Source organism: Mytilus edulis, chromosome 8 (genome assembly GCF_963676685.1).
Source record: "Mytilus edulis chromosome 8, xbMytEdul2.2, whole genome shotgun sequence".
Classification (NCBI taxonomy): domain Eukaryota; kingdom Metazoa; phylum Mollusca; class Bivalvia; order Mytilida; family Mytilidae; genus Mytilus; species Mytilus edulis.
Window position 1 is genome coordinate 71,120,472 of NC_092351.1, and position 144,179 is coordinate 71,264,650.

At 32.3% G+C, this 144,179-nt stretch overlaps 3 protein-coding genes and 1 long non-coding RNA gene across 5 annotated transcripts; 3 read left to right on the top strand and 1 right to left on the bottom strand.

Moving 5' to 3' along the window:
* The first annotated feature begins 5,327 nt into the window (after positions 1-5,327).
* Positions 5,328-23,490, top strand: LOC139486177 (zinc finger protein 721-like). Its single transcript, XM_071270967.1, has 3 exons — positions 5,328-5,436; positions 13,508-13,609; positions 18,898-23,490. The coding sequence occupies exons 2-3, from the start codon at positions 13,535-13,537 to the stop codon at positions 22,768-22,770; spliced, it is 3,948 nt and encodes a 1,315-aa protein (XP_071127068.1). The 5' UTR covers positions 5,328-5,436; positions 13,508-13,534; the 3' UTR covers positions 22,771-23,490.
* A 19,937-nt stretch (positions 23,491-43,427) lies between these two features.
* LOC139486178 (cyclic nucleotide-gated channel alpha-3-like) lies at positions 43,428-114,539 on the bottom strand. Of its 2 annotated transcripts, none has more exons than XM_071270968.1 (5): positions 113,808-114,539; positions 90,071-90,307; positions 55,906-56,051; positions 50,622-50,833; positions 43,428-46,076 (listed from the first exon to the last, which is right to left on the bottom strand). In XM_071270968.1, the coding sequence occupies exons 2-5, from the start codon at positions 90,281-90,283 to the stop codon at positions 44,692-44,694; spliced, it is 1,956 nt and encodes a 651-aa protein (XP_071127069.1). In that variant the 5' UTR covers positions 90,284-90,307; positions 113,808-114,539; the 3' UTR covers positions 43,428-44,691. The 2 variants fall into 2 exon arrangements, with proteins under 2 accessions (XP_071127069.1, XP_071127070.1); XM_071270969.1 differs by lacking the exon at positions 113,808-114,539 and adding an exon at positions 99,711-99,963.
* A 17,829-nt stretch (positions 114,540-132,368) lies between these two features.
* LOC139486179 (uncharacterized) lies at positions 132,369-133,609 on the top strand. The gene has a single exon (XM_071270970.1). It carries the CDS (start codon positions 132,635-132,637, stop codon positions 133,607-133,609), a length of 975 nt encoding a protein of 324 aa, XP_071127071.1. The 5' UTR covers positions 132,369-132,634.
* Positions 133,610-136,597: 2,988 nt separating this feature from the next.
* On the top strand, positions 136,598-138,915 carry LOC139486180 (uncharacterized). Its single transcript, XR_011655492.1, has 2 exons — positions 136,598-138,064; positions 138,863-138,915. It is a non-coding gene; the product is annotated as an uncharacterized lncRNA (long non-coding RNA).
* Positions 138,916-144,179: the final 5,264 nt, after the last annotated feature.

Here is a 144,179-nt window from a genome sequence, read left to right on the forward strand (position 1 = left end):
GTTACTATAAACCATTGGCGGATCCGGGGGTTGGAACCTCCCTTTTTTTTGGATGATCAATGCATTTGAATGGGAGCATATAGTTGGAACCCCCCCCCCCCTTTTTACTCTGGGTTTGGAATCCCCCTTTTTAAAATGGCTGGATCTGCCCCTGGAAACAATGGCATGTTAGATAGCAACTACTCTTAGCAACAGCTGATAATTAAGACAGTTTTAGTATAATCACGTGAACGAAACTCTCGTCTGGTGTACCGAAATATATGTCATGTGTCTTTAAAAACGTAATGATTGGACAATGGACGTTTGTCAAATTTCAAATGGATAATACCTTACTGGAAATGTCTATTAACAAACAGTAACAAATTGTCTGCTCTATTTGTGTTGGTATTGCTCGACCTTTCGTAAATTTAAAATTACCCCCAAATTATTGGTGTTGTTTGTTTTAATCAGTTATTACTCATTTGTCTTCTGTGTAATATGTTAACTGTTTTGTTAACTGTTCTCTGTCTGTTCATTTGGCCATGGTTTGTTGGTCTTTCTTCAAACTATTGTTTTCAATTGTTCCTGGTATAGTCTCCTTACTTGTGACCGTACACGACAGGTTGGACCCAGAAACATGCATACTAAAATATGTGTTTAAAGATATAGGAAGATGTGGTATGAATGCTAATGAGAAAAATCTCCATCCAAGTAACAATTTATAAAAGTAATTCATTATAATAGGTCAAGGTACGGCCTTCAACACGGAGCCTTGGCTCACACCGAACAGAAAACTATAAAGAGCCCCATAAATTTCAAGTATAACACCGTTCAAACGGGAAAACCAACGGTCTAATCTATATAAAAACGAGAAATGATACACACTTTAAACCACATAAACAGACGACTACCACTGAACATCAGATTCCATACTTAATTAAGACCGCTGCAAACAATTTCAATATCTTTACGTTATCTACCATGAATATATAAAAGATCAAACACTGGATTTTGTTTTACAAATTTTCTAGAATTCTGACTTTACTTTTTAATGACTATAATACATTAATATATTTATACAGAATAATAATTACATAGGAAATGAATCTACCAAAAAACAATAAAAGATTCTGAAGCAGAAAATAGCAGCTTTAGAAAAACGTTTTAAAGGAAATAAGAAATTTCCTATGCATGAAGACAATTATTATTGTCTATGAGTTTTATATTTTGAGTTTAATAACACCGTTCGACTCATCGTATATTTCGAACCAATCGCAGACGGTTTTTCGGTAAGTTATTGTTTCCGTTTTTCTAATTAAATTGTTTTTATATTTTTTTTTAATATACTTTTGTTACAAACTTCTAGATGAATACGTTCATTAGGGAAAGTAACAGCTAGGACATAAACAACAGCTTCTGGCAAATGTCTTGCAAGATGTCCGATGTCGGATTTCGCCGTTTTTTACAAATAAATAGGCATATGCGACGTTATTTATTGAAAAAAAAAATAGATTAGCTGCATGCTACATATAGTGCTTTTCCGTAATTGTGCTTTAACTTTACAAAACAGCTACATAGTCTTGAATAAATTGCGTAGTCAAAACGACTTCATTTTCAAAGAAATGAAATGTCTTCCAAGTTTGTCCATTCGACGATTTTCATACGTTTTCAACGTTGTCGATTAGGGGTACGCTATTTATTGTGGATCATCTGTAGTGTATATGTCGTATATTTCCTCAGCCAGGATTTTCTTGGTGGTCAGATACTATCAACAAGACCATTAAGAATTTAAAAAAAATCCGATGACTGCGGTCGTTTGTTTAGATGAGGTTCTTAAGTTGTGAAAAAGTAAGTATCATGAGAGGATAAAAAATCCTCTTTTTTCAAATTTGGGAAGCGCAAAACTTCGATTTTGTTTTATTTCTCTGCAATTAGATTCATTTGTATAGAACTTGTAAGAGAAAATGAAATTGGGCCTAAAGCGTGCCATTTGCTATATACCTCTCCACATCACAAAAAGCTTGTAAACATTTGAGATGAATTATAATTAACCTTTTTTTCTGATAATCGTTTCATTTCTTAATCTAATTGTATCACTATTATAGTAAATTGAATTTTATAAGCATGACCCGTTTAACTTGTAATTCCCGACAAACTTTTTATATTAAAGCAAAATATATATTTTCCTCCTTTTCGGACCTTAATGAGGAAACATTGCATTTTATTACGTTTTATGTCATTGGTCTCTATAGTAGAGAGTTGTCTCATTGGCACGCATCATACCATGTATATCTTCTCATTTCATATAGATTTATGCTTTACCCAAATACGATATATTTTGTTGTTTGTTGCTTACGTTACTTTCAGTGGGAAATATTTCATGCATATTCAGTCCAACCAATCATTAATGCCCGCGTCACACTGTCCCGATTTTTATATACGATGGACACCCGAATGCGAAAATTGTAAGTTCGTACGAAGTTGGTCCCGATCTCGTTAAAATACCAAAAAGTGACCGAAGCAAGTACGATGAATAATGAAGTCTATACGATGGTGCCGAAATTATATACGATAGCAAAAGATGGACATACGAAGGTTAACTAAAGACGGGTATTTAAGCTTCATATCTCATCCGAAGCCTACACGTTGGATCACGAAGGCTACACGATGGATTCCGAAGGCTACACGATGGATTACGATGATGGCGCGATGGCCATACGATGTCTAAAAGACGTCATGTACAGCTTACGATGTATTTCCAGTTACTGAATGTTTTGGTTGAGTTCTAAAAAAATAGTTTATGTATCAAATTTGCATATTCAATTTACCATTTCTAAAAGGTAAGGTAATGGGTTCGTCGATCCCTTTTATTCAAAAAGAGCTCTTTCCAGGAGAATATCATAATAATAAAGACAAAAGGAAGGATGTGGGGAAAGCAACAAATGCGGCAAAATATGACATATAGAAAACAAAATGGTTATGGAGTAAACCTTCGTGTGACAACAACGCAGACGATACATAAAAAAAATCAGAATAATGAAGAAAAAGTTGGTTTCCTTATATACGTGTACCTGCAGTGTTGGTGTACGAGGTGCGTTTATGATTTTCATTATGTTACTTGATATGAAAAATTGACAAAAAATAATTTTATTTGTAAAAGTAAATCCGGAGCCTGTAATAGCTGCTCTTCTTGTTCCATTTGAATTAATAGAAACAACGCTGTCGCCTTTCTTGTTCTCATAGAATCATATGATATGAGCTCCATGTTTTGTGAACTTCTTTCTTAACTGTCGTATTAGACTGACCAGTGCATATCGCGCATGGCACTTTAAATGTATTTTAGCGCGAAAATTAACTTACATTTAGCTGGATTTATTGCCGTCGTATTTACATCTTGTCGCCTTCGTACCAAGTTTTATTCGATGGCAACACGACGGAATTACGAGGTCTTCACGAAGTCGTGTTGTCATCGTAAGACCTTCGGGTAACTTCGTGATTCATTCGTGTAGACATCGTAATGTCAAAACTGCCCGATGGAAACGATGGAAACACGAATGCAATACGATGTTCAAAGATGCATTCCCGGTGACATTACGATGGTGAGGATGGTGAAACGATCTCAATACGAACCCTCAACATCGGACGCACCTTCGGGGATTTTTTAACATGGTAAAAAATTTAGAACCCTTCCCGAAGTTGTCCCCGAAGGCTAGAAAAAGTGACCGATGGTTCTACGATGGTTAAAGATGGCACTACGAATAGCCCGATCTTGATACGATCAGTCCCGATTTTGAAAATTTCCATAATCGTGTTGCCATCGGCGTAAAAATCGGGACAGTGTGACGCGGGCATAAGAAGTATCCATATTGATATGCAAAACAAAAATTTCAAGCGAAATAAAAAAAAAACTTATCCCAAATAATCATTAATCGCCGTAAAACGTAAAAAAATGACGTTACCATTTGAGACGCAATATCGTGCTTAACGTCAATACAATATAATAAAACATAATTTAAGAGCTCTGAATTATAAAATTTATGTAAAAAGTACAATCATAAGCTTGTCTGACATGGGTCTGACTCCTTCAGTTCTAAAGATTACTTAATTAAGACTCCAATATGACAAACCAGTTCAGGGGTGGGGTATAGAATCTGTTTTAGTTTATTAAATGCATCAAATGTTGAAATAATGGTACATATAGTCTTTAAAATAAGCAAAACAATTCAGAACGCAATGATACGTCAATGTCACATACAATTTTTATTAATAAGCTCTGTTGATTCATTATAAGTCGTGGAAAAGAATATTCAACAAGGTAGACATATTATAGGCTTTTATGAAGAAGTTTGCTATGATACGAAAATACAAATCACGGTTCTCTCAATTCTCGATAATTGGCCTTTTCAGAATCTAAAGAATCATGGGTAATTTCATTGTTCGTACCCCAAAATGAAAATAACGTCACGTCATTGGTTAAATTTCCATTGTTTATGACATTTTTAACCAATCAGGACGTTGTGGTGTACACTTTTGAAAATATTACCCAGGATGCATTAGATTCTGAAACGGCGAATTGGTACTCATTAGAATAATTCATTGCACAGTAGGTGTGAGAGAAAGACCATACTAACGAACATTTAAAACAAGTCTAGAGAAATTGTCAAAATCATGGCAAAAAAACGAAAGACGACGAAAAACGTCCCTAAATATATTATATTGATATGTTTATTGAATATATAAATGAACATTTTTACTCATATGGTTTGAAGGCATACGTACATGTAAATCAACATAATAATTTTACAATACATGATACAAAAAAAACCCAACAAAATAACAAAACATTATATACATATATGTATCTATCATGCAGTTGTTGAGTCTTCCCTCCTCAGTGACCATGACTTTTTAACAAATGAAGCAGCATACTACATAATTGACGGACAAGAAAGACATAAAACCAATTTTATAGCCATATTATCTATATTATCTATATCGGAATAGATATTTCTAACTTTCTGCAAACATTCAAATCTCAAATCTTTATTTTTTGTACATGTAAATAAAAAATGCTCTTCATCATCTATTTTATATTATAGAAACTCACTTGTGTAGAGTCTGAGCAATACGAACCTCACAAGAATACTATATACCCTTTACAATATTTAACTTTTTAACCCCAATACAGTTTACATGCAGAGTAATATTTCGGATGGCTTATACTACAAATCAAAAGTCAACCAAATAATCTAATAAAACGGCAAGCTTTTTAGAAAAGCTATTTCTTGGTAAATTGCTTTATCAAATTTGCGGATAATCAAGTCTTTTTCCGTCCCGAATCTAAAACTAATGTATCTCCGGAAACTTCCTTTGTGTAAATTTTGATTGTTTTTTTTATTTCATAAACGGCAAATTTTAAAGCTCCCAAACCACACCAACACTGTATCAGAAACTTTGGTAAGTCAAATATTCGTTTTCAGTCTAAATTTAGAGCTTTTTTCACAATTCAATCTAGAACGAATAATTCAATTCAATTCAATATTTTATTGGAAAGAGCAGGTCAGAAATAACCACCAATTGGTGGATTATACCTCAATTGACGTATAATCGACCAATTGAGGTATATTGGTATAGACCAATTGATGTATAAAGAAAGTTTTTTGTAATTAAATGCTAGTTTGAGATAGGAGCATGATTTTGCAACTTGCAACCTATTTCATGACCTTTATAATGAGTCTTCCGAAAGTTTCAGTTTTGTCAAAGCCTGCTGCATCTCTTGAGAATACATGTGTACAACAATTCTTTTGTTGAAACATTTGTGCTATTGACCATGATTTTTCGGATTAATTTTTGTTGTTGATTTTTTCTCTCTTGCAACGCTACAATGTTCGGTTTCTACTATCATGACTATAAAACAAACTCAAAGGGCCATATATCATGCATGTATTATATATATTTTATGTTTTTATATTGTTCTATTAGTACAAATGTTGTACTTGGGAATACAATAAAAGTAACAGTTAATATTCAAAGTTGTTTAATAATTTAATCATATCTAGTTGCACAATCATCAATGATCATATTAGTCCTCTTGTCAGACAAAAAACAGTGAAATCATAATAAAGCAATAATAAAAAAATATTTTTTTCATATCAAAAAGGAAAAAAAAAGTTGTCATATATAAATCAACTAAAATTTTAACAAGGGTGCTTTACGCGCAAAGTTTTTGGCCTATTTATTTTACCTGTTTTCCAGTTTTAAATGTTTTAACGTTTTATTTCCTGTTTTTCTCGTGTTTAGTTCAATGTGCTTCATATCTTCCCTTATTCATTTGCCGTGTTTAGTGGCAGTATTCTTTATTTCTCATGCTTGTCCCACATTTGATTCAAAGGTAAACCATGCAGGCTTATTCAAATTTGGCCCAGATATTTATAAGTATGGTATATAATAAAGTTCATGAAATCACTATGAATAATATTTGTTTTCAATTCGGATGCAACTAAAGGAAGCTAAAAGCTGAAGGCAGGGTCTTTATTTCTATTAATACATGTAATAAGACTGCATAAACCGAGTATGGCTGAGTAATAATTTCTAGTACTTTTTTCATTTTAATTAATGATTTTATTTTTCATGCTTCGTTTTTTCCAGATTTTTATTTTCCGTGCAACGTTATTGCGATTTTTATTTCACTTACCAGTATTTCCTTTTTCCCGAACCCTCTTTACCACTGTCCCTTTGGTATCTTTCGTCCCTCTTTTACCACCCTCTTAAAATGTTCTCTGTTTTCATGTTTATGAAATTCAGTGTTTCTTATGAAAAAGATATATGAATTTATCACATGCAGTTAAGCTTGGACATCATGGACATAGTACAAAATTGTATAATAGTCCCAGAGATTAGCAATTTTAATTTATAAATTTAAACATGGAAATACATATACATTAATTCAAGTAGATCTAATCAAAGGAATGTTAATGTGCGTGGAATGTGTAATTTTTCCTTTCGTCTGTCAGCTGTGCTATTCATTCGTCCATCATGTCCATAGTCATTATCGTTAAAATCCAGATTTCCGTCATAGCTGCAGTTCTGGTTCCGATCAGTTCATGCAGTAGTTTACAAATATTTCAGTGGCGGACAAAAAAATTGTACAAAAATAAACGATGTTTGACACGCTGTTTGGTAAGGAATTTGAAGTGTTTAATGCAATATACATGGATAACAAATTTACTTCAGGCAAATTTAATCACGTTCTAATGCAGTAACAAACTTATTATTTTGCCGAAATTTAGAATGATTTGATGTACATTCTCGAGTTACAAATACCGGACATGTCGGAAGTGATAAAAAATTGTTTTTATGAAATAACATGCAACCAACTTTAAAATCAATGCTCATTTTTGATTTGTCCACTAGTACTCTTTAAATAGTATCCAAGTTATGCCAATTTTATTAATTATAATTTGAAATATTCAGTTTGAGTTATTTCCCTTTGAATAGAAAATTAATAAGTATATACATCAACATATTTTTTAAATATATATAAACATGTATGTATAAATAGGGTTCTTTCAAATGCTGAATCTAAACCTGTATTTAATTAGATAATAATTCTATTTTTATTAAAAGATATATCTACATGTATTTCATAATATAACATTGTGTAGATAAAGTTGTTGGCATTGATAGATAAGTTGCAGATCTATATTAGTTTGTGACAAACGTCAGAATTTTTTTTGGGGGGAACTATTAATTATACCCCTACTTTAAAAAAGTGGGGATATACTGTTTAACTACTGTCTGTCCGTCCATCAGTCCGTCCCATTAATATTTTTCATCGCATTTTCTCAGGAACTACTGTGTGATGCGTTTTCAGATTCATCACTCAACAGCTTCCTGTTTATACCAAACACTTGTATCATTTTACACATGATAGCCAAGTTGAAAATTTTCGTCACATTTTTCTCAGGAACTACATGTACACTACATGGATTTATATAAGTCAGCTATACTGTGTGATGCGTTTTCAAGGTTCATCACTCAACATCTTCCTGTTTTCCGAAAACTTGTTTCATTTTACATATATATATATATATGATAGCCAAGTTGAAATTTTTGTGACATTTATTCCAACAATTACAATACAAGGATCCTTCCTGTTTACCGAACACTCAGACCAAACACTTCTATCATTTTACACTATTTAAATCATCCACTGGCGGCTGGGGTATCATCAGTGAGCAGAAGCTGCCAGTTTCACTTGTTATATATATGATTATAGTTTGGAAATAGATGATAACAGCATATCTTATTTGAGAGAACTTTTATTTATTTAGTGGTTAAATCGTAACTAATTTTAGAGAACTATTTTGCTGATTTCTTACTGGTTCATTGAAATAAGTTTGAGTTATTTCCCTTTAAACAAAAATGGTTTATTTAATCAGTTTTTCATCAAAAATTGAATTCTTTGGGTTCCTAAGTGTTAATGAGAAGATTTGGAGGACAGTATAGATAAAGTTTGAAATTGATTGTTTGTTATAAGACATATTGAAGATAATTACAGATAAGTTTAATAGATTTTTAATAGATATTGTATTGATGATAAACATCATTTACATGATAAATGACATTTTGAATTATTGTTTCCTTTTTGGGGATTTTTTTTAAAATTTATGTATAATCATGATAATCTGATGTAGGGTTATTTGAAATGCTGAATCTAAACCTGTATCTATTTCCTTGTTAATTAGATCATGTAGATAATATATACCACATTGAGGTCCAAAGGGTGTTAAATTAAAAGTTTGTTCAATTTCATAAAAAAAAAATGAAATCTTGGGGTTCTTTCATCATTTGATATGCTGATTCTAACAATGTTTTAGTGGATAAATCATATCTTGTTTTATTGTTTATAATTCGAAATATTCAGGATGAGTTATTTCATTCACTATATATGAACATGATGGATAGAATTTAATTAAGATTATAAAAGTATACATTTCATTAGATTACATTCAATAACATTGTGTAAATAAAGTTGTTGACATTGATAGATAAATTGCAGATCTACATGTATATTATTAGTTTGTGACAAATGAAAGAAAAAATATTGGGAACTATTAATCCATTATAATATGGAAATACATGATATAGATCATGTAGACATGGCAGATATAAGATCATATTTATTTAGTGGTTAAATCATATCTAATTTTAGAGAACTATTTTGCTGGTTTTTTTCTGGTTCATGGAAATAAGTTTGAGTTATTTCACTTTGAACAGATATGGTTTAATTAATAAATATTTCATCAAAAATTAAATACCTGGGGTTCTTTGATATGCTGATTCTTCGTGTAACAATGTACTTAAATTTTGTTTATTGGACCAGTGGTCAATTTAAAATTTTTCAGTTCTTTGACCACAATCATTTTGTGTCATGAACCTTTGCTGTATCAAATATTTAATTACAATCCAAATTCAGAGCTGCTTTAAACTGCTTTAAACGTGTGTCTATACTTGTTTTTATATGACCCCAATTTTTTGGGTTCATATAATGCTATGATGTCGTCGTCCGAAGACACATTTGGCCTGTTTGGTTTCCAGACAATAACTTTAGTTTAAGTGAATGAATCTCTATGAAATTTTTGAAGAAGGTTCAATATCACAAAGAAAGGTTGGGATTGATTTTGGGGATGATGGTTCTGACTTCTAGATATCAGGGGTCCAAAACATCCAAAACGGACCCAAAACAAGAATTTTTCTAGTTTCAGGATAATAACTTGTTTATAAGTATTAACAATGATTAAATTGCTCTGAAATTGTACCACAATGTTTAATACCTCAAGTAGCATGTTGGGATTCATTTTGGAGGTGTTGGTGCCAACAGTTTATGAATTAATGGTAAAAAACAAGCATTTATATAGCTTCCAGACAATAACTTGTGTGTAAGTGTAAGGATCTCTCTGACATTGTACCACAAGTTTCCATATCACAAAGGGAAGGCTGGGATTGAGTCTTAGGGTGATTGTCCAAAACATGCAGGAATTATTTATAGGGGCCAAAAAAAGGCCAAAAACAACCATTTTTATACGACCACAAAAATTGAAAATATTTTGGTCTTACATTTATATTGGTATGATGTTGGCGTCGTCGTCTGCGTCGCCGTCTGCGTCGTCGTCGTCGTCGTGGTCTGAATACTTTTAGTTTTCGCACTCTAACTTTAGTAAAAGTGAATAGAAATCTATGAAATTTTAACACAAGGTTTATGACCACAAAAGGAAGGTTGGGATTGATTTGGGGGTTTTGGCTCGAACAGTTTAGGAATTAGGGGCCAAAAAAGGGCCCAAATAAGCATTATTCTTGGTTTTCGCACAATAACTTTAGTATAAGTAAATAGAAATCAATGAAATTTAAACACATGATTTATGACCACAAAAGGAAGGTTAAGATTGATTTTGGGAGTTTTGGTCCCAACAGTTTAGGAATTAGGGGCCAAAAAGGGGCCCAAATGAGCATTATTCTTGGTTTTCGCACCATAACTTTAGTATAAGTAAATAGAAATCTATGAAATTTAAACACAAGGTTTATAACCATAAAAAGAAGGTTGACTTTGATTTTGGGAGTTTTGGTCCCAACAGTTTAGGAATAAGGGGTCCAAAGGGTCCAAAATTGAACTTTGTTTGATTTCATCAAAAATTGAATAATTGGGGTTCTTTGATATGCCGAATCTAACTGTGTAGGTAGATTCTTAATTTTTGGTCCCGTTTTCAAATTGGTCTACATTAAGGTCCAAAGGGTCCAAAATTAAACTTAGTTTGATTTAACAAAAATTGAATCCTTGGGGTTCTTTGATATGCTGAATCTAAAAATGTACTTAGATTTTTGATTATTGGCCCAGTTTTCAAGTTGGTCCTAATCGGGGTCCAAAATTAAACTTTGTTTGCTTTCAACAAAAATTGAATATATGGGGTTCTTCAATATGCTGAATCTAACCATGTAGTTAGATTTTTGATTATGGGCCCAGTTTTTAAGTTGGTTCAAATAAGGATCCAAAATTATTATATAAATTAAGTATTGTGCAATAGCAAGAAATTTTCAATTGCACAGTATTCAGCAATAGCAAGAAATCTTCAATTGCACAGTATTGTACAATAGCAAGAAATTTTCAATTGCCACTATTGCGCAATAGCAAGAAATCTTCAATTGCACAGTATTGTGCAATAGCAAATATTTCCAATTGCACAGTATTGCGCAATAGCATAAAATATCTAATTGCACAATATTGTGCAATAGCAAGAAATTTTCAATTGGAGTTATATTTCTTTGTCCAGAATAGTAGTTGAATCAACTTAAATTATTGTTTTATACCATATACAATGTATATTCACTTTTACTACCAACTGATAAATTAAAACAATCTTTACCATTGAGTGATAACAAGCACTTTATTTTACATTTTAATATTTTATGATGTACATGTATTTAAATGAGTAGTTATTGTTGCAAACTCCATTAGAAATTTGAATTGAGATCAGTCTTAGAAAAAGGGAAAGGGGGATGTGAATAAAAATGGGGGGGGGGGGGTTAAATTTTTCTTATTTCAGATTTCATAAATAAAAAGAAAATTTCTTCAAACATTTTGTCAACAGCATAGTGAATTGCTCAAAGGCAAAACAAATATTTTAAGTTCATTAGACCACATTCATTCTGTGTCAGAAACCTATGCTGTGTCAACTATTTAATCACAATCCAAATTTAGATCTGAATACAGCTTGAATGTTGTGTCCATACTTGCCCCAACCGTTCAGGATTCAACCTCTGCGTTCGTATAAAGCTACGCCCTGCGGAGTATCTGGTTCTAATTTCCAGACAATAACTTGTGATTAACATGATTAAGTATACATGGTATATGGTTTTCTCTAAAATTGTACTGCAAGGTTCAATACTACAAAGGAAATGCTGGGATTGAGTTTGGAGGTAATTGCTCCCGGGGGGATTCAAAAAGTTTTTTTTTTTGGAGGGGTGATTTTTATGCCCCCGCCGTAGAGTAGGGGGCATTAAATTTTACCCTTGTCTGTCTAGGTACGTCAGTACGTCCCAAAGTTGGTTTCCTTTCTCTAACTTTAGTTTGCCTCAACCAAATGTTTAAAGGAAACTTATACACAATGCTTATATTACCACTAAATGCAGATCAGGTTTGAATTTTGGTGGCGTCACTTTTAACATTTTAGAGTTGTGCCCCTTTACAAATGGAAAAATTGCTAAATTTTTTGTTTCCGTTCTCTATTGAGTGACTTAAGTTTGTCTCAACCAAATGTTATGAAACTTATACACAATGCTTATTACTATAATATACAGATCAAGTTTGAATTTTGGGGCCGTCACGTGCACTTTAACAATGGCAAGTTAAAAATCAAGTTCATATTTCGTTCTGGTCCGATGATTTTGTGCAGACTTATGGTTCTTGGACTCAAATAATAATTTTTTTTCTCTCCATGCTCTTTTTTGTCATACTTTATCTATTTTTGATAATCATACTTTCATGACCTCTAGCAATTCATGTTCTATACATTGTTAAGTTAGAAATATTTGGAATTATTTAGTTCAGTTGATGTCAAGCTGTAATCCTACAAAAATGGTTAGTGTGAAGTTAGTTTAGTTGATGTCAAGCTGTAATCCTACAAAATGGTTAGTGTGAAGTTAGTTTAGTTGATGTCATACTGTAATCCTACAAAAATGGTTAGTGTGAAGTTAGTTTAGTTGATGTCAACCTGTAATCCTACAAAAAATGGGTAGTGTGAAGTTTTAAACTATCATTATGAAGCTATACTAAATAATTCCTAACACAAACACTGAAAAAAAGTTTTGAGGGTCAAATTTTGAAATAAGTGATTATAAGACAACTCTATCTCACATGTATGAGATGTTTAGTTTGTTTGATTTTTTTTTTGGAAAAGGGGGGGGGGGGGGATAATGTAAGTTTATTTTAATACCTCTTTTGGTTAATAGTGGTGTGATGTATGAATGTGTATTGCCATGTTTTATGAACATGTAGTTAAAAAAAAACTGTTTTAATACAAATTTTATAGAATAAACAATCAAAACAACAACTTCTGTATCTTTATCAACAACGGATCAAATTATAATTTTGTTCAAGTACAATTATTTTTTTAACTGTAACATGTGTAAGGGGACTATGTTTGGGCCCAGTTTTCAAGTTTATAGAAGAAATTAGGGTTGAAAATTAAACTTTGTTTGATTAACAAAAATGTAATTATGGAGTTATTTGAAATGCTGAATCAAACCATGTATTTAGATTTTGGATTTTGTGCCCTGTTTTCAATTTTTATACACATTGGCATTGTGGTAGGGACAGTCTTAAATCAAACTTTTTTTCTGATTTCATCAAAAAGTAATTTCACATAACTATTGTACAATGTACATAATGTACAATGTATTTGTTCACACGGTCATGACTGTATTGTATATAACTTATATAACTTTGAATAATTTTTTTAATTTTTTTTGTTAGGTATGCAACATTGATGTGTGAAACAGAATGCCTAGACTGAAGAGAAAATCATGGAGTCAAAAAAAATTGGAAAAAAAACTACAGATGAGATGTCGAAGTCAAGTATGTATTTATTCACAAATAGTCTTTCAAAAACCAAATGGTGAAAATGAGACTAGTCTACTTTAATTTATTAGTCCTAATTAAGTTTTACTGGCTATTTCTTCTTTACATGTACGTCTCCGACGTCTTAAAGTTGGTTTCAGTTCTCCCACTTCAGTTTGCCTCAACCAAATGTTATGAAACTGTTTATTACCACAAAATACAGATCATGATCACCTTTTGGTGGACAAAAAATGGTGGATGTATGCATATGGGCAGGAATTTTCTAATGTCCAACTTGAGTGTGACATTGTAAGACAAAAAAAAATTGTTTCAAGACCACAGTCCTGTTTTCAACTTTATTTGGCCTTTTTTTATTTTTTTTATTCATACGTGTGAGCGAAGAGTCTTTTGAAGATGAAACATGTGTCTGTCCTACAAATTTCAATTCTAGTATCCATGATGAGTTTATTATTATTTTGAAATCTGAAGGAGCTTGAACCTCATATTATTCAAAAGAAATTCTGGAATGTCATTTATAAGCATAACAAATTAAAATAAAATGTTACAAAGTGAACTCCTCATGTTTCTTTAATGAGCATAAGTGAATACATGTGTGACAGTGTTGACTGGTGATTAAAAAGGGGAAAAAACAAGATTTATCTTCTACACTGATGTATAATGGTCAAATGGGAGATCATTCATATGTCTACATACACAGTGATTATCGCCATTTTTTTTGTCACAGCCAGACACTACTTTCTGACTGACTTACAGAGCTGTCACCACATGACTCACTAACAGACACCTTATCTGACTGGCTAACACAGACATCATAATCTGATTGGCTAACACAGACATCATAATCTGATTGGCTAACACAGACATCATAATCTGACTGGCTCACACAGAAATCATAATTTGACTGGCTCACACAAAAATCATAATGTGACTGGCTGACAGGGATATCACAAGCTGACTGACTGATATGGACATCACCAACTGACTGACTTATATGAACATCACCATCTGCCAGGATGACTAGGGCATCGCATCTGTTGGCTGACATGGACATGACCCTCTGACTGGCTTACAAAAAACATCACAAACTGACTGACTTATAGGAACATCATAACTGATTGACTGATATGTACATCACCATTAGCCTGTCTTGCAGGGACATCACCATCAGACTGGCTGACAAGGACACGACCCTCTGACTGGCTGACAGGGACATCATCAACTGACTGACGACTATTCCAACGCGGTTAAAATATCAAAATGTGATTGGTTTACCGTTGTCACATGTTGACCCCCTATGAGACCTTAGGGGGTTAGTTAATTTCATAGGGGATTCATGACGTGTTAATAGTGACGTCATCTTTTAATGTTGTTGTGTTTCATTGTTTATTTTTCTACATAACGCAGCAGAAAAAGTCCAGCATGTGATAAATTCATTATACTGTTAATAACTGACCCCCTACAGACCATAAAGGGTGAATAAAAAGCCATAGGGGATACGGCCTCCGGCCACATCCCCTATAGATTTTACTAACCCTCTATGGATCCGTAGGGGGTCCGTAGCAAACCATATAACTTATGATAGGAACATTTCAACTGATTGACTGATATTTACATCACCAACTGACTGACTATTGGCTAAACGGGACATAACCATCTGATTGGCTGACCGGAACATCCCCATCTGACTGTCTGACAAGGACATCACCATCTGACTGTCTGACGGGGACAGCACCATCTGACAAGGACATCACCATCTGACTGGCTGACAGGGACATCACGCTCTGCATGCCTGGCCGACAGGGACATCACCTCCTGCCTGGCTGATAGGGACATAACCATCTACCTGGCTGACAGGGACATCATCCTCTGCCTGGCTGACAGGGACATCACCCTCTGCCTGCCTGAGAGGGACATTACCCGCTGACTGGCTAACAAAAAACATCACAAACTGACTGACTTATAGGAATATCTTAACTGATTGACTGATATGTACATCACTATCTGCCTGGCTTGCACAGACATCACCATCAGACTGGCTGACAGGGACATCACCCTCTGCCTGGCTGACCAGGACATCACCCTCTGCCTGGCTGACCAAGACATCACCCTCTGTCTGGCTGAGAGGGACATCACCATCTAAATGGCTGACAGGGACATCGCTATCTGACTGTCTGAAAGGGACATCACAATCTGACTGGCTGACAGGTACATCACCATCTATTGGCTGAACGGGACATTGACATCTGACTGGCTGACCGGGACATCACCATCTGACTGCCTGACAGGGACATCACCATCTGACTGTCTGTCAGGGACATCACCATCTGACTGGCTGATAGAGAAATCACCATCTATTGGCTGAACGGGACATTACCATCTGACTGGCTGACCAGAACATCACCATCTGACTGTCTGACACGGACATCACCACCTGACTGTCTGACAGGGACATTACCATCTAACTGGCTGACAGGGACATCACCCTCTGCCTGGCTGACAGGGACATCACCATCTGTCTGGCCGATAAGGACATCACCATCTGACTGTCTGACAGGGACATCACAATCTGACTGCCTGGCAGGGACATCACAATCTGACTGCCTGGCAGGGACATCACCATCTGTCTGGCTGACAAGGACATCACCATCTGACTAAAAATTAAAAAAAACAAACAGACAAATAATAGTATAGAAGACACAACATAGAAAACTAAAGATTCAGCAACACGAACCCCACCAAATACTTGGGGTGATTTCAGGTGATCCGGAAGGATAACAGATCCTGTTCTACACCATGTACACGTGACACCCGCCGTGTTGCTCATTTTATAACAAATCCGGTAAATAGTATAATTTGGTAGTTCACATTCATGAAAAGGGAGGGGATTGTAGTTACGACGTAAGAATCATATCCGATGTCATCTGTGATCCGTTTTTCCATAACTGTCAACCAACTCGTGAAGGCGTCCGTAAAATGTACGAAGGGATGAACTTTTGGTTTTATAGCTTGTTAGTGAGCAGCAACCATCGATTAAGAAAATCAGGAAAGGAAATACAAGCACGAGAGTATCGTGTCAATTGAGAGATATATACCCCGTATGCAGGTGCTGCTGGAATGTTACTACTTAGAAATGGAAAGTTCACAATTGGAAAGCTGTAATCATCTCTTTTGTCTTTTTGTTTATAACCGACCCTCATTGCCAATTTCTAGATGTAAGTCAAGATATGAGACCGACTTAACTGTATCTGGTGTATGCTTTATCTCTAGTTCGATGGGATAGATGCGTTCAACATAATCACCAAATTTTAAATTATTTAGTGAGAGAACATCATCTATATAGCGCAATGTAAAGTTATAGGATATTGCTAACTTCTTATCTTTCTTCCTAAGAAGTTCCTGTATGAAATGCCGACAGTCTGTTGAAAAACACGTCCTCCGAACCTAACAAATATGTTGTCAATCAAGATATCAAGCATCTTGATAATGTCCGTTTCAGAGAATTTTTTGTTTGAATCAGAGTGATCCTTTACAAAGTAGGATTTATCCCTCCCTAAGACACGATACTTGTATCTACTTTGGCGATTTTTTTTTATAAAACAAAGCAATACAGCTATTTAAATTTGTCTTTTAGTTTGGAATTTGGAATAATTGTGTAAAGCGTAGAAAAGTCAAACATGTCAAATGTGTTAATACTATTTCTAGATGAAAGAGTGTTATATTGTATGTACTCTACAAGATTTTTGGAATTTTTTTCCACATCTGATTCACGCCACCTCTAGAATAGGCAGTTTCACATTAACTTTGAAGCCCGGCTTTGATTGCTGATAAAATAAATGTTAATAGTTTAGAAAGAGGTTTCGTGGAGCACTCGGAAGACCCAGCAATATACCGTTGTTTGTAAGGACGCTTATGTAGTTACGGTATTCAATACAATAATGGAAGATCCAGTTCTTCATCTTTGGTTGAAAAAAAGAATGTGTCCATAGTACACGAATGCCCCACTCGCACTATCATTTTCTATGTTCAGTGGACCGTGAAATTGGGGTCAAAACTTTAATTTGGAATTAAAATTAGAAAGATCATATCATAGGGAACATGTGTACTAAGTTTCAAGTTGATGTAACTTAAACTTCATCAAAAACTACCTTGACCGAAAACTTTAACCTGAACTTCGCACTATCATTTTCTATGTCCAGTGGACCATGAAATTGTGGTCAAAACTATAATTTGGCATTAAAATTGGAAAGAGCATATCATGGGGAACAAGTGTACTAAGTTTCAAGTTGATTGGACTTCAACTTCTTCAAAAACTACCTTGACCAAAAACTTTAACCTAAAGCGGACGGAGGAACGGAGGCACAGACGGACGGACGGACGAACGGAGGCACTGACCAGAAAACATAATGCCCCTCTACTATCGTAGGTGGGGCATAAAAAAGGAACAAAGAACAGACATATGGTTATCCAGGACTTCCTCTTTGGTTAATGTCGTGAGGGTATATGTTGAGTTTCCAAGTGAATTGTCAATACCTAATTCGATTATCGTTTGAAAGAGAGGCAAAAGATACCTAAGTCCCTTAAACTGACAATGCCATGGCTAAAAAGGGAGAAAAGACCAACAGACAAACAATTACCGTACAGCATTGTACAGTAAACATATTACATAGAAAGCTGAAGACTAAGCAACCCCTCAAAAAAGACTGATCCTGCTCCCAATGTGCTTATTGCTATTTTTGAGAAATATGTAATTGTATTAAATGTGTTTGTTTTGTTTGTTAGTATTTCCATGAGAACCAAACTAAATCATAACCAAATTCAAGATTTCTATTATGATAGGGGTCACAGTGCATGCAGTGGATGAGTCGTCTAAGTACTCGAACAACAATATCACTAGCTAGTCGACACTGAGATCGGAATTCGAATTTTACACTTGGGACATGTGGAAGTTGCACTCCCCTCAAATCTAAATTGACTAGAATCGTTAGTTTTCCTAAGGAGAGTCTTGTGTGCTCTCCTGTACCCTCAAGCTGCTGCTCCCTCAGCTTCCAATAAAAACTGACCTCCATTAAATACAAGTAGCATAATATATAGTGTTATAAGTGGTGTTTAACACCAATCCATCTGTCAATTGTTTATTCTGATATTTGACTGTGTTTTAACTTGGCTAGACATTATGATCAATTTAAATGTTTTGAGTAAATAGGGTAACTATATATTAGTTTATATTCATAGATAAAATATATAAAGATATGAATGTGAACATCTAATGTCTTTTTATTTTTTAGGCAAAGTTAGCATTACTGTCAGAACAGACCACTGAAATAGGAACGCAAACACAAATATTTGACAGAAATGAAATGGTAACATCTCCTGATCATACTAATAACCTGCCAACACCGATTCATAGCAATGATAATAGTCAAAGTGAATACCAGCCAACAATAATTTATAGCAACGATAACAGTCAACGTGAATACCAGCCAACACTGATTTATAGCAATGATAACAGCCAAAGTGAAAACAAACCAACACTGATTGAAAGCAATGATAACAGTCAAAGTGAATACCAGCCAACACTGATTCATAGCAATGTTAATAGTCAAAGTGAATACCAGCCAACACTGATTTATAGCAGTGATAACAGTCAAAGTGAATACCAGCCAACGCCAATTCATAGCAATAATAACAGTCAAAATGAATACAAGCCAACACTGATTCATAGCAGTGATAAGAGTCAAAGTGAATACCAGCCAACACTGATTTATAGCAATAATAACAGTCAAAATGAATACCAGCCAACACTGATTCATAGCAGTGATAAGAGTCAAAGTGAATACCAGCCAACACTGATTCTTAGCAATGATAACAGTCAAAGTGAATCCTCACAAACACCTATATATTTAGAAGAACCTTTAATCTGTGGCATATGTTGTAAAGAGTTTAATCAAATGAGACTATTACGGGTACATATGAGAACACACAATGAAGAACAACCTTATAAATGTAATATTCGTTCTAAAGGTTTAAAGGGAAAGAAAGAATTCCAGTTACATATGAAAACACACACTGAAGAACAACCCTATAAATGTGATATGTGTTCCAAAGCTTATGGTCGTAGAAGCTCCTTAACTAGACATAAGCTCATACATCATAGTCATCTACAGAGCCAAATAGCCAAAAGTGACGAAAAAATTGCACACACTAAAAAACAACCTTATAAATGTGATATTTGTTCCAAAGCTTATGGTCGTAGAAGCTCCTTAACTAGACATAAGCTCATACATCACAGTCATCTACAGAGCCAAATAGCCAAAAGTGACGAAAAAATTGCACACACTGAAGAACAATCTTATAAATGTGATATTTGTTCCAAAGCTTTTGGTCGTAGAAGCTCCTTAACTAGCCATAAGCACATACATCATGGTCATCTACAGAGCCAAATAGCAAAAAGTGAAGAAAAAATTGCACACACTGAAGAACAACCTTATAAATGTGATATTTGTTCCATAGCTTGTGGTCGTAGAAGCTCCTTAACTAGCCATATGCACATACATCATGGTCAACTACAGAGCCAAATAGCAAAAAGTGACGAAAAAATTGCAACATTAAAAGACAAACTAAAGGAATTTTTCAGAAAAAATACAGGAAAAAAACCTGATGCAACTGGTGAAGTTAACACGATGGTTAATGTCAGACATGTTTTTAAAAATGACCAGGATCCCACAGGAACTAAAACTGCAAATGAACAAAATATAGCTGTTGTGAATGATAAAAGCTTTAGTCAAGTTAAACAGTCATTAGTATACGTACATAAGAGGAAAGAGACTTCAGATAACTTACCTTTTAAATGTAAGATATGTGGTAAAGGGTTTAAGGGAGAGATAAGGTTACAAGTACATATGAGGACACACACTGGAGAAACACCTTATAAATGTGATATTTGTTCTAAAGGATTTACCCAAAGGTGCACCTTAGCTAACCATAAGAAAATACATACTGTTCATTGTAAGGTATGCGATTTTGCCAATTGCCAGTGTCATTTACAGAAATACTCAATGAAAGGTGAATTTGATGCAAGAACTGAAACCTGTAACATATGTTGTAAAGAGTTTAAGGGAAAGAAAGTATTCTTGATACATATGAGAACACACACAGGAGAACAACCTTATAAATGTGATATTTGTTCTAAAGGGTTTATTGGAGAGACAAAATTACAGTTACATATGAGAACACACACAGGAGAAAAACCTTATAAATGTGATATTTGTTCTAAAGCTTTTGGTCGTAGAACTTCCTTAACTAGACATAAGAACATACATCATGGTCATCGAGCATGTCGTCAGACCCAAATACTAAAAAGTAATACAAGAATTAGTGCAGCATCAAAAAACAAATTACGGGAATATTTCAGAAAAAATAACGGAAAAAAACTTGATAAATGTGATGAATTTATTTTTATTAGAAATGTTTTTGGCGATGGTCAGGATCCTAAAGGAACTAAAACTGCAAATGAAGAAAACATATATGTTGTGAATGATAAAAGCTATAGTCAAGGTAAACATTCATTACTACATAAGAGAAAAAAGACTTATGATAACTTACCTGTTAAAACATGTAAGATATGTTCTAAAGGGTTTATTGGAGAGATAAGATTACAAGTACATATGAGAACACACACCGGAGAAACACCTTATAAATGTGATATTTGTTTTAAAGGGTTTACCCAAAGGTGCACCTTAGCTAACCATAAGAAATTACATACTGTTCATTGTAAAGTATGCGATTTTGCCAATTGCCAGTGTCATTTACAGAAATACTCGACGAAAGATGAATTTGCTGCATCAAAAAACATTCTAAGAAAGTTTTTAACAAAACAAATAGAAATTATCCCTGATACACGTGTTCTGAATAACACAATAGATAATGTCAGTAATCATGTAAGCAATGTTCAGGAACACACAAGAACAAAAACTGAAAATGAACAATTTATATGCGGTGTATGTGGTGAAATCTTTAGTGGGGATATACCATTAGTACTACACATGAGAAAACACGCGTGTGAAGTAACTAACACCATGGCTAATGACAAACATGATACTAACAATGATCATGATCACACAATAACAAATACTGATCAAGAACACCATGATCACACAATTTTAGATACTGATCAAGATCACACAATATTGAATACTGAACAAGAGTTCTCAATATCAAATACTGATCAAGATCACACAATATTGAATACTGAACAAGAGTTCTCAATATCAAATACTGATCAAGATCACACAATATTAAATACTGACCAAGAGTTCACAATATCAAATACTGATCAAGATCACACAATATTGAATACTGAACAAGAGTTCTCAATATCAAATACTGATCAAGACCACACAATGTTAAATACTGACCAAGAGTTCACAATATCAAATACTGATCAAAATCACACAATATTGAATACTGTCCAAGAGTTCTTAGTATCAAATACGGATCAAGATCACACAATATTAAATACTGACCAAGAGTTCACAATATCAAATATTGATCAAGATCACACAATATTAAATACTGAACAAGAGTTCACAATATCATATACTGATCAAGATCACACAATTTTAGATACTGATCAAGATCACACAATATTGAATACTGAACAAGAGTTCACAATATCAAATACTGATCAAGATCACACAATATTAAATACTGACCAAGAGTTCACAATATCATATACTGATCAAGATCACACAATATTAAATACTGACCAAGAGTTCACAATATCAAATACTGATCAAGATCACACAATATTAAATACTGACCAAGAGTTCACAATATCATATACTGATCAAGATCACACAATATTAAATACTGACCAAGAATTCTCAATATCAAATACTGATCAAGATCACACAATATTAAATACTGACCAAGAGTTCACAATATCAAATACTGATCAAGATCACACAATGTTAAATACTGACCAAGAGTTCACAATAATAAAGAATGAGCAAGATCACCATGATTATACAATAGTAAATACTGATCAAGAGTTCATGATATCAAAGAATGATCAACACCACCATGATCACACTATATCAAAGAATGATCAAGATCTCCATGATCATACAATATTAGATATTAAAATTGAACAATTTTAATGTGGTGTTTGTGGTAAAAGCTTTAGTGGAGAGAATGAATTACGACTACACACAAAAAATACACACAAATAATTGTTATCTGTGATCATGTGATGAAACTTTTAGATCATATGATGAACCTTTTAGATCATATGAGGAACCTTTTAGATCATGTGATGAACCTTTAAGATCATGTAATAAAACTTTTAGATCATATGAGGAACCTTTTAGATCATGTGATGAACCTTTAAGATCATGTTATAAACTTTTAGATCATATAATGAACCTTTTAGATCATATGATGAACCTTTAAGATCATGTAATAAACTTTTAGATCATATGATGAACCTTTAAGATCATGTAATAAACTTTTAGATCATATGATGAATCTTTTAGATCATGTCGTGGTGAACCTTTTAGAGCATGTGATGAACCTTTAAGATGATGTAATAAAACTTTTAGATCATATGATTAACATTTTAGATCATGTGATGAACCTTTTAGATCATGTGATGAAACTTTTAGATCATATGATGAACCTTTTAAATCATGTGATGAACCGTTTTGAATCATGTAATGAAACTTTTAGATCATATGATGAACTTTTAAGATCATGTGATGAACTTTTAAGATCATGTCATGAACTTTTAAGATCATGTGATGAACCTTTTAGATCATATGATGAAACCTTTAGATCATGTGAAGAAACTTTTAGATCATATGATGAACCTTTTAGATCATGTGATGAACCGTTTTGAATCATGTAATGAAACTTTTAGATCATATGATGAACCTTTAAGATCATATGATGAACCTTTTAGGTCATATGATGAACCTTCATAAATCATGTAGTGAAACTTTTAGATCATATGATGAACCCTTTAGATCATGTGAAGAAACTTTTAGATCATATGATGAACCTTTTAGATCATATGATGAACCTTTTAGATCATGTGATGAACCTTTAAGTTCATGTGATGAACCTTTAAGATCATGTAATAAAACTTTTAGATCATGTGATGTACCTTTTAGATCATATGATGAACCTTTAAGATCATGTAATAAAACTTTTAGATCATATGATTAATCTTTTAGATCATGTGATGAACCTTTAAGTTCATGTGACGAACCTTTAATATCATGTAATAAAACATTTAGATCATATGTTTAACATTTTAGATCATGTAATGAACCTTTTAGATCATGTAATGAAACTTTTAGATCATATGATGAACCTTTTAGATCATGTGATGAACTGTTATAAATCATGTAATGAAACTTTTAGATCATATGATTAACCTTTTAGGTCATGTGATGAAACTTTTAGATCATATGATGAACCTTTTAGATGATATGATGAACCTTTTAGATCATGTGATGAATTTTTCAGATCATGTGATGAAACTTTTAGATCATGTAATGAAACTTTTAGATCATGTGATAAGTTTAAGATGTAACATATGATGTAAAATGAAAGATTTAATGGAAAGTACAACTTACAAACAACAAAATTAACTTGACGAAATTCACAGATTACTTATAAAATGTACAATTGTAATGGTATTTATTTGATGAACACTTAGATAACTTAAGTATTTTTTTTTACCTTATGAAATATTAAAAAATTGTGTATAAATGATGGTTTTTGTCTCTATTATCTCACCTACAATAAAAGTCACAGCATGCCAGACAAAAGTTTAACACAAAAAATTAAACTGAAAACGAACAATTCACATGTCGTGTAAAATCTTTGGTGGTGTAAAACAGTTATTCACATAAGAAAACACACTTGTGAGTTAAGCCTTTTCAACTGATTTTTATACGACAGCAAAAATTGAAAATTGTTTGGTGGTATATTGGTATGACTTTGGCGTCGTCGTTGTCGTCCGAAGACATTTGTTTTTCGCACTATAAATTTAGTATAAGTAAATAGAAATATATGGAATTTAAACACAAGGTTTATGACCATAAAAGGAAGGTTGGGATTGATTTTGGGAGTTTGGGTCCTAACAGTTTAGGAATTGGGGGCCCAAAAGGGCCCAAATAAGCCTTTTTCTTGGTTTTCGCACAATAACTTTAGTATAAGTAAACAGAAATCTATGAATTTTTTACATGAGGTTTATGACCACAAGTGGAAGGTTGGGATTGATTTTGGGAGTTTTGGTCCCAACAGTTCAGGACTTATTGGCCAAAAGGGTCCAAAATTAAACTTTGTTTGAATTCATCAAAAAATTAATTAATTGGGTTCTTTGATATTCCAAATCTAACCGTGTATTTAGATTCTTAATTTTTGGTCGTGTTTTCAAATTGGTCTACATTAAGGCCCAAAGGGACCAAAATTAAACTTAGTTTGATTTTAACAAAAATTGAATTCTTGGGGTTCTTTGATATACTGAATCTTAACATGTACTTAGATTTTTGATTATGGGCTCAGTTTTCAAGTTGGTCCAAATCGGGGTCCAAAATTGAACTTTCTTTGCTTTCAACAAAAATTGAATACATGGGGTTCTTCATTATGCTGAATCTAACCATGTAGCTAGATTTTTAATATTTGAGCCCAGTTATCAAATTGGTCCACATTGAGGTCTAAAGAGTCTAAAATTGAACATTATTTGATTTCATCAAAAATTGAATTCTTGGGGTTCTATGATTATGATATGATGAATCTAACCATGAATTTAGATTTTGGATATTGGACCATAATAGGTAAATGTCCAATTTAAAAATTTTAAGTTTAAGTTCTTAAACCACATTCATTCTGTGTCAGAAACCTATGTTGTGTCAACTATTTAATCACAATCCAAATTCAGAGCTGTATCAAGCTTACATGTTGTGTCCATACTTGCCCCAACTGTTCAGGGTTCGACCTCTGCGGTCGTATAAAGCTGCGCCCTGCGGAGCATCTGGTTATAGTTCGTTCTTATATTGTACTGTTAAACCACTGTCCCAAGTAAGTAGGAGGGTTAGGATTCTGCTAACATGTTTAACATCGCAACAATCTGTATATATGTACCTATCCCAAGGAGCCTGTAATTCAGTAGTTGTCGTTTGTTGATGTATTATTTGTTTATAGCTCAATTTGGAATAAATTAAGCCGTCAGTTTTTTGGTTTGAACTGTTTTACAAAAGAGGGACGAAAGATACCAAAGGGACAGTCACACCCATAAATCGAAAACAAACTGACAACGCCTGGCCAAAAATGAAGAAGACAAACAGACAAACACTTGAACACATGACACAACATAGAAAACTAAAGAACGAGCAACACAAACCACAGTACAATTGTCACTACGTGGCCTTTTATAGCTGACTATGCGGTATGGGCTTTTCTCATTGTTGAAGGATATACAGTAACCTATAATTATTAATTTCTGTGTCATTTTGGTCTCTTGTCGAGAGTTGTGTCATTGGCAATCATGCCTAATCTTTTTTATATGACATATTAGAATACATACTGGAAAAAAAACATGGAACTTTGACATACGTTTTAAAATTTTACTGAAGGGGGAAGCTAAAATACAGATACATAGAAGAACCAACTCGCTTAAAATATCTTATATATGTGGTTTGTGCTTTGATGTATTTATGAGAACACACATTGGTGAAACAACTCATAAACGTGATGTACTAGTATGTGATAATGAGATTTATAGCTAATGTAAATGTTTTAATGGGCATATGAGAAAACACACTCAGTCTGGTGATTAAACATGACTACAGCGCTGATGATAGAACCAGGTAATAACACCCAACCAGCAGTTGGACCCACAAATTACTAGGAAAACCAACATACACTTTACAAACCAGCAGTTGGACCCACCAATTACTAGAAAACCCAACATACACTTTACAAACCAGCAGTTGGACCCACAAATTACTAGGAAACCCAACATACACTTTACAAACCAGTAGTTGGACCATCCTATTACTAGGAAACCCAACATACACTTTACAAACTAACAGTTGGACCCACCAATTACAAGGAAACCCAACATACACTTTACAAACCAGCAGTTGGACCCACCAATTACTAGGAAACCCAACATACACTTTACAAACCAGCAGTTGGACCCACCAATTACTAGGAAACCCAACATACACTTTACAAACCAGCAGTTGGACACACCAATTACTAGGAAACCCAACATACACTTTAAAAACCAGCAGTTGGACACACCAATTACTAGGAAACCCAACATACACTTTAAAAACCAGCAGTTGGACACACCAATTACTAGGAAACCCAACATACACTTTACAAACCAGCAGATGAACACACCAATTACTAGGAAACCCAACATACACTTTAAAAACCAGCAGTTGGACACACCAATTACTAGGAAACCCAACATACACTTTACAAACCAGCAGTTGGACACACCAATTACTAGGAAACCCAACATACACTTTACAAACCAGCAGTTGGACCCACCAATTACTAGGAAACCCAACATACACTTTACAAACCAGCACTTCTCATACGCTTTTATTGTGAATTCAGAAACAATATAAAAAACTGTCGTATAATGCGTTTCCAGTACACTTTCAAAAAGAAACATTTTTTTTCAGCGGTAGCTACTACTTTCATCTAACACAATTAAAAATTCTTACATTGTAGTAGTGGCCGTGTGGTCTAATCGATATAGGAAGATGTGGTATGAGCGTCAATGAGACAACTGTTTCACTAGTCTATAATACCTTTTAAGACAGTATGTAAGAGTTTGCAGTGCTTTTTATGCTGTGTTTTTGTGAGCAAAATATGAAATAAAAAAATGCTACTTTTAAAATGAAGTACAATTTACATTTGCTTTATTTTAGTCCAAATGGAGAATTGTAAGATTCCATATTGTTTTTCTGTCGAAAGACGATTCTTTTATCAAATATTCCGGCTTTCTTCGCCAGTAAACGCTGTTCGTCATAATAATACAAAAGTAGCAAGAGAGTGTCTTAAACACATCAATCAATCAATTAATTCGATTATTAGGATGATGTTATGAGCTATAAGAAATAACTAACTGATTTGAACAATTGTCATTGACGATTGATCATAAACGTGGAAATTGGGGACGATACAATACCATTTATTTCTTCTATTCACTGTTATGATATCACTTTCAAGTAACTTTGTTGCGGCTGTTGCAACTCCGGTGTATGAGAACCCCGTATTCCCGTTTGTTATAAATCCACGCGAAAGTATCTGGATATTTTTCTTATATCAAATATTCCATTTTGGTCCTTGGATGAAATTGATACAGTAATAAGATACAATCCACTGACATGACAAATAAAAGTTCCGTCCCTTTTAAATCTGTCTAGATCATAAGCTGGTTCTCGACTGTAACGATAATACAAGCGGATTTCCAGTTTATCTAGATCTGTGATTCCCCGAGAGGTTCTAATGTATGTAAAGGTGCCGCTGGCCATTGCTGTCAGGAACACTAAAAACAGGTAAAAATTAATGGAATTAGACAATTACATATCCTTTAAATGAGGCCAATGTTTTATTGAACCTATCAAGGTCTATTCGCAAATGTGGTAAGGCTACACAATATTAAGCTGTTTCCGTATACATGTACATGACTTCATTCACGAAATTAAAAATTGATTTAGGTCTGTTTTTTATGATTTACTTGTTCAGTCTGTCCTTAGAATTTTTTAATCGGAAACAGTTTTACAGATGTAGATATCCATTCGTATGTTGTCGAAGCCAAGCAGCTCGAATTATTTGTTATAAGTAACATTATTTAAAAGCAAAGACAAACTTTCCATCTATCAGCATTTCTTAAAAAAAAGTTTAGCGGAAGATACCAAGATTTTTGTTGATAAATATTCCGTATCAACTTCAAAAATAATGCATGATGGTCTAGACGTACGGATTATCGGTTCTGACGTTGTTTATTATTTTAAAATCCATTTCGTAAACGAATACGTACTTCTTTGTTCTTGCATACTCAGCAGCGTTGCATTCAAGCCATCGTTAGCATCTGTGCAAGGTTTTTTTTCTGTAAAACGTAAATGATAAAAAAAAAAAATAGAAACAAGCACACTTTCACTCGATTACTAGACTTATTCTGAAAATGTTTAGTACCATTTCTCATAGGTAAAAGAAAAAATCAAGGTATTATGATCATCATCCCGAGACTTCCATATCGGCCTCGAGGCTTTAGCCGAGGGCCGATATGGGTCGAGGGAAGATACCCGGGTTAATATGGCAAAGACATGTTATAATCTTTTTATCATATATATTTAAGTTCTTCAGAAAAGAAAACAAAGGTCAATTATAAAAATTTACTGAAACATAACCGGTAAAATCTTAAACATTTTATCCCAAAAGTGTCGTTAAGGATGCAATGACGTCACGTCATTTGGAATCAGGGCACAATAACCAATAACCTTTTTTTTGTCCCGGGCAATTTTGAAGATATTACATATGCAAAACCCGACGTATTCGTAACAAATATGTAATTAATATATATATATATATAGCCCAGGTGGTCGTGTGGTCTAGCGGGACGGCTGCAGTGCAGGCGATTTGGTGTCACGATATCACAGTAGCATGGGTTCGAATCCCGGCGAGGGAAGAACCAAAAATTTGCGAAAGCAAATTAACAGATCTAACATTGTTGGGTTGATGTTTAGACGAGTTGTATATACATTATGTACACAGCCATGTATCACCATCATTGATGGCGATCCGATGGATACATCTGTTGTAGGGTTGTCACTGACTCAGACGTATATATATATATAAATATATATTTTACGAAACTTCATATGAAATAGCACAGCTTTAGCAGCAAAGGGGGTTCCTATTGTTTATTGCATTATCTATATTTACAGAAATACATCACAAAAGGAAGCTATTGGTCGAAACGGCCGTACAGGTTAAACTATGTTAAATTGGGATCATCTTTTCGAACATTTTACTGTCGCAATGGAGACCGTATCTGTTTCATAGATTACTCCATCCATTTTCTTAAGTCCATTCTATTGTATGGTAATATCGTTGTCTCAAGGCTTGATATTTATACATCTTGCCGTTGTGTTATTGTGCTTTTTATAATTGTTTTATTCCTGTTTTTCATTTTAGCTGATGTATTTTGTATAAAGAGCATTTATTGATGTTGACATAATTCGATGTTTTCATAGTTATTATACCCCACGCAACGAAGTTGCGGAGGGTATAATGTTTTTGACCCGTCCGTCCGTCCGTCAGTCCGTCAGTCCGTCAGTCCTGTTTCTTGTCATCGCAACTCCTCTCAAACCACACAACAGAATTTCACGAAACCTTTTCAGATAATAAGGACATACTATGTAGTTGTTCACATCGACGGGAAATTGCGATTCAATTTTTTTTCTAGGAGTTACGCCCCTTTGAACTTATTTACTTTAATGTATTACTGCAACAGTTTGTCATCGCAATTCCTCTCAAACCACACAACAGAATTTCACGAAACCTTTTCAGATAATTAGGACATACTATGTAGTTGTGCATATCGACGGGAAATTGCGATTCAATTTTTTTTCTAGGAGTTACGCCCCTTTGAACTTATTTACTTTAATGTACTACTGCAACAGTTTGTCATCGCAACTCCTCTCAAACCACACACCATAATTTCACGAAACTTTTTCAGATAATAAGGACATACTATGTAGATGTGCATATCAACAGGAAATTACGGTTCAATTTTTTTTCTAGGAGTTATGCCCCTTTGAACTTATTTGCTTCAATGTACTTCTGCAACAGTTTGTCATCTCAACTCCTCTGAAAACACACAACAGAATTTCATGAAATTTTGTAGATAATAAGGACATACTATGTATATTGACAGCAAATTATTATTCAATATTTTTTCTTATACAATTTTTTTTTCTTATACTTATTTAATTTCTCCAATGACAATGTGGGGACGTGGGGTATGTGAGCGTGCTCACTAAGGCTCTTTAATTAAGACTATAACACAATTTTAACTACTGATCCCTAAATTTTGACATTTTTGCCTTTCATGTCTGATTGTTTTGTCAATTAAATGGAATTTCATGCGACTGTCATACAAGTATATGGTTTAGCTAGCTAGCTTAAACAACGGGTTTTATGCACCATGTTCTACATAAGGAAATTTCTATATCAAGTGAGGATTATGATAGTAGTTTTTCCATTCGTTTGATATGTTTGAGCTTTTATCTTATTTTGCATTTTGATAAAGGACTTTACATTTGAATTTTCCTTGTTGTTTACCATGTTTACTTTATACTATGGTCATCTATTACAGGTGATGAACTTTATTGAATTTACAACTCTGTGAAGTCTCAAGTTGTACTGTCTCATATTGAATTTACCAATAAAATGATTATCATTCATTAAATGTGTCAAAGATGACTTACCATCCTGCAATGTGGTCTCAAACGCCCTGATTTCTTTTTCATTGGTCTGAACTCGGTTCACTATGTTGTTTGTGGTATTTATGAGATTACCCATATCCTGAGTTTGAGTGATAACTTTCAAATTGTACAACACGTCTGCTTTGTGTTTCAGCTTACTAGTTACATTTAAGACAATGTTAGTTCCTTTTGAATTGTAGTGTAACTCCTGCTTCATGTTGAAGTATTTCTTTTCGACTTTCGTAAGTTCAATTTTTAAGATCTAAGTCTCATTGTTATCGGTTTCATTTCTTATACATGTACTTTGGTTCATCATGGTTGTGAATTCTGCATTTGTTCGAGGCGTTGACGAATCTGCCGTTCTTTAAGCAGAATATTAAGAACATGAGAATACAGTTGTAAAGTGTTGTATAATGTTTTTCGGATAAACCATTTGATGGCGTTGCTGTTGGTCCAACCAGCAAGAGAGACTCACAAAACCGAAAATTAATCAAAATAAGCAAACATGTTGGTCCAACAATATTGTAAAAGATGAAAGATTTTATGTCAACGTAATATAATAAATACAATATTTTCTAAATTCTAGTGCAGTGTTATAAATGTTTGTTTGAAAAGGCCGATAACATGGTTTTGATAGATAACATATTTGCTGTGTGATGTAACGTTAATTATTATTAGGATTCACAAGATAATCTATAAACTAGGTTGGTAATTTTACGTAATTAGTAATCTCATTTACTTAGCAATGATAAAATCGTAGACCTTTAATGAAGTCTACGTTGCATGTTAAGAAGCAAGTTTTACATGTACACTATTGGGTTGATTTTGTACAATTTAGGAAAACAGTAGATTTGATTGTACGAACTTTGGAAACAGAGATAAAATCGTGACTTGTCAAACTCTAGAGACAACACGAAAATCGAGGTTCTTCAAGCTCTAGAAACAGAGAGAAAATCGAGGTTCGCCAAGTTCTATAAATAGAGAGAAATTTCAACTCTTTTGTAGCGAGTGAATAAAATAAAATAAAAATAAACTTCTACATCTATAAATATATATCGAATGATTTTGTAATGAAAGAGTATAAAAATGCCAAGATAACAAATCGACGAGTTTGAAAGCTATTTGTGTAATTTTGTATATCTCTTGTTTTGGCTGTGTTTATTGTTCAGGTGTCATGACGACTAAGCATGTCTACTTGCTTGATTGTTGTTGATTCTACATTCTTACAAATGATTTTTTTCCTGATCAGAAAGAGATCAACTTTGGTTGAATATTTAAAAGTCGTCAGCGATACACGTTTTAAGTACAGTAATAAAAAGTTTTGGCAAACATGGTAAAGGCATTTAGTAATACTTGTTTCTGTGTGTATACTTATTCTATTACAATTACTGTTACGCATTGTATCTCAAAGATTAAAGCAGAATGAACATAATACAGAAATTGAAATCTGAAATAAATCTTTAAAAACACATTTATGGGTCTGAAACATTTTTTAGAGCATATGAGGATAGAAAATGATGATTAACTGGTCTTGAACAACATATTTCTATATCACGTGTATAATAGAGCAGCCTTCCTGCTCAATAATTACTTCCTGGTCGACAAACAATGTAACCAATAGAAACAAACTGATAATTTATAGTTTTGATTAAGTTTCGATAATGGCTTTGAGTATCCCTGGTGAACATAGTGAAGGAAAATTCAGAAATTTCGGACGCATGAAATTTATAGTATTGTTTTTCAAACAGTGCATACATTAGGGACAGATGTTAACACTTGATCGAATGCAGCAATTTTTGGAGGGGTTTTGTCTTTGGTTTCATGTCTATGATGATAATGATAATTAAAAATATTTCTAGCAACAATCTGAATATAGAGAATCCCTTTAGACACAATAAGACATGATAGGAATTTTCGTTTAATTATTTTGTTTATTTTAGAAAGACACTGTTTTATATAAAGGCAACAGTAGTATACCGATGTTCAAAACTCATAAATCGATAGAAAAAAACAAATCCGGGTCACAAACCAAAAACCGAGGGAAACTCATTAAATATAAGAGGAGAATGACGACATTAAAATGTAACATACACAGAAACGAATTAAGCATAAGACAAAATTCGATGAGAATAACAAATATAACATCAAAACTAAATACACGAATTTGGGATAGAAAAGTACCGTGACACGGTCTTATAACAATGTGAATTCACACTCAAATATAAGAGGAAACAAACGACACAAAAGAAACACAACGTTAAAATGTAACACACACAGAAACGAACTATAATATAACAATGACCATATTCCTGACTAGGTACATGACATTTTTTTTTAAAGAAAAACATGGTGGGTTGAACCTGGTTTTGTGACATGCCAAACGTCCCTCTTTTATGGCTATGTTAAATATATCATCAAAATGACAACACAACATTACAGGACTACAATACAAATAAATAGGAGAACAAAATTGACAAAGAAACACACGAATAATAGCTAACAAAATGCACCAGGTTTAAAATTTAATACGTCAGAAGTGCGTTTTGTCCACACAAGACCCACTAATGACGCCCAGATACAAAATTTAAAAGCCAAAACAAGTACAAAGTTGAACAGCACCGAGGACCAAAAGTTCAAAATAGTTGTGCAAAAACGGCCAGGGTTTCTGTTAGGCACCAAAACATTCCTATTATTTAGAATAATTTATACTTTTGCAAACAGTAAATTTTATAAAATGACTTAATAAAAGATATACATGATAAAACTGAAGTATTAGCTAGTAACAGAAAACAACCGGATACATTACATAACCCGACAAAATTTAGGTAACCATTTTTTTTTTGAAGAAAAAAATGGTGGGTTGAACCTGGTTTTGTGGCATGCCAAACCTCCGTATACATTACATAACCCGATAACTGTGATATTTAAATATATTTCTAGTAACAATCTTGATATAGAGAATCCCTTTAGACACAATAAGACATGATAGGAATTTTTGTATAATTATTTTTTTTATTTTAGAAAGACACTTTACCTCAATGCTAACGACATTCTATACCAGCATTTCAATCAGCCCGATCATTCCATCGTTTCTATTAAAGTCCGCATTATCGAAAAGATATACCATAGCGCTAACAATCCTAATCTTTCAACGACTCTCAATAGACAAAAAGAGGACTACTGGATTAGACAATTGGGAACTGCGACACCTTATGGTTGCAATGACAAAATTGATGGTATAGGTATTCTATCTAGTCCTTCGTGTAACATGGTGAATGTGATGAACATTTTCAACTCGACTCCTCGACGTAGACGCAGTCATGGTCATCGTCATTATACACCACCTTCTCTACATGATGTCTGTATTAATGACTTGCTGCCATTTATACAAAAGTCGTTAGGTATTCATCACATTCGCACGAAAGTTTATTCATTACCCCTTTCAAAACTTCATTTTCTGTTCAATTTATGTTTGGAATCCACTGTTACAAGCCCTCATTCAAACCAATACAAACTTGAAGCTATAATTTCGGATATTGCAAATCACAGACTTTTCAAGCCAGTCCGCATTGGGAAAGATGAAAAAGAGAAAAGATCTTTCCTTAATCTTCCTTTACCAACAAAGGTCTCGATGGCGTCAACTTAGGCAATATCCTTCATCATAAATTAGTTCAATCGAAAACACTCCTTATTTCAAAGACCAGTCTGTACCAATCATTTCTTATACCTATACCAAACCTATTGCAACTAAAATTTTCAATTACAAACACGTTTTGCAGGATCTCGATATTGACGACTTCAAGTCTAAACCTCCTGATTGCACGTGTGCTAGTTCCCAATTCACATACAATCCTGCTGTCCACGTTATTACCGGTGACCTCAACATTGTTAATAACACTTCTCTACGAAATGTGTTATCGAAAGGTCCGAAATATCGTGAGCCTAAATCCATCGATTGGAAATACAACTTTAAAATTTTGATGGATGCAGTCGAGGATTATGCCAGGCAATGGGCTAAGCGCGAGAAGGAAGACGTAGACACTCTTTCCGAATAGATAAAGGCAGTGATGTCGTTGATACAAATCAGAATTAAGAAAAGGAATGGGTCTGTCAATCTTTAAAGACCCAAATGTTGCAAAACATCTATCCTACCTCCATGACAAATATGTTGTTGTCCCCGCAGATAAAGCCCCAAACAACATCGTTTTTGTGTGTAAAACTCATTACATTAACTGCTTGATAAACGAATCAGGTATTGACAACTCACTTGAAAACTCAACATATACCCTCACGACACTTACCAAAGAGGAAATCCTGGATAATCATAGGTATGTTCTATGTTCCTTTGGAATTTCAACCAAAGATGAAGAACTGGATCTTCCATCACTGTATTGGATACCTAAACTACATAAGTGTCCTTACAAACAACGGTATATTGCTGGGTCTTCCAAGTGCTCCACGAAACCTCTTTCTAAATTATTAACATCTATTTTATCAGCAATCAAAGACGGGCTTCAAAGTTATTGTGAAACTGCCTATTCTTGAGGTGGCGTGAATCACATGTGGATACTTAAAAATTCCAAAGATCTTTTAGAGTACATACAATCTAACTCTCTTTCATCTTGTAACAGTATTAAGGTAGATTCATGGTAACCGCCATCTTGGATTGAACAATCACAGTAAAAAATCGGTCTAGTTATTTGCCTACATCTGCAAATTTGAAAACAGATTTGCAATTTAATGGTTAGACTGTTTAATAATATAAAGAAAACTTTTTTTATTTATTGTATTATCCAAAATATTTAAACAAATATCATTTTTCTTGCTTTTAGAATCATTTTTTTCAAACGACCTATTTAAGGGAAGATAACTCTTTTAGTAAAAAAAATATACTGAACAGATAGGGAATTTTTTTCTTTTTACTTGTAGCAAGAAAACAATTTCGGTGACACCATTTTTTCTTTCTATTTTCTAAAACATATTACAAAACCTATCTTTTCACAATTTATTTCAAAATTCTATCCCATAGATTTTTTTTTATGCACACAAATGTGTTTTTCCATGAGCAATCTAACCATATTTAGGCAATTTTTAACGACTCATAGCTTGAAAAATAGCACGGTGACCCCTCCTTTTTATTTTATTTTTGAAAAGAGCATATTAAAATCTTCATTCTGGCTAAGTTTAAAAAAAAATCTGTCTCAAAAAATATTTACTTATGATCTACCTTAAAACATTTGACTTTTATACTCTTTACACAAGTATTCCACATTCCAAACTAAAAGATAAATTGAAAGAGTTGGTATTGCTTTGCTTCATAAAAAGAATGGCCAACGTAGATACAAGTATCTTGTCTTAGGGAGGGATAAATCCTACTGTGTAAGGGATCTCTCTGATTCAAACAAAAAATTATCTGAAACTGATATTATCAAGATGCTTGATTTCTTAATTGACAACATATTTGTTACGTTTGGAGGACGTGTTTTTCAACAGACTGTCGGCATTCCATTGGGAACAAATTGTACCCCTCTTCTTGCCGACTTGTTTCTTTATTATTGTGAGGCTGACTTCATGCAGGAAATTCTTAGGAAGAAAGATAAGAATAAAGGCAATAGTAGTATACCGCTGTTCAAAACTCATAAATCCATGGACAAAAAACAAAATCGGGGTAACAAACTAAAACCGAGGGAAACGCATTAAATATAAGAGAACAACGACATAACACCGAAACGTAACACACACAGAAACGGACCAAGCATCAGACAAAACACCACGAGAATAACAAATATAACATGAAAACCAAATACATGAATTCGGGATAGACAAGTACCGTGCCACGTCTTATGTCAATTTCTCAAAAATAAGAGAAAACACAAACGACTCAACGTTAAAATGCAACACACACAGAAACGAACAATAATATAACAATGGCCATCTTCCTGACTTGGTACAGGACACTTTTAAAGGGTAATAAAAGTGGTGGGTTGAACCTGGTTTTGTGGCATGCCAAACCTCGCACTTTAATGGCAAAGTTAAATATAACATTGAAATGACAACATAATATTACAGGACTACAATACAAATTAATAGAACATATTAGACAAAGAAAAACATGATTGATAGATAACAAAAAGCATCAGGTTTAAAATTCAATACGCCAAAAACGCGCCTTGTCCACACAAGACTTACAAGTGACGCCCAGATATAAAAGATCGAAAGTGAAAAAAGTACAAAGTTGTACAACACTGAAGATCAAAAGTTGAAATGTTTCGCCAAATACGGCATTGTTTTTATGCCCGGGATAAGAACATTCTTATTATATAGAACAATTCATGCTATTGCAAACAGTAAATTATAAGAAGTTAGCAATAGTCTGTAACTCTACTTTCAGCTATATAGATGATGTTCTTTCACTAAATAATTCAAAATTTGGTGACTATGTGGAACGCTTCTATCCCATTGAACTAGAGATTAAGGATACTACAAATACAGTTAAGTCGGCCTCATATCTTGACTTACATCTAGAAATTGACAATGAGGGCGGTTATAAACAAAACTAGAAATTAACAATCAGAGAAGGGTCGGCTGAAAACAACTTTACGACAAAATAGATGATTTCAGCTTTCCAATTGTGAACTTTCCATTTCTTAGTAGCAACATCCCAACAGCACCTGCATACGGGGTATATATCTCCAAATTGATACGATATTCCCGTGCTTGCATTTCCTATCATGATTTTCTTGATAGAGGGTTGCTGCTCACAAGGAAGCTATTAAACCAAGAGTTCCAAATGGTGAAGTTGAAATCATCCCTTCGTAAATTTTACTGACGCCATCACGAGTTTGTTGACCGTTATGGAATAACCGTTTCACAAATGATATCGGATATGTTCCTTACGTCGTAACTACAATCCCCTTCCCTTTCATGAATGTGACCTACCGAATTAGACTATTTACCGGATATGTTATCACATAAGTAACACGACGGGTGCCACATGTGGAGCAGGATCTGCTTACCCTTCCGGTGCACCTGAGATCACTCCTAGTTTAAGGTGGGGTTCGTGTTGCTTATTCTTTAGTTTTCTATGTTGTGTCATGTGCACTATTGTTTGTCTGTTTGTCTTTTTCACTTTAGCCATGGCGTTGTCAGTTAATTTAAGATTTATGAGTTTGACTGTCCCTTTGGTATCGTTCGTTCCTCTTTTGTTTATAAAGGCAACAGTAGTATACCGATGTTCAAAACTCATAAATCGATAGAAATCATCAGAGTTTTAGTTTGTAATTGTTTTAGTTATACTCACAAAGATCATCTCATAAGGAATTTTTTATAATGAAGGATGTTTGAATGTTGTCTTCAGTTTTCTATGTTGTCTTTTGTATGCTGCTGTTTGTCTTGGTCGTTAAACCATGCATTGGCATTTTCAATTGTTTTTTGACAATGAGTTTAAATATCTGTCGGGTGTATTCTGCCTCTCATTTTGATATAATGTATAGAGCCGCTTCGCCTAGTCCAAACATTTTTGTTTAAATTCTAAAAAAGATCATTGCCATTACTTTTTGTAGAATCTTTCAACCGTTTGTTTTAATATAATGGCAACTGTAAAAATCTGAATAAGTGCAGGGTTATTTAAAAAAAAAGTAGGTCATGTGTTTATCTTACAACAAATATCTATGAGTTTCTTGTGTACAATTTGGAAATTAGTATGGCGTTCATTATCACTTAACTAGTATATATTTGTTTAAGGGCCAGTTGAAGGACGCCTCCGGGTGCGGGAATTTCTCGCTACATTGAAGACCTGTTGGTGACCTTCTGCTGTTGTTTTTTTCTATGGTCGGGTTGTTGTCTCTTTGGCACATTCCCCATTTCCATTCTCAATTCTATTTTATAGCATATCATAAACTAATACAAACATTGATGTGAAACAATTTTATTATCATATATTTACAATTTAACAAAACAATAGTAATAACAATATCATACAGTGTTGTATTTATTATGAATATATAAACTAACACAGAGTTATGAGTCTTTGATGGACAGATGGTCACGTGTCAATCACGTGGTTATATCTACTAGAAGCTTGTAAATCTATATTAGCTGACTTTTTGAAATAAATGTAATTCAAACTATGTATCGTTTGGGAGACTTTTGTTGAATTTTGAACTGGTACATTTTTGTTCTGTCCCTGTCCCTTCTTAATTCTCTTTAAAGGAGATAATTTTCGAAATATGTGTTTTCTTGCAATTTAATTATGTTATAGCCTTGATGATGGTTAGTTTCTTTCAACTTTCAATTTATTTTATTAATATTAGAGTAACAAGCTTCGAAGATAGTCACATGGTTTTGACTAAGTTTACATTTATTTTTATTATGTACTATTTGCATTTATAGTCATATGAGTTTTCAAAACTATTTACACGTCTGCATCATTAATAAAAATTTGATTATCATATAATAACATTTACAATATTACATGGTTATATAATAAGTGTCTCTTGCGACTTGTTTAAAGCATGTGTTACGACACACGTCTAAAAGTTAGATGGAAAAATGAAATGTGGTTTTTACAGCGTTACACAATTTGTGCAGGGCCAGTATGATCAAACTGAAGCTAGATATGTATACATGGATATATTTACTAACATAAATTAATACATACACAGTTGGTAAATAATAATAAAAGATATTGTAATTTTTACTTTTTCTCCATGAACGTCAATGAAATAGTTGTACCACATTATTTTCGCTTTAATCCATAACTTCTAAACAAACTTAAAAATATATTGTCGTTATTTGAAAAAAATATCTTTTAAGTTACCAATATCTGAACAATTTCATCATATAAATCAAAATACAATTAATGGCCCTTGTTTCATTTTCAATGATGAAAAGCTATCAATTAAACCCTATTACTGACCGATGTAATATTATCTCTAAACTAATGTTCTATTTGTCGTTCTCAGAAAACAAGTTTTAATTTATGACCTTTTCTAAACATTTAACCTCGTTCCGAGTTTCTATTTCCGGTCCTTGCTGTTTAATCAGCAGTGAGAAATCTTATTACGCGAATTTTCCATTTAATATTACATATTATACAGAGGAAAATTGTTTTGTAATCGACAACAAAATTAGTACAGATAACTCTTGACTACGCATTTTGTATTACTTTTGATTTCAAGAAGGTCAGTATTTTTATGAAAGCTTTTATAGAAATATTAGTTAGATGTTATCACGAATGTATTTCCCTGCCATCATGCTAGAAATTGTGATTTCAACGCAAAAACGTTTTTAAGAGATGTAATTACTGCAACAAAAAAGAGTTGAATCAGGGAAACATTACAGGATGAGTAATTTTTCATCTTAAGATTTTTTTAGAACTTACAAAGAAACAAGGTGGTTTTTTAGAGGACGAATCGTATGAAATTATGGAGAATTTTGAATTTCTAAAGCTTTACTTGTAACTTTAAGTATGACCTTAGAGAACAATTTGCTAATATTGTCTGTGTATATTACATTTTTTTAATTACTGAATATGATACAAATATATTAAGCAGAAGTGGTATGATATCCAATGAGACTACTCTTCCCCAATGACATTGATAAGAAATTGTAAGATCAGAAGATTTTACTAAAAAGACAAGACCTAAGGAATAAACAGATAATCAAGACCTCAAGTTTAAAGCTTGACGTCATGCGCACTTGTGTTGAATTGAAGTTGCGTCATAAATTCTCTCTATAGACTTTAAAAACGTGGCAACTAATAAGTTGCGACAGCACTTTGCAGTATTTAAAAACCATTTTCTGAAAACTGATATTTCTGAGAAATAATGCATTATTTGTTCAATGACATTAAAAAAGAATATTGAATTTTAAATGGAATAATTCTACATCTATTGTTATGTCGTTCGTCATAAATATTTCACAGCAACGGTTTTACAAAATTTAGTCCTGGTATCTATGATGAGTTTATTTACAACCACTGGGTCGATACCACTGCTGGTGGAGATTTATTTCCCCGAGGGTATCACCAGCCCAGTAGTCAGCACTTTTTGTGCTGACATGAATTATCATTGATATGGTTATACTTATAAATTAACTGTTTACAAAATTTTGAATTTTTGAAAAACTAAGGCTTTTCTACCTCAGGCATAGATTACCTTAGCTGTATTTGGCATAACTTTTAGGAATTTTGGTCCTTAATGCTCTTCAACTTCGTACTTTATTTGGCCTTTTTAACTTTTTTGGATTCGAGCGTCACGTATGAGTCTTTTGTAGACGAAACGCCCGTCTGGCGTATATACAAAATTTAGTCCTGGTATCTATGATGAGTTTATTTAACGTTACAGTATGTAAAGAGATTTTATATTTTGTGAGATTTTTGGTTTCTATTACTGTAGATATTTCTGAATATACATATATAATATGTTCTTACTTATTCTAGCATACTCGTGTGTACTTACAGACAAAGAAACGTATAAACTATTCATTATAAATGAAAAGGGTGTACCTGAGAAAAAACTTACCTCTGAATTCACCAACATTTGACCAACAAACATGTAAAAAGTATCTTTCATATAGAATTTAAACTACACTGACATGTAGATATGACGTAGGCGTTATAGATATTTAGATGTAATGACTCTTGAAGTTCCATGTTTTGCTCATAATCAAATCAATCTTTTTTCATCGTTGGAAAACTACGCATATTACTGAAACTGTCAAAATTCATCAACCATTTCCGCTACAATATAACATAAAATTCAATAAATGTTGTCATGTTTTATCTTTGAGGATTTGTGTATTAATTGGTAATTTCCCGCTTGCTTTCCATTTGACCGAATACATTTCTCTACATACATAACTATAAACCGAACAAAATAAGGAACTGAAAATGTTTTCGCTAAGTTATAGATTCAAGCATCTTTTGGTAGTGTGGTGTTAGGGGGAGAGTTCTTATTTTGCTTTGAACACATTTTTGTTCCGATGAATGACAAAATTTAAAACTCAGCGTTTTTTGTTTTTCTTAATTTTTAAAATATAGAATCATTTTCCAACTCTTTCTCTAAAAATTCTTAATTGCTTACATACATGTACTGTTTTGCTTCTAACATATAATCATAATTATTCAAGCAATTCAGAATCAATAATTTCTTTACACCCCCTTAATTAAATTAGAATTATAGATTAAGATCACCCAGATCTCTTCTATATAAGTTATCATGTTTGTTTTAACAGATATTTTTTTTTCTTATTAGGCTTTTGATATTAAAATGTTACATGTTTCCTGCAATAAAACAGTGAAACTAACATTTTCACTAGAAAATGCTTTTCATTTGGGAACTTTGATTAGATATATTAAGCAACATTCTGTCATTGTCTCAAATAAACGTTTACAAAAATAGACATACTTATCTTTACAATAAGTAAGTGACATGGATTATTGAAATAAATTTAATGGTGTGGGATGTAGGATTAAGGTTATATCTAACTATCCTATTGCAAGGTCATATGGGAGGAACTAAAATAGTTGTGACGTCACAGAATCCATAAACTTTAGCAGTATCACGTGTCTGTGAGGTTACAAAAGTATTTTTTTTGAAAACAACAAACAGTACATGGAGAAAACATATATCTGCAAAGTTAAAAAAAAAAGAAGAAGAAAAGAAAACTCTTGTTAATTAGAAGAAACACGCATTGATAAACCTATATAGAATGGTTATCTGTTTACAACAATCTAGTGCAACTAATAGTTATCAAAAGTACCAGGATTATAATTTAGTACGCCAGACGCGCGTTTCGTCTACATAAGACTCATCAAATGACGCTCATATCAAAGTTATAAAGCCAAACAAGTACAAAGTTAAAGAGCATTGAGGATCCAAAATTCCAAAAAGTTGTGCCAAATACGGCTAAGGTAATCTATACCTGGGACAAGAAAATCCTAATTGAGATTTTTATAACAAAAAATACTCCCCAAAAATGTTACAATATCAGTCATTACATTGTTTAAGACACTTAAAAAGACTGATCTAGTCAGCATTGTTAAAGTATAAATAATGTTAGCTTCTTGCAAAGGGCATTAAAACGAACATCAGCACTAATGATAGACAATAAAGTTCCATGTGTTAAATAATCATATTTTATATTGTGCACAAAATAAAAATATTTATTGACATAAAAGATCACGGCTTATTGATAAGGGTACAAACCAAAAACTTTCAATTTTATTTTTGAGCATATTTCTATTATGTTTGCGTTTAAACTAGCCATGGAATGTTTTGGCAATATAGTTATATAAAAAATGACCGTTTATTAAAGCATGTATAATTTATCAGGAACACAATGTACACTATTAGAATCAATTTGATTTAATAAAAAGAAACAAAAAAATTATCTAAGACAGTCAGTTCGTAAAGTAAATGTTTTTCTTGTGTTGTCAGTGAAGGTTAAAATGGTTTTAGGTTCAAAAGGTTCAAACGGTTATAAAGGGTAATATTGACATTCACAATGGTTTAAATTGGTCTCATGTAGTTAATTCATGGTAATGTTTTCATATTTTTTACATCATATTTTCAAAATTATCATACATAAATAGCTCGGTTAATGGTTTCCATAGCATGTGTAATATATAATAGATATACAGTTTAAAAAGCTAAACATAAAACTTACTAAACTTAACTTAAATTAGTTATTAGATACATAAATGTCATTTGCCATGAAGAATTATTCTTTCATTTGAAATTTCTTAATTTTCCGTTTAAGGTACTTGCGTTTCATCCCTTTTTAACCTTAAATATTGTTTATTCACACTTTACAAGTTATTTTAATCAAACGGTTTCTACTTTTTTTTAAATGAACTACATTTTGATTAATATACCATGCAGCTGCGCAATAGAAAAATAGCATTATTATAAAGCATTTTATGAAAGCAGCATTACTCATCTGCACATGGATTAAATAAAAAACGCATAATGTAAAAACAATGTAATGTAATGCAATGTTATATAATGTAATAATTTAATGCAATGTTATGTCATATAATGTAACACCAAAATGACTATAATAAAAATATCACAAAAACGTTAAACCCTGATATTAACCATATCATATCCCAGAGATAATTAAAGCCAATCATTGGTCAATTTAGTACTAGCTTGAAATATCCGGGCTTATCCTGCAATTTCATTGGTTAACTCAAGAGGGAATATGAGACCTATCTCTTGTGAATAAAAAAGAATGATAAGAATTGTAATCGATGATTGTAATTACTACAGAAGTATACCAATAGTGTTATTGGGGCTTCAAATGGGATACGGGTTCATAGCTTTTGTGGAGTTCCCGAATATGAATATTTTGAAATCTACTGTACTGGGATATGAACAAAATTTATCACGTTTTATATGGTTTAGTGACATATTAAATGTATCTTCGGTTAGAAAACCGTTTGATCAGTTGATTGTGATTGTAAAAATTACATAGTGTCTTGCAGTCATATTAATTTTTTAAACATAGCACGCACACATATTTTAGTTTATCTACCTATACATTTCTATAATCCTATCAACTATCAAACGCAGAAAAGTTTGAGATAGTATCTTCATCTTTTCGTAACACTTTCTCTATTTTTGTGATTCGTTGCTTTAGTTTTTGTTGTGTTGTATTAAAGTCGGCAAGCAGACGTGCAAAACGAGTTTGAAGTGTATCTAGACTGCCGTCAATGCGTTGTAGCTTTTGGTCCGTTGTTTCTTCTTGAGCTTCCATTTGCTGCATAAGTTCTTCGTCCAAAAGGTTGTCTTTTCTTAATATTTTCTTTCCTTTGTCTATCAAGATTTGTTTTGCATCAGGGTATTGGGTTAATACTTCCCAAAGATCATCTTTTGATAAACAAAATAAATCACTATATCCAATACTCCGGATATTTGCGGTTCGTCTGTTACCGTGCTTGTTCCCTGCAATATTTAAAATGCTTATTTCTCCAAACACGCTACCTTCTCTTAACGTAGCGAAAATCTGTTTCCCGTCATCGGAAACAACACCTAGTTGTCCTCTTTTGACAATGTACATTTCTTTGCCTATATCCCCTTTTCGGCAAATATAATCACCAGGACTAAATACTTGCAGTTTTAATTTTAGCACTAATTCTACTAAAAGTCCTGGTTCACAGTCTTGAAATAGCGCTACCCGTTTCAACGTATCTAAATGCACATGGATTGCAATTTCCGCTTTTAGTTTGTCCGGAAGTGACATAAGCACTTCCTCTTCGTTTAATGATTTCTTATTGGTCCATAAATAGTCAAACCATTTAATGACACGTTGTTCTAATTCTTTCGTAACTTTTCGAAATTCCATGTATTGCTTAACCCCGTCCATCTTTGATTGAAACTCTGCACGCGCTGCGTTCATGTTAGTTATCATGCTACCAACATTACCAACAATTGTAGCGAATATTAAAACACCAATAAGAAAATCCACAACAACGAACAAAAATTCGATGTCTCTTTCTGGCGTCGGGGTTTCCCCGATTGTTGTCAAGGTCAAAGTAGACCAATAAAAACTATATATGTACTTTCTAGTCAATCGTGCATTTGTCGGGTTTGTAATATTTGGATACACCCAACCATCACTTCCAAATCCTATTGCATTGCTCATAGCAAAGTATATACATGCGTTCCAATGAATGATTATCAATATGTACAAAACAAGATTCAGAATACGCACCATATTTGTAAAGCTTGTACGAGTTGCTGTGCGATCAAAAAATTCTAAAAGTCTACTAAATCTTAAAATTCTGTTAAACCGCAACTCTGGTACACTTGTACCAGTTATTAGATAGAAAAAGTCGGTAGGTACAATGCTGAGTAAATCTGTTTTGAAGTTTGTTGAACTTAAGTAATTTTTTCGAAGTTTTGTAAAATCTCTGACGAGAAGACCCTCTTCAAGATAACCTAAAATAGACCAAAATAAAATTATTAAAATACTGTACTGGACTAGACCCTCTTCAAGATAACCTAAAATAGACCAAAAACAAAATTATTAAAACACTGTACTGGACTAGACCCTCTTCAAGATAACCTAAAATAGACCAAAACAAAATTATTAAAACACTGTACTGGACTACAAATACCATAAAAAAGTCATCATCTTATTAAAAATATAAATAATTAAATTGTAGCCTTTGTATGTTCGTTTTCAAGGTTTAATTGTTGTTTCCGCTATGTATACCTGCTTATCAGATATTAAATGGTAATTCAACCCGAATAAAATACAGACCCTATGTTGTTCACTCTTTGTTAGTTTTAGTTTATACATATTTAGTTAACGTGGATTGGGAAATAATTTATTGCGACTTCTATTTAATCCCTTTCCACTTTGCTGGTGCGAGTTCTGTCTTGTAGCGGCATTAGTCTGGATTTTTTCGAAATCTACAAGGATGTCTTATACGTGCAAAAGATATGTCTCTCTCTTAAAACGGATCAGCTATTTTTCGTTCCCTTCCGACTTACTATCATCGTTTCTAAAAAAAAAAAAAAAACTCGCAAATGGTGTCCAGGAAGCACCGAAAATTTAGTCTTTGAAATTTTGTCAAAGGAACGGTCGGGGATCGAACCAGGAACCTTTGGATGCGCTAACCACTACATCACGGCCCTTTGGTTACAAGGATCGCACTGTGTTAGTCTTTCTGTTCTGAAGATCTTTTACTATTATTTGTCTGTTTGTCTTTTTTTTTCTTTTTTAGCCTTAGCGTTGTCAGTTTATTTTCGATTTATGAGTCTGACTGACCCTCTGGTATCTTTCGCCCCTCTTTTGGAATCTTACACTCATATTTGTAAAAATTGTGCATGCTTTCATTGGATACAAACATTTCATTTGTTGACGGAATACTTATCAGGGGCCATTTTTTGGGGGCCAGCTGAAGGACGCCTCCGGTTGCGGGGATTTCTCGCTGCATTGAAGACCTATTGGTGACATTCTGCTGTTGTCTGTTCTATGGTCGGGTTGTTGTCCCTTTGACACATTCCCCATTTCCATTCTCAATTTTAATATCCTTCAGTTTAGTTTTCTTCATATGTTTGAATTGAAGTATGACAGCAGAAAAGTGCCAATCCTTTTGTTAGCTTTGTGTAGGAAAAGATAATTGTACCGATCCCAACCAGACTGAATAAACGTAATGTCACAGAGGACAGAAATATACAGATTTTGCACGCCGTACATTTCTTTTAACATATATTTTATCTATTCAATTATGTGTAAAACTAATTCACGTCACATGCGTGAGAAAGAAAAATATTAGGCTGTATAAGAACGACAGTGAGTCTTATTTCCTTCATATTGTGGAAAATTGTTTCCTATTAAAAGCTGTTTTACCCATAGGACAATGTAGGAGAGAAGCAATAAATCTTCGGTCGTCAATAGATCTGTTGATTCTAGCAAACAATATCTAAAAGCCATTAAACCTTAAAAGATTCTGAATTATAGTCTTAAAATGATCTCATTATCTTAAAATGTTACTTTTCGGATGTAACATCAGAAATTTATTAACTGAGCTGATAATTTATATGTAACTAACACGTGAACACGTGTCGTCTGCAAAGTGCTCATACCTGCATGACGTCAAGAGATAACGAGAGCTAGAGAAGAAAAGGGTGGTTGATTGCTTCGAATGGCTTTTTATTAATTAATGTATTCTAAGAAGTAACATAAATAAAACTGCCAATACGCATCCTCATTTCTCATAATTATTCGCCAATTCTCATTCAACATAATATATAGGTCTAGAGTATATAAGTTTCCACAGTAAAGGTAAACATTGTTTCTCTCCCAGACGGCATTTTTCCTCTATCAAATACAAATATTTAACTAGATTTTGAATACAGAAACTTATTGTCGCTATTAGGAAACCATTATTTATCTTGCACCCGGATGCTTTCTTCCGAATGCATTACTTCTGAATGACAGAACAATCAGTCAGAGTTGACATTAAGCCATTTTTTCTCGACTTGCAGTTGAAATTTGTCTCTATAAAATATACATATTTGATTATTTATTGTATACACACAAAATTTTGTCACAATTTTCCAGCACAAATATTTGCTCCCGGATGTCATTACTTCCGAATGGTGGTGTATATGCTCGTGCAATCAGTCAAGGTTGACAAAAAGACATGTTTTTCTTTCTCGCAGACGACATTTTTCCTATCAAATGTAAATATTTGACTATGTTTTGAATGCCATAAAAGTTGTTACAATTAGCGTGCACAAATCTATTCTCCCGGATGTCATTACTTCAGAATGGCGGTTAATTTGCCCTCGAAATGTCATTTAGTTACTTGTCTATATACACGACTTTGTTTGAACAGTTAATTGACTTGTTTAGAATGATATTGGAAAATAAAAGAACATTTCGGAGATATTGGATTAAATAACCAAACACAAAAACAATTATCTGATTTCGTGACCTAGACGCATTCAAAAGTTATGTCTTTTTGTAATAAAATCAAATAAATAAAATAAAAAAAGATTTTCTAACTGGAAATATACATGGCATTAGTACATCAAACAGCTTGTTTGAATGGTTTGAAATGCTGATCCTACAACGTAAATGAAAGTATAAAACACCCATATAATTATATTGCATGTATGTTTCATTATGATTCGTTATTTTGATTGGCTAATAGTTATCTTGAGTCATTCTTAACTTAACCTTCATTTCAAAATGAAATGTTACATCCAGGATGACACGTGCTTCTATAATAAAGTGCACAGGTAAATAAAAAAAAAGATATAAATCTTATTTTTATATCCTAGCAAAAACAATGCAATCATTAGTATTGAAAGATCGTTTTAGTAATTTTATAAAATTGTAAATATGTGTTATTCTCGTGGGATTTTGTCTGATGCTTGGTCTGTTTCTGTGTGTGTTAGTTACATTGTAGTGTTGTGTCGTTGTTCTCTCTTATATTTATGCGTTTCCGTCAGTTTTAGTTTGTTACCCCGATTTTGTTTTTTGTCCATGGATTTATGAGTTTGAACAGCGGTATACTACTGTTGCCTTTATTTGTAAAAGCGTTGACCGTGCGCACATTTAGCGTCCGCACTTCATACAAAATGTCTTTCGGTCAACTCTTTTACACCCCAATATATTTACAAAAAGAAGCATTCAATTCTTAAATACATATAAGTGCGACTTATATAATAAGGTTCGATCTGGTTTTCTATTTCTCATTTCTATTAACTTGATAGTTTGTACGTACGCTTCCATTAACAATAATGAAAGTAGGAAAGTAAGAATATATACATAGGGTATAATTATAAGTAAGAATATATACATAGGGTATAATTATAAGTAAGAATATATACATAGGGTATAATTATAAGTAAGAATATATATATAGGGTATAATTATAAGTAAGAATATATACATAGGGTATAATTATAAGTAAGAATATATATATAGGGTATAATTATAAGTAAGAATATATATATAGGGTATAATTATAAGTAAGAATATATATATATAGGGTATAATTATAAGTAAGTATATACATAGGGTATAATTATAAGTAAGAATACATTTTATATATAGGGTATAATTATAAGTAAGAATATAAATAGGGTATAATTATAAGATCATTCAAGATGTCTGGACAATAAAACAGTTGTAGAGAGAAAAATGTACCGAAATAAACAAAAGATTTGGAAACAGAAAAAAGATTAGCTGATCTATGACGTAAGCCAATGAATCAGACAATTTATATTTAGTGCAAACGTCCACACATCAAACTCATCGAGACTGCACATTAAGAGCAACGTAGTTATCAGATTTTCTACTAGGTTTTAGACTTTTAAATCTGATGGCCTCGAGCATCACTGAACAGACATTAATTATTACGGTAATCATGTAATAAGATGTGGTATGATTGCCGCCGAGACAACATCCTACTAAGAACCTAATTACGTAGAAGTTACAACTATATACTAGGTCAATGTACGGCCTTCGCCAATGAGACGAGCCTTGTACAATTTGGAGTTCGCTATCACTGAACTAGGATATATTATGTTTGTTTAGGGGCCAGCTGAAGGAAGCCTCCGGGTGCGGGAATTTCTCGCTGCATTTAAGACCTGTTGGTGACCTTTTGCTGTTGTCTGTTCTATGGTCGGGTTGTTGTCTCTTTGACACATTCCCCATTTCCATTCTCATTTTATTTACCATATACAAAACTTGACAATTAAATTAAAATTGAAACAATTCAATCGAGAATAATCAGAAAAACTATAAATACAAAACGAATATGATGAACATCAACAAACGGCAACAACTGTCAGGAATAACATGCTCCTGAATTGTAAATGCCCAGCTTAATATAAGAACTAACTATAAAAATCAGTTAATATTAAGCCACTGAGTATGTTATATATTAAAATTGAAAACACCAGGACACCCCTTTTAAAAATGGTAGCTTCCTACATATATTATAAATATATTATAAATACCTGTTTTGAGAGAGACGATCATATCTAATATGTACAAGAAATCACTACAGTAGTCCAGAGTGAACCATAAAGCTTGATACTCCTGCTGCATCTCTATAAACGTTGCTCGAGCGATGATGAAAATAATATTGTAAAGGACGGCAATAGATATAACAAATAACCAACGATAGTAGTAAGACTGCGACGGATCCACAACAAACCCTTTCCAATATCTGAAAAGAAAAACATAAAAAATATTTGTTTTTTTTAGTCACGGACGTTCCGGACCTAATCGATCCGGCCCCAAGTCCATCTGGACCAAAATCGATCCGTTCCAAGGCGATCCGGACCACATAAAAGGGAAAATAAAATGAAATTGAATAAGATTAATTTAATTCTTTTCTTCTTTTTGTGTGTGTGTGTGTGTATACATTTTGCATGTGTGCACGTGTTTTGTTTGGTTGCTGCTTTTTATAATTAGGCAATTATGCATCGCAAACTGTTGCTAACTTAGTTGCTTAAAAAAAAAATCAACACAATATAACATTAGTACAATTGTACCCATCCTGCTTCAAAGAAAGAACGAGAGTGTCATATGATAGCCTTTATTTCAACAAATGTATCAATATTGAACATACAAAATGATAAAATACATCAAGAAAGCTACAAGTCTTTGATCATAAATACGTTCTTATATATCAAAGCCAGGTTTCTTCAAAATTTTCTGGTTTTATTTGAGTTGAGAATTTAATTTAATTAAATGTAAAGCAATCCATTATTTTTCTATTTCAATATTGAAATGGAAAAACAATGTTTGCCGTTCAGCTCAAATGATGGAGCCATCTATTAATGATATTATTTATCACACTTATGGAAATTTCCTGCCTTCCTCATGATAAACGATATTCATTAAAGCTCGGTGGAATTAAAATTGATTTATTTGAAGAAAAAAAAGTTCGCGTCAAAGTTTTGGACCATGTAACCTTGATTAAATCCGTTACTTATATTTCAGTCGAAACTAGACAAGACCTTAACCTAGAAAAAACAACCAAAATCGTTTTTGCGGGTTTTTTCTTTTACATATGGGGTAACTTTGTTGATCAAGGTTCCGTCTTAAATTACAATGACATGTGAGCTTTCACCTATGTTGAAGACCTCCTTGTGACTAATATATAGTTGGAGAACAACAATTCAAGAGTTTTATGGTTCAATGCAATGTGCATGAACAGATTTTACGTTCTGAATTAATATATGTCACTTTTTCTCATTATGTTTACTTTTTTTGTACTATCAATAAGTTGTAAAATCTACCATTTTTATGCATAAGAAAATGCTTGTACCTAGTCAGGAATAAGACCGTTTGTTTGCCATTCTTTTGCCGTTTGATAAGGATTTCACTTTGAAATGTTCCTTGGTATTCGGATTTTTGCTATTCTACTCTTTTCCATTGTTTAAAGTAAGGTTTTGTGTTGTTATATATATATATCTATCATTCGGAACAAGTTTTGCCTTCATTCATTGATTCTGTCTCTAATACCATCGATGTTTCTTTTTGTTCCATGAGTAGATGGCTTCTTAGTATAAAAGACATTCATCAAAGAACCTGAGATGGGAAAACGATATTTTACAGGCTTCATCTACAGGAGATTTCCATTGATACTTTCTTAGAAAGTATAATAAGACACGTGATGAGGTCACCTTGAAACTAACAAATCTAAGATTTCCAATCACTAGTAGATATTCATTTAAATATTAAAGAACGCTATCTGAAGATTTCAAATTCATGAATTTTCAATTTTGTGTTAGATGTAGAAGTCAATCCCAACTTATCAAATACATTCGTTTCGTATCTCAGTTTAGTATAGAACGGGTGAGTTCTTCTAGTACAATTTGTTTGGGCGATAGCTTAAGGCATTGAGAAAAAATATACATTTGTCAGACCATTCTGCTGCCGATAACAAGAAAAGTCCAGATGCAGATATATTAATTAAGATATTTTCTTTTCCCCAGATTACTACGACAGCAGAATAATAACTCATTCCTTGATCAAGATAAAGAAATAGATTATTATGAAATAGCAATGTCTACTAGTATTTATTTTGATGCTTTTTTCGTTGAGGAAACGCATTCATATATATAAACATATCCCATAATTCATTGCGAGATTGACGGAGAAATTGACAAATGTTAGTGTACAGACTTCCAATTAATTTCAGTCAGACATATACGGATTGTTTATTTTTTTATTATTGATTTGTGTTTCCGTGCAAGGACATTTTCTATTAAGTGGACACTGTCCGTTCGGAAAAAATAACTCACTTGATTTAGTTAACGAATTACAATTATGTTAAATGGACAATCGACATTTAGCATGTAGGTTTCCTAAAATTAATCAAAAACTGTAAACAACATTCTCTGATAACGTTGAAAAATGAAGGACAAAATAAATTGTGTCTATATTGGCATAAAAGTGTCATTAAAATAAGCTAATCAAATATAGAAAAACACCGATATGCTGAAATAAGAAAGTAATTCGAGGGGTTTCATTATTTCTTACAGTTAGCTATTCGAAGGTTACTAAACGCTTACAATCTTATTTGTTTCTTTCTATATTAACAACTCTTTTCTAACGAAAATCTATATGTATACTCAGAAAATTACAGTTAAGTGGTCTTTTTCAATTTTTATTTTATGTGTGCAAGGATACCTAAACCAGATTTTTTTTTAAAATAAAACACAGAAGAAATGCGTGATTTCCAAGAAAGTAAACACGACCGTCGTCCAGAAAATGATAGAGATTTATAGATTTATTGTTGTCCAGTGGAAAATATTTGATACATTTAAGATTTATTACTAGACTTCAAATGTAATGCAACACAACGTCCTGAATAAAAAACCTACAACGTACTAGGAAGTTGCAATTTATCGAAGAAATAAAACAAAAAAAACGTGTGGTTAATTGCCTATTTGTTGGCTCTTACTGGACAGGTTTAGATTTTGCCGTGGTGACATTTGTCTATATCTATAGTCAGCAATAATCTACTAGACTTTTATAGGAACCTTGTAATTGTTACATGACTGTAATGGCTAAGTATTTACCATATAGTACATCCTTGTGTCTGCTATTCTGACAGTTTGGTATTTAATTATTTGTTATGTGATGGGTCTGTACAACACTTGGAAGGTTTTATACATAGCTACGATATGTTGAATTGGTATTTTATAGTTTACATTTAATGTGGTTTAAAGCATGTCTGAAAAGAGCATTAATTGCCACAACAGGCATGTTGATATTAAATTGTTGGTTCTTAACATGCCTAATTTACACATTTGTCATTCATTCTTCTGAAGTGTGACATAATTTATACATTCAAAAAGCATTTTAGTTTAAACCTATTTATTTATAGTGGATTGGGAAATAATTTATTATTCAAAACTTATATTAATCCCTTTCCACTTTGCATGTGCGAGTGCTGCCTTTTTTGTAGCGGCATTAGCCTGCTCTTTCTTTAAATCTATAAGGGTGTCTTTTGTGTGCAAGAGAACGGCAACTGAACGTTTTGCTCACAAAAGTTTGTTAAATTACATAATCTAATTTTTAAGAACATAAGGTTAAACAGAAGTCCATTAAATAATAAGTTTATTACATATCTTTTTATTAAACCGCCTTTTGTGTGCGTTTATATTTTTTGGGAGGAGTGTAAGATGATTTTAAAACGTTTTTTTTTAAGTGGTGTTAAGGCCACACCTATTTGATTCCTTGTTCGACGGACCCGCCCGCACCTATTTTTTTCAAAACAATTTTTTTTTTTTTTTTTTTTATTCCCGCTTTCCGCATCCGGAAATGTAATAATGTCCATTTCCCGCACCGTTTATTTTGTAAATATTATAAAAAGATATCAGCATTTGTTTTAAAAATCACAGTCTAACCCGTATATAACGATTTTAAACATAAAAGCACCCCACCACACTTTGTAAATATCTGTGAGAATATTTGTTTCAGCATGAAACCTATTTATCCAAAGCGGGAGTGCTCCGATATAAATTTATAACAGCGGAAATACCTGTAAAGAACAAAAAAATGGTTACTTTCCCCGTTACTTATATTCCCTATCAAAAAATGTTCGTTGTTAGAATAAAGTACAAAGAACTTCTGAAGGATTTGCCTTGAACTGCAATTATATTTTATGCTGGCGAAACAAAACTGTCCATAGCCGCTGCATGTTTATGCACCTGTCCTGATTGATTGAGGGGCCTGTCGTTCAGCAGTTATCGTTTGTTGATGTTGTTCATTGGTATTTGCCCGTTTGGATATACATGATATATAAATTAGATCGTTGGTTTTCCTGTTCGAATTGTGTACGCTAATACTTTTGGGGTCCTTTATAGCCTGCTGTTTGGTCTGTGTCAAAGCCCTGTGTAAAAGGCCGTACTTTGACCTGTGTTTGTTATTAATATCAGGTTGAGAACAACCCTCCCTCAGACAAGGGGTCATTTTACTGATGTAGAAAAGAAAATAGAAATACCAAGGATTTGTATAGTTCTTATATACAAAACCTTTGAAAACTTAGAATTTTGTACTCAAAAAGAGGAGAGTTACATCAACTTTTTCTAAAAGAGGGGTCCACTTATTTTGAATAATATTAAACTGTTAAAGTAAATGTGTTAACATGGTTAAAGTCCAGGAATATTACAAAATTCTTGGACATGATTTGACCATTTAATACCAGATAGATATATGGTTCTTTGAGAAAATATGAGCCTTTTTGTACAAACAAATATATTATAACTTATATTAATCCCTCATAAAACATGTAAAAGGGATATTTATAACATTAAGGGGTTTTCCCCAAACTGATTATGACTTGGATGGAGAATTGTCTCATTGTCAGTCACACATACATAGACCAGATTTAATTATTTCTTGGTGAACAGGGAAAAAATACTTCAGAAATTAAAGAAATGTCAAAGTACAACTGATAAATCAAGCTTTAATATTGTCAAAACCTACTATTTTATGTTTACAAAAAAAAATTATAATCGCTCGCCTTTACTTTTCAAGCTTCGTCTAAAAAATTTGCAAATTCAATTTTTTTTTATTAAAATTTTCAAATCGCTCACTCGACACAAATTTTGGAGTCCAAAAATCCGTAGAACAAGAAATTAAATTGGTGTGGCCTAAGCACCTGCAATCAATCAATTAACTTTACCTGATATCTGAAACTTTACCTGATATCTGAGATTTTACCTGATATCTGAGACTTTATCTGATATCTGAGACTTTACCTGATATCTGAGACTTTACCTGATATCTGAGATTTTCCTCGTCCGCCGATCTCCTGGCGTCAGTTTTGCCTCGGTACCACCCATTGCAACTCTTTCCAAAAAGGAATCTGGTCGCTGTGGCAACGTCCGTGCCTTCCATCTCCCTGATGCCCATGTTTTTATCACCTTAAAGTAAATATGGAAAAGTTATAGACTTGTAAACAAATGATTATGTATATTTAAAGAATGTTATTGCTTTTTCTGGTTAAATCATATACTGTTACAGTTATGGTACGAGTAGCAAAATGCTAGAAATGGCACAGGATGCTTTCTTTTTCAGTTTCGGACTGCCTGAAAAGAGCCCGATCTTCGCTAGATTGTGAAGATATAATTATATATAAACATAAATGGTCTCAAACCGATACAAAGATGGGGAAATGTGATATGACAACTGTCCACCAAAATGACGTGGAAGTTAAGCAATCATAGGTCATCGGACAACCTCCAGCAATAAGCAAACACAATACCATATAGACGGTCAACTTTAAATGTCTCCACGACAATACAGAATGTGAAACATTGCAAACAAGAAAGTCAACTACCTGGTTTATGACACAACGAAACACATCTGTGATCAGGATTTAGTCGTTATATACTTAATTCATTATACTTTATTGGGGTCGAGGACCTCTGGATATAAGAGTTATCAGATGTGAGTGACATGAAACAATTATTTTGTAATGTAAATTACTCTTCCCTGGTTACAAGTGCTCTTTTATGAGTTTCATTATTCTAATTCTTTGATGATTCGCTCTTTTAATTCCAATATAATTTTAGTTATTTAAAAAAATGACATGGTTCCGTATAATGATGCAATCGATGAATAATTAATGTCACTGTCTAAATGACATTACAAGCAAAAGACATCTTTTATTCTTTCTGACGACTATTCTTAAGCTCCTTGAATTCCCCCGACATCTTCTGTTATCTTAATAATCCAGAAAACTATTAAATAAGGCCACACCAATTTAATTTCTTGTTCTACGGATTTTTGGACTCCAAAATTTGGGGCGAGCGAGCGATTTGAAAATTTTAATAAAAAAATATTTAATTTGCAAATTTTTGAGGCGAAGCTTGAAAAGTAAAGGCGAGCGATTATAATTTTTTTTTGTAAACATAAAATAGTAGGTTTTGACAATATTAAAGCTTGATTTATCACTTGTACTTTGATATTTCTTTAATTTCTGAAGTATTTTTTCCCTGTTCACCAAGGAATAATTAAATCTGGTCTATGTATGTGTGACTGACAATGAGACAGTTCTCCATCCAAGTCATAATCAGTTTGGGGACAACCCCTTAATGTTATAAATATCCCTTTTACATGTTTTATGAGGGATCAATATAAGTTATAATATATTTGTTTGTACAAAAGGGCTCATAATTTCTCAAAGAACTATATAAACTTATTGTTCAGAGTTTATATGACAATAAATTTTTGAATATGAATTTGAATTTGAATTAAATGGTCAAAACATGTCCAAGAATTTTGTTATATTCCTGGACTTTAACCAAGTTAACACATTTACTTTAACAGTTTAATATTATTCAAAATAAGTGGACCCCTCTTTTAGAAAAAGTTGTTTAAAATATGATGTAACTCTCCTCTTTTTGAGTACAAAATTCTCAGTTTTCAAAGATTTTGTATAGAAGAACTATACAAATCCTTGGTTTTTCTATTTTCTTTTCTACATCAGTAAACTGACCCCTTGTCTGAGGGAGGGTTGTTCTCAACCTGATAATAACAAACACAGGTCATAGTACGGCCTTTTACACAGGGCTTTGATACAGACCAAACAGTAGGCTATAAAGGACCCCAAAAATATTAGCGTACACAATTCGAACAGGAAAACCAACGATCTAATTTATATATCATGTATATCCAAACGGGAAAATACCAATGAACAACAGCAACAAACAATAACTGCTGAACGACAGGCCCCTCAATCACTCTGGACAGGTGCATAAACATGCAGCGGCTATGGATAGTTTTGTTTCGCCAGCATACAATATAATTGGAGTTGAAGGCAAATCCTTCAGAAGTTCTTTGTACTTTATTCTAACAACGAATATTTGTTGATAGGGAATATAAGTAAGGGGGAAAGTAACCAATTTTTTGTTCTTTACGGGTATCCGCTGTTATAAATTTATTTCGGAGCACTCCCGCTTTGGATAAATAGGTTTCATGCTGAAACAAATATTCTCACAGATATTTACAAAGTGTGGTGGGGTGCTTTTATGTTTAAAATCGTTATATACAGGTTAGACTGTGATTTTAAAAACAAATGTTGATATCTTTTTATAATATTTACAAAAAAAACGGTGCGTGAAATGGACATGATTACATTTCCGGATGCGGGAAGCGGGAATATAAAAAAAATAAAAAAAATCTGTTTTGAAAAAAATAGGTGCGGGCGGGTCCGTCGAACAAGGAATCAAATTGGTGTGGCCTAACAATATTTTACACAATTTTAAAATCCAACGTAATCTTTATAATTATACAGAGAATCTAAATTGATTTTTTCGAACTTTTAGATGATACAACAATTTCATGTACAAATCTTTTGTGCTTCAAAGTAACGAATTTTTTTTTACAAATTAATTCGAAACTTATGTTTCGTGTCCATTTGATGTAATCCACTATCACGTGATTTGTTTGGATTAACTTCTTGTTTCTAATGTTGAAACAATTAATAATAATAATAATAATAATGAATAATAATAATAAAAATAATAATATAAGTGTAATAATAATAATATAATTAATAGTAATATAGGGTTATTGCATGAATATTGGGGAATATTGTCCCGAGTAGAATTTTATATTGCACGAGCTTGCGAGTGCAATATATGTTCTACGAGGGACAATATTCCCCAATATTCATGCAATAACCCTTTTATTGTATAGCAATATAATATTTGACAGTAAAAATTGGTTTAAACTAAGATTTAAACGTTAATGACGTCATGAATTTTGAAAAATTATTGCACTAGTGCAATATTAGAATTTATTGCACGCTAACTTTTGGTTACGTTCTGTGGGAAATATTATATTGCTATACAATAATTATAATAATAGTGCCCCAATGCATCTAGTCTTCACAGTTTAATAAAGAGAGAAGCTGCAATTTGTTTCCCCTTAAATTTGATGAGAGCACTTCTGGTGTTGGTAGGCAGTAATATTTCATATTTATACACACAGAAGCTATAACAAAGATTTTATACTGCAATAGAACCACGCAGTCTCTGAAAACAATGTAATTAAATCCTTTATAAATAGCAAAAAGGGTGGTGGCGGTGGCGACACTCTTTCTGTCTTAAAAAAATGTATCTCTTTATTCGAAAATATATGTCTAAACGAATTACAATCTATCTATCGTTGTAGAACATTTAATCAAAACATCAAACACATATGACATGCTTGTCCAAACAGAAAATTCTATTGTTTGACAAGATATCACAGACAACGTTCACAAATTGTACAATTAATCAGTTTCAAAGCTTCAATTTTGCCAAAATCAATACAATTACAATACTATCAAACAAATCTCAAGTGTAATTTCTCGGATTGATGTAAGGAAAAAATAATCGTGACACCCATATTGATTCTAGATCCTATTGGATGTGACAGCTTTATCTGAACAAATAAGACACTTTGATAAAATAACATGTTAGGTCAGTACGACGAGCTATTTTATTTGTCTTCAAGAGAGTATCCCCTATGGATATAAAGAATAATCATGTATATGTATATATATAGTGTAAAGTAACACAGCGTTTAAAAAGATCATTGAATGTTAATAATTATCAGTCTGATAAAATTTGTTCTGATAAAAAACCATGTTTTGTCAGTAAGACGAGCTATTTTATTTGTCTTCAAGTGAGTTTTCCCTTTGGATATAAAGGATACTTAGATATATGTATACATGTATAAAGTATAAAGATGTATCAAAATGTACGATGTGTTTAAATATACCATTGAAAGTTTCGGATGGGTCGACCCTAAAGAGCAATGTGTTGATAAGAAAGCGGAATTTGCCTTTATGTTAGCTATTTACGAACATTTAATGTGTTGCTCAGGTTGATGCTCACAAAATTATTCGATGCCAAAAAGTAACATCAACGGTTAGAACGTAACTTAGACAATGTTCTAGATAAAATTTAGATTAAATTCTCAGCCTTTGAAATTAAAAGATTCTTATCATCAGTCAATAACATGCAATCAAAGAGACATTTTTCAAGATTCTCTTCCATTTTTTATGCTTTTTGGGGGTTCATCTTTACAACTAATTATCCTGGTTCCCGGAGCTACGTTCCAGGTATTAGCTATTAGCCATACTCTCTCACGAGTTATATTGGTATATGTGTAACATACTGAATATTGCGATCGGGAACCAGTCTAACAACTAATATAATTGATTCTTAATTCCGTAACGTCCAGTAGCAAATATTCCATGCATACCAAGTACAAAATTGCGATATTTACACTTTATAAAATGTAAATTGACATTGACATATTCGAACTAACGCCATGTTATTATAGATGTCATTATTGCATGATATTTATAAAAACACTCCCACTCAAACACCATAAAATCTACACTCTTTCAAACAAAACAAGCAAAACGCATCGCGACTTTTTGTTCTTGCTTTCTGACATATTTAAATTCCTGCAGTTAAATAAATTGCAGAACTTGTTTCCGTTGTTTTCCATGTAAATCCATCTATTAATGCAGTTGTTTTATCTAGACCTGATTAAAGTCCAACAGAGCAGAAAGAACGCAGACTTTCTTTTGAGAATATCAATAAAATGCTTTAAAGAAAGTTTATTCTCTAAGATTTTTTGCAATGTTAATCGTATAGTATATATGTCAATTATTAAAGGATAATAATGGTGCAGTTTCAATTCAATATTTACTAATAGGGCTTTCTTTCACTGTTTTACGTATAGACAGGTACAATGTGACTTGTTTCAAAATAATTGATTGACGATAACACATATACAAGATTTAAAAAGCATACTTTTAGAGACTGGAACATTTTAATACACTTTAGAAAGTAATCATAACGAAGGAGTGGACTATTGTAGCCGTTAATTTAGACATTGCTGCAAGTGGTGCGATACAATTGTATTGCAGAAAAAGAAGAGGGGTGAACAAATGTTTAAAAATAGAAGACAGAAGTAACCAAAGTGCAAAACAAAACAAAAACAGTTTTAAATTGATAACAAACATAAAAACTACTTTTTTATAAGGATTTTATACTGGCGTTGATATAAATTGGTAGAAATATACTGCTTTTATATGTCAAGTTTTTAAAGATACTCCGCAATCTCATCAACACAACTTGCATCGATGTCTTACTGAAATCCCAGTTATGATTTTTACATGTGTTGCAAAAACTATGATCATCTGTAGCAAATATTAAATAAAACTGACAAAATGGAGGCACATTGAAAAGCTATATCATATCTATGTAAACTAATCTGACATTCATACCTGATGTCCAAAATGTTTAACTTTACAAGTGAGACGCGTAATGATTTTGCATATTCTAGATCATCAAAAACCATACAAAAACACCCGATACTGATATACCTTATCTGATTTGCAGGTCACCAAAGAAATACAAATCAAATGCTATTAAAAGAATTATTTATAATTGATAAAGGGACCCAGTAAAACTAGTAAAAAAAATGTGTTTTGAACAATTGCACTAAAATGCATCAAAACGATTCATATTGATAGATGGCGCTAATGTGGTATTTCTTATATACCCATTATTTGTTCTTGTAATGGTTTCTTTTCCCATTTTTATGTTGATCAATAGCAATCTAAATTGAGAAATTGATAGCGTTCCATCAATCCATACACAATGTTATACTGCAAAGAAATTTTACAAATATTGCACTGTGAAAAATATTAAATTATTTTGCTTTTTTTGTTATCTTCTCCAATACGTTTCTTTGATGTTTTATATATTCATGGAATTGAAAATTTTTACTTTTCTTAAAGACAATCGGGAGGTGGTCCAATCAATTTCTGATCGGTGGCAACACGGCTTTTAAGTTTTATACGACCAATTTATAGCTGTAACAGATTGTGGGCTTCTAAACAAACATGATTTAACGCTTACATTGATTAAGGCAGTTTTGTTCTGGAACACATGTACTGCATCATAAACTATAATATATACATGTAAATACTATTAATATCGAAATATTGATATAGATGGTAGCCCGTCTCGGACTTCTGTTGAACTGAATTTTAATGTGCGTATTGTTATGCGTTTACTTTTCTGCATTGGCTAGAGGTATAGGGGGAGGGTTGAGATCTCATAAACATGTTTAACCCCGCCGCATTTTTGCGTCTGTCCGAAGTCAGGAGCCTCTGGCCTTTATTAGTCTTGTATTATTTTTCAATTTAAGTTTCTTGAGTACAATTTGGAGTTTAGTATGGCGTTCATTATCACTGAACTAGTACATATATTTGTTTAGGGGCCAGCTGAAGGACGCCTCCGGTCGCGGGAATTTCTCGCTGTATTGAAGATAGATATAGGAAGATGTGGTGTGAGTGCCAATGAAGACCCGTTGGTGACCTTCTGCTGTTGTCTGTTCTATGGTCGGGTAGTTGTCTCTTTGGCACATGCCCCACTTCCATTCTCAATTTTAGCTATAGAAAAGCTTTAAACGTGTAACACTTTTATTTAAAAATGTCTTTAAATGGTCTGAGTTGGTTGCACGTAAATATTTTATATTCTAAACATAGAAATACATTATGTAAATGATATGATATGAATCATTAAAGGCAACACTTAAAAATTAAGATACATTGTATGACCACATAGAATGTCTTTAACAGAGTTGACTACTGAGCATTCTGGTAGTTCTATACCTGCGAAATATTCGTATTTAGTATTAATAAAGACTGTATATTCTTTTCTGCTAATAGTTTAATTATTATGATCTTTATATAATGAGCAATGTATATGCAGCAAATTTTAAAGGTTGTATTCATTCCTATTTGCATGAATATAACAAATTTGAAAGCATAATTATCTTTCTTCCTGTTTTGTTTTATATATATTTTTGTACACCACTGGGTCGTTGCAAAAGCTAATGGAGTATTCTGTGTTGACATAAATTATCATATTTTGGAAGTCTTGGTTCTTATGAAATACTATTCGCCCTTTGAAGTTTTTAACCTTTTACATTTTTTGATCCGAGCTAATCCGTGACAGATGAGTTTTTAGTACACGAATCGCGCGTCTTGTGTACAAAATTGATACCACTGCTGATGGAATTGTTCCCTCCCCTGCCCTCAAATTGTATACCCTTCCCAGTAGCCAGCACTTCTGCGTTGATATGAATTATCATTTTTTTCGTCATATATTCAAATATATACAAAACTTTTAAATGTTCAAAATGCAAAAGATTGTATACCATATGAAGGGATTACCTTATCTGTATTTGGCAAAACCTTTTGGAATTGTTGGCCGGTAATGCTCTTCTACTTCGAACTTAAGTTGGCGTTTTGTGTTATTTTTGGAATTGAGCGTCACTGATGTGTTTTTTTAAGACGAAACGCGATTCTGGCGTACATAATTATAAGCCTTTTATAAATCTTTGATGAGTTAATCTATTTACGTGTTTGATATGAGTTGGTCACTGGTTATACATATATGAAAAGTCCTCCAAATACATGTACACGTTATTCTCAACCGCAAGTAAAAATAAATGATCCACATGCTTCCTCAATTTATATTTATTAGGTTGAATATAAACTGAACCTTCACATTAAGAATGACATTATTTTCGTTTATCGTTCAAATGTTATGCATGTTGTACATTGATTTGCGATAAGGAAGTCAGCTGTTTTTAACTCTTCTTTGTAGTTATTTTTATGGGCTAAACATAAACTGAAAATGTCTCAATTAAGACTTTGCATGCCAAACGATTGTCTTTAAAATCAACAGAGTGCATTTTATTCGGTCTTAAAATAATTTACAGTCCATTTTATTTGGTCTTAAAATAATTTACAGTGCATTCTATTTGGTCTTAAAATAATTTACAGTGCATTCTATTTGGTCTTAAAATAATTTACAGTGCATTCTATTTGATCTAACTCTAGATGGGAAGTTCCCTAGCAGAAACAATCAAACATGATCAGTATCCATTTTCAAGGTCAGTAATGTTAAACTGGCGACGGCTGACCTACAGATCATGTATAAAAAAAAATAACAATAAAATACCAAGTATTCATATTCTTCTTAGTGTACATGGCTTTACCATAAATGAATTAGATTTTGATACAAATTCGTGTATGTTTACAAGATTACATTTACGCCAAACATATGACCCAAATAACAAAAGACCGTGATTTGGGATCCCTTAAAATAAGCCAAACACATTTTCAAAAAGAAGTAAATTAATAGCTGAGTATTCAACTTTTTATTGAGACTTAATTTATCCGAATGTTGAGAATAGTTCGACATTATTCAAACATCATCAGCATCGAATGTTCTTCAACTCCGTACTACTTACTTAATTTGACCTTTTTAACATTTTGTATTCTAGCGTCACTCATGAGTCTTTGGAAGGTGAAACGCGCGTCTGGCGACACAATCTCAATTCTGGTATCTATGATGATTTTTTTACGAACGAGTTTTGAGTCACGGAAGTAACGAGAAAATTAATTACTGTGCACGAGATTTCAAGAGGTTAATAAAAATTTGATATATGCAAATGCAGACACGCAATTTTGTAATTACTTTATTGTAAAGTATAACATAACTAAGATTCATGCAAATAACTTCTACTTAAGGAACCACAAAATTAAAAGTACAGAAAGGTTCAATTGTGAATAAATTGATGTCTGGAATTTCTCGAGATAACTCAAATTCTGCCACATTTTCATATGCAATAGCTAGAAACTTGATGATCATAGACATTGATTCTTATGATTTAATTAGAAGTCTGCGTCGCATTTGAAAACCAATAGTTTGTAACTGATAAATATTAGCACGCAATTTTCATGTTTGTCATACTTATTTAAAATGAAATTAAACGTCAACGACTTTGGAAGCCAAATGAAGAATTCTAAAAGTCGTAAACATTCCGAATTTAAGAATTTGTTTAGAGATTCCAGAATATTTTCAAGGAGATTTGAATTTGTTGTACATTGTACATGTATACAGTTATTAATAACAAAATAAGGATTTTTAGATTACAAATTTTAAAATTCTTTACGGAGAATGATTTAGTTCGTTACATTTAGTGTAAATGACTTATCTCTAGTAACATCGAATTTTCGACTCTGTTTAGTTTCGCGACAAAGAACAAAAACACTGCATATAAAACTCATGATGAAGTTTTAATAGAAGAGAAAAACTTAATGCATTTTCTGATGAAAAAAATCTCTTTCGTCATACTGACACAAATGTATTCCTATCGAAACCAGATGTAAACAAGAAGGTTCGGACAGGGTTTACATAATTGCAAGTAATGACCAATCAGGAAACTAAAAAAAACAGCACAATACAAAATATCGTAGCATGAGTCTTCTTGGTGTGAAAACTCTTTTTTGAAGTCATAATTTAATGTGCATGTTAATTCGTAAAAAAGTTCTTATACGTTTAGTTATGTGTTACTGATTTGGTTAAGCTCTCTGAGCTTAATCATTTGTTTATGTGTTCCTTATACCCCTTTTACATTTCAGTACTTTCAGTATTAACGCTTTTAATCAGTTAATTGTAAAGAACACACTTTCTATTCACCAGTAGATGTTTTGACAATTAAAATTTTATTCAGGAATCATGCACTTTTGATCAGATTATCAGATCCTGGGAAATATTTACATAAATGTTCCAACTAATACAGGGTTTTCCATAATTGCAAACATAACACTTTTATGTTATTCATTTGTATGAATTATGGAAACAAAATATTTGCATTAAAAGAAACACATGAACAAAAATAGAAAAGTAATCTGCATTCAATAGAAACATTGATGATATCAGATATGAAAGCATTTTTTTTTTCTCCATTATATTGTTTTTTTCTCTTGGAAAGACAATTTTTCCTATTATTTGCACAAATAATTTCAATTCGAATAAATGGTCTCTTTGTTAATGTTCTTTCTTTTATCTTTACCTTGAATACATCTTTATAGCACCTACGGTATGTTTGTGTCTCGAACTTACACCAGTGGTGTCTCGATCCCATACTAGTGTCTTGAACGCAACGCACAGTGGTAGTGTTTCGAACATACCAAGTGTCTTGAATCCATCACCAGAATTGGTGGGCTATATCAAATTGATACTTTGTGTCGACCAAGTTTTGGACCTCTCACATACTCCTTCTATATTATTCCTCTTCGATATTTGAGAGGTATTTCATTAACAAAATCACAGACGGTGAAATTTATATTTTTTTTTAATTTGTTGCTTATTGTTCGATTGAATCATAATGGAAATCATTTCAATAGACAACTTTCGAGTTCGGTGCATTTCCGTCAAAAACTTTGGTTTTAGTGAACGTCATTTGTGCGTTTAGGGGCGTCATCACTTCCATTTCAATGTTGAGCGAGTGGTTGGAAAACTATAATTCTATATTGTACGAATTATTCGGCAAATTGAATTCTCAAAATTGACAATCAGCATTGCTGTCATTAGGAAATTGTCATAATGTACCTACAGAACAACCATTATTTCTAGTTTATCCTGCACAATGACGATCACTAAGACGCTTGATGAACGTAAATAGTGCAGGGATACAGGCGACCCCTCTATCTTGTAAATGACGTCATAAAGGCGCGTATAATTGACGAGTTTTTGCCGGTGACGGATGAACTCGAACGTGGTCTATTGTATTTAGGACAAAATCAATATAACAACAAGTCAAATAGGTTTAGGTTCTGCAAAGGTATTTTCTCTTCTATTCTCTATGCTTGATGGATATCTAAAAAACAATACTTTTGGAGAACAATTTAATACAAAAAAAATGAGCCCAATGAACTAGGCCAACACCGAGCTAAACAGGTTTTATACTGTCACCCTTTTTAACCATGGTGATCATGGTGTCAAAAAAAATGTCTACACAAATACATGTTACTATAGACTGCTCGAACAACACAAACGACACGAAAACCCTTCAGATACTTAGAAAAGTAGCAAATTTAATATTCGAATCGTCTATTTATCTCCAACAACATGAACAAGAAGGGAAAGATTATAATAACTATTTTTCAAACTTTCAAGAAGTTCAAATACTTATACAAATATAATATGGAGTCTAGTATCCTTTTGTAATTTGCTTGAACATCAAACAAGTTCAACACACCAAGGGTTTCACTTTTACGTGTGAAGAAATTTAGGACCACTCTCAGTTTGTTTAACAGTACTTATTGGAAGTGTAAATTAATCTTTATTGGTGATAATCCTTCCGTGTAACCGGATTGTTTACATAATCAATGATACAAAACTCGTTTGTTTAATCAGTTTCATAATACCTGTTTTTCTCCAATTGCAGTTATTGAAATGAAACCGATCGTACAATTGTAATTTGTTGCCTAATAACCCATTAGAGAATTTGCACCTATTTACACGCCATTTTATCTCTGATCATGTGATTCAATATTGAACTTCCGGATGATTTATCGGTTATATATTGCTATGTTGGTGTTAATTATCGCATTAATGACACCACGAGTCATTGAACCGCCATAGGGTTACCCTTTGTGCCAGGGGAGCTGTATCGTAGATATAGGATTAGCATGTTTGTCACAGGTAGAATTCCAATAGAATTGTTTAACAATGATTGGCAACAGCTGGTAGCGAATCAATTTGTAGATTACATTGTTTGTTATTTGTTTAATATTTCCCTTTTTTAATGTTATTCAAGATGTGAATTACAAATATCTTTACGTTGCTATTTTCATTGTCGTAAATGCAGATACATTTCAATTACGACATAATATGTTGAAATGCATAATAAAAAATATGAGAATAAAGTTAACTTTTGTACTTTTAATGATACAACTCTTGTTTCAATGTAATCAATAGAAATACAGACGGTTTCGTTTGACTTTTGGTTTGTAAAACACATAAGAAACTAAAAGTGAAAGGCAGAAGAAAGTGAGACAAACGAAACAAAAGTTAAATTGTAAGAAACCTACGTAAATCACATCAGATGCCATAGTGTAACACATACAATACCAAAATGAAACACAAAAGAAACAAAAGTGAAAAATCTGATGAACCAAATCAAAGTGAAACACATGAGAAATCAAAGTGAAACACATACGAAACCAAAATGAAACACACAAGAAACCAACGTTAAACACATAAGAAACCAAAGTGAAACACATGAGAAACCAAAGTGAAACACATGAGAAATCACAGTGAAACCCAAATGATATCAAAGTAAAAAACATACATGTAAGAAACCAAAGTGAAACACATAAGAAACCAAAGAAAGAAAAACACAAAAGAAATCAAAGTGAAACACATACGATACTAAAGTAAAACCCACAAGAAACCAAAGGGAAACACATAAGAAACCACAGTAAAACACACGAGAAATCAAAGTGAAACACATAAGAAACCAAAGAAAGAGAAACACAAAAGAAATCAAAGTGAAACACATACGATACTAAAGTAAAACCCACAAGAAACCAAAGGGAAACACTTAAGAAACCAATATGAAACACATAAGAAACCAAGGTAAAACACATACATTAGGGAAACACATAAGAAACCGAGGTGAAACACATTTAAAACAGAAGTGAAACACATGACAGACGAAGGTGAAACACATGAGAAATCACAGCGAAAGGCAAATGATATCAAAGTAAAACACCTACATGTAAGAAACCAACGTGTAACATATAAGAAACCAAAGAAAGTAAACAAATAAGAAACCAAAGAAAGTAAACAAATAAGAAACCAAAGAAAGTAAACAAATAAGAAACCGAAGTGAAACACATACGATACTAAAGTAAAACACACAAGAAACCAAAGTGAAACGCATAACAAATCAAAGTGAAACACATAAGAAACCAAAGTGAAACACATGACAAATCAAAGTGAAACACAAACGATACCAAATTGAAACACATGATAACTCAAAGTGAAACGCATAAGAAACAAAAGTGAACACATAAGAAACTAAAGTGAAACACATAAGAAACTAAGTGAAACACATAAGAAAACCAAAAGTGTACACATAAGAAACTAAAGTGAAACACATAAGAAACCGAAGTGAAACACATAAGAAATCGAAGTGAAACACATAAGAAACCTATTGAAACACATAAGAAACCAAAGTGTAACACATAAGAAACCGAAGTGAAACACATAAGAAATCGAAGTGAAACACATAAGAAACCGAAGTGAAACACATAAGAAATCGAAGTAAAACACATAAGAAACCGATTTAAACACATAAGAAACCAAAGTGAAACACATAAGAATCCAAATTAAAACACTTAAGAAACCACAGTGAAACACAAGAGAAACCAAAGTGAAACACACGAGAAACCGAAGTGAAACACATAAGAAACCAAAATGAAACCCATAAGATATCACATTGAATTTCATAAGAAACCAAAGTGAAGCACATGGGAAACCAAAGTGAAACACATAAGAAACCAAAGTGTACACATAAGAAACTAAAGTGAAACACATAAGAAACCAAAAAGAAACACATAAGAAACCCAAGTGAAACGCATAAGAAACCGATTGAGACACATAAGAAATCAAGTGAAACACATACGAAACCCAAGTGAAACGCATAAGAAACCGATTGAAACACATAAGGAATCAAAGTGAAACACATACGAAAACCAAAGTGAAACACATAAGAAATTAAAGTGAAACACATAAAAAAAACCAAGTGAAACACATAAGAAACCAAAGTGAAACACATAAGAATTTATAAGTGAGACAAATAAATAACCGAAAGAAACACATAAAAATCAAAGTGAAACATACGAGAAAGCAGGGTGAAACTCATAAGAAACCCTGCTCAATTAATTCAGTTTCTAACATGTTTTTTGAACTTTATTCAATTATATCATTTTCTCCTACAAATATGAACTATCTCTGTGGTTTTCTTGTAGCGTCCTCAACGAAGTGTTAGGATATAGGGCATTCGACCCTTGACCACGTCATCCAGACTTAAAAATGGGCATTGCTGCTCTTGCATCAAGCCTTCTGTATAACAGAGTTAGAAATATCACGTTTTGAAGTTGCACCTTAACAAATCATGTTCAGGTCTTATTCATTGGCCCTTTTTTGGTGCTGACATCGTATTTGTCACTGTACTTAAAAAACTCAAAAACGTCCACCTTTTATGACTTTTAAATGTGTATTTTCAAATTATGCTGATGTTAACTTTTCTTATGTAAGCGCATCACGACTGTTGATGTAATGTAATGATAGATGACACAATTTACCATAGGCAATCGGATTGTTTGATTGATCATTGCAACATTGGTAAATATATTTCAAGGATATTCAGGACGAAAACTAAATAAGCAATACATCAAAATTATATTCTACAGGGTGGAGAATGGCTTTGTAATATTGTATATGGACATAAATTGACAATATGCCAACAACGAACAATTAATCAGCTGGTGTAAGGGTCATTATACATGAAGAGATATTAGTGCTTTCAATACACGCGGTGTCGTATTGATTGTCCTCGTACAACCGGAAGTACAAGCGTATTCATACACTCCGCGCAATATGCAATTTACATAAGTCATCCGGTTTGGAGAAATTGCGATTTGCAAAAGGGTTATCATCGGGAAAATTTATGTACATTCCGAAGTACTAAATAAAATAGTCTAGCTTTAAAATGTAAAAATATTTAAATAGAAGATGTTAATATACATTTTTAACTGACTTCTTCTAATCACAGTCAATTATTTCAATTCAAAAGCAAACACAAATTCAGCAACAATCTTCTGGTGACCCGGCAGTCAGCAGTCTTAGGTTCATGTATTGCTTTTCTTTTTTTTTTTAAAGAAAACGACTTGTTCATGATTTCGATTAAAAAGAACTACTGCCAATGAATGGAATAGATAAACAAGATTGTAATAAAGTAAAGTGCCATCTTGAGAAGTTTGCGTTCCTACTCGATTTTTAATAAATTGAAGTTGTGCAATATTAGCTGCAGGATTTTGTAATTTGTGACTATGTCTTAAAATGTAATAAGCCTTATTCCAGGATTCAATCAGGTTCAACTTGTTATTTAGATCATTTGTTTTGATCTTTGATGAACTGGTTTTTATCTATTAACTTTAAAACTCAATTTAGAGTTTGACATTATAAACTATGTCTTTTATTATTATTATTAATTGAGCTTTTGAATAACTGTCCCATTAATGAATTCTTCTGATGTATTTAAAGGACGTTGAAGTAAAATGACTTTGTGAAATTCAATATAGTTTGAAATGAATATCATAACGGCATTTAAGATTTATGGCCTGTTAGCTTTTACAATGCGGAAAACAGACAATGGAATCCCCTTGGAATAGCAGTTACAATTTTGATGAAGTTTCAATACTTAATATTTATTAGATAGAACCACAAAGAATTTTTCAATATGTTGCATTTTTTTACGCACTGACTCTTTGAAACAAGTAATTGAATTCTAACAGATTTTAAGAATAAATTGCACCAGAAAACTCAGAAAAAATCTCTTTTATTGGAAAATAACATTGTAATCTACGCAATTTCGTAACAATTTTCAATTTGTAGTTTTGACATTTATTGGTTGCCTGGGACAAGTTATTCTAAGTCGAAATTGTTCTTTGAAAACGGTCTTTATAAATGGGATAATATAAACGTAATGAAATTTGACAGATATAGAAACCAATATTTAAAAACATGACAATACCGATATATTTCACTAAACTCAATTGAACATACAGATTTTACATCGTTAAAACGCATTGGAACCTTAAATAAAATTACGGATATATACAATTTCAGATTTGGCTGTTTTCGAATAAATCGTTTCTTATCTGTATCTTTCGACTCTTTTTTATGAATGAACTCATTTGGTTCCTAGATATTGAAAATTGAAGAAAAATTGTGTTGAGATTTATTATATGAGGATAAAGTTAAACAAATGAGTTCATATAGACTTTACAAGAAATCATTCGGACTTTTATTCAATTAGTGAGTAAATCGGCCCAGTTCATACATCAATAAACTCTGTACAAAAAACGTTTTAATCCTTAAAAAGTTTACTAACCTACATAAAATATTATAAAACATTAAAGTAAAAAATCAAGGCCTTCGACTGAATTACGATTAAGAAGTATTTCTTGTTAAAACCAAATAACCATGCGGACATTTTTTTCCACTTGACTGATTTTCTTCATACAAACAACATAATCGAATAACACTAATTGCAATTACATCTTAAATCGTTGTTAAGGTATGCTGACATATTGATCTAATGAGTAAGCAGCAAGTTGTAATTGACAAATACGTTACACATAAATGAGCTTCGTTGTAATGACATAATTAAATAGAATAACAGAGGCTCTGGATAGCCGAGGTCATTCAATTTTATATTCTTTAAAGTGTTTACCACCTGTCTGTGTTCTAAAAAAAAAATCAAATTTGAGCAGCCATTATTTTTTTTCTTTCCATTTTTCATATCTCAATTCTTTATTTTTGGACCAATTTTTCTGCAGTATTGTCAGACTAATTTTTTTTCATTAAACCCCATCCAGACCCTGATATTACGATGAAAATTTACTGCTAATCAAGAATCGTAATTAAACTTAATATTGATTTAAGAAGATTAAAAAAACTTAATTAACGTTAACTTATTTTCTAACGAGTTGCAATGAAGGAAGATATAAGTTACAAATCGGTCTCGGGCTAGAAACGATACGTTTTTGTAAAGGAAAGATTATTTAATCTCTTTTAGCAAACTAATAAAGAATGTCACTGTAGACATTGTTAAGAACTGACAAATGTCCATCAGAGGGAAGTCTTAATATGAAAGGAAGTTAAATGATTGTAGGTCTTCATTCTCTTCATTTACAAGCAGAGTACACTGTAATTGTAAAAGCTAAAACCACATTGCATGAGTTGTCATTTGATATCTTACAGAATTTAGATTGTCAATAATATGCAGTGGCGGATCCAGGGGAGGGGGTCCTGGGGTTAGAACCCCACTTTTTTGGCCGATCAATGCATTTGAATGGAAGCATATAGTTGGAACCCCCACTTTACTCTGGGTTGGGAACCCCCTTTTTAAAATGGCTGGATCCGCGCCTGATATGCAAAACGTGTAACTTACACTCAGGATTATAACTTGAAATAATCTGGTCCTTGGTTATTTAATTTAAAAAAAATATATATATATCATGATATAATATACAGTACTAGTAATCGAATAGGGTTTCTTATTCATATTTTCAATATTTTTTATATTGATTGCTAAATACATACTTGCATTCTCAGTAAATAATCAAAGTTAACATCGATTTCTATAAATGCAATTTACTGTCGATATGTCAGCAGATGGGATGCAGATAGGTAAAATAATAGTATTCGACGAATTTAAAAATTCCATTGAAATGTCAATATTGATTTTATTTCATTATCTATTTTGGACATTATTCTCTATATTGACGAATGTCGATACATTTAAAGGCATACACGATTCTTACGGTAGCAAAAGGGGGGTGTAGGTATTCGACACAAGAGGAAAGCCACCCTACCTTCATATATAGAGCTTGATTTAGTGTGGAGTAATCCAATACGGATAATCAAACTCGTTCAATCTTCATCTTGCAAATGAATAGAACATTCTATTGTTAAATTTCATTCTTGTCTAATATGAATTTGCAATGGTATTTGTAATCGCACAGTAGAATTTTTCACAAATATGAAAACCTTATTACAAGTATGAATTTTAATGGCGAAAGGTTCAATAATTATATCAGTCTTAAATAAATGAAAAAAATCGTAATGTGATGCACATTTCCTAATAATAGTGTTTGACTTTCTTAATTGATTTTAAATTATTAGTTCGATAAAAATATTAAACTTAAATCATAGTTAGTCCTGATACAATGTAGTACGTTGAAATGATATGGTTCTGAATCACTAGTTTGAAGTATTTTAATGAACTTATTTTGTAAAACGGGAGCAAATTACTTATAATATCGTAATAACACTTTACGAAACTATGGTTTAAAAATTCACCCCTATCTACTCAGGATTTATAGAAGCAATAAAACACAAAATTGTTGGATATCACTTTATTTCAGATGAAATGAAATAAAGGAAGGTTTAATGATTCATTGTATCAGACTCCATAAATTGTATATTCTAGATAAATTTAGAATGTCTACACTTGGGAAAACTATATCAAGACTTAAAGTGATAAACCAACAATTGGATTATCTGATAAGGATATTTGTTTCTATATTTAGATCGCACTTGGTGCCCGTTTCGGTAAAAAAAATCAGACAACATCATAAATCTACAAAAAAAATCATGATGTAAAAGCAGTATGAATATAGCATTGAAAGTTCATTGTCTACTTAATGATGTCGGAGTATGAAACATGGACTTATATCATCTCTAATTGGTTGACTAGTGTTTCTGACAAATTTTGTAGAACGAGTGTAAACAAATTAGGTAAAAGTAATGTTTTATCTTTGTTTATCGTCCGTTTGCTGTTTGCTTTTTTTTTCAAGATGACTGAAGCAAAATTTAACCTATTACCGTAGTTGCGATTTGCTGATATATATATAACCTGTCCTGCCTACTTGTCTATGAGAACCTTACTATTTTTTTATGTCGTCATATATCCCAAAGCAGAAGATCAACTTCTTCCCCATATACTGCAGTAAAATTTGACCTCTCTGTAATGGCGTTAAATTGATGTAACTAATTGTACCGATAATTTCATCTATTTAAATAAGAACCTGGGAAAATTGGAGTTTGCCAAATTGTATTGACATCCGTCTATTGGTTACCCTTCAGATGTCTTTAACTCATTCTGTTTGTTTTCTAATTACCATATCCCCCTCATATCTTTTTCATATTTTGAAACAATATATAACATTCATTATCAAACTTTTAGCTGAGGTTTATTTAGTGTTTTCATCTTAATTCACTTGCATTAAAACATCTTGTGAAGCATTTTTTTAAACATACAATAAGCTCGACTGACTGGAATCCGGAACATTCAGACATTCCCAGTAATTGGTTTCTCCTACTTGAAAGATTAGAAGCCATCGCCTAGTGGGCAGCGAAATGTAAGGACTGCATTATTCGGTCAGTCTGGTTTGTATATTGCGGTTGTCTGAAAAGTGCCGAAATTAATACACTTTAACGTCCTTGACACTTACGAACGAAATGTATACTCTACAGTCTTAAATCCTGACCTTTAAGATCAAATATTGATAAAACATCAATTTCATACTAAAATCCATTTATCATTGGAATTGATAGTTTACTTGATTTGATAAGTTAAAACGATAGTTTTCATTCCGATAGCTTTTGTCTGATGCTTTTAGAAATCAGATACATATCATTTGTAATATTCATCCGACCTTTTATATTTTCGACGTTTAATCAGAGATTGGTTCAATTAATTATTAAGCATAAATCCCTTTGAGGGTCAATATTTTAGTACAATTTCTCATTTGTATAGCTTCTTGATTAATACAGCATATAACAATATCCATTCTACCTGTTAATGAATGTATCAATGATCAATGACTAGCAAGCACGTTTTTGCGCATGAATCTTCTTAATCCAAAACGAAATAGTGCTTCAGACTTTCTTTTGAAATTATGGAAATCATCCCAGTGGGAATCAATGATATAATTAATGACCAGATGAAATGTCGTTCTCTGATATATATGTAAATTAAAAAAAGAACAAAAAAAAGCTAGATATATCTGATCTTTCTAAAAGAGCTTTTCAAAGATTTTACCGTATATAATCTAAAATCAGTAGGTGCTACGTTACAGTTGGCAAAACAAAGTTATGTAAGCTTTGTTGAATTATTCAGATCGAATTTATTTCACTATTGGTAGATGGACTTACGTTATTAATATGACTTATTTGATCAGAAAGATAAAAAGAAAAGGAAATTGATATTATCGGAATATGTAGACCGGCTCTAAGCACTACAGTTGGTTTTCGGTAAACAAAATGGTCGACACTGCAAAATAAATTGAAGAAATCAGAAAAATAAACAAAATGAAAATTAAAAAAAAAAAACAATCATCTTGCGGGTACCCCGAATTTAGCTACAGTTTATGATGCTTGGGAAAGATGATACAATCCGTTGCTCATTGTTTGTATAGATTATTGTCTGCATGAATGTTTGTTTCTCTCTTTATGATACATAATTATCTGATATTACAGGTTGCCAAAAGTTTAGAATTATAAAATCAGGCACTTCTGGCCTTGAAGGCATAAAACTTGGCTCAGTGCTCGGAGCACAAAAATCATGCTCGAAACATGAAATCAAGCATTTTGATTGGTGGAATTTCGAGTACGAGTACAAAAAACTGACTCGAAAGTTTATGACCGCAAGGCCTGATCTTATCAACGTAGGCAAATATGCTCTCATATTTTAATTATATGTATATTTTCTTTTTTATAATTTAAAGAAAACTTTTAGCAAGAGTTACACAGTGATTTCAAGGAATCAAGATCTCATTTTTTACCAAGATTATCCAAACAAAGATTCAGCTATATGCGTAGGATCTATTTTGTTTACAATATGTAATACGTTCTTTGATGTTCTTTCTAAAAGAGCCCGAATTAGTAGTTTCTACATCTCATTGCCCCCTTATAATCGTCTTTCGTTGTTTGTTTATCTTATTATTTGAACAAGTCGAGACAAAAATTACAACCTTACAATCGAATATGTAATGCACTATCAATGGCATTTTTAATCCAGTTGTACTAATGAAATAAAATACCGCAAGGATCAGATACCGTTGTTCTATCCTTTCATCGTAGACTATGCCATATTGTTGGCTAATTGACTATCTGTATATACTGTATTTTTATGTGGTATTTGTATTCCGGTTGTATTGATGAAATGAAATACTGCAAGGATCAGATACCGTTGTTCTATCCTTTCATCGTAGACTATGCCATATTGTTGGCTAATTGACTATCTGAATATACTGTATATTTATGTATTTCAGATATGTAATGAACTTTCAATGATATTTCAAATCCAGTTGTACTAATGAAATAAAATACTGCAAGGATTAGATACCGTTGTTCAATTCTTTCATCGTAGACTGTGCCATATTATTGGCTAATTGCCTATCTGTATATACTGTATTTTTAAGTGGTATTTTAAATCCAGTTGTATTGATAAAATGAAATACTACAATGATCAGATACCGTTGTTCTATCCTTTCATCGTAGACTTTGCCATATTGTTGGCTAATTGACTATCTGTATATACTGGTTTTTTTATGTGGTATTTTTAATCTAGTTGTACTAATGAAATGAAATACTGCAAGGATCAGATATCGTTGTTCAATCCTTTCATCGTGAATTTGCCATCTTGTTGTCTAATTGACTATCTGTATATACAGTATTTTCATGTGGTATTTTTAATCCAGTTTTACTGATGAAATGAAATACTGCAAGGATCAGATACCGTTGTTCTATCCTTTCATCGTAGACTATCATAATGCCATATTGTTGGCTAATTGACTATCTGTATATACTGTATTTTTATGTATTTCAAATATATAATGAACATTCGGTGGTATTTTTAATACAGTTGTACTAATGAAATGAAATACTGCAAGGATCAGATACCGTTGTTTTATTCTTTCATCGTATACTATGCCATATTGTTGGCTAATTGCCTCTCTGTATATACTGTATTTTCTGTGGTATTTTTAATCCAGTTATACTGATGAAATAAAATATTGCAGGGATCAGATACCGTTGTTCTATCCTTTCATCGTAGACTATGCCATATTGTTGGCTAATTGACTATCTGTATATGCTGTATTTTTATGTATTTTGTAATGAACTTTCAATGGTATTTCAGATCCAGTTGTACTAATGAATTGTAATACTGCAAGGATCAGATATCGTTGTTCAATCCTTTCATCGTGAATTTGCCATAGTGTTGGCTAATTGACTATCTGAATATACTGTATTTTCATGTGGTATTTTTAATCCAGTTGAACTGATGAAATGAAATACTGCAAGATCAGATGCCGTTGTTCTATCCTTTCATCGTAGACTATGCCATATTTTTGGCTAATTGACTATCTGTATATACTGTATTTTTATGTATTTCAAATATGTAATGAACTTTCGGTGGTATTTTTAATCCAGTTGTACTAATAAAATTAAATACTGCAAGGATCAGATACCGTTGTTTTATCCTTTCATCGTAGACTATGCCATATTGTTGGCTAATTGCCAATCTGTATATACTGTATTTCTATGTGGTATTTTTAATCCAGTTGTACTAATGAAATAAAATACCACAAGGATCAGATACCGTTGTTCAATTCTTCCATCGTAGACTATGCCATATTGTTGGCTAATTGACTATCTATATATACTGTATTTTTATGTGGTATTTTTAATCCAGTTGTACTGATGAAATGAAATACTGCAAGGATCAGATTCCGTTGTTTAATTCTTTCATCGTAGACTATGCCATATTGTTGGCTAATTGACTATCTGTATATACTGTATTTTTATGTATTTCAAGACATTTAATTGATTTCTGGGGGGAAATCTGAGAAAATTAATTGAGGGGATGATAGAACATTGATATTGCTTGAATTATCATCTTTGAGAGAAATCCGACTAATGGCCAGGTGTCACGTATCAAATGGATGAAAATAAGTCATTACATATAATAACAAAATGCACTAAAGGACCAAATATATCATATATTGCCATGGAAATGTATAGTATCGTGATATTGATTGTATTAGATAAATACATTGTAGAAATATTTCACCAATTAATAACAAAAAAGAAAGCGGGAGAGAAAGAGAGAGAATGAGATTTTTTGCATTACTTCGTATTGTCTTCAACTTCAGGTGTGTGCATGACTGTGCGTGCGTGTATTGTTTGTATATGTATACGTCTGGGTTTTTTTTCTTCGTACACGGTTTCTCGTTTAGATATTGGTCTATGGACGTCAACTTTTTGCCCTCTCCAGTAATCAGTTGGTCTGATAGATTCTGGAATTTTAATTGTATAAGTATCGAGTGAAAAAGTTGTCAATGATTGGATCCCAAAATGAGGTCCGCGAGTTGGAACAATTGTTAAACCTACGTATAGATTTTTAAAAAAATCGACGAAAACTGTTTTTGGCCATTTTCCCAGAAACCTAATCGTTAGACACCGCTCTGAGTCCCTTTGATACATATCTGATCCTAATATTTTGTTGGATTTTTTTCGGAAATTTGTACACAAAGTTGTTTTTCTTTTTTCTTATGTACATTAATTTTGTACTTCTTCGTTCAATACTCTTCATAAGTTTACTTAACTGCTTTTTTATTTTTTATTTTTTAGTAAATAAATTTTATAAAGGCCTATAAAGTATTTGAAATGCCATTTTTCTAATACCATGTCTATTTGTAATATGTATATAGGACTCGAAGGACATATAAATATACATATTGCCATATTTCAAGCATAATTGATATTATTGTTACGGGCAAAGCAGCATTTAAATACACGTACAATTCAAAAATAGATTTACATACTCATAAAAATCTTTGAATATCTCGTTATGGGTTCGAAGGTAAATCATAGACATTAGTTTTTACAAATATTCTTTGTATATTTTATTTTGCTTGTTAAACCCAATAAATACAGTACAAAGTTCTTTTTAAAAGGAAAATGCCATAATTATGTTGACCAAGGAATATAAATTAATTATACTGTTCCCGTCATGCATTAAAATTGATGCTACGGTGAAATTTTGAAGTCACATCCGGTCGGAATGGCAACATTATCCGCGATGTGACACGATCTCTTGTTTGTTAACAAATTCTTTCAACAACTATTTTAGCCCCTAAAGTCGAAGCAACTTTTCCGACTTTACCGTTACAAGTAAAAGTTGAAATGACAAGGAATTCTTCCCAGTTGAACCAGTTTGCAGAGCTTAACTATTGGATATGCTTAAAATAATTGCCAGACGATTGTGACGTCACGTTGAGTGACAAGTTTCATCCATATCATATAGAACATGTATGAAATATTTGCCACTGGACGTCAAGCTAACAACAATCTCTTGATTGGTGCATATTTATATGTGATGAAGGCAAGATGTTTAACAAGCAATGAAGAAATACAACCAATCACAATAAAGCAATCATTGGACATGACAACTATAAAATCATCGATCATCAGAAAGCAGAAGGCAAAAGTTCACGTGATTTGATCAAACCAATTTCACTTTACGATCACATGAACAAACAACTTGATATTAATATAACCAAATAAAGTCAACAAAGAATTACTGGATTAGTGTTATCATTGCAATTATCAAAAAAACGTATTCAAGCAAATTTGTAATTAAATATCACATATAACAAACACTCGTGACCGGACAAAGCAAGACGGTTGTGAAGGGGTCTTCTCAAGAAATACTTTTCTAACATAAATGAGCACTTAATTTGCAAAGTTTCTGCACAAATACTTGTGAATGTTAGCCCTCCCAGAACGTTGAATGAAATTATCGAGAGATAGATCAAAACACAAAGAGATAAAATACTACAAACATTTAGTTTCACGATGACAGTAAATTATTGAATACTTTGGAAAATTTAAAACAAAAGGCAAATATTTGAATATTTGAATACTTCTGATTTCCTTTTATCATTTACAAAAGGATATTATTTTCCTTATGTCATTTTTGTTTCAATTTATTTATTTCATTGTCTCTTTTTTTGTGTTCGTCTGTATGTCTACGTATATATGTAGAGTTGTTGTTTTTTTTTTGGAAAGCGGGCATTTAACCCCGCCACATTATTTATGTATGTGCCTGTCCCAAGTCAGGAGCCTGTAATTCAGCGGTTGTCGTTTGTTTGTGTGTTACATACTTGTTTTTCGTTCATTTTTTTTTTACACAAATAAGGCCGTTAGTTTTCTCGTTTGAATTGTTTTACATTGTCTTATCGGGGCCTTTTATAGCTGACTATGCGGTATGGGCTTTTCTCATTGTTGAAGGCCGTACGGTGACATATAGTTGTTAATGTCTGTGTCATTTTGGTCTTTTTTGGATAGTTGTCTCATTGGCAATCATACCACATCTTCTTTTTATAGTGGATGATTAGAGAAGACGTAGGTAAGAATAGGGATTAAGAAATTGACTAGAATGCAAAATATTACATATAAATTGTTTAATGTCTTTTCATATTGACTACGAGGATCTAAAATACAATTGTCCGCAATAAGTTATGTGACTTATAATTTAGTATAAAAACGGATGACATGCTGATATATAAATCAATAATTCATTAGTCTTTTTTCGTTTTATTATATTAGTCTTTATCTTATTTTAAAAAGTTTTATAATTTTAGAAATTTAAACATTTCCTATCAATCTTGTAAATGTTGGAAGAATATTTTGTTTCCTCCTCTTACAGAATTTACTTATCAGTTTTGATATTCTAGTTAATACCGAAACACATATTCACTTTTTGAAATACAAAAAAAAATACTTTCGGAGAAAGAATAATTTTGAGACTTTCCCGTTGCTCCCAGTGATTGTATCGACTTTTAATAAACTTCATCACTGTAAGAATCAGAACAAGTCGAGTACACCGCAGGGACATGATAACCGGAGTATTAGTACTGTCATGTTTAAACAATGCGAAAATAATGTCTCCCTGCATACTACTTATAAGATTGATGTCCGTTTGTAAATAGACCATTTATTGAAACATCAAATGTTTATTGAGTTCGTTAATGGCAACACAAATCAAAGCTCATTCTCATGACAGCGTAGTTTTAAATATACACATGGGAAACATTGCTATAAAAGTTGTTGACGTTTTGGTTTTTACGTAACCTGGCATTTTGGTATCAGCATTTTTTGTTTACTCTTCCTTTTCTATCGACGAATATTTACAAAAAAATAATTATTATTACGATCACTGTTGACTGTTTCGTACACAATATTTATAAGTACGACATGGTATGGTCAGTTTATATTTAGAGAAAGCATAAAAGGACACTATTTCAAAGGGTCTTATGACATCATTAATGTTGAACGAAAATTTCATTTTCAGAATTCACAAACATGATGAGTTTTTCTGAAGCATTTTTACAATTAACAAGTTTTTATGTAAAATAAAAGCTGTTTAACATTCACTAGTTCAATTTATAAGAATAGAGAATGGAAAAAGGGAACGTGACAGGGAGACGACAACCCGACCACTTAGCAGAAAACAGATAGAGGTAACATATGGGTCATCAAAGCAGCAAGAAATCTCGTAACCGAAAACTGCCTTCAGTTGACCCCTAACCAATAATGTTTGCAAGTTCAGCGATATGGACACCACAATTGATGATTTACAATAAAAAAAAAACTAAATAAGAACGTTTATTCTGTGTGTTTTCATTCTTTTGTATGTGATATATAAATAAAATATTGTCAGGAATGTCTGATTATTCCTGAAATAACAATTTTAATATTGAAAGCTAATACAAGGTTGTTATTCTAAAGATTCCGAAATACAGAACTTCAAGATTGATTTATCTGCTTTTCATATGAAACCATTATTTTTTGTTGTAACCGATGAAAGAGTCGATCCTTTTTTCATCATACTTTTCGTTAATCATATGGGGAAAATCGTATGTTTTACAAAACAGCCTTACAAAACAGCCTGCAAACAGGAACATGGCAATGCACAAGTACATGCATCTGCTGTAAAAAAAGAGTTAATAATTTTGGATTGACGATTTCGGATTTTATATCGTTATTGTGGGTTTTTTCTTTTTCTTTAATTTTCTTACTTTTATTGAGGACACCACCATCACATTATCAGTTGTGTGCAGCGTATATTCTAAATTAATTCGATAAAAAGCAATGCACGTGACATAGACTTTCATATAACGTACTTAATGAAGTAATCCTTGGTCTGATTTCTTCATAATTAACAGTTTGACAGAATTGTGTCAAAACTGTATTGAACTGATGCAAAGTTATTTACTATTGTAATAATGAAATGTCGACAAAACTTTAACGAATGCTGGCATTGTATTTGAATATAAATATAACTATTTTTTGCCTCTTGCTGGTAACAATTTCCTTTTTCTAAACATTCGATTAAGTATCCTTACACATCTTGGAAGAGAGATAATTAAAAGCGGGGAAAAAATCATACATTTATGTATTTTCTTAGAGCCAAATATTTCCGGATTATGATTCATGTCTTCACCGATATTTTATTCACTTTATTAGATCTTCATTGAACCTTGTTCATCTCTCAAGTGCATTTGTGTTACTTTTCTCTTTTTTTATATGTTACAACCTATTTGTTTCGTCCGGAATGAACTATCGGAAGAAGAATCACGGCAAAAGTACAAATTAGGCGGATTATCTGTAACAGAATGAGTATGTTCTAATCAAGGTTTACCTTTTCACCGTATTATTGATAAATATAGTTATTTGTCCATAATTAGGTCTTTCCACTTTCGTGGAAAGACCTTTTGTTTTTCTCAATCTGATTTTTTTTTTCTTCTGCCGTCTGAGATGCTTTTTTGTCTTACAACATATCGAATGGATTTTTTGACCAATGATGTTGTACAATAATAGGGGTTTCAAAACTCACCCTGTGTAACCGAACACTTATTCTTATAGAAGTTATCTCCCTGCGTCCCCTTTTTCTTGTTATTGCTATATCTCTTAAACCGTAAAAGATTTTGGCAAACTGTTTTCATCAAATTGTTCGTATACTCTTGAGAATGATTTGGTTTAGTTTGACTTAAGTGATCGGAAGACATCTTGTGGGAGTTATTTCCCTTTGAAAATATAAGATAGGTGATTTGTTGGATAAATTCATACGTTATGAGTCGTAGAAGCCTACAGTCTTTTGATATGAAGTCCTTGGTTCATTTGAAGGAAATTGAGGTCAAGGTCAAAGGCCAAGGTCATGTTCTAAATTTTGAATTTTGCTTGTTATCGTTATTCCACAGAAACTGTGACAGTAAATGATATTATGGGTTTGCCAAATAACTGTTTACAATAAGGCGCAACTTCAGTCACCTATTTCAGTCAAAGTGTTTTGATTAACCCTTATAGGAGTTTTCTCCCCTTATGTATTTCAAATCAGTATTTCTCCACAACCATACAAGTGATTGACCTCCGGTCTTCCGTTTTATGTTCACTGACTTATGACCTTGAAATTGAGATCAAGGTTGAAGGTCAAGGTCATGTAATAAATTTTAAGTTTGCTTGTTATCGTTATTCAAAAGAAACTGTTACAGTTAATGATATGATTTGTTTGCCAAATTACTGTGCACAAAACGGTGCAACTTCAACCTATTTCAGTCGAAGTGATTTGGTTAACCTTTATAGGAGTTATCTCACCTTATGTATTTGAAATCAGTATTTCTCCACAACCATACACATGATTGACCTGGGGTCTTTTGATTTGAGATCACTGACCTATAACCTTGAAATTGAGGTCAAGGTCAAAGGTCAATTTGACGTTATAGATTTTGACCTTTGCTTAGAATTTTTTTTCTGTTCATATGGGGACGAAGTCCCCAATTACGGTAGAAAAATCAATAAAAAAAAAAAAAAAAGAAAAAAAAAATCGGGAAAATTTCCCGAATTTTTCATTCTACTAATTAACTCAAAATCGTTAACTTTTTTTTTCAGATCTAGTTCCTATTCCGGTTTTCCCCGCATTTGCGCAGAAATCTGTCTTGTTTGCATGAGACTTTGAAAAAAAATTATATTTATCAGTCTAGTAAAATATAAGATTGGAACTCAATACAGTTTCATTTTTAATAATTGTTTGATTTGAAAAAAACGTTACCTGATGGAAGCGTTTCTTTTGTTTACATTGAATATGACGTCATAACTTTAAGAACGTCACAGCTAAATCCCTAACAACAGAACCAAAATCGGGAACGTTACGGTATTTCCGTATCCTTTATTAACATGTTTGAAGTAAAAAAATAATACATACAGACTTCGTCCCCATTCACAGGTTATGCCTGCCTCATATTAATAAAACAATTAAGTACAGGTCCGTGTAAGAATCAGGCAAATCAAATAAAAACTGATAAGTCCATATACACGGAATATGGTGAAATTTTGGGAACTTTGTAATCCATTAATAAAAGTGACAAAAACATAGTATTAAATCGATGTGTTCCATATTTGTCTAGAAAAAATAGATTGAATGCATTCGCCGTCCGCATAATACAACAGTGTAATGCATTGAAAGTAGGTCAACTTCGATATTGATTTTCTGTAAACAGCAGATGCCTAGCACACAATTTTTTTTTATATTTGAAATCATTTGATACATATCTTCTCTTTCAAGGAATAAAAAGTTTGGAAATTTTTATTTGAAAAATGTTATTCACTAAAGTAAAATCATCGAAACACGTCATTCACCGTATTGTTTATCTCCCTTGCTTGGTTACCTCTTTTAAAAAAAGGCGCGTAGTCTGCACAACAACAATAATAATAATAATAATAATAATAATAATAATATCTTTATTTAGAGAGAGTAACTCATTTGGATTACACCAATTTTCAATAAGGCTCTCTTAATACAATAATAATTACATTACAAATAAACAATGCATCAATAATAATAAATTAAATAAAGATTATGTACAATTTAAAATACAATAAACAATTATGATATGGCATTACAGTAAAAATATGATGGTAATGTTAAAAGTACATAGATTTGTATTTATGTTTAAATTCGGATACTGTATTTGATTTTTTTATTGAATTAGGAAGAGCATTCCACACTTTTGGTCCATTGTACGAGAAACTAGACTTATACAACTCTGTATTTGGTTTTGGAATAATAAAATTATCTGAGGATGAAAATCTCGTATTATATTTTTGGTTTGCAGAAGCTGATACAATAAGACTGGACAATAACAAATGGCAGACGAGTTGGTCCCGCCGCACAGGGCAGTATAAGTCTGTTTTAACACATTCATGTGGGGTTTAATCCTGTATGTAATCAGGTCAAAAGTGTACGAAAGCTCGCTGAATTAAAAGTCTTCTGCATATACCTATTAATCTTATTTTTTTATATAAATTTGAAGAACTAAATTACATCAACAAGGAGTGACATTTTCTAACATCGTTTTTTAAATTTCAAATTTCATTCTTATTATCGAGGTGGAAAGACCTTCAATTGATCTCTGAAGAATTGGTTTTTAATTAATTTTTTTTTTATCATTGTTCTATAATCTTGTTGTTATTTTTCCGACTTAGTCGGTATTAGTTTCGGTTTGTGCCCTTTGAACTTAAGGACGCTTAACTATGGCAACAGAATACGCATGCTCGAAAATCCTTTCTGTGATTGGACAAAATGCTGCCATGGTGGGTGATTTGGTTGTGTTTGAAAAAACGTCTCGTTAATTATATCCTGATGGAAAGCAAGTGAAAAACTATAAATATTAGAACTAGATCTTACAAAGATTTATATTTTTATTAAAATATTTTTTTCTCCAATAGCTCTTTGCATCCGTGACAGCTGTTTTTTTTTTTCGGAACAATTATACAATTTTTAATGTAAACTTTGTTGTACGAACGTACATTACTTTTGCACGCACCTACGCATGTGAGATTTCCACGGGGTTTTGGTGAATGTAAACAGAAAGATACGAGGACCGAGAATACTGAACACAAACAAATAAAACGTTATTTAAATGGTATCTTTGTGCTTCTGAAGGTTATCAAAATGATAGTTTTAAAAATATACTCAAATTTAAATACGTCGGATATCTTTTTTAAAGATAGTTCTTGTTTATTTTCATTTTATTATGTTGTGTCACATACTATAAATATGTAGTACAGTGTATAAAGCAATAAAGATTTGAATATAATATATCCAAGAGGTACATTTAATTAGTAGAACATGTATGCTTTATATGATTTGCATGACAGAGAATCAAATCGGACAATCCTGCTTCGACGAAACCTTGTAAATATTTTTCAGTCCTTGAATTTTTAGATAATAGAACTAACTTTCTTTCAAAGGTCAATAACATCGTGCAAGCAAATTGAAACAATATTTGAACAAAAACTGTTCTCTAATAAAGCATGTGTGTTTGAAAAGTTTGCCCTGTGGGATAGGTTAAAAGAGTTTAATAGTTATAAAGTCTTTGTAAATGTTTCTGCTGCTTTTGACAGCGTTCATTATTAACGTTTTAGCGCATATTGCTTTGTTTAAGGATTATAGAATAGGTTAATATTAAATTAGTTTCTGACTTTTGTTTAAACACTTGAGGATTTCCATACCAAATAAAATTCGTTAAGCAAATGAAACTTTGTTATGCAGGATTATAGTGAAGTGTATTCTTGGAAATATTTCTTACGAGTGACCTCGAAAGAGAAAATCCCAGCTTAGCATAATAGAACTGGTTTCACTTTACAAAACATTATCTATTAAATAGGATCTGACCTGATTGCGTTAATTTTATTAAAGATATATATAAAGAGCAACCCAATAACCAAAACCAAAAAAAAAAACATCCTTCAAGATTTAAACCAATATATTCTAGAAACCAAGCAGACTACATGTAGTGAATCATCAATTATAATTAGGATTAATCGGGTTGACAGCATAGAAAATAATAACAAAACCTGCAGAACGAAGGCTTAACATTGAAGGCTATGAAGAAAAGAGAGAGAGTAAAGTAGGCATATGAAAATTAAAACAAAATGATAATAATGGTGTGCTGAATTATTGAAAAAAGGGGAATAATTGACGAAAAAGCTAAGAATAGAAAACAATAGCTCAAAATTATATGAAAAAAAAGAGAACAATGACCTAAAACGTAATGAATTCAGGAATAGAGTACACCACTACCCCCATTCCAGAACCTCAAATATGAGGCACTACAGACCTTTAACAATGAGCAAAACCCACACTGTAGAGATAGGTACATGTATAAAAGTCATGGCAAGATAAACTGTGAAACAATTCAAAATGAGTATTTCTTTTTGCGACAATAAAAAAACCAAGACATAACTTCAATTATCCCCCCACCCACCCACCCCCTTCATTTCTATTGTTTCTCTTTTCCTTTTTTTAAATGTAAAATGCTGCTTATATAGATGGTGAATTTATTGAAATCTTTTGAATTCTTGAAAATATGACGAATGACAATAAGTTATATCATAACTGTACACTATAACCCCAAACTCCGTACAGTGATCGTGTCCGTACCGGAACTATTTTCCTTTATTCCATCAGTGTAGAGTAGTATGCGGATCGGAGCTGGAACTGCCGGGGAGTTTGTGCTATAATAGGACATCAAACAGACGTTCCTGACTGTAAAATTTTGACATAAACAAATATAATGACACAAGAAAGAAAAATGACGTCAGTTTGTCAAGTGCGCGAAATCTCTAGTCCTGCGTCGCAAAATCTCATGGTCAAGTGTTATAAAAAAAATCAAATTGGAATGTTGTGTGAGAAATGAATTGTGTGATGGTTTGTTAATTTTCTGAATTTTCTGAATTTTCTGAAAAGACAATTTAATGCCAAAATTTGGTATTTGTATGTAACACTGTTGATGTATATTATATTTTGCCGACATTTCAATGAAGATTTCCTTCACCAAGTCAATGTTGTTGGAATATCTACCATTAAATTAATACAAGTTCGTAATTCTCCGTATGAAGTCAACCATCATTTGACAAGATTTTATGTGCAGCAGATCTTAAGTGAACAGGTAAATTAGCATAAGTCAAATTAGCATAAAGTGAACAGCTAAATTAGCATAAAGTCAACTTTCTTCTATATACAAAGGTAATCCGTTAACATATTCTTATAATTGCATGGTAGACTTCAACAAAGAATCGAAAGCTTTGTATTTTATTGCACTAGGTTTTGATATTATTAACTGCTTAAGGAGGATCGGAATAGGGTTGACAGAAAAAGGTATAAATAATCAAACAACCAAATACTACAAAACTATTGGACAAAAAATAAAGATTACAGTAAAATATGCCTTCAATATAAAGGCAAGAGAATAAAAGGGTGTTTAAATATAATAAAGAGAAAACAATGGTCAATAATACATAAAGATTAAAAAAAAGAAACCTCAATAATCAAAGAAAACAGAAATGAAGGACCCCAAAGCAACCCATCCTTACGTACAATGTCACGGTTGCATTGTATTTCATGTTTACTCATATTTTAGCCATCGTATTTAATTCACATGTTTTGTTTTTATTTGCAAACGGAAGTCAAAAAGGACACGTGACTGCACTAGTACGACACTTTGTTATCCCGTTTAATGCATGAATGATCTTAAGGACATGAAACTAAGTGCACTTCAGAATTCATGGATTTGATTCGCACAAATATAAACCCAAATGCCTCTTTATATGACGCGTACATCTAAATAAACAAAGTCAGATTGGCTTTACACTTAAATTCAGCTCTGAATACCAATATGACTATGTGTTGTTCTTTTAACATCCATTGATCGTGCACTATGCAGTTTATATTCAATTTACATAAAACAAATGAAATAAACTAAAATGTGTATACAGAGCAAAAATGTGTCACAATATGAAACCACGTGCCACATACGCAAAGGCCTTATGCCACTTCTGGCGCGGAGAGAATTAAGGTTAAGGTAAGGCCACAAACAATATATTGTAAAACAAACGAAAAAATTAATCATTAAACGAGTGTCTGTATTGAGGTGTTCAGTTTATAAACAACTATCATTTGGGAAAACCCTTCATAAATAGGGACAGTTGGTAGATCTTCACTTAATATGTAAGTGCATGTCTAAACTGCAACCCTGTTTAAATTAACCCGACAGACTCGCACTTGAAAGCCCGTATAACGTTTGTGAATCAAAGTATGTGCTGTTCGATGTAGTTAGAGCAACAAAACACAAACGACTTACCTGAAGTGTCTGAACAAATCTTCCTAAAGCCGTAGGTCTCTCGTCTGGAGTTTGAGGATCAATCCGAATGATTTCCGAACATGCGTCATCTTCTGTTCGTATTGATAACTGAGGACTTATACCTCCGTTTTCTATGACATCTAAATCCGTTTCTACTACTGCCTTTGGTATCTGAATTGTCAGGTTTTCATTCGGCTTACTCGATGATGTCATTCTAAATATTCACAAAATACATATCTGAAAAAAAAATGGAAGGTAAGCTTAAAAAATGTTATGAATTATAAATACCATCTGTTAATATCATATGCATGAGTATTGTTGATCGTGTTATATATTGACCTATTGCACAGTTTGCTTGAAATGAAATCCCTTATGTTACTGAAAAAATGTACAAAAAGTACGCAACTATGACTTCGAGGTCAACGTTGTATATTGATTGATTGGTAGTTATAAGCTTGAAATCCAATTACAAAATGAAATGTATATTCCGGATGAAACAAATCAAAAACAGAGTTATGCAAAGTTGGTTGACCGGAAGTAAGTTACATAGAAATCACAAGTAAAATATATGCCAGTTGAATGATCAAGTAGGGGAGCTTACTAGCAATCGAATAAAGAATTTTCAGTGGTATTATAAGCGCATATACATGTATCATATATTTTATCCAGGGAATTTTGTTATATGCAAACTAACAGAATAACATGAAAACATGACATGCTTCATTATCAGAGATTTGACAATAATATATATTTTAGCAAACAATAAAAATACCCTTTATCTACTATAACACTTCAGACGAAATCCTTGCGTTAATATTAATCCACTTAAAAGTATTGTAGTTAAAGTTTAAAAAATGAATGGTGTGTCAACTTGTATCTCTCTTTATGCACAATACAAATGTTCAGGGCAAATTCTATTTTCGTGATTGAATGTATTTTCGATTTTGGTTTCAGGCAGTTTATCCTTTTAAATGAATAATATATTGGATGTTTTAGTCAACAAAACTTTATCAAAGTGGATTTTATTTGCACTTCTATTTCTATATTCTCCTGACAAAAATAGTTCTGAGGTTTTTCAAATTCCGCCTGTCAAAGTAAACATTTGACCTGTTCACACCATGAACCTTTTTATTGACACAATACCAGACAATTTAGTTCCAAAAATATTTGAATATATTGATTGATATTTGCCATTTATCTTTTTTTTATTGTATACTCGCAGACATAATCCCGCGTACGTTTATCTATGGTCCATAGACACAGTTTAACGACTGGTTTACGCTATCCTATTAACGTATTAAGCGATAACAGCATTTGAAATTGAAACATATCAGAACAAATCAGTTACTAAACAAATAATTGCCAACACACATGACTTACATGACTTATAATGTTAGTTCCACGACTTTTACAATATTACGTAATAAAATAAAAAGTTTCATTTTCATATTTAATTGCCATTTTCAATATAATGTAATTTCAGCCTACAAGTTGTTCTAAAATTGACAGATACAAAGGAGGTGAATTGTAAATGTCAAGAAATACATTTTTTTACTTTTCACTTCCATTTTATATTCTGTCGAAACATGTTTATTAACAACTGTCCTTAAAAACCTCTTTAATCTTTTAAAAGTGCATGCAATTTCTATATTAGAAAAGGTCTATTGATTGTTTCAAATGCCGATTATGTTATTGACAACAGTATAATATTAAGTTTTGTAAAACAACTTATATAACGTGAAGCAATATATATTGTTAAAAATGTGATAACAAACTACCTAACTTCAAGATACATTCAAATAGAGTAAGTCCATGAAATCTGTCAGAACCAACCGCTTGACTCAACCAACTAACAGAACAGCTGAAAATGTAATAACAAAGCTATCAAAATCCAAGGAAAACCAAATGCCGGTATGGCTGAAAAAAGTATCAACGAATGTACCAAACTCCAAGGAAAACCAAATGCCGGTATGGCTGAAAAAAGTATCAACGAATGTACCAAAGTCTAAGGAAAACCAAATGACGGTATGGCTGAAAAAAGTATCAACGAACGTACAAAACTCTAAGGAAAACCAAATGCCGGTATGGCTGAAAAAAATATCAACGAATGTACCAAATCTAAGGAAAACCAAATGACGGTATGGCTGAAAAAAGTATCAACGAATGTACCAAAGTCTAAGGAAAACCAAATGCCGGTATGGCTGAAAAAAATATCAACGAATGTACCAAATCTAAGGAAAACCAAATGCCGGTATGGCTAAAAAAGTATCAACGAATGTACCAAATCTAAGGAAAACCAAATGACGGTATGGCTGAAAATAGTATTAACGAATGTACCAAATCTAAGTAAAACCAAATGACGGTATGGCTGAAAATAGTATTAACGAATGTACCAAATCTAAGGAAAACCAAATGACGGTATGGCTGAAAATAGTATTAACGAATGTACCAAATCTAAGGAAAACCAAATGACGGTATGGCTGAAAATAGTATTAACGAATGTACCAAATCTAAGGAAAACCAAATGACGGTATGGCTACAAAAGGTATCAACGAATGTACCAAATATAAGGAAAACCAAATGCCGGTATGGCTGAAAAAAGTATCAACGAATGTACCAAATCTAAGGAAAACCAAATGACGGTATGGCTGAAAATAGTATTAACGAATGTACCAAATCTAAGGAAAACCAAATGACGGTATGGCTGAAAATAGTATTAACGAATGTACCAAATCTAAGGAAAACCAAATGACGATATGGCTGAAAATAGTATTAACGAATGTACCAAACTCCAAAGAAAACCAAATGACGGTATGGCTGAAAATAGTATTAACGAATGTACCAAATCTAAGGAAAACCAAATGCCGGTATGGCTGAAAATAGTATTAACGAATGAACCAAAGTTTAAGGAAAACCAAATGACGATATGGCTGAATAAAGTATCAACGAATGAACCAAAATCTGAGGAAAACCAAATTACGGTATGGCTGAAAAAAGTATCAACGAATGTACCAAACTCCAAGGAAAACCAAATGATGATATGGCTGAAAAAAAGTATCAACGAATGTACCAAACTCTAAGGAAAACCAATTGACGATATGGCTGAAAAAAGTATTAACAAACGTACCGAAATCCAAGTTAAACTAATAAATAAGCAAAGTCCATAAATAAAAAAAAAAATCCTTATCATAATATGAAACGACTTTTGGTTTTGAAAAGGGAGGGTTAAAATCCTCTAAATAAAAACATTTTACCACACAACTCTTGCAGGCGCATGTAGAGGACCTCGTCAATAACGAAGTACGTTGATTTTCTCCGGACACTTCGGCTTCCTCCAAAAAAACAAACAGACGGCAATGAAATAGCACAATAGTACTCAAAGTGGCGTTAAACACCAATTAATTTATCAATAAACTAATATTTTATTATAGATCAACAGACCTGTCAATTTGTATGATTTATGGAGGATGTCTAAAAAGAAACGAGTTGACAGTACTCATTAAATTTTGCATGTTATAAACGGATTTCCCCCCCCAAAAAAGACATTTAAGGTGGTACATAACACTACGCTTAGTCTATTGGTATCTCTTTCTCATTCTGCGCATACTAATATGATAACAAATTACGCAATAGTAATAGTTAATGCAATTACTTATCATGTTGTATTCCATAGAGTTCAAAGATTTTTGCAAGACACACTTGCATATATAAAACATTTTAGAACAGTTTTGTTTTCTTTTAAGTCATGTTTTTATTTTCGTTGCCGACGTTGTCCTTGTAATAGGTTCCGTTTCCGGTCTGTCTGCACTGTTTCATAAATCGTATAAAATTTAGATATCGTATTAATATCAAGATAAGAATCCTGTTTCTATCTTTGTGTCAGTAAATCAAATTATTCAGACCAATAGAAAATAAAATGAAACAACGGAAATTGTATTCAATTGACTCATCGAAGCACTGAATTGAGCGATTCGTCTTCGTGCTACAGAGTGGGTTTATTATTTTTATTATGGAATCGCCATCAAATATTTTGAGTCCATTGAAAACATTTATATCAGAACAAATCAGTTACTAAACAAATAATTGCCAACACACACGACTTACATGACTTATAATGTTAGTTCCACGACTTTTACAATATTACGTAATAAAATAAAAAGTTTCATTTTCATATTTAATTGCCATTTTCAAAATAATGTAATTTCAGCCTACAAGTTGTTCTAAAATTGACAGATACAAAGGAGGTGAAATTCAAATGTCAAGACATACATTTTTTTACTTTTCACTTCCATTTGATATTCTGTCGAAACATGTTTATTAACAACTGTCCTTAAAAACCTCTTTAATCTTTAAAAAGTGCATGCAATTTCTATATTAGAAAAGGTCTATTAATTGTGTCGATTATGTTATTGACAACAGTATAATAATAAGTTTTGTAAAACAACTTATACAACGTGAAGCAATATATATTGTTAAAAATGTGATAACAAAAGTATCAACGAATGTACCAAAGTCTAAGAAAAATCAAATGACGGTATGGCTGAAAAAAGTATCAACGAACGTACCGAACTCCAAGGAAAACCAAATTACGGTATGGCTGAAAAAAGTATCAACGAACGTACAAAACTCTAAGAAAACCAAATGACGATATGACTTAAGTATTAATAAACGTACCAAACTCCAAGGAAAACCATAAAAAAAAGTCCATAAATAAAAAAAAAAGCCTTATCAAAATATGGAACGACTATTTGTTTGAAAAGGGAGGGTTAATAGTTATCAAAAGTACCAGGATTATAATTTAATACGCCAGACGCGCGTTTCGTCTACATAAGACTCATCAGTAACTCTCATATCAAAATATTCATAAAGTCAAACAATTAAAAAGTTGAAGAGCATTGAGGAACAAACGTACCAAACTCCAAGGAAAACCAAATGACGGTATGGCTGAAAAAAGTATTAACAAAGGTACCAAAATCACACTTGAATATATAAAACATTTGAGATCAGTTTTGTTTTGATTTAAGTCATGTGTGTTGATTTCTATTGCCGACGATGTCCTTGTAATAGCTTCCGGTTCCGTTTCCGGTCTGTCTGCATTGTTTCATAAATCGTATAAAAAATATATATCGTATATATATCAAGATTAGAATCCTGTTTCTATCTTTATGTCAGTAAATCAAATTATTCAGACCAATAGAAAATAAAATGAAACAACGGAAGTTGTATTCAATTGACTCATCAAAGCACTGAATTGAGCAATATGTCTTCGTGCTACAGATTGAGTTAATTTTTTTATGATGGAGTTGTCAGCACATATTTTGAATACATTGAAATATTTATCTCAAAACACCAAAATCGGATTTTTTGGTTAATGAATAAATAACTTGGATAAAACAGTGACTGATCATTTGAAGCAAATCATAAAATCCTATATAATTTTTAATTTTGTAACATTTGAAAAATAAATTATGCAGTTCGTGTTGCATAGTCTTTAGTATTCTATGTTGTGTCTTGTGTACTATTTATTGTCTGTTTGTCTTTTTTTTTTATAGCCATGGTGTTTCAGTTTGAATGTCCATCTGGTATCTTTTGTCTTTTTATCAAATACGTTGGTTGGGTAAATGTCAAACTAGTTTGCTTATCTCCCACTTGTTTTACACAATGTCATCCAACTTCTACATCGTCATCGTAGACTTTATAAAATATAACCCGACAATTATAAATAGAGCGGGTACTAAGATATCAGTTTGATACATACGATTCTAGTAATTCAGATTTTAATTAACATTTATGTTTAAAAATTGACACCTTCTGATATGACTGTTACAATATTGACAAAAATCAATAATCATAGAAAATCTTATCAATATTGATATCAGACAAAATTGAATGTAAACGGATGCAATCAAAACAATACAATGAGATGAAAAATCTTGGCAGTAGTATTTATATTACTGATGTTCAAATTTCATAAATCGGTTAAGAAGATATAAATAAAGGGATTGCACAATATCTCGGGGAATTGACTCAACTCCAAAAGAAGCAAATAACAGGGGGAATCAACAGTCGGAGAAGAACTTATGTGAGAAATACAATTTTGGCCAAATCACAAAATACAGAAATCCGAGCTAAAATTCAACTTTTACTTCTCGGCTATTAAAACGAATAACTCTTTTTTTCGAGTGGGAAAGAGTATCTTCTTAAAGTTTGCAATTATCTTGAAACTGTACATTTCAACCTTTTTCTAACAATTGTATCAAAATATCTACAACGTATTCATAGATACTTCAAACAAACGGTTACTTAGATGATATATACTTTTTCAATAATCCGGATTTTAATTAACATTTATGTTTGAAAATTGACACCTTCTGATATGAACGTTACAATATTGACAAGAAGCAATCATCATAGAAAATCTTAACAATATGGATATCAGACAAAATTGAATGTAAACGGATACAATCAAAACAATACAAAGAGATGAAAAATCTTGGCAGTAGTATTTATATTACTGATGTTCAAATTTCATAAATTGGTTAAGAAGATATAAATAAAGGGAATACACAATATCTCGGGATATCGAATTAACTCCAAAAGAAGCGAATAACAGGGGGAATCAACATGTAAATCTTTCCTTTTATACATCATCTGTCACACGAGTCCAAATACAATTGTTGTAGATAATCAAATATCACCAGTCGGAGAAGAAATGATGTGTAAAATACAAATATGGTCAAAGACAGCATCATAACTGAAAAACAAATGCATTTGTTTATTGCTATCGTTTGATTATCTCTTGTTGAATACAATTGAGAAATGGAAATGGGGAATATGTCAAAGAGACAACAACCCGACCAAGGACATATAAGAGCCGAAGGCCAGCAATGAGCTACAACGCAGCAAGAAATTCCGCACACAGAGTTGGATTACAGCTGGCCCTCAAAAACAAAATTTTACTAGTTCAGTGAAAATTGATGCCATAATTAACTTCAAATAGTTATCAAATGTACAAGGACTATAATTTAATACGCAGGACGCGCGTTTCGTCTACATAAGACTCATCAGTGACGCTCAGATCAAAATAGTTGTAAAGTCAAACAAGTACCAAGTTGAAGAGCATTGAGGACCCAAACTTGAAGCCAAATACGGCTAATGTTATCTATTCCTGGGATAAGAATATCCTTAGTTTTTCGAAACATTTAAGTTTAGTTAACTGGAAATTTATTAAAATGACCATATAGTTGATATTCATATCAATACCGAAGTGCTGACTACTGGGCTGGTGATACCCTCAGGGACGAAACGTCCACCAACAGTGGCATCGACCCAGTAGTGTATATAGTTATCAAAGATACCAGGATTATAAAACTTTTAAATGAACTAAGAATAAAGATATATTTAATGCATAATAAAATAAAATATTCGACCGCCATTTTCCTTTCAAAACTTAATACGTATATATATATTTTTGAGTAGAAAAGTTTAAAATTCTCATGAAACTTTTACTTTACAATTCAACCTGTTTCATCAAATTGTATCTAATATCTACATCTTCACTAAAGATGCTTTAATCCGACGGTTACTGTTATTTAAATAGTATATAAAAAAGAAGATGTGGTATGATTGCCAATGAGAAAACTGTCCACAAGAGACCAAAATGACACAGACATTAACAACTATAGGTCACCGTACGGCCTTCAACAAATATACATGTTTTCAGTAATCTAGATTTTAATTAACATTAACGTATCAAACTTGACACCTTTTAATATGATCGTTACAATATTAACTAAAAGCAATCATAATAGAAAATCTTCTCAATTTTGATAGACAAATATATATGGATACAAAGTAAAATAACAAACTCGGAGAAAAAATCATAATAGAATGTCGTATTCAAATAGCAAAATCAAAAGCTCCAACATATCAATCGAATGTATAACAACTGTCATTTTTCTGTTTTGGTACAGGCAGTTTCTTATGTAGAAAATGGTGGATTAAACATGGTTTTATAGCTACGTGTAGCTAAATCCTTAACTTTTTTGGATTCGAGCGTAACTGATGAGTCTTTTTTAGACGAAACGCGCGTCTGGCGTAAATACAAAATTTAATCCTGGTATATATGATGAGTGTATTCACTTGTATGACTATCGCTTGAAAATCCATTATATTTACAACTTTGTGTGAACAAAACAATCAGACAAATCAAATGAAGTCTATAAACATTAGAGGACTTAATTTAGGCAGCAGTAGTTTACCGAATTTCAAATCTCATAAAACGGTTAGGAAGGTGATATAAAAAAAACTTGAGGAAAGAACTCCAAAAAGAAGCGACTAACCGGGTGATTTCAAAGATTAAACGTTATCTGCTATGCTAGCACTGCACTATATGTGAATTCATACCCAGTGTTTAATCAAATAGCATCACCCGCAGAAGAACATGTTTTTCAATACAGTTATGGTCAAAGACAGCCACATGACTGAAAGATGCACGCAACATTACAGAGAAAACTAAATATCAAGCAAAATGAAACAACAAATAATGATCAGTGAAATCAAATTAGTATTTTTTTTGAGGGGGGGATTGAAGGGTAATATATGTTTAATTGAAAGCAAAAAAGCTTTCTCAAATTTAAAGCCTTTAAGCAAATATAATTTTTAAAAATTACAAGTGAATTTCTGGAACTTGTGAGTTAAAACACATGTCTTGGTGTTACAAGGGAATCGCGTTGAACTTTAAATACATCTATTATAAGTTGAAGGTCACCTACGTTAATTTTGTTCTTTTAACTGCTTTTGATTTTGGTATCAAACACCATTTGATATTGACAATAAAAAATCGTAATTGTTTCGTAGAAATCTTATTTTGACTTTCTTGACCCTCGAACCGTATAATGAACTTTCGACCGTGCATTTATATTGTATTGATATTTCTCCGAAACTAACAATTCTTTGCCCTTAATGAATCTCGTTACAAATGATGTATTGATGTAGTAATCCTTTTAAGTTATAAATCCCAAGAGATAAGTAATTGCTATAAACACGTTGTAAATAATATTTCTTTCATAACATGCATTTAAACCGCATACATCACCAATAAATGTGTATCCAAGGTTAAATTATGGAACAACTGATTCTATCACAAAAGAACAATAGCCTATTAGTCTACATATCTGTGGATTTACGGAAATGTATTGCGTTTTTAAATACATTTGTGACATGCCATTAAACATGCATAAATAATAATGTTGGACCAGTATTGTTTTCCGAATCTTCTTCGAAATAAAAGGAGATCATAAAAATTGCTCCAACGTCATTATTAAGTTTATTAGCACTTGTGAACCAGCAGAGTCATTTATTTAAGCTTGAGGTAAAAATTTCAATGACAGCAAAATGACGCCATTGACAAAAACAAAAACGGAAATGATTTTCCTATAATAAAATGCAGAATTTGCTGGAAAGATCTATAGGGATAACTTTATATCTTTTTAGAACTTCTACTGGTGGCTAATATATAATTTGTACACACCGTGACGTCGTTTTTTTTTTATAGCATCCAGAAATATATGTGATGAAGAATGATGATTGTTAACCTCTGCCACTACATTTGAAAGTTACCATGATAAGATATATTTACCCGAGTATTAAGACAATATTAGCACTACTGTTATTCCACTATCACACACTTTTAATGTCAAATAATTTCCTTGTTATATATCCGTTTAATACATGAATTTAAATAACTGCTTCTTTTTTCAATTACATGTATCACGAAAAGATCGTAAATGAACACTCTTTTTATAAACATTCATGATCATGAATTTAATTTGCTTTCTTCAAGTCCTGCATGGCGTTAGTGAACTGTCGTAGGATTAATATTTCTGTTTCTCGATTTTTGTTTATGGTATTTATGTTTTAAATGGTTATGAATCTAATTTGCTATTTTTGAATTTTGCGCACGTCATTAACTAATCGTAGCATGCTTAAGTTTTTTTAATCGTCATTATCATGATAATATTCATGATTTAAAGTCTTATAAAATGTTTACGAATTTAATTTGCTACTTATGAGTCCTATGTATGGCGTAAATCAGTTGTTGCAGGTTATTCTGTTTTAAGTTGGGTTGTCATGATGATTAAAAAATACTGCTTCAAATGACATTTGAAAGGTGTGCATAGAACCGTGATCTTTGTGTTTTTATTTCTCATTTCCAAGTTATTATTAACTTAAACATCGTAATACTAAATTACGTAAACCAACGTGCTTTCAATTGTAGAAATAAAGATAGCAGCTTCTTAATCTTGTAATATCTTTCTTAAACATGTACATACGATTGATTAAAGTCCGTGTTGTCTCATGTTTTATCTGAATATTTTGTGATTTTACAATTTAATGTTTATTGTAGATTTTTAATGGTTTGATAGCACTAAAGAACCATAAACGAAATCAATAACAAAATGTAATCTTCAAACTGAACAATTAATGATACAAGTCATTTAATACCAAGTATCACCCAGTGCAATATCAAGGTAGTACTAGTCTATGCAAGAGGGACGAAAGATACCAAAGGGACAGTCAAACTCATATATCGAAAATAAACTGACAACGCCATGGCTAAAAATGAAGAAGACAAACAGATAAACAATAGTACACATGACACAACATAGAAAACTAAATAATAAGCAACACGAATCCCCACCAAAAACTAGGGGTGGTCTCATGTGCTCCGGAAGGGTAAGCAGATCCTGCTCCGCATGTGGCACCTGTCGTGCAAATGGCTAAGCACGGTGACAGTAACCGATTTTTCATCAAATTTTAATTTAATATAACTTTATAATTTTGTTCATATCATATATTGACTTAATATTGTGATCAACTCGACATAATTTAACTTTTGCGGAAGAAGTATATATACCTGATACATTACTTTATTGTGAATGTCTTACTTATCTTATAAAAAAAGAAGATAATAAAAATTGCTCCAGAGCCATTATTAAGTTTATTAACACCAGTGATCTAATAAAGTCATTTAGCCATATGGATAAGCAGCACGGTGAGAATAACTAATTGTTCATCAAAATAAAAAAATGAAAGTTCATATCATATCATATCTTGACTTGCTATTGTGAACAACTTTATATAATTCATTTTTTGAGGAAATTGTATATATTATGTATATCTGAAACATTATTATGATCAAGCGTTTTATTCAGTGTCATCAGTCATGATAACCTATTATCTATTTGGATTTAATATGTATAAATAGGAGATTAATCGACTGTTCTGATTTAACCTGCATCACTAATGATCGACCCAAAAGTTTACGTATAACGGTATTTGGGATTCTATAATGTGTACACATACGGGATTTAAAAAAAGTTTAAAATAAGATTTAACGAGTGTGGTCAAAACCGTAGTGTAAGTACAGAATGCAATAAATATCAACTGAGAAAATATCAAGTTATCAAAAATAAAGATATTGTCTACCACGTCGGCTTAATGCTGAACTTTTGCTTCGTTTTTCACAATCACCGCTCCTTACGAACAGAAACACATGAAAAGGCTTATAGAATCTTTTTAAAGAACCAACATTCATCCATGGTGTCTCCTTCACTTCGATATGATGACCAAGTTGCGGACATGAGTGATTAAGTTTCACGAAGTGGTTTTATAATTTTAGTACCTTGCATGACCTTGGAAATAAAATAGAAGAAAATTATCAGAAATTGTTGATTTTATAATGAACAAACTCGTGATTTTTGATCGGTAAATATGAAACATATGTTGTGAAATATCCAACGGTATAGCAATTCATTTTCACTGAATAAATCAATATTTGTCAACATCTGGTAGACTAGGGACTTGATTAGTCAAATTAATCATCTAGGAAAATTCATTACTCTGTTGTTTGTCTAAGAATTAACGGGAATTATAATGACCGCCCACTTAGATATTTGTAAGTCTTTAGTGATTACTATTGGGTATTAACTTTAGTAGCTGTGTTTAAATTTACAAACAAAACCATAAAAAATGCCAGGATTGTCGTTGATCTTTAGCATGTTTACCGTTGTTTCCTTGAATGGTATGGGTGAGGCAATGAGGTCATGAATGAGACAACTTTAACATTATTATAGTACAAATCAAATGGTAATATAAACATACATTATTTTGAGATCTTAAAAAGTCAAATGGAGCAGTAATTAGTTGTTTAAACATTGGCAGGTAAAAGGAAAGCTCAGCATCGATATGATATGTCAACGATAAAAAAAAAACCAGAACGCTGATGTGAGACGATATTCTGATGGGGTGAAACGATATTCTGATGGGGTGAAACGATATTCTGATGGGGTGAGACGATATTCTGATGGGATGAGAAGAACAATGTAAAACTGTTACTGATTGGCTAATGAGATCAGCTTCTCTTTCAATTCCACTGATTATAGATACTTTGATATTTTCGTCTTTGAGTTTTATTACTCAGTTACACCGGTTGCTGTTTGTCATCGATAATGGAATATTATACTAGGGCTTTTCTACCTCAGGGATAGATTACCTTAGCTGTATTTGGCAAAACTTTTAGGAAATTTTGGCCCTCAATGCTCTTCAACTTCGTACTTTATTTGGCCTTTTTAACATTTGTTTTAATTCGAGCGTCACTGATGAGTCTTTTGTAGACAAAAGGCGCGTCTGGCGTATATATAAGATTTCAATCCTGGTATCTATGATGATTTTATTATGAATATAGATTAATAACACAAAAAGTAAACGATAAAAAAAAGGCAACCAGAGGTCAACATGTGATGTATTGCACGTCACTAGATTGTATCTGATTGCAGTTAATGACCTCTCTGGCCTACCACATTTTATTAATACATGTATTCATTTAAATGTTTATGGCATGAGTAAGGCATATTTAGATTCAGTCAGAATTATAATAACAAAAGTATCGAACTCAAATGTAAATATAGATACTGTGGATTCATTTATTTTCGTGGGTACCAATTTTCGTGGATTGAAGAAAACTTACATGTTCGTGGATATTTGATTTCGTGGATTTGCCGAAGTCTGCATACAAGCCATAGGAAAATTTGTCATTCGTTGAACATTTAATATCGTGGTTCAACTGTTCCCACGGAATCCACGAAAATTGGTATCCAACGAATAATAATGAATCTACAGTAGTTGAAGTCAAAAACAATTGGCAATCGACAATCCAAATAAAGGCAACAGTAGTATACCACTGTTCAAACTCATAAATCCACGGACAAAAAACAAAATCGGGGTAACAAACTAAAACTGACGGAAACGCAGAACAACGACACAACACTACAATGTAACTAACACACACAGAAACGGACCAAGGGTTTTCTTTTCTTTCCCCTTTTACGTATCCAAAGACTTTTGTTAATTTGACCTAACATCAGTTTGACAGCAAGCATAGCAAGATGTTTTAAAGTTGTTTTATACAATACCAGTCTTAAAGTACTGCTGTTTGTTTGTATACTTCAGAGAGTTCTGATCGATACTATAGTCAATATAGGCGCTGAAACGTTAAAACTATACATTGTGACTGAAATTTTCAATTTATCCCTGTTGCTTTTTTTATATGAAATTTTCTAGGAAAACTAGCTCACAAGGATTTGATTGATTTATAACTGTTCTATTTATATGGTGCAATTAAAAGACGTTCTTAGTTCAAGTGCACCCGGGGAATTTTTTTAGCAAGCAAACTTGAAAATGATTTAACACAGCAACACACCTGTGAACTTAAATAAATATGAAAGTATAAATCATAAGAGTTGTTGGTACAGCAACTCAACAATTAGTATAATGAAACCAAACGATGTAAGAGGTAAGGATGAGGAATGTTCGAAACAAAATATAGAATGATAACCTTAATACAAAATTAAAACAACACTACAAACTGTATGCGTTCGAAGCACTTTGCTGGTCATAAGTTTAAAACCGTCATCGTCGCTCAAAGTCGAATATTTGAAAGTCGAATATGTATAATTAATCGTTTACTTTGCCTATGGGGGTTGAAACCTCAAAATTCAAAACGGAAAGTCACTAATCGAATGGCAAAATCAAAAGCTCAAACACATCAAACGAATGGGCAACAACTGTCATATTCCTGACCTGGTACAGGCATTTTCTCATGTAAAAAATGGTGGATTAAAGCAGTGACATACATGTTGTAGTTTGGGAGATTACGCTCTTAGACCCTGCGAATTACGTATTTCCGTCGTGGTTGGTGCACAGATTTACACATCATGACTGCAAAAATATATGACAAAGGATGGTGTATAATTGTTTGATAATTGGTTGATTATTAATTGATTGGACTTTTATAAATTAATACCTAGTGACAAAATAAAACAATTATGCTCTTCAAGTTATACAAAGGGACAATACCTTCTTAATAAAGCAACGTATTTGTACAATTTACCGGAAACACACTATTGAAATGCTTTGTTTGATCGTTTAAGGTACGTACTAATAATAAACAGGTCCTGGGGGGTATATTTTCATTTTCAGATTAAACGAATTGAATATCAAACATTTCACGAAAGTATCAAATATTAATAGCAATAATTAGTAGATAGTTTGAAGTATAAAGTCAAAGGACCACTTTGAGTATTGACATTTTGAAACCGATGCATAAAGCAGGAATTATTTTCTATTTATAGAGATATCTGGAATATTAAATGTTGGTTAAACCATTGTATAATAATAATAAAATGATAAATCTCATTGTTTCCTCGACTATTTATTTTTAGGGTATCAACCTCATCTATTACCTTCTGAGCTATGCATTATTTACTATTGGCTATTCTGTGTTATTCTTTTACAAGGTGGTTGACCGTTTCACAGATAACGACGGATATAATACAATTGACGTATTGACAATCTCATCATCTTTTCCTCGAATTGACCCTAACGAATTATACCTATCACCGGGTTTGTACTAACACGACCAACACAACAGATGTTTTGTCTTTTAATTGTTTTTTGTTTAAGGATCCAATTTCATCAGGCAAATTTTACCTTCGATGAGTTTTGGTTATCATTTTATGCCCTTTTTGAGAGAGGTCTTAAAGGGTTTACGTAGTTATACATCTTATAATAAGATTTCATATTTTTAGAATGACCGTTTCTATTGAAGGTATAACCAACAATGTGATGTGGACTAAACAAACTTATAAAGTGTAATTTAATTTTCTATCACTAGATCGAACATACTGCTGATTTGGTCATCCTGATCATATAGTTCGTAATGTATTTAAGGTAGTTACACATCCTTGACATTCATTATGTTTTTGGTATGAGTGTTCTTGGTAAAGTAAAGACAAAGAAAATCACTTTGGACGCAAGAAACTTTTCTGGGTTTTTTATTTTAATTTTAGATTATACAGGAACTACAGACGTCAATGAAACACAGCTTATGGTAATTACGTCGACACTATCCCCTGCATTACACTTAAATATGTTCAATATCTTATAAATTCTGAGGACATTAAAATATTGACGAAAGTTCATAATATATAACAGTAGTATCTTGCAACCTGTGACGTCATTGGACCCATCACTCGATAGAATCCATTAGGTTGTGAGTTATGGTTTTCAAAAATGAATGTCTGTGTGTTATGCAGATGTAAAATTCAATATTTATCAAAGTAAAAGTTTGTATTATATTTATAAAACGCATTGAAGTACAGTACATTAAATGAATTTGCTCGCTGAAGATAATTCAACTGATTTGTTTATATAAACGTAAATATTATTTAAAATTTAGTCTAAAGAACTCTTTGATTTTGATTGATAAAATTAAAAACCATTTTAAAATATCATAGTAGATTATTTCACTGCTTTTAGTTAATGCATCTACGGAAGAATATCCTTTGTCGCTGTTCAGTTCGTAAACAAGATTAAATCGAACCACTAGTGCAAAGTAGTTTTTATTTCACCATTTTTTTTTTTATTAATTTCAAATGAATTTAATACAGATAAGGAAGAGAAAAAAATTGTCATTTTATATTTTCAATCCAGAAACATTTTCAAAAAGAATATGTTTAAGCATATTAAACATCACTCAGGTTTCATATGTTCAGGTCTCAGAGGTGAAAAAAACAAATTGGCATATGATTTTGAAAAATTCCCATCACAATGAAATTGTGTTCTAAGTTTGTGTGATCAGAAATGCACGTTCAACTACCTGGAACCCTGCAAAAAACAAAACTTCAGCTTCAAACGGGACAAAAGAAGACGAACTGACGAACAGATGAATGGACGGACGTACAGACGTACATGTAGTCCCATCTATCAAAAAAAAATAATTCCGAATGATGTTGGCACATATTTTCGTTTGATAATCTTATACATTAAAACCTTTTGATTCTAATTTTTCGCGCATATTTTGGATAATATAATAAAGAAAAGCTTGATTTTTTTTTTTCGTCCATTGGTAGAGTTCATATATTTTGTAAATTCCATTTGATTAGCAATTGATTGCATGTGTTATGAGTTTAACTGTCTTCTTTGTTCGTGATAAATTTTGTTGGAGTCGGGGTTACACAGCAGGGAACCAGAGTACATTTGTACATGTAAAGAACAATCAATCTTACGCGACTAACTAAAAAATTCATCTGTTTTTTTAAAGCACATGTCACAATCTGAACATGCAAATCAACAGAATAAAATTGAGAATGGAAATGGGGAATGTGTCAAAGAGACAACAACCCGACCAAATAAAAAACAACAGCAGAGGGTCACCAACAGGTCTTCAATGTAGCGAGAAATTCCCGCACCCGGAGGCGTCCTTCAGCTGGCCCCTAAACAAATATATACATGAACGCCATACTAATTTCCAAATTGTACACAAGAAACTAAAATTAAAATAATACAAGACTAACAAAGGCCAGAGGCTCCTGACTTGGGACAGGCGCAAAAATGCGACGGGGTTAAACATGTTTGTGAGATCTCAACCCTCCCCCTATACATCTAACCAATGTAGAAAAGTAAACGCATAACAATACGCACATTAAAATTCAGTTCAAGAGAAGTCCGAGTCTGAAGCATATATTGATTCTTAATCAAAACTTATTTAGTACATGCATATATAAAATTATCTTGATTATTTTATTCAAAAACTCCATGTTCATTCATATCTGTAATAAACATGACAATTGAAAATAGATGTAACAAGTTTTTAGGCGCCGACTATTCATTTGTTTTGACGGAAAGATGAGCTTTCTATCGACAGAAAATGTTTCCAACCTATATATATGCAAAAAGTCAATAATACACAGGAACAAAAAAGAATATTCTTATTTTCGAAAGAGGCAATTGTTTCATTTTCTTTCGGCACCATCTTTTTTTAAAGATAACAATCAATCGATTTACCGAATTAATCCGCCCTACAAAAAAGAACCCAACCCAACTTCAAAATAAGTTATAGTCGGTGCATTAAGCGTTTGGAACGGAAGTGACGTGTTCAGACACTAGCATCATATTGCTAACATTTGCATGGAATTTCCATTCATTTTGTATTGCACGATTTGCAATTCAGAGTTTTGACAGATCTAATAAAAAAAGAACCTTACTTAAGATTTTGTTTTCTTTACTCTCGTATCGTTGGCGTAAATTATTGCTTTATTATTGTATTAAAATCAATTGTCAAGCTTTTAATAAAATTGTAACGACATATTCTTGCGGAGTTATTAACTTCTTTAAAGTGAAACGATGTGATAACTACTCGTAGAATTGATAAAACTATCCATAGATTTGTCAATATTGAGTTTGAATTGGATTCATCTGACAGTTTTTGAATTACGTATCATCTAGATGATATTTCTTTCATTTGAAAATATATCTACTTAAAAATCAAAAATATTTTTCTTTTTTTCATTTTTAATTTGGCCTTTCGTGTGCACTTGTAGGAACCAATTTGAATTTGCAGTTTGATTTGTACTTTTGTTCCAAGGAAAAGGTCTCACTGTGACATTGTGATGAAGAGTAGCAAAAACAGAGGTAAAGTATCATGGTCTGAATTGTTTTACATTATAATTTCAGAGCCTATGCGGTATGGGCTTTGCTCATTGTTGAAGGTCGTACGGTGACCTATAGTTGTTAATCAGTGTGTCATTTTGGTCTCTTGTGGAGAGTTGTCTCATTTGCAATCATACCACATGTTTGGTTTTTTTTTTATAGTTAATACAACAGTAATCTTAACAATTCATTTTCATTTCTATTTTTCAACGGTCAAAGGCTAGTCCATGAAACTAAAAAAAAAGACGATGGGCTGAATATTCACCATGCCTTACATCTTTAAGTCATAATAAAATATGTGCCCCTTTCGGTAGCAGATCTGTTAGTGCTACCTAGGATAGCAGGCGACAAATTCCGTTACAAACTACATCGAACTTTGTCTCATTTTTATCTGATTATCTATATTGTACTGATGTGTTACCGTGTTTACTCTAACTCTAATGTGTTAAATGGTAAAATTTAAGGCATACAATATAAAAAAGAAGATGTGTTATGATTGTCAATGGGACAACTATCCACAAAAGACCAAAATGACACAGACATTAACAACTATAGGTCACCTTCAACAATGAGCAAAACACATACCGCACAGTGAGCTATAAAAGGCCCCGATAAGATAATGTAAAACAATTCAAACGAGAAAACTAACGACCGCCTTCTTTTTTGGATTGGGCGACCTTGCGACCCGACTTTTCAGTTGAAAGGACTTATAACTTATAACGATGTCTTAACTCTGCCAAAACAGAGTTTCTAGTGAAATGAGAAATTTGTTTAATGTGATCTTTTGACCTAAGAGGGCACAGTTCACACTACTGGATTCTCTATTTTCAGAACAGTGTTTTAAGAAAATTAATAAAGTGTTCAGAATCGCCTCAACAGTAGTAATGCATTGGTAAAAAATAAGCAATATTTTTCTTTCTACTAAAGAACTGAATATCCCCTAGCTATAGCATTTACGTGCATTTTATAGATCAGTAAAACAAAATCACAAGATTAAAGAAAGCTTGTAAAGGTTGAAAATTTAAAAACTAATGCACAAAAGAGCTAATTCAATTCCAAGGACAAGGAAGTAATGTTGCAACATGTAAACATGACTGGAAGAGGAAAGTTGTAATCTTTAATTTACATGTATGAAAACAATATGACAAACAAATGAAGTAAAGGTATTCAAAGTATCTGATGTATGTGTGGTATGAATACAGATCAGATCCGGATACAAAAGATAACATAGGGGCAAAGCCGTCTACTTAAAATGATATCGAACCACCTGAGAAATTAATCTACCATGAAAATATATCGATACTTTGACTGGATAGAAATTATCCTAATCCCTAGGGCAGCCAAACATTGAAATTCCATCATATTCTTACATTCAATAAAAATATCAATGATTATCAAATTGCAATCATCTTTTTATTCAACAAAAACTTCAATGATATTGTTTGGGTATTTCCGTTTTGCAAAAAGATACATTAATTTGTTATCAAATCTTTAAAATTCTTGAAGAAAATAACGGGTTTATTTCTAACCAAATTTACGCTAGAATATGTTACGATATAAAAATCATATGCACATCTTATTTTCTCATAAAGTTTGAGACAAATAAAAATTTCTGTTTTACAGTGTTAACACAATGCATATATTGAAGACAACCACAGGAAAATGAATTAATTTTAATTTCACGCCTCACTCCAAATTGACAACATTTCCAATTCGTCTAAGCAGAAAGCACAGAGTCAAGGATTGACATAATTCCGCTTGTTTGAGGCCGATACAAAGGGACAGGCGTTTGATTTTAAATCATCTCATTATAAAAACCGCCTATCTAACTAATAATATAAAGTACACTGATAAAAAAGACGTGTCCTTGGATTTCATATGTTAGCTCGAGAACGTACACCAAAAATCACCCCTTTTCTACTTCTACTATATAATGACCGCCTTCAACACGTTGAAGTTTACGTCACTTGTACTCTTTCCCTGTTGTATATGAAACAGTAGAACATTCTTTTCCAGTCGTACATAAAACCATAGATATAATAGCTATGATAAAACAATATAGGACATTATTTTCCTTAGCATATCTCAACTCTAATAGCATGGGAACGGACCTAACTATATGACGTCATTTTTCTTCACAAATTTCAGCTCTATTAGCCTTGGAATGAACTTAATTTGGACCTCTGAAACGGCCATTTTACACCACTGCTCTTCGGAGACAAAACGGATAGACAATATTGAGTACTAAGAAAACCGTTGAAACGTCCTTCAATTATTGACACTCGATGAATGATAATTTGTCTATTGTTAGTTCAGATCATTTCTATAATGGTAAAACGGACTGTTCGTTAGGATAAAAAGATCCTGTAATGTAATCAAAGCTATAATGCATAATCATTACAAACATAAAGTAACTATTATATTAACAGAGTTGGACATATTGTGAATCGAACTCACATCACCCAGAAACTCTCGCGTGACTATGGAACTTTAATAATAGTCTAGGTCTGACTTCCGGAGAAAGAATAAAACAGAGTTCCTGCTTGCTTTAGCAAAGTTCAAATATTGTCATTGCAGGTCATGACTATATCGATATACATATAGAACGACAATAAATAGCGAACAATATTAATAATAAAATAAATGCACTTTTGTCATTAAACTAATTGATTTTATTCAATGTTGTTGCATTTAGATTATACAAATGTTTAATCAATTTTGTCTATGGCGATGTTGATAATAAATAAAAGGAGATATAGGGAAGACGCGTCAAAGAGACAGAAACTCAACGCCACAACCCAAGAGACACATTGAGGGCAAACAAGCAGTATATGATAATTGACAATTGTTTATACAATATTTCATGCTATTATATATCTCGTCCCGATCCCTTTCAATGATGCAGTAAAAGTGACTGTCCCATGCTCCATTGTTTTCAATGACGACCAAATCCCAAAACTAAAATCAAAACAATCGAATGTGTATCTTTAGTTACAAAATGCAAAAGAATTGGTTGTGAGAAGAAACACGAGTATTCTAACATCGTAAAACGAGTATATATAAACGACAGCGGATGGAAAAGAATAGGTGATATTGTTGAGAAATGGGAAGATAACAGTTGGAAAGTTGAAATCATCACTTTTGTCATAGATTTTAGTTTGAAGTCGTCAATCGGTGTCAATATCGAGTAAACTTCCAATACATAAAACAGATCTTCTACTTCAAGAAGTATAATCATTTATCTCAAGGTCAGTTAGATGATATGTGAGATGTAAACACGTGCACTCATTGAAATGGGAGTAAAAGCTTTTATTTGTTGTTTTTGGAAACGACAAAACTCCCATTGAAGTTCTTTATCTTGTTGGTTGTAATAAAAAAAATTGCTAACAAGCTACACCGCGTTTAAAGCTGTCTTTTAAAATATATCTAATTTAATATTAAGTTTTTCACTTTTGATAGTTAATATGGACTATTTTTTCGTTTTTTAAGACTTGTAGCTCTGTCGTTGTTACAAAGACAAGCTAGTGGAATATCTCTGGATAACGTACATTTGGTTTTTGTCAGATTTCAGCGGTTCTTTAAAATACTGTGTCCATTAAATATCCCACTTTTATTCATATGAAATAGCCGCTTCTCATGTTTGTGGTATAGATAACAACAAGTAATTCGACATGTCAACGAAAAAAGCTCTCGCCAAGGTTCCTTTTACAGCAATAGTCCAGAAGATTCTACACTTGCATTCTTAACCAAAGTAGCAAAAAGATTTAAATTGAGGTTTTTCTTTTTTCATGAAATTTCTTATGCATGTTTTACATTGGTCTCTGCATTCGTGTTTTAAAAAAAAATGGATGACTGTTGTTTTATCGTTCACGAACATGCAATGTACGTATACCTTGATTTAAAATATATGAAAGATTAAGCACATTAAAGTTATTTTATTTTTATATTGAAAAAATTTACACACAATTTTAACATGTTTATTCATCAATTACACATGAATTGTTTGCGACATCTGGTAAATAATTCTGCTAGGGTCGTCTTGGTTTTGTGGTGATATATAAGCTTATATGCAACATGTTGAAGGCCTCCCTATGACTTTTAGATGAATAGCATAAATAAAAGCTCTGTGTCTTTGTGTTGGGTATATATATCAGGGGCGGATTCATGGGGATGTGGAGCGAAAGACCTTTACCCCTTTAGATTGAAAATATATAAAAAAAAAAATATAGAATAAAATCGTCAACAAAATTTCGCCACTTTAAAAATCCTAGATCAGCCCATGGAGATTGTATTTTATATTCAGGCACTAAATTCCTTTATTCCATTACATGTCATCTGACTTACGATCAATTACATACCCGAAAAGATAATTAACAATCAGTTCGATCATTCGATCAATCAATCGATAACTTGATCGATCAATTATCAAAATCTCAATCCATCAGATAGTCGAGCAGTCTAGTCTGATGCAATCAAATGTTTCGGACAGAGAAAACCTAATGCCTTTTATAATAACCAATATTCCCTTACTTTTGATCTTTTTACTTAAGGTAATTAAGAGATCATGGTATGATAATTGCTCAACGAATACAAGACGACATTCATTTTTCAAATTAAAAAGTAAATGATATGGCATGCCTCGAATATAGATTAAACGTATACATTTAAAATCTACAGAAGCAAACCTGTCGTGGCGGAACATAAGAAAGTTCCCATCAAATCAAATTTCAAACCCTGCTGATTTTCTGAATAGTTTGTTTACATTACCATTTTAAGAAGATAACGTACTGTCATAAATAAAAGACCTGTTGTATGTGCATTCGACAATTTTATGTACGCGATGTCAATTTCAACAATACGAGTAATTAAAATCATTACGCACTATTGCCTTTAACATACTTAATATCATGATTTAAGATGAAGGCATAAAATCATGAATGGATATTTTATGACTATAAGCTTAATTTCTTTCGTTTACTTTTTATTTTCTCTCCTTAACCCGTATAATCCTTTAATTTAAATACAAAGTGATGGTCTATAGCGTTTAAAACACATTCAGAATATATAAATGGGGACATACTATTTTAAGTATTCCTAAATATAATCCCTTAAAATGCAATGAACTGTCCATGATAACTTTTATGAAATCAGATATTGGTTTTTACATCGTACGTTAAATGTTCGTTCTTGATAAATATAAGTTATTTCATATAATTTTAATTGTGATATCGGTTGTGTTAGGTTGGGTTTTCAAAAGAAAACGGGTTCTCGTTTTCAAAATACGATCTCCTAACTTTGTTCATGAAACATTTATAAAAGAATAAAGTCGACGAATGCATACGTGTTATTTCGGTTTTTTTTAAACCTCAACCTGTTGGTATATTTCGTTTTCTATATAAAACAAACACACACACACACACACGGGTACGGCGTTGACATGTATACACACCAACATCATCACACCGTTTTTTTCTTTAAAATTATCAGTATATTATTTCAAAACGAAATATTAGATTCATTTGGGACAAGCCTTTGCTATTTTTCAGTAAATGCCGTAAAACTTCATTGTTTTATATTTTTCAATTTGTAATTCAATTGGCATATTTTATGTTTGATGTCATATTAACAATGCTAAAAAAGAAAAATATAGATTATAAAATAGATGAATTACAAAAGATCTACTCACCTAATAAAGAAAATCACAAACTATTTCAATGATATTTTACATCCTCTTAAATTGATTTTACACTATTCCTTTTCTGTCTTTTTCCGTTAACTTTATATATATGTATATATATATATCGTAATTCTCCCCAAAACAAGACAATTCTTTATATCAGCTTGAGTTGTAATTAATTAAATTTTCTAGAAATAAAGCCCATTTAATTCCATATTACACATTAACATCACACGGGACTTGACACCATTCAAGTGTAAAATGATTTTTTTCTAAGGTTTATTAATTTTTTTCCTCTTGAATACCTGTTGTGTATATATAAAATCTGATCTAACGGACTAAACGCAAAACCACGTGATTTCGGATAAATCATTATGGTTGTCATCTGAATATATTGTTGATTTCATAGTATCCATAGCAACCTGATGGAAATGAAGAAAACACTCCGATAGAAAAATGGAAATTCCGTGTCATTCGTATTTACACACTGTATTGTCTATTTCACATAGGATGAGCGGGGTTTTAAATCAAATATCAGACAGTAATGTATCATAAATTAAGCATAAAATTACCAATAATTCATAAATATATTTGTATATAAATTTATACTCTTAAGATAGACGTATCGATCACAAGGTGGTAATTTAAAATCGTTTTAAAAATCTGATAAATAAACGAAGTTACATTTCATATTGTAATTTTCAACTAGAAATCGACAACCGTATAATTTCAGAAATCTACATCAGATTTTTTTCTCTTTATTACAATAGTTCAAAATACAATAGTGAATACTAGGTGTGAATATAAGAAACGGCTGTTGATATAATAAGTTTCACTATAAGAATCGATACAATGAATAGGTAGTTATTATAACTTAGATTGAAAAAAAAATGTTGTTTGTTTTGTCAGGACGTGGTTAAGTGTTTCACACGTCTCACAATCTAACTGAGTTTATTGTACTCAAAGATAACAATTTCATAGTGCTGTGACTTAATTGTTCTAGATGCTGACTCGGACAATTTAAACAAATAGTTGACATTTATCGCTGTTCTATATCTTAAAAAATTAACTGAGATATTTTTTTTTGATTTTTTTTTTGGTAAATTGTATTTTGGTTATTAAAAGTACTTTTGAAAAGTATTGAACAGGTTTTTTTTTTGTTGTATAGGCGAATTATGGGAGGGGGAGGGTGCCCACGCTCCTTTTTGGAGGAAAATATGAGTTGATTATATTGCTAATCAAACTTTTCATCTACCAACTGGTTATTTTTTTTAAATGTCGAAGCCAGTCTCCTTAATGACAAACAAAAAAATAATATAACGTAGAGTTCCTTTCCGATACGGTGTTATACCGTTTACAAAAGTTTTTGAAATACTAAGGCTTTTCTACCTCAGGAATAGACTGCCTTAGCTGTATTTAGCAAAACTTTTAGGAATTTTGGTCCTAAATGGTCCTCAACTTCGTACTTTTTTAACGTTTTTAACATTTCATCAGTCTGAATGAGTACAATATGATTGTTATGTTCCTTTTTTTACGGAGTTGTATTACTGAAACATAATCGAGTTCTCTCATCATTGACCGTTTAATAGAGAAGGAGTTATTTCCCTTACAAAGCCGCCAAACGATCTCCAAGTTGTTCTGAACATTGAATTGGTTTACATGCAATAAATGCTTCATTCCTCACTTCGATAGAGTAAGGATCTTTTACCTGACTTGCGTATGCAAAATTTGCTCAATCAACCAGTGCATCCTCAAATTGGCGGCCAAGGACGATACCTCTAAAATCAAATTGCGTCGTCACTCATATCAATAACTTTTATAACATATCATAGTTACACTATATTGCATAACAATGATATAATTGGAATATTTCTCTATGAACATACAGTATCTATAATCCCGTCATGATAGCATACAGTCAACAGTATACAAATAAAGACGTATTGCTTCACATTGAGACGTATAACCATTTTAAAATTCTAATACCATAAGGGATTGCCATAGAACAGTCAAAACAGACGAAGGTCAACTTCGCCTCAGAGTGTGATAGATAGCGCTGCACTCTTAGTTTGTATGTACTATAATACAAAGTGTATATATATATGTCGTGTACAAGTTGCAATTTTGTACAGGTTATAACATGTACAAAAATATTGTACATGTTATAACTTGTATAATGCAAAAATACAAGTTATAACATGTACAAAAGTACCTCATACATGTTATAACCTGTACAAAATATTGCTTAAAAATGGTTTTAACTTGTACAAAATTTAAGATAAATCTTAATGAAGTAAAATATACTTTTAAATTCACCAATGCATAAAGAACAACAATAAATAGGCCAGAACGTGTCTTTTTCTGACAATGATCACAAAGTTTCAGAAATATATGTTTCATGACTTATGTTGGCAAAATGTGTTTTCATGTAATTTTATGTTTTATATAGTCCATCATGGCTTAAATAAGTGTTACACTATTTACTAAAAGCTTGCATTTCCTCAATGACAATTACATTAGATACTAGTAACTAAATTCTTCCAAACATTTTAAGAACGATGCCTAATAATTTTGGGTAATACTCCTCCCTCTCGTTTTATAGCATGCAAAGACTAAAACAATCACATCTTCCTATATCTAACTAAAGACTAAAACAATGTCTATATGCTTACTCTGTAAAAGCAAGAGAGAGCTGAAATAGTTTTCATTGGACCACGCTTCATTATCAATATTTTTGGATCTACTCTTCAACATTTTTGGCCTTCAGCATGACTTATGTAAATTTATAACTCAATTTTTTTTATAAACTATAAGATCATTGCATGAGGCGAATGTCATTTTGATGTTTAGAATATACATCCTCTACATTGAAAGCATGTATTTGTGTCCTTTGGATGTTGTCTGCTCCATTGGCTGGTTGTTGACTATTAGACACATACCCCATTTTAATTCCCAATTTTATTTGTAGACACATCTGTCCTGGCTATCCTCTTATGTCTTTTAGTGTCAACTAGAATAAAATTATTTTACTTTTGCCTTCAGAGTGGACACTCACAATTATAATTCATCAAATAAAGATATGCCCATAGATAGTCATAAGAGGATCATAAGACATGTCCTAAGATATATCTTATGACAAGTCTTAGGATCTCTTTGTAATACCGACCCCTGGACATTAACCGTATCAAAAAAGGACAAAACACACTAACATGAAGGAATAATAAACAAGAGGCTCTCAAGAGCCTGAATCGCTCACCTGAATTTTTTTGGTTTAATCTCTCATCAATGATTATTTTGGCTTTTCAATTTATTTAAATGTTCTTTGAATCGTCCTATTTTCTTCAAAAGCAAAAAAAAATCATTTTCTCCTATGTTCTATTTTAGCCATAGGAGCTATGTTTCTTGACATACAAGGAAATGAAATATAAAATTTATACTAGATACTCTGAAACTCTGAAACTCATTTAGCCTAAGTTTGGCTGAAATTGATACAGCAGTTTCATAAGAGAAGATTTTTTAAAGTAAGTCAACATGGTGAACAAATTGTGAAAAAAGTCTTTAAAGGGCAATAACTCCTAAAGAGGTCAATTGACAATTTTGGTCAAATTGACTTGTTTGTAGATCTTACTTTGCTGATCATATTTGTTGTTTACAGTTTATCTTTATCTATAATAATATTCAAGATAATGACCAAAAACTGCAAAATTTCCTTAAAATTACCAATTAAGTGGCAGCAACCCAACAATGGTTTGTTTGATTCATCTGAAAATTTCAGGGCTGATAGATCTTGACCTGATGAACATTTTTACTCCATGTCAGATTTGCTCTAAATGCTTTCGTTTTTGAGATATAAGCCAAAAACTGCATTTGACCCCTATGTTCTATTTTAAGTAACGGCGGCCATGTTTTTTGACGGATCAAAAATCAAAGCACACACTTTGTGCAGGATAATCTAAGGAACAATCATGCTAAGTTTTAACCAAATCCATTCAGTAGTTTCAGAGGAGAAGATTTTTTAAAGTTAGCAAATATGATGAACAAATTGTGAAAAATTGTCATTAAAGGACAATAACCCCTTAAGGGGTCAATTGACAATTTTGGTCATATTAACTTATTTGTAGATCTTACTTTGCTGATCTTTTTTGCTGTTTACAGTTTATCTTTATCTATAATAATATTCAAGATAATGACCAAAAACTGCAAAATTTCCTTAAAATTACCAATTAAGTGGCAGCAACCCAACAATGGTTTGTTTGATTCATCTGAAAATTTCAGGGCTGATAGATCTTGACCTAATGAACATTTTTACCCCATGTCAGATTTGCTCTAAATGCTTTCGTTTTTGAGATATAAGCCAAAAACTGCATTTGACCCCTATGTTCTATTTTAAGTAACGGCGGCCATGTTTTTTGACGGATCAAAAATCGAAGCGCACATTTTGTGCAGGATATACTAAGGAACAATCATGTTAAGTTTCATTCAAATCCATTCAGTAGTTTCAGAGGAGAAGATGTTTGAAAAATTGTTAACGACGACGACGACGACGACGACGTCGACGACGACGACGGACGCCAAGTGATGAGAAAAGCTCACATGGCCTTTTAGGCCAGGTGAGCTAAAAAGTTATGAAAATATTATTGAGGTCAATAACATCTGTTGCGATACTAGTAATAGAAACATATCCTTATTTTTCGATTTTGTACAAGTTAAAACCATTTTTAAGCAATATTTTGTACAGGTTATAACATGTACGAGGTGCTTTTGTACATGTTATAACTTGTATTTTTGCATTATACAAGTTATAACATGTACAGTATTTTTGTACATGTTATAACCTGTACAAAATTGCAACTTGTACACGACATATACATGTATCTGACAATTGATCAAATCATATACTGAAACATGGAGGAGGGTCTGGACAAGGGTCCTTCATTTTTGCATTCTTTAATTATTGAGGCTATTTTTCTCTATTCTTTTTACTTTGGCTCATTTTTGCTGTTCCCTATATTTAAGAACCGCCTTAGTTTCTAATCTTTATTTTTTTGGTCCATTTTCTTATATATTTACACATCAATTTCATTCTGCAAATCCCCATCCACACCCTCAAGGAGATAGTACATGTCGTAGCAATATTTACTGTTCAAATGATAACAAAAAGAAGACTACTTGTGCTACGTGCTAATTGCCTCCCTAATTTCCTTATGTGATAAAATTTTATCTACACCTCATTATAGAAGAATAAAATGGAATACACAGCTATAAATAGAATAAATATACTATTGAAAGTATATTATCAAATTAATGATCAAAATAAGTAGATTTTACGCTGAGTAATTTCTTTTGGCCATTATTCCGTTACCATGTGTACAAGCATTACACGTGAAGTTGAATTTTCCAATTGAAGAATATCAATATATAAGGTGAAACAACACAAATATGGGACAAACTGTATCCCTGTCTATACAATCCTTTTAAAGAAAAGTATGCAAGACGTTAATTATTTTTCTTTGAAATACTTTTTTTTGCAAGGATGACTGTCATAAGTAATAATCTTTTTGTCAGAATATACTTGTAATATGTTTACCGCGAGTAAGTTCTAATTGAAAACAGAAGCAGGGTTTTGATTAAGTTTCTGACCAAAACATTCCGTATAAAAACAATGTAAATAGTTTGTGAAGTCTGCATTATCGTAACGGTATTCCTTTTTACTAAAATTCAAATACCTCGGGGACGAGTAGTCTAAGAATTCGTCTGGTTTATCACTTATATAAAAGCAAAGAAAATGGGGTATTTATAATCCAGTATACAAAACAGTTCATACACATACATAAAACACACAAAGTGTAAAGGAACAGCGCTTTTATTGCTGTTCAGGAATCCGACACGTCACAGACCTGTGCGCACGCGTCCGTTTCCAATCTTAATTTACCACGATTGTCAGTGTCCCTGCTAAAAGTCTTCGTTTCTTCTCGGGCACTCCTGTGTTTTTCCATCAGTAAAAATCTGTCAGCCAAGTGACATGTATTGTCGAAATGTGCATCTGGTGCAAGAAAATTGGTACCGTTAATTTTATTATAGCCTATAGTGCTGGAAGTTGGTTTATCACCAACAATCAATCAATCAATCTAGAAAACCTCGGCTGCACTGGCATCTCTTTATACATTTTTCTGACATCTATTTATATATTTTCAAAAATCAAAGTTATTCTGATATTGTTAGCACCACATGTATAAAGTGTTCTTTATTGTATAATGCTACTCTGTTGAATTAGCTTATCCAGTTGTTGGATCGACATTAATTTATGTCGATCTGCATTTCACATAAAGATTCTAGATTTATAAGTTATACATTTTTAAATATTATACAATATCAAAGCCGTGGAATACTTAATTGATATCCAAGCTGCTGACATCTTTCACAAATAACTCGAATATGTTTTGCCTATGAGCTTCGATCGTGTACCTTTATATGGTTATATATATATATTTATAACATTTCATAGTACTGTAGCTAGATACAGAAAAAAAAGTTCGGTTTAATATTAATCAGTAATTTTATGGACATCGCTCCGTACGTATTAAACTTTTAGAATGATTTCAATCTCCATCTGTTTTTTTATCATTCATCAATAGAATAAATAACACAGCGGGACAAATTGTGGTAATACTTAGACATCAACTCATTTAACCAATAATTGAACACAATCTGTCGCCTCACAGTCAATAATGCTAATATCACCTTATAACATGGCTATGACTTGTTTGTTTGACAGTTTACCCACTTAATTGGGATGTTAATGTCAAAAGTACCATTGGTCGGAAGCAAATTATTTCCGGCTCTATTTCTCAATTTAATCAAATAAGTGTGATTACCGGTAACATTACATGAACACGAGACAAAGCGCAAATGTTTTAAGTGACACCCTAAAGTGCTGATTTTAGGAATATTATCGCAACATACCATCGCTTCAATTTTAATCATTCAAGGGATCAAATTTAGTTGGACTTATTGATTTTATCATTTTGATTTGAACGAGTAAGTCAACCAAACAATCTATATTGCGTATGATTAAGTAAATGTATTTCGGATTACTGATTATATAATAGTCAATGACAGCATGCACAACAAATATCATGATGCAGTTTATATTCGGATCTCATTACAATACAATCATTTTTTCAACAGCAAGCTAAATATTTAAGTAACATAATTAAGCTTTTAGTACAGATAATTTTGTATAATGAATGATATTGTTTCATATCTGCCATTACGCTTTATATGTTAGGCGAACTGTTGCTGCATTCCAACATAAGCGTGGGTCTTAATGTTTGTTCGGAAATAAATTCGGTGAATATCAACATTTCATTTCAATGGACATTATTAGCTAACACATGTTACAATCGGAGTGGTCAAACGTGTGGTGTTTATCCAAATCATTGCTTAAAATTTGCGCTTGTCAATGAAGTATCCAATTATAGTATGCTTTTTCTCAATACTTCGTACTTTATTCCGCCTTTTCAAATACTTGGATCCGAGTGTCACTAATGAACCTTTTTTTAGACGCAACGCGCATCTGGCGTACAAAACTTTATTCCTGGTTTCTATGATGAGTTTAATTATATGTCAAGACTGAGCATTCGGTTTGTAAGAACCCGCTTGATTCTCGTCTTTATTAATATAAATGATAACATTAAGGGAGCTACCATTTGATTTTTATGGGGGGGAGGAGGGGGGGGGGGGGGGGCTAGGATGAAAAATTTTGTCCTGCTTTTTTTTGTTGTTGTTGTAAACTCTGTCCTGCCTTTTTTATTTTTACTCTATTCGGTCCTGCCTTTTTTTTTTACTAGTTTATCCTGACTTTTTTTACACAAATTGTCATCCTGCCTTTTTTTTTACCAAGTTGCTCATCCTGCCTTTTTTTTTTAACTCAAAACTCCTGTCCTGCCTATTTTTTTCAAATTTCATCCTAGCCCCTCCCCCCCCTCCCATAAAAATCAAATGGTAGCTCCCTAACGGTACGTATTTGTCTGAACAAGATGATTATTTCGACAAATAATAAAAGTTGGTGACGCTTGTCTATTAATAAGATACTAGGTTTTACCGGTAGCATTAGATTATCCTTTTTGACTTAACTCTGTGCTTATGTATCCCATCATACTTTGAACGACAAAATTATTTTATGATGTGACTCTGTACCTATGTATCTTGTCATACTTTGAATGACAAAATTATTTTATTTATTAATAGTACTTTTACTGTTAACCCACTTTTTTGTGATATACATTTGACGTGACTCTGTACTCATGTATCCCGTCATACTTTGAACCACACTATTATTTTATTTATTATTACTTTATACTGTTTAGTCAGTTTTTGTTATATCTATTTTGCGTGACTGTATTTATGCATCCGTCATACTTTGAACTACAAAATTATTTCATGTCTACCTGTGCGAATTTCAAACGCGCAATTTTACACTAGTACTCAAAACCCTCCTTCCTTGATGGGTGCATTTTACATAGACAAATAAAATCGTATAATATAATCAAAATGAGGATGTTAATTTGATGTGTGCTTCTTCGTTACATTTGTTGTTTTTATAGTGATTAATATGATAACACAATGTTGACTGTTGTACCCCTATTTTTGACATGTTTGACTATTGTGTCTGTTTGTTTTGTTCAAGCATCGGTGACAATAAAATAGAATGTGATACGACTGTCATACAAGTGAGAGGTTTAGCTAGCTATAAAACCAGGTTCAACCCACATTTTCTACATTTGAAAATGCCTGCACCAAGTCAGAATATGACAGTTCTTGTCCATTCGTTTTTGATGCGTTTTGTTATTTGATTTTGCCATGTGATTATGGACTTGTTTTTCCTCTGAGTTCAGTATTTTTGTGATTTTACTTTTTATACGCTATAATTTACTTCAAATTGTTGTTCATTTTTCTAACTACATTTTTTTTTTGTAATTCCATTTAATATGAATTATGTATGAATAACAGAACTAAACCATTACAAACACGAACTAAACCATGGCAACTACTTAATCAAACCATGACAATGAATTTTCGTAATCTAATATATTGAAATGTTTGCAAAAGTTACGATCTTTTTTTTTTAGAATATCAAAAACTACATGCACGTTATCACACATATATTGAGTTGATGCACGTACAAAAAGAATATTAATCGAACTTGCGTTGACAAGCGCTAACTTATGTGCGTCATATTAGTACCTATATTTATACAACATATGCAATAACATATTACAAATACACACAATTGGTATAGATATTGCAATGTATACCAGTTAAATGTTATACACATAACTTACGAATACTTCCATGTTAAGATGTTGTCATTGTTCGTATTCATGAAATACTCAACTAAATCATTTCCCACTTCGCGAAATCATGACAAAATCATTACACGCTTCTCGGTATGACTGCGTTACCAACTATGAGTGTAACAGACGGAAAAAATAACCAATTATCCACACACACACAAACAAAACAATGCGAAAATGGATTTACAAATTTAAAAAAAACATACATAAACATACTAAATATGACACAAACTGAAAGTACAACTTACAGAAATTGAACCAATTTTATAATCATGATAATGCAGTGAAATCAGTATTCAATACACGGAAACGTTGGTCTGTTTTCATACTGGTAAATATAGAGACAATAGACATATTAGGCTAACCCAAGGGAATAAGCTATCTGGAATTGTCAAGAATTTGATGATGTATATAATTAAGTTAAGGTGGCCATGTTATATATATTGTGTTTTGGAGGATGAAATATATTAAAGCTATATGCAGATGTAAATTTAATTAATTTACTGGATACTTTTTAATCAATAGCGTGGGATGTAGAAAAATCATATTCAGTTAAAAGTTATACATAATAAACGCTAACAAATGAATTGAACACTGAAGAATGATCGAACGCTTACACGTGGATGAACACTAATGCATAATTGAATATTAACGTATACATGCACTTTTAAAAAGAGCATGAACACTTAAGCATGCTGCATGAATATTAACGCATGCAGGAGCATTTATGCACATATGAACACTATAAAAATGCTGTATGAATATCAACGCATGCAGTAGCATTAATGTACAAATGAACACTAAGCATGATTGTATTTACATTAACGAATGTACATGTAGGAACACTGAGCATGTTAAATATCAACTCATACAGTTATACTAGGCATACCTATACTTTTTCATACAGATTGGTTTTCCCGTTTGAATGGTTTTACACTACAGTCATTTGGGGCTCTTTCTAGCTTGCTGTTTGGTGTGAGCTAAGCTCCGCGTTGAAGACCGTATTTTGACCTATTATGGTTTACTTTTACAAATTGTGACTTGGATGGAGAATTGTCAAATTGGCATTCATACTACATCTTATATCTAAAGATAAAAAAATGCATTCATAGTAAAAAGTATTCCTTATCATTGAAAAACTTGGTGTTGATGACAGATCTCATGGTAATCTGTTTTATTCACATTTTTTCTAACCTCATGGAGATGAACATTTTGATATATTGTGTAAATAAAATTTTCTTTTTGTCTATTGTGGAATCCAGTACATTGTTAGCCTCTAGAAGTCTGTTATTGTGAGTTAGCATTTCATTTGTAAAACTACACAAACCTCAGATTCCATTTTATATAAAGGAGTCGATGTTAATCACAACGACAACATATTACATACTTGATAATTAAGAAAGAAAGTAAAAGAAGTGTTCATAAAACCGATGTGGACGTCATAGGAACATCATATTGCTACAGTGAACAATATTTAAAAAAAAAATGGCATTTTAAAAAATTTCTTTGTTTAAACGCCGTGTGTGTTTTTTGAGAGGGTTTTCCGATGCTTATGGTATTTCTATGCCTACCTCTTATCGAAAGCGTATAATAATGTCACCTATACTGAATCGTTATTATTAGTTTGGTTGTAGTGTCAGGTCAGACGATTTTAATCGTGAACCTCACCCGAATAGGCCAGATCGCTACATAAACGCACCTGTGGATGACACTGACCGTAAGATGGTGCTGTATTATTTGAGTTATTGTCTATCAGTTTGTGATTCAATTTTGATTGTGTATGTCTGATGCCAGACATATTCTTAATGCTGTTATTGATGTAATACAAAAAATTGAAAAGTCATTTTCATTCTGTACTGACCTTTATTGTCAGGTTTCTCTTGTTCGGATCTATATTTCTTTTTTCTTATTATTCTTATTCTTAAATAAGTTGGGTATATTTCTTTATTTATAATATACTGAACGACTTTAAAACGCAACACTCATTTTGTTGATATTTTTTTACCAAATCTTGTTTGATTCTCTTACAACTACTTTTAATGCTTACCATACTTCTTCCTCTTTACAAAAAAATCAAAATCTTACTTACCTGTGTTTATTGAACATACCGAATGTTTGAAGTCGCACGAATTTCTTAAAGCAAAATTTTGGACCCATGAAAGATATTCAGCTTTTTTTTGCTTTGTGAAATAGTTTTTTCAATCCTTTGCATCACTTAAACCAGTTAAAAAATGTTGCATCTCTATATTGCCAAGACTGAGAAATAAAAAACTGAATCAGTCCTTAAGAATACTGCAAACAGGAAAACATAAACGTGCTGCAACCATACTGTATGACTTCAGAAACTCGTCTTACTGTCCTTCCGACAACGATACAAGTAGACAAGATTTGTTGCTGGCCATCAATGAACAGATCAACGTGTAGTGACAATGAAACGTCAACAGAGTTTGATTATGCAACGTCATTTGCCAGACATGTTTACGGCCGCAACGTCAACTGCTTATCAAATTGCCGAATGCTATTGCATACAGATTCATGCCATAAATGTTTCCCATCAGCAGCATTGCCAAAGAATCGATTGAAATAAAACCTCTAAAGCCCTCAAGTACCAACCTCATTATTGCCAAAAACAATTAATGGGTTGAACAAATGCAAAATCAGAAGGTGTAAAACAGAACCCAAAACATTTCAGACAGAATTTGTTGACCTTTCTGACAATCATTTTGGGTTTTGTAACAGGCAGTCATCACTTTTGACGGTGACACATTCATTCAAAAATAACAACAAAATAATCTAGTGTTGCTTTTCTAAAGTCAGTCAATATTATATGAATTGGTTCGTTTTATTTTGTTAGTGTGTCTTGTTTGTTTGTTTCTGGATTTATTTATGAAAAAAGTTACTGACAGTACTTTTACAATTTAACGTTAGTACAGATATTTTTCACATATAGATGCAATGGGCGCTCGATTTTATTATTTCATTCTAATTCAGAATTAAGTTATCTGGGCTATAGGATTACATGCTCCTAGTTTTTTATTGGGGGATTGGTTGATCCTCGATACAGATATGTGTTTTTACTTTAAAATCAAGCAATTTCTAATTGCATTTAAACAGAATAAAAAATACTTATTAATAAACATTTTCTTCCATTGGTTTAACCAATCGAAAACGAAATACATTATTGGTATTACAACAATTACAGCATAAGTATATTTCTGGCATCACAATCAAAATATTAATCACAAAATTTTTCTTTTCCTTCCGGAGGCATATTAAAACATTGTATCAATATTTGAAAACGAATAGTGTGAATGGCCTTGTGTTTCCAAAGTAATGTTATTTTTTTATTCCCCAGTAGTCAAAACATTAACCCAATTCTTTGGGTTTTTCTTTCTCTGTATGAAATATAAATCGCCTCCTCATAAATCATTGCATCATTCATTTCAGAGTATATTTACATTAATCTTTTTCATTTTGACGTTAAGACAAATGATCGTTGAATCAATTATGTACTGATATTAAAAGATAATATTTTTTTTTCAAGCAAAGACTTAAATGTGAAACTGGATATTTCATCAATATAATCGTTAAATATATTTACAACGTTGTATTTTATTTTATTTTTGATATTTTTCATTTTTGCTTCTTTAAAGGGAAAACGGTGGTATGTGTTTCACAACAGACAACAATACAAATTGATATGAATTTGCCCATTTTGAAATAGAAATAAGGACAAGTAAGCTATATTGTACTGTATTCCTGTCATATAAATTGAATGTTGTCATTTTAGTGTTATATGTAACATTGCCACAAAAGCGCGAAGTTTGGCTAGCCACAATTTGTTATCAAAGGTACCAGGATTACAATTTAGTATACGCCAAACGCGAATCAAAATATTCATAAAGCCAAACAAGTACAAAGTTAAAGAGTATTGAGGATCCAAATTCCAAAAAGTTGAGCAAAAGTTGTCCCATAGTTGTGTGAAACAAAACCAGGTGTCTTTAAATGTCCAGTACCAAGTTCAAGGCAGTTGTTATCTTATATTTCGTTTCTCTGTGTGTTGCATTGTCGTTTTTTTTTTGTTACACTTCAGTGTTTCTGTTGTTTCGTTGTTTTCCTCTAATAGGTAATGTGTTTCCTCCGGTTTTAGTTTATAACCCGGCTTTCTTTCTCTCTCAATCGATTTATGAGTTTCGAAAAGCGGTACACTCCTGTTTCCTTTATTTAAATGTTTAATAGTAAGTAGTACTTTAACATTTTTTTTAAAAGAAAGTCATATTGTAGCATGGCCATCACCCTTTTGAAATTGTTTATCAAAACAATAACCAACCTCATTTTGATCACATCTTTGAAAAATCTTTTACGACGAATTTTCAAAACAACATAAAATATTTTCATGTGCTTCAAATCTGCTAACAATTGACAATATACTACAACCATTTAAAGAACAATATCATACTCATACATCGATCTTATCACAGAGCTCCAAAATTGTCTTCCACCACATAAGTAGGGTATGAAGAGGAATACAAAGACTGAAAAATTATATACTTTTATTTTCCATTGAATCAACTCTTAAAATGTAAAATAAGTTTCACTTTCAACGAGAAATCGTGCATGTAAATATTTGTGAAAAAAACACAAACCACGAAGAATGGAGTGCAAGAAAAAAAACCTGTTAATAGTCATTAACCAAAACGTTAAAGTAAACATCAAGGCTTGCCTAAATTATAGAAAGTTATACTCTTACGAATTATTGGTTGCCTAAATACAGATGGAACGAGAATGCTTATGAACACAGAGAGGCGATGCTTTTGGTGTATAATATCAATATAATGGAGATTTATGCGACTGTCATACAAATGAGTACAAGTGAGAGGTTTAGCTAGGTTTTATCCAGGTTTAATCTACCATTGTCTACATTAGAAAATGCTATGCCAGTTGATATTCATTCGTTTGATGTGGTTGGTCCTTTTGTTTGCAATTTGATCAAAAGACTTTCCATTTAGAACTTTCCTTGGAGTTTGCTAAATGTGTTATTTTACTTTTTAATATGCAACTGACAAATTCTTCTAAATCCGGAAGTGATATCGGTTGTTCGAGTCGGTAAAGTGTACTGTTGTAACTGATAGTATAAACAAAAAAGCTATCAGATTCTGATTCAATGTCATTTACACTGATGACGATATTGGAAAGGAATACAATTAAAGCCGTATGAATGAAGTTGTCTCAAGTGTCTAACACGTTTTTATAACAACACGGGTTTTTCTAACAGAATCAGTATCAGCGGTTTCATTGGCTCGGTTTACTTAATAAGTGTATGTTATGTTTTTGAAGTGAATCTATTGAAAAAACAATAAAGATGAAACCTTAATGTTCCTTTTGGTTTGGTTCCATAAATAATTATGACGTCACACTAATGACATGTTAACTAATTTTTGCAGTGCATTTGCAATAGGATATCAAAGTTAAGACTCATTGACTTCAATACCGGAATAATATAGTGATGTGTTGAGCAATATGAGGAGTGAAACAATGTACCAAGGGAGACGGATTTATACAAGTCCTTCTTGTTTTCGGATCCCTGTATTTCTATTGCTTTATTTAATTTGTGCACTTTGCAAAAATAAAATATTTTAAACTAATGAATCATAAATTTATATTAGTTAGACGTACTTGTATTATCAAGTTAACGGGTTTTAATCGACTAACACCATGAATGAAAGTTGGAAGGCAATTGACAGTGCAATCTGTACATTTAAGCATGCTTTATCTACTTCGCATGAAAGAAAATTCACTTCTATGTCATCAATACAGTAAATACTCATCTATGAGAAACATGCATAAATGGTTTTAATTCACATATACATCGCTGTATTTCTTTCTTTTGATTTTAATTTTGTACATTTAAACAAGTGACATTTCCAAATTGCAAAAACCAGTCAACTGTTGTTGTTTTTGTTTGCATTGTAAGGGACAATAAAGTTAGTGGAAGTAGTTAACCGATGTCTCAAACTGTCTGTTCTATTTCAACAAATAATTGAATGATACACAATTGATTTCATCGTATCCAACATGCATTTTAGGAATGTTTTTAAAGCTTCTAGGCTAAAAAAAATAGTTTGCAAAATTAACGAACGAGAATATTTATACCCAACCTGCAATAGTAGAGGGGCATTGTGTTTTCTGGTCTGTGCGTCCGTTCGTCCCGTTTCAGGTTAAAGTTTTTGGTAAAGGTAGTTTTTGATGAAGTTGAAGTCCAATCAACTTCAAATATAGTTCACATGTTGCCTATGATATGATCTGTCTAATTTTAATGCCAAATTAGATTTTTGACCCCAATTTCACAGTCCAATAAACATAGAAAATTTCACAGTCCACTGAACATAGAAAATGATGGTGCAAGTTTTTGGTTAAAGTTTTTGGTCAAGGTAGTTTTTGATGAAGTTGAAGTCCAATCAACTTCAAATATAGTTCACATGTTGCCTATGATATGATCTGTCTAATTTTAATGCCAAATTAGATTTTTGACCCCAATTTCACAGTCCAATAAACATAGAAAATTTCACAGTCCACTGAACATAGAAAATGATGGTGCAAGTTTTTGGTTAAAGTTTTTGGTCAAGGTAGTTTTTGATGAAGTTGAAGTCCAATCAACTAGACACTTATTACACATGTTCCCTATGATATGATCTTTCTAAATTTAAATGCCAAATTATATCTTTACCCCAATTTCACCGTCCACTGAACATAAAAAATGATAGTGCGAGTGGGGCATCCGTGTACTGCGGACACATTCTTGTGTTTTTTTCTGTTTAAACGATGTATGTATATCGGCTCAGCGTTGAAACATTAAAATTTGTGTTATTACCCGAAACTTGAAATATTTAACCGATATAGCTTGAAAAGTCAGTCATGCAGGTTGTGCAGGCATCACCATCTACATTTAATTTGTGTAAAATTAAAAAAAAAAAAAGTATATGGACATTTAAAGCCGAAAAGTCTTCGTTCGTACTGCTACAATCCAGAATCTTAGCGAAGAAGCAGTGAATAATAGTGTATAAAGGTATTTTGTAAGAACCGACTGTGGTCGTGATGACCTCCTACACTCTAGATGAGCACATTACTAGTCCACTGAGACATTTATAGCTCTTCATCTTTTATATATAAGCTTTGGATTTCAAATATTTTGGCCACGAGCATCACTGAAGAGACATGTATTGTCGAAATGCGCATCTGGTGCAGGAAAATTGGTACCGTTAATGTTATTATAGCTTTTTAAATTGCTTGAGAAGTAATAATCTGAACTACAAGAACACTCATTGAAGTTTTAGTTGTCTCAAAGAAAATGGAATGTATTTATTTAGGAATATTTTTAGACACGAAAATTTAAATAAAGAAATATTAGGTTTATATTTCGTGAATTGTAACACACTTTTTATGTTTTATTCCTAAAGGACTAATAAAACGCTGATAAAAGATTCCTGATCTTTAATTTAACATAACATACTAAATGTGATTGTGATGGTGACATTTAAAAAAGTACAATAATTACATATTTTGGGGTTTATTCCTATGGGAGGAAAATAATTACATGTTTGTATTTAAGATCGAACGACGACCAGTCGAAAAACACGAGTTTCGCAGAGACTCTCAAACATTTACAGTTTTATGAAGACATATATATTTATATTTTCGAGACACTTATGTTTTTCTACATACATTTTAATAAAGCAATTTTCAATTACATGTTTACAGACTAAACATAATTAAAAGCTTTTTTTCCATTACATTGACTTAGCAAATTTTCAAAACAGCCAATGCTTTTTTCTCTTTTCCGAAAAAAATATTAGTGTCCAAAAGGAATTCTTGTAGTGTAAATGTCCTAGTGTCTCCGAAGTAATTTTTTTCTAATTCCCAAGGAGCCAAAACAATAACCTACTTCCTCGATGATTTTTTTTCTACAAATGAAAGATAAATCGTCTCCTCGTATATCATAGCATCATTCATTTTACAGTCTATTTACATTTATCTGTCTCATTTTGACGTTGAAACAAATGATCGTTGAATCAATTTTTGTACAATAATATTTCAGAGCTAATATTGAAATGAGAAACTGGATATTTTTAGAATCCAATCACATATTTTTACAGCTATGAATTTTTTAATATTCTATTAACTATTATAGAAATAAAAAGATGTGGTATATTTTTGCAAATGAGACAACCATCCACCAAAGTTCAGTTAAATTGATTATAAAGCATGTTTAGGTAACACGACGGCTTTCAACAATGAGATAAAATATAATTATAGTCAGCTTTAAAAGGCCCCGTCATGTAAAATATATAACAATTCAATGAGAAAACTAACGGCCTAATTTGTTACAAAATACTGTAAGAAAGACAAAAAGACGGGCTATTGACAAGCAAATATAAAATATTCCTTTGTTGCCTCTTTTTAGAAAATGGTGGTATTAATTTTCATAATAGACGACAAAACCCACAAAATCAGCATATCCATTTTTTTTAATTTTAAATATAAAGACAAGAATGTCATGAGTGTATAGTAAGTAGAACTTTATCATTCTGTTTTAAAAACAGGAAGCATAATAAACTCATTATAGATACCAGGACTAAATTTTGTATATACGTCAGACGCGCGTTTCGTCTACAAAAGACTCATCAGTGACGCTCGAATCCAAAAAAGTTAAAAAGGCCAATAAAGTACGAAGTTGAAGAGCATTGAGGACCAAAATTCCTAAAAGTTTTGCCAAATACATAACCATCTTCCTTTTAAAGTTGTTTACGGACACAATAACAATCGTCCGACCTTTTATTCAAATCTATGACAAATCCAAAGCCTTTGCGATTTTTCAATACACTTTTACATAGTTCTATGTTCTTAAAAACTGTCAATATATTGCTATAATTTAATAGTTATCAAAGATACAAAGCATATAATTAAAGTAGACGTCTGGAGTCGATTTCACAAAAAAACTTACGACTAAGATTGATCGTAAGTCATGAACAATTCAGTATACTTAAGATTAATCTTAGTCGTAAGTTTTTTTGTGAAGTCGACTCCTGGATATATACTCGATTGTTGCCAGGGAGAGGACAAGCCTGCCTTTAAAAGAATATTATATACGTGTGAGCAAGTCACTTATGATTCCGGAATTTGTTCATGTGTAACCAGTAATTTTCTTTTTTTATTGTAACCGGAACCACCGTTTTGATGACGTATTAATATGCACTTATGATAACGCTGGAATGAATGAAAGAAACATCTTAAAATAAGCCTTTTTATACCATCTACAGGACTACCTGCCACCTTTGTTAACTAGTAAAACAATAAAGATCTTATCATCAAATATGTCACTTTCTATCAGCCTCACTATACACCTGGCTACATTTGGCGTCGTCGACAGGATTAATGTGACAACTTTTTACTGAAGGTGGTAGACGGAGAACAACATTCAAGATGGCCGACGGAGATGTCAATGCTTTGAAAAAGGAACTAGATGATGTTAAGCTGAGATTAGCTAAGGTAATAGCATGTAAAGAAACAGTAGAACCGAAGGTTGTTTTTACATCAGGAGAAAGGAAAATAGAGAAATTCTCAGGTAGGAAAGAGGACTCGCAAACATTAGAGGAGTTTATCGAAGATGTTGAATTGACAATAAAGAGTAGGCCCACCCCAGAGGAAGAAAAGGTTAACTTTATAATTAGTCTGTTAGAGGGTCCAGCTAAAGAAGAGATAAGGTACCGACCACTCTCCGAAAAGAAAACAACAAAAAGTGTGTTAAGTATACTCAGGGAAGTATTTGGTGAAAGGGGAACAATATCAGAACTATTGTCAGATTTCTATGTTTGCAAACAGACAGAAACCCAGACACTACAAGAATTTTCACATATCCTCATGTATAAGCTAGACAAGATATGCAAGCGAGACCACAAATGCATAACAGATCGAGACATTGTCTTGCGCAACCAGTTTGCTGAGAATGTAAGACCAACATGGCTCAAAAGAGAATTAAAGAAACGCATAAGAGGTACGCACATAATTTCATTTAATGACATTCGAGAGGAAGCAACTTTGCTCATGGAGGACGGTAATGTTCAAGAAACTTGCCAACAACAAGACAACAGGACAGACGACTTTGAAGTCCCCATTTTTGCTACTCAGGCCAAACCATCTGGAACTTCCGACATAGCAAAAGTACTTGAAGATCTCAAATCTGAACTCCAAAGCATTAAATCAGAAGTAAAAACGTTAAAAGAAGAAAAACAAGGAGCATATAGAAAACCAAGAGATTGTTACTATTGTGGTAAGACTGGGCACATAAAAAGGAATTGTCGCAGCTTCATCAGAGATCAAGGTAATGCTACACATAACCAAAAGAATGAAACAAATGATTTAAACGAAAACAGTCTACGGCAGGGAGCCGGTCCGTAGGCGCTGGTACAAATGGCTCGTCCCTTGTTAAGAAATCCGTTGGAAGTAGTCCTATTGTTGACATGAAAATTGGAGATGTAGTTGTATCATGTATTTTAGATACTGGATCAATGGTTAGTACTATTTCCGAATCGTTTTTCAATAAGATGTTAAAGTCAAATTTTGAATTGCATCAAGATAAGAGTTGGCTTCGGCTTAGGGCAGCCAATGGATTAGACATTCCGTACGTTGGATATATAGAAACAGATGTATACTTACCTTTATTTGGTGAAACTATTAAGGACAGAGGAATTTTGATTTTAAAGGATTCTCCTGGAGTAAACAGGAAGGACTCGTCTGGCCTTATTGGTATGAACATAATATCTCAATGTATGGATCTTTTCAAAACTATAAACAACTCAATTAAACCAGAACATTGTGAAATTAAGGGATTTGCAAGAGTAGCCGGAAATTCTGAAATTTGTGTACCAGCTAATTCTGTTAGTATTGTAACAGTTGTAGGACCAACACAGACAAGGTCAAAGGACAAAATTATAAACATTGAACCATTATCTAGAAATACAGAAGTTATGGTAATTGACTCTGTGTCAACTACAGAAAGAAACCGATATCCCGTGAGGATAGCAAATTTGAAATCATCTGATCTATGGCTAAAACCAAATACTAGGATTGGTGTTATAAGAGAAGTAACTTGTTTGGTAAACCAAGAGGAATCAGAAGTTGAATTTTTTAAAACCAATGATAATGAAGAAACAATAGTTTTAAAAGCTGAAATTAATGAAATCAATTCTAAACAAGACATTTCTCGGGACTTTTTAAAAGAATTAAACTGTAGCGAAACTGAAAAACAGAAAATAGTGGATTTGATCGAGAAGCATCAAGATGTTTTCATATCTGAAGAACTAGATCTAGGATACACCACTACCATGCAACATCAAATTAAATTGTCTGATGATAAACCAGTAGCTCAACCTTATAGACGTATACCACCAAGTCAGTACGAAGAAGTTAAAACGCATATCAAAGACCTTTTGGCAAAAAATATCATAAAAGAAAGTATAAGTCCGTATGCAGCCCCAATTGTTGTCGCAAGAAAAAAAGACCAGTCTATACGCCTATGCGTTGATTACCGGAAGTTGAACCTTAAGACAGTCCGGGACGCATTTCCGCTCCCACGGATAGATGAAACTTTGGATGCACTTCATGGAGCAAAATATTTTAGTACTTTGGACCTTGCAAGTGGTTTTCACCAGATTGCAATGCACCCCGATGACCAACAGAAAACTGCTTTCAGTACACCATTTGGGTTATTTGAATATACTAGAATGCCATTCGGATTGTGCAACAGTCCAGCCACATTTCAACGGTTGATGCAGCACATTTTTAATGATTCCGTCTTCCAAATTTTGCTTATATACTTAGATGATCTGATTATTTACTCTTCAACAATAGAAGAACATTTGACAAGATTGGATAAAGTGCTAACGAAGCTAAAAGAACATAACTTGAAACTAAAAGGGAAGAAATGTCATTTTTTCAAAGAACAAGTAAAATATCTAGGTTACATTATATCTTCAGATGGCATCGCAACCGATCAAGACAAAGTGGATGTTGTAAAGAAATGGCCGCAACCAGAGACTGTAAAGGACTTGCGCTCTTTTCTTGGATTTGCGAGTTATTATCGTAGATTCGTTCCGAAGTTTGCACACGTAGCTAGACCTTTATATCATCTTATCAGTGTTTGTAACAAGGAAAAGACAAAACAGAAGTCAAACAAACAAATGCAACTTTCATGGACAGAGGAATGCTCCTACGCATTTACACATCTAAAAGAGAAGCTGACAACTTCACCTATATTAGGGTTTGCAGATTATAAATCTGAATTTATTTTAGAAACTGATGCTAGTTTCAGAGGACTTGGAGCAGTTTTAATGCAAAAACAAGGAAAAGATCTCCGTGTAATAGCCTATGCTAGCCGCACACTTAGGCCTAGTGAACGAAATGATGCCAATTATAGTTCTGCTAAACTTGAACTATTAGCCGTCAAATGGGCAGTAACTGAAAAATTGAAAGACTACTTACTTGGTTCTAAGTTTGAAATTATAACAGACAACAATCCTCTGTCACATTTACAAACTAGCGGGAAACTAGCAGCAGTGGAACAACGATGGGCAGCTCAGTTAGCTCAGTTCAACTTTACAATTTCATACCGTTCTGGAAAATTAAATGGCGCTGCTGATGCTTTATCACGATTACCCAGTTACACGACAGACGTACCGACCGATTTACGTGTTATAGCATACCAGAGAACCGTAGAATCAATCGAATATGAAGTTGAGAAAAAACATGAACAGCCTGACAAGGATGGAATATTACAAGCGTTATGTAATGAAGTAAGTGCATTACCTAGATATAGTAACAGTGACATGAAACTAATTCAAAATAGTGACAATACAATTAAACAGTTTTTGATATACTTTAATGAACAAAGAAAACCGTCATCAAGTGAGCGTATGAAAGAGTCTCCTAAAGTAATATCTATGTTACGTCAAAAGGACAGAATGTTTCACAAAAACGAGATTCTATATAGAAAGGTAACTGACCCACAACAAGGGGAAACACATCAATTCGTTGTACCAGAGGCTTTACAAAAGCAAGTGTTAGAAATGTTACATGAACAAGCAGGTCATCAAGGTATAGAAAGAACAACAAGCTTGATTCGTTCAAGGTGTTACTGGACAGGAATGTTCAAAGATATTGACAATTACTGCAAGGCATGCGAACGTTGTAATGTTGCAAAGATGCCATGTCCCCGCATATCAGTTCCAATGAGTCATTTTTTAGCAAGCAAGCCAAATGAAATCCTAGCTATAGATTTTACTATCCTAGAACCAGCAAGTGATGGTAGAGAAAATGTTTTAGTTATAACAGATGTATTTTCGAAATTTACAGCAGCGATTCCGACACGAAATCAAACTGCCATCATGGTTCATGCGTTATGGAATACCTGAACGTATTCATTCGGATCAGGGGAGGAACTTCGAATCTGAACTTATTAGTGAGCTCTGTAATATTTACAACATCAAAAAGAGCAGAACTACTCCTTATCACCCACAAGGTAATGGTCAATGTGAAAGGTTTAATCGGACTTTACATGACCTACTTCGAACACTAACACCAAAACAGAAACAGCAATGGCCAAATTTTCTTCCAGAATTAATCTTTACATACAACTCAACAGTTCATGCGTCTACAGGCTTTTCTCCGTTTTATCTAATGATGGGTAGACAGCCTAGATTACCTGTTGACTCTCTTTTTGACTTTGAAGAAGATGGAAATATTAGTGACAATAGACATGAATATATTTCTGAACATCTTAGTAAAATGAAGATTGCGTATGAAAAAGCAGGGGAGCACTTAAGGAAAGAAGCTGTTTTACGAGAGAAAGCTCATAACACAAAAGCGTCCGAACATCAACTTGAAGTTGGTACTCGAGTACTTATTCGTAATAGAGTACAAGGCCGAAATAAAATTCAGGACAAGTGGAATTCTTTGCAATATCAAGTGATAAAGTGCTTAGACGCTGACCGTCATGTTTATCTCATTGAATCAATTGATAAATCTGGACAACCTCGCGTCGAAAATAGAACTAATTTACAAGTGTGCAAATTCAAGTCACAAACAGACAGTGGCAGTAGTTCAGACGAAGACCCTATTGCAGTTGGATACAACGGATACCGACAGCTGAGACGATCAAACAGAACTAACTTTGGTGAACACTCAAATGTTTATAATGAACCAAGATCAACTGTTTAAAATTGTATATTCATGCCTTTGACAATTTTTGACAATCAAATATTTTTTTTATATTGTACCAATGTAAAATGTTTAATGACTTTTAAAGGGATGTACGTTACCATTTCTAGTCAAGGTTGTTTGCTAATGCTATTTGATTAATTGTTTAATTCATTTTTAAAAGGTGCCTGTTTGAATTTTTTTATTTTCTTGACACTTTAAAATTGGACTTTTTGCTGATTTTTTCCTTTTTGTGTAAATCTGTTATTGCATTGAAGGTTTTGAAGTCAAGTCCTAGTCAAAGATAACTTGTAATTGCATTTGAAGTTAAAGATAATCACACCTTGCTAGTAAGAAATTATTTTTGTGTGTGTGTTTTATTATGATTATGAGTTGTATCATATTTTGAAATTGAGTCCTAAACTGTAAAATTGTACTTTTTGTGTTATGGTTGCAGTAACGAGGACGTTACTTTTATAAGCAGGGGAGTATGTGAGCAAGTCACTTATGATTCCGGAATTTATTCATGTGTAACCGGTAATTTTCTATTTTTATTGTAACCGGAACCACCGTTTTGATGACGTATTAATATGCACTTATGATAACGCTGGAATGAATGAAAGAAACATCTTAAAATAAGCCTTTTTATACCATCTACAGGTAAATTATTATTGTATTAATTATTTCCTGGCCTTCATATTATTATAAATTGCTTTTATTGTTTGTGTAAAGTCTTCAACACATACATAAATATGATAAACACATCAAAACAAACAATATTCATACGGCAAACCATTGCCGACGTATTTCCATATTTTTGTATCATTATCGGTGTATACAGCAGCACTATGAATTAATAATACTGACAAACATATCATATTATATCTTCTGTAATTATGTGACACATAATTTATGTCACGTAGAATACTATAATTTAGGTTAGTTGTTTTTGTTGCATAAACATTGTATTTTTCATTGTTAAATAATTGTTTTGGTATATTAATCACATGCATCTATAATGATGGAACAATAATCATCCGTGTTCACTTCTGTAAAGTTTAATTAACATTTATTTTGTACACAAACGAGAGCTATTTGCTATAAAAACTATGGAAAGCCTTTTAACATTAATGTGTCTTGTTATGGAACGCAGGTTTAACAATATTTTGTAATTCTATTTAAATGAGTGTTTAGATTAAGTAAACTTCATTTTGAATATGAAAGAGAGTTAATGAAATGATTTAAGTACTATTTACTGCATATAAACCATACTTTGTCATATTAAATGTATACAAGAGTTATTGGTATTAATACTGAGTAATATTGGCTAAGGCAAGCAAATTATTGTAACTATGTATTTTGCTGATATCATTTACATTATAGTGTACATTATAACTGAAGTTGTGTTCTACATGTAGACAATTGTATTATAAAAACCTTCTTTTTGTGTATTTGCAGGACTACCTGCCACCTTTGTTAACTAGTAAAACAATAAAGATCTTATCATCAAATATGTCACTTTCTATCAGCCTCACTATACACCTGGCTACATACGTATACATCGATCCTATCAAAAGGCTCCAAAATTAACTTCCGTCACATAAGTAGTTTGCGGAAAGGGGGAAGGTGCAGCATAGAAAATTAAAAATGTTATACTTCTATTTTCCCCCTTAAATAAACTTTCAAAATGTAAAAAAAACTTACATACGCGTCAATTTCATTTTATTTATAAATTTCCTGTTTATAAAACTTTGAAATTTTCGAAAAACTAAGGATTTTCTTATCCCAGGAGTAAATTAGCCGTTTTTGGCACAACATTTGGGAATTTTCAGTCTTCGATGCTCTTCAACTTTGTACTTGTTTTGCTTTTTAACTGTTTTGATCTGAGCGTCACTGATGAGTTTTATGTAGACGAAACGCGCGTCTGACATATTCAACTATAATCCTGGTACCTTTGATAACTATCAACAAGAAAATGAGTGTATAAAAATGCAAATATATGAGACAATAATAAAATAATTATTTTAAAAAGACTCCCAAACCAATAAATTAATGTAACCTCCCAGCCTTGGATAAATTAAAGAAAGTGTTTTTTTTCTAACGAACATTATGTTCCCTATGTGCAGATCGAACACACATGTCTATACACCAAAGAGAGGCAATAGTTTTATCAAGCAACTTCATTAAAATACCTTTCCAATACAGGAAATAATGTTATAGCACGTGTTCACACTGATGACGATATTGGAAGAAAATTCAAGAAATCCATGTAAATATAGATGTCTCAAGTGTTTAATAACAACACAATTTTTTACAGAATCAGTTTCTACGGTTTCATTTGCTCAGTTAACTTAATAATTGTATGATATATTATCCAGTGAATCTGTTGAAAAATTAAGATTTTTTTTACTTCTATACTGGAATACTAGTATATCAGGAGAAAGTTTCCGTTTGTTTTTTCCACTCTTTAAATACAATGCCACTTACAATAATATGCTAGTTAACCACGAAGGTAGGTACACACTAGTAGTACACACTTTTGAAGTAGAACTCACATTTCTATCATATATCACACAAGGCAAAATGATGTGTGGTCATTCATTTTGTCATTAAAACACGATGATAATACATAAAAGGATAATTGGAATCCCGTTACTCGAAGAAAAGCAGACAAACACTGGCTAAAATAAAAATATAGAATAACAGACAAAAAACACTACACAGAACACATCAAACTGAGCAGAAGAACCAGTGTAAAGACCTTTTTGTTTAAATAATACTAGTAACCTAAATTTCCTATAAATAACAAACACGGGATATCTTTTTGAAAACTATCCTATCTTTTAAAAAAAATACCAGTGTTAGACCGCTTCTCGCAAATATGAGTTGACATTTTTTATAGTATCATGTCATGTTATATAATTACATTCATTCACAATTTCGTATAAGAACAGTATTATAACAAGGATACACAATGTCAATGAACTTACTATCATGTCTAACATTGACTTTGAATTCGTTAAAGGATGATTAAATTCGTCTGTAAGATAGATCACGATGACATTGATGAATAAATGAATGACAACATTTCGTAGTGGTAAACATGTAACATTTAAAACTTTCCACTGCTTAGACGTATCAAACTATCTGCTATGAAAGAGGGACGAAATATACCAGAGGGATAGTCAAATTCATAAATCGAAAATAAACTGACGACGTCATGGCTAAAAATGAAAAAGACAGACAAACAATAATACACATGACACAACAAATAAAACTAAAGAATAAGCAACACGAACCCCACCAAAAACTGGAGGTGATCTCAGGTGCTTCGGAAGGGTAAACAGATCATGCTCAATATGTGGCACCCGTCGTGTTGCCCATGTTATAACAGATCCGGTAAATATTCTACATTGATTCGGTAGGTCACATTCATGAAAGGGAAAGGGATTTTAGTTACGACGTAAGGAACATATCCGATATCACCTGTGAAACGGTTATTCCATAACGGTCAACCAACTCGTGATGGCGTTTGTAAAATTTACGAAGGGATGACTTCAACTTCACCATTTGGAACTCTTGATCTTATGAAAGTGTATCCAGCAGTGTACAAAAAACACTTGAATAGTGTAAACGGCGAAAACACATGAACTCCAAAAAAAATTTCTGAGTAAGAGGGAAAAGAGGGAGAAAGTGATTGCCTTCAAGCAGAATGATGACCACAAATCAAAACAAAAGTAATAATATGCTGACGTTATATAAAAGATAAAAAGAAACAAAGACAACAAAGACAACAAAGACAACAAAGACAACATGGACAACATGGACAACCGACAGCACAAAAAGAACTTATTTAAGGCTTTGGCAGTGTTAACGCGTTAGATTTGAGTTACATGTTTTCGTATCATTCGTTTGAGCAAGACAGGGTAAATATTTTGATTTCAATTCCAGAATACGAACATCTAGCAAATTGATGTTTAACTGGTCTTATGAATAACGATGGATGTAACTTAGGAGATCATAAGGTTAATTATGTAAGGTGTATTTTAGTCCAAAGCTTAGGTGTTTTAATCCACTTATGTCAAGAACGTGAAGTAGAATGCATTAGACAATGCAATCTGTATACTATCTTATAGATATAAGAAGATATCTTAGCATCCTTAATGTAATTCAAGGAAGGTAAGGGGGGGGGGGGGGGCAGAAAATTCTAGGCTGATGATTTATTTTTATATCATTAATACAGTAGTAACTATTCATGAAAGAAATCCATAAATTCCTTAAAGTATATATATATATATATATTTATATATAATTTTAATTCAGTAACTGTATCAGTTTATTTTCACAAACTGATCCACGCTTAAATAGATTGAATGTTGATTGTTGCTATTTTAGACAATATATATATATTCTTTTGCAATCGATTGTGTTCTATTTCAATAATGTTATATCAAGATTTCAACAAAACAATCACAATATTTGTTTTCTGTTTGCATTTGTAGGGAAAATATGATGGTCTACGGCTTTCCATTACTAATAATTGCATGATTGTACAAACATTTTATTGCATCCAACATGAATTTTGGGAATGGTCCTAAAGGTTCAAAGACTAAGAAATGATTTTTCTTTCAGAAAAACGATAAATGTATTTCTTTTCTTTTGAAAAATGTATTTGCATTACCGGACAGTATGGAAACCAAAATTGTTATTGTCTAAAACTTAAATTGATTTCATTACTAAAATATCTTAAGGATATACTTAGGTTAGGTTAGGTGAAAATTAATAAATTAAGAAGTTAAAATTCATACTTTAAGCAGGTAGAGCACTCTTTAAGGATAAAAATAAGCTAAAAATATTGATAGGTCATGGACCTCCTTTTCGAGATATTTGAGATTTAAAATATGGCGGGAAAAGGCTGACTCGGACTTTTACCTTTTATTTGCATTGATATTATTTCGGTCTCAAAACCAAAGAAAGAAAATCAAGAATCTTCTAAAATTTTGGTAAATGCCTTTTCATGAGCTAATAAATATTATATGAAAAAATAAATGTGTGTTATGGGGCAAAATATTTTACATTGTATTGTATGGAAAAACACCAAGGAGTTCGAACATTTGACACAAAATCTAAGTACATCCTTAAGTACGTCGTGCACCTTAAAGAACCCTTTGTGCAACTCATTGATGGTATGATAGGTGTCATTTTTCCGTTAAGGTGCCCATATCCAACATTCCAACGTTGTCAAGTGGCAATCTAAGTACCAAGTTTTGGTCAAAACAAACCTGTGGAATTAAATCTTAATGTTGGAGAGGTTGATCTCCGAATAGATGCATGTCTGCGTGGCAGGTTTGCCTAAAAAGGTCTGTTACATCTACTTAAACTAAACTGATCATAGATACCAGGATTGAAATTTTATATTAACGCCAGACTCGCGTTTCATCTACAAAAGACTAATTTGCACTGATGCTTATGAAAAAAATGAGAAACAGACCAAATAAAGTACGAAGTTGAAGAGCATTGAGGACCCTAAATTCCTCTAAGTGATAGTCTTTAGCTTTTCTGTGAAATTAGTATTTAACCACGCTTAAATTGTTGCTGATCTTTAAATATCGCTAATAAGTGTTGTTTCGAAATAATTTTATCTCATTGACATATGGTACATCAAACATTTTTTTTTAATTAAGTGTCTAAAAATGTATCTTTTGTTATTAAATGGAAATGTTAGAAATCTGACCAGAGAACACGATAAGAAAGTTGGACTTTTGCTTTGTTATCCCTTGAACAGAAACTATTTGAAATCTTAAACATGAAAGATTTCGTGACATCTAATATCATGTGACTGTGTTTTCTTTTATTCCTCAATGATATAATATAATTAAACAATTTCATTTAACTGACACTCTTTGAAATATGAATTCAGCAGAGAATAAAAGTCTGAGTCAATTCCGCCTCCACACAAAAGATGGTGTTGCCTAGTTGTCATTGTGTTTAAATCTAATCAAATTTCTTTTGATTTCACCGTAATCTTTATTAAAATAATATCAAAGTTCTATGAATAAAATTACGAATTATTTATCACCGTCGAGGCATTTAGCAATTAAAGTTTTATATCACTACCAATTAAAGTAACAATGATATTTAATGATAGTAACATCAAGTTTAAAACTAATGTAACGTTTGAAATTTAAGAAAATGTTAATGTGGATGAATAATGTCCCTCTATTTTCTCGAACGATGAAAAATAAGTTTACTGTTTGGTCGTAGCGAGAGAAAATAACATTCTGCAAGATTGCATTTAAGTATATTTTAGGTATGACTGAATTTTTTTTTTCTGTCTATGAAGAAATGACATTAAAAAAAAGTGATGCACACTGAATAACCTGCGTAGCGGGTTATTTTGTAGTGTGCAACAACTTTTTTATGTTACTTCGAATAAACAGAAAAATATAACAGTCATTCCTTATAACTTAATTCTAAATTTTATTTTAAGCCGGGGTTTGAAGAAAAAATGTTCGTGACATCATGGTCACATGACAGAACTATATCTATGAGCTGATAGATAAAACAATGTCAGCCAATCAGAAGACACGTTAAATCCAAAATTAAATTATCTTCAAATATTGATCAGCATAATTACAATTGCCAACCTTTGAAGTTTTATGATATTCTAAATCCATTGCTTTCGAATAGCTAAAACCTTTTTTCATGAATGTTCTAAGGCACAACCATTGAAATAGAATGTGTTACATGTATTTTCACTTGGGGAATTTTTATA

Coding starts and splice junctions, on each gene's coding strand:
- LOC139486177 (XM_071270967.1), top strand. CDS start 13,535: ATGCCTAGACTGAAGAGAAAATCATGGAGTCAAAAAAAATTGGAAAAA. Junction 13,610..18,897: donor AGATGAGATGTCGAAGTCAA/GTATGTATTTAT, acceptor TTTATTTTTTAG/GCAAAGTTAGCATTACTGTC.
- LOC139486178 (XM_071270968.1), bottom strand. CDS start 90,283: ATGACATCATCGAGTAAGCCGAATGAAAACCTGACAATTCAGATACCA. Junction 56,052..90,070: donor GATTTGTTCAGACACTTCAG/GTAAGTCGTTTG, acceptor ATTTACTTTAAG/GTGATAAAAACATGGGCATC. Junction 50,834..55,905: donor AGGAAAATCTCAGATATCAG/GTAAAGTCTCAG, acceptor TTTTCTTTTCAG/ATATTGGAAAGGGTTTGTTG.
- LOC139486179 (XM_071270970.1), top strand. CDS start 132,635: ATGGCCGACGGAGATGTCAATGCTTTGAAAAAGGAACTAGATGATGTT.